Here is a 144,179-nt window from a genome sequence, read left to right as displayed (position 1 = left end):
TAGTCAACCACAAATGTTTGTTTGTTGGGTTTTCAACTATGAAATAAATGCTTAAAAAACATGACGCCTGGCATGGTGCCATGGTATGACCTCACCATGCCCTGGTAAAAATTTGAGAAGGTTTGGCTTATGTCGTCATGCACGCCCTTCATAAATCGAACCATCACCGAGGAAGTTCCATGCTTTCGAGAGGGAAATCCCCAAGATTGAAGGGAATTCCAAATTTCCGTCCTAGTTTGTCATTCAATTGTTCTCCAACGATCAACATACCGCCTCAAATGCAACATGTTCAAATTTTACATTTTTCTGGGCTCATTTACCATATTTGGGATTATGTGCATTTTCTAGGCATTAATGGACATCATTCAAATTCGAACAATCGGTGCATGAGAATGTGCACAAGAACGGTCTGGAAAACCATGCTCGTGTTATTTAGTACATTCTCATGGCTTTGACAAGGAATGGGAAGACATTTCAAGGAAATGTGTGGCAATAGTCAACCATAAACGCTTCGTTTACTGGGTTAACAACTATACAAAAAATGAAACACATGGTTGGAAAACACGACGCCTGGCGTGGTGCCATGGTATGGCCTCCCCAAGCCCTAGCAAAAATTGGAGAATGTTTTCCTTATGTCGTGATGCATGCCTTCCATAAATCGAACCATCACCGAGGAAGTTTCATGGTTTCGAGGGGGAAATCACCAAGATTGAAGGGGGATCCAAATTTCCTTTGTCCTTTGTCCACGAGTTTTTTTCTACGATGAACATACAACCTGCAAATCACCGTGTTCAAATTTGGCACTTTTCCGGGTTCATTTGCCATATTTAGGGGATTATGTGCATTTCCTAGGCATTAATGCACATAATTCAAGTTCAAACAATCGGTGCATGAAAGGGTGCACAAGAACGGCCTGGAAAACCATGCTCGTGCCATTTAGTAAATTCTCATGCCTTTACAAGGAATGGACAGATATTTCGATGAAATGTGTGGCAATAGTCAACCACAAATGTTTGTTTATTGGGTTTTCAACTATAGAAAAAATGAAATAAATGCTTGAAAAACATGACGCCTGGTATGGTGTGCCATGGTATGACCTCACCATGCCCTCATAAAAATTTGAGAAGGTTTGGCTTATGTCGTCATGCATGCCCTTCATAAATCGAACCATCACCAAAGAAGTTCCATGCTTTCGAGAGGGAAATCACCAAGATTGAAGGGGAATCCAAATTTTCTTCGATCTTTGCCCTGAAGTTTTTTAAAACGACGAACATACACCCTGCAAATCACTGTGTTCAAATTCGGCATTTTTCCGGGCTCATTTACCATATTTAGGGGATTATGTGCATTTTCTAGGCATTTTGCGCATATAAATCCAATCTAGCTACAGGTGCACGGGTGTGATTTGAGGGACGTGGATTGTCGTTCGATCGCGGCGTGTCCTACGGTGCACACGCGCGATCCGCGTGGCCGGGGTCCTGCCCAATCATAACGCAACACACAATAGGCTCAGCGCACACTGTTCCCGGAAACGACGTAGATGAACCGTGTGCGATAACGAACGAGCAAAATTGTAAGGGAAGCCAAATTTCTGTTGTCGTTTGTCGCTGAGCTCTTGAATACCACCGCGTTGTACGGCTGCCCGGCCCTTCCATCGCAGAGCTCTCTCCAGGAGTCGTCCATGGCACCGTGGCGCACAGTAACTGGTAAGGAAGCGATGGCATCCCGCCGCGCCGCGTTCCTCGCCGCCCGCGGCCGCACATATGGTAAGGAAGCGATGGCATCTCGTCGCGCCAAGTTCATCGCCGCTGGCGGACAGACAGTTACATGGGCGGACTTTGAGGCTGCCATGGCCGAATGGATGGTGGATCTAGAGGCAGCCAAAGCCACATAGAAGGAGCGGAAAAGGCAGAAAGCAGTCAAGAAAAGAGAGTACCAATGCTGCAAGAAAAAAGAGGCCGCACACCGTGGTGAGGAGAGCTTGGCGGAGATTGAAGCATGGTGGGCTGTCGCCTACAAGGCCGGGAAGGAGAACGCCGGCATCTGGCCAGCATGCCCCGATGGCAGGATGTGAGAAGTAGTTTAAGGTTGTAGTATTAGAGCAAATTACCAGTAGTACTTTAAGTTTGTAGTTTTAATGTACAATGTCGGTAAGAGCATCCTTTGAGGGCTTTGAGCATTGATTAGCATGTGTTCCCGTCTATGTTTTTTTGTGTTAATCATTAGAAGATCACAAAAGACACGGTTTCTATGCCATACTCGTCTGTGTTTTTTTGCGTTAATGATCCATAAGTCAGTTACCTATGCGATGATTCCTAATAAACCAGGCGTACCATTGATTGAAAAAAATCAACTACATGTGTACATTTTTTTTGAGACGGGATCTGCCAACTTTATTTTTTCTCGCACACGAGTATTTTTACACGCTTTGTCTGCATTGTGTGTTTCCCCCACCCAAGTTTCAAGTTTCATAGCGAAATTTTCATTAGGCACGCAATTTGAGAATTTATTCCTCCAACCATATCCCCACCCTCAGTATCCCCCCTCACGCCTCCCCCTACCAGCATCTCAAACCGCCGCCGCGCAACCACAACTTCAACCACATCTACATTCTACTCAGATCCAGTCAGGTAACCCACCAATCTCTATCATGGCCTCGGCCTCATTGCTTAAATGGAGCCTGTGAAACACCCTCATGCCTCCAAATCCCCACCGCTAGGAGCTAATGGCGGTCCATGGCGCGATGGCCGCTATGCGTGTTGACCTGGAGGAACATCTCGCCTCCGTCGTCGCCGCCGACATGGTGCAGGCTCTGGCCCAGATGAAGTGCCCTAGTGACTACCCCCCAGGACTTAATAAGTAAGATCTGACCAGCTAAATCTTACCAATACCACTTGCAACGGCTATGATTTGTACGGTTGATGTATTAAGCATGTTCTTGCCTTGCTTATTTCAGTACAACACACTTTGTGATGTTTAAATATTACCGTGTCCAGCTCAATTACACCAATACCAGCAACAAACTTATAATACATGACTTAGGATATCACTAGAGATCCTGCCCATTTGCTATTTTTAGTGGATGTTAACCCTGTTGTACTTAACATGCCTGTCCATGTACTTACGCAGGGTCATAACGGCTGATGTTGTTGTTTGCCATCGAGGTTAGCTGCATCCCATGTCTTACAGTATTTCACATCATTTGTGCAATTGCAGTTTAACTTCTACCATTTACTGGTTGCATGTAGGTACACATGTCAGTGGCACCGATCCACGCTTCGACCCGGAGGAACAGCTTGCCTCCGTTGCCGCTGACTTTGGGCGGGCTCTGGCCATGATGAAGTGCCCCAGCAACTACCTCTCGGGACTTACCAAGTATGTACTCACCAGTTCAATCTTACCAATACCAGTTGCAATTAATGGCTATGTTCTGTACGGTTGATGTATTAAGCATGTTCTAGTAAGCATGCCTAACACATTTTAGCTACTTTCCCTACCTTTTTATAGATATATGGGCCATTCTCTGATTTGGTAGCACCTGCCTTGTGATGTTTAAGTATGCCAATTGCATTTTTATCAGTACCGGTTTCAATGTCTATTAAGCCTGTTCCAATTAACAGTTGAATCCATTTTTAATGGCTACAAACTTACAAAACATGACTTAGGATGCTGTTAAGCCTGTTGCAATTAACAGTTGTATCAATTTTTAATGTGTCCATTTGCTACCATGCTACTCTCCGCAATGAAGATATACTAGAGATGTTGCCCATTTGCTATTTTTGGTGTATACTAACCCTGTTGTACTTAACATGCCTATCCATGTACTTACGCAGGGTCATAACGCCCGATGCTATTGTTTGCCATCGAGGTTAGCTGCATCTCTTGTCTTACAGTATTTCACATCATTTGTGCAATTGTAGTTTAATTTCTACCATTTACTGGTTTCCTATAGGTACACATGTCAGTGGCACTGATCCACGCTTCGACCCGGAGGAATAGCTCACCTCCGTTGCCGCTGACTTTGGCCGGGCTCTGGCCAAGATGAAGTGCCCCAGCAACTACCTCTCAGGACTTACCAAGTATGTACTCACCATTTCAACCTTAACAATACTAGTTGCAATTAATGGCTATGTTTTGTACGGTCAATGTATTAAGCATGTTGTAGTAAACATGCCTAACACGTATTAGCTATTTTCCCTACCTTTTTATAGACAACTGGGCCATTATCTCCATTGGCAGCACCTGCCCTGTGATGTTTAACTCTGCCAATTGCATTTTTATCAGTACCGGTTTCAATGGCCATTAAGCCTGTTGCAATTAACAGTTGTATCCATTTTTAAAGAGTTGTATTTCAATGGCTACAAACTTACAAAACATGAATTAGGATGTTATTAAGCCTGTTGCAATTAACAGTTGTATCCATTTTTTAATCCGTCCCTTTGCCACCGTGCTACTCTTTCGCAATGAAGATATCACTACAGATGCTGCCGTTTTATTACCATTTGCTATTTTTGGTGGATGTTAACCCTGTTGTAGTTAACATTGGCTTTCCATGTACTTACACAGGGCTACAATGGGCGATGCTGTTGTTTGCCGTCGAGGTTAGCTGCATCCCATGTCTTATACACCATCTATTCCTAAATATAAGTATTTTTAGAGATTCAAATATAGACTACATAAGGAGCAAAATGAGTGAATCTAGATTCTAATCTAAACTATATCTATAATTCTATATACATCCGTATGTAGTTCATATTGAAATCTCAAAAAAATACTTGTACTTAGGAACATAGGTAGTTGTATTTTACATCATTTGTGCAATCTCAGTTTAGCTTCTAACATTTACTGGTTGCTTGTAGGTACATATATGAGCGGTACTGATCCACGCTTCGATCCCTTTTGCGTATGGGGCAATGAGATATTCATGAACAAGCGTCAAGTGAGGAAACTAAGAAAGATTGTTAGGCGAAAGAAACGGGTGATTGGAATTAAGCTCTTTATTTACACTTTGTCCAAGACAACAGTGAACTTTAGGATGGTAAGTAATGTGTTGCCTTTTCCCCCTGCCCACAACAAGTTACTCTATTAGACCTCAGTATCTGATATTTTTCTCTTTTCAGTGGTTTCCGAAGCTATTTACTGATGATTACCTTGCAAACTACATGACCGGAGTGGAGGCAACTAAGGTTAAAGTATATAATTCATGCTACCATGATAATGCTCTAGAAGTCTTCCTGAAGGCGGTGAAGGATGGGCGGGCGATCGTCACAAGGGGTTGGACAAAAGTGGTTCGTGCCTATGGCATGCAGGAAGGCACATTATGGGCATTCCGCTTCTTCAACACCGTCGGCAGTCAAAATGATTTACACTTGTCTCTTCACCTTTACCGCCTTTAAATATTGTGGTTCATCATAGTTAATTGCTGCCTAATCCTGTAATTACTGAACATATTATACTGGCAATTTTATTTATGGATTCGTTGTTGAACCATTGTGCTGAGAATTTGAATTGCACGTTTCATATTTCAAAATTTCCAATTCGAATAATAAATTACAGGCAAAAATAAAAATATACAGGAGCTAATAAAATAATGTGCACATGGTTAGAAAGAAAACAGCGTGGGTGATGTAAAAAGAGAACAGACGGTCATGGAGCTTTGCAAACGGTTCTGGCAGTAAAAGCGCTTGTGATGGATAGCCCAATGCCCACAGTTTCCTACATCAAATCGTGTGTGATGTAGTTCATAAAAGCAAACAGTTAACCAAGGCAGAGTGTGTGTGATAGTTACACCTTTCACACACGAGCGTATACATAAAACTGTGTGGGATGTACATATGAACGGAAACGTTTTCCCTGGATTGACTATGTGGGATGTACATAAGAACAGAAATGTATTCCTTGGATTGACTGTGTGTGATATACGTACGAACGAAAATGTTTTTCTAGGATTCACCGTGTGGGGTGTACATACGAACGGAAATGATTGGGTTTCGATGCCTCAGCTGATCGCACACGAGTCCCAGGAGGGCCTATCCCCGACGGTTTCCGGGTCGTGTGGTAAGGACCCCCCTATCACCCACACTCACTTGGCGCCCGTTCCAAATGCCATCGCGGAAAGGGGTTAAAAACCGTTTGTATAGCACCGACACGTACCAGTGCATATTGGGCTATTAAAGAGCTCAATTATGACTTCAAACTTGCCAGTGAGAAGAGGTTTTGACATTAGCTCACTTGATGAATGGAGAACCCAAGCCTATGAGAATGCTAAGTTTTTTAAAGAAAAAGTTAAAAGATGGCATGACAAAAGGATAGAAAAGACTGAGTTTAATGTGGGTGATCATGTTTTGCTATACAATTCTCATTTAAGATTCTTTGAAGGAAAGCTTCTCTCTAAATGGGAAGGTCCTTAAGTTATCGAGGAGGTCTGTCGTTCCAGTGCCACAACAACGCCAAAGGCACAAATCCAAAGGTGGTAAATGGTCAAAGAATCAAACATTATATCTCAGGTACTCCCATAAATGTTGAGACCAATATAATTGACACCGTAACACCGTAGGAGTACATAAGGGACACTTTCCAGAATGTTTCACACTCCTAAAAGAAATAGGTACGTGGTACGGTAAGTAAACCGACTCCAAAACTGTTCTAATAACAATTTTTCTCCGTTTTGGAATATTTAAAAATTTAGGAAAATTAAAAGTAGTCAAAGAGATACGAAGCGTCCACAAGGGTGGATGGCGCACCCCCCGTCCTTGTGACCACCTCGTGTGCCTTCCAGACTCCATTTTCTTGCACAATACTTCTTTTGGTAGGTAAAATTTCATTATATAATCTCCCGAAGGTTTTGACCACCGTACCATGACAATATCTCCTGTTTTTGTTTTGAGCTATTTTTCTGACAGATCTAGATCATCATGACATCTCCAAGCGCCCCCAAGGACAAGTTTTTCGAGAAGGTCATCAACCCCTACCTTGCTGAGGTGCTGCGACACCCTCAAGCCATTGAGATGCGTGAGGGGGTGCTACACATCCATGATGTTGAGGGGCCAAAGATGATCGGATGCGTGGAGACAAGACTCGAAGAAATGGAGCAACAAGTTTTCAAGTACCAAGGGATGGTGGAACATGGACTCAACGCCAATCATATGATGATCACGGTGTTCACCAACAATCACAAGCTGGATGCCAAGAACATCGGGGAGGCCATCTTCAAGCTTCATGAGAAAATCGAGCATCTCCAATCCCAGATCTATGACCTCCAAAACCAAAACTGTGAGTATGAATACAGATTTAAGAGGATGAGTTTGGCTGCAGATTTCAGGATCTCAGAGACTCATTCATCTTTCTATGATGGTGAGCTTATGAATTGGAACATGGATGACAAGCCTACTTCATCAACAACTCCATCATCACCACCTCCGAAGAAAGAGACATGAATACATGGGTATGGGCAGTCCCCTTAGCAACTGCCTGATACGTCCATTTTGCATCATGCTTTTATATCAATATTTATTGCATTATGGGCTGTTATTACACATTATGTCACAATACTTATGCCTATTCTCTCTTATTTTACAAGGTTGACATAAACAGGGAGAATGCCGGCAGCTGGGATTCTGGGCTGGAAAAGGAGCAAATATTAGAGACCTATTCTGCACAGCTCCAAAAGTCCTGAAACTTCACGGATGATGTTTTCCAAATATATAAAAAACAGTGAGCGCAAGAACTTCACCAGGGGGGCCACACCCAGCCCACGAGGGTGGGGGCGCGCCCTACCCCCTGGGCGTGCCCCCTACCTTGTGGGCCCCCTAGTGGCCCTCCGGTGACCATCTTCTGCTATATGGACTCTTTTGATGGGAAAAAAATCATAAGCCATCTTCTCAGACGAAACTCCGCCGCCACGAGGCGGAACCTTGGTGGAACCAATCTAGGGTTCTGGCAGGGCTGTTCTGCCGGGGAAACTTCCTTCCCGGAGGGGGAAATCATCGCCATCGTCATCACCAACGCTCCTCTCATCAGGAGAGGGCAATCTCCATCAACATCTTCATCAGCACCATCTCATCTCAAAACCCTAGTTCATCTCTTGTATCCAATTCTTGTATCCAAGTCTGGGATTGATGCTAGTAAGTTGCTAGTAGTGTTAAATAATCCTTGTAGTTGATGCTAGTTGGTTTAATTGGTGGAAGATCATATGTTCAGATCCTATATGCACATTAATACCCCTTTGATTATGAACATGTTTATGCTTTGTGAGTAGTTACTTTTGTTCCTGAGGACATGGGAGAAGTCTTTCTATTAGTAGTCATGTGAATTTGGTATTCGTTCGATATTTTGATGAGATGTATATTGTCTCTCCTCTAGTGGTGTTATGTGAACGTCAACTACATGACACTTCACCATTGCTTGGGCCTAGAGGAAGGCATTGGGAAGTAATAAGTAGATGATGGGTTGCTAGAGTGACAGAAGCTTAAACCCTAGTTTATGCGTTGCTTCGTAAGGGGCTGATTTGGATCCATATGTTTCATGCTATGGTTAGGTTTACCTTAATACTTTTGTTGTAGTTGCGGATGCTTGCAATAGAGGTTAATCATAAGTGGGATGCTTGTCCAAGTAAGGGCAGCACCCAAGCATCGGTCCACCCACACACCAAATTATCAAAGTACCGAATGCGAATCATATGAGCGTGATGAAAACTAGCTTGACGATATTCCCATGTGTCCTTGGGAGCGCTTTACATCATATAAGAGTTTGTCCAGGCTTGTCCTTTGCTACAAAAAGGATTGGGACACCTTGCTGCACCATATTTACTTCTGTTACTTGTTGCTCGTTACAAATTATCCTATCACAAAACTATCTTTTACCACTTATTTCAGTACTTGCAGAGAATACCTTGCTGGAAACCGCTTATCATTTCCTTCTGCTCCTCGTTGGGTTCGACACTCTTACTTATCGAAAGGACTATGATAGATCCCCTATACTTGTGGGTCATCACTGCCAAGCTTGGCGGAGGTGCCCCGGTATCATATCACCATCACACTGATACGTCTCCAACGTATCTATAATGTATGAAGTATACATGCCATGTTTACAACAATTTTATATGGTTTTGGTATGATTTGCAAGGAACTAACCCGGACTGACGCTGTTTTTAGTAGAACTACCATGGTGTTGTTTTTTATGTAGAAATGGAAGTTCTCCAAATGATCTGAAAATTTTTGACGATTTTTTTGCAACAAAAGAGACCCCCGAAGCTTTGTTGGGAGGGCCAGAAGATCCACGAGGAGGGCATAACCCACCAGGGCGCGCCTGGTGGGCTTGGCTTGCCCCGTTGGGTTCTGCTCACCTAGAGGCCCATCTTTGTGTGAAACCAACGACAAAAAATCCTATAAATAGAGAAACCATTAGGGGTTAACCTAGATGAGAAGTTCTGTCGCCGCAAGCCTCTATAGCCATGAAAAACCAATCTAGACCCCGTTCCGGCACCCTGCCGGAGGGGGAATCATCTCCGGCGGCCATCTTCATCATCCCAGCGGCCACCACGGTGAGGGAGTAGTCCACCCTCGGGGCTGAGGGTTTGTACCAGTAGCTATGTGATTAATCTCTCTCTCTCTCCCTCTCTCTCGTGTTCTTGGGATGTCACGATCTTGATGTATCGCGGGCTTTGTTAATATAGTTGGATCATATGGTGTTTTCCCCTCTCTATCTTGTAGTGATTAATTGAGTTTTTCCCTTTGAGATTTCGTTGTTATCAGATTGAATACTTTAATGGATTTGAGAGCACTTGATATATGTCTTGCATATGAATACTCGTGGTGACAATGGGGTATCATATTGATTCACTTTATATGTGTTTTGCCATTCAACTCGCGGATTCCTGCGGTGACATTGGGGTAATCTATGCATAGAGGTTGATGCATGTTCTCGTCTTTTGTTTCTCCGGTAGAAATCTTGGGGCACTCTTTGAACTTCTTTGTGTTGGATTGCGTATTATGAATATGAAATTATTTGGTGTTATTTTAGTATGAACTCTTGGATAGATCGATCGGAAATAATAGCTTCGAGGTGATTTCGTACCCTACAAACGATTTCTTTGTATGTTCTCCCCTAGATAGGAACTTTGGAGTGATTCTTCATTGCACGTTGAGGGACGGTTATATGATCCAATTATACTAGCATTGTCGAGAGATTGCACTAGCGAAAGTACGGACCCTAGGCCTCATTTTCAAGCATTGCCATACCGTTTTTGTGCCTGTTTACTATTTGCTACCTTGTTGTTTTATTTATTCATATTATAAAAATATATTTCTACCATCCATACTACACTTATATAACCATCTCTTCACCGAACTAGTGCACCTATACAAATTTCCATTGTATTGGGTGTGTTGGGGACACAAGAGATTTCTTGTATTTGATTGCAGGTTCGTTTGAGAGAGACCATCTTCATCCTACACCTCCCACGGATTGATAAACCTTAGGTCATCCACTTAAGGGAAAACTGCTACTGTCCTACAAAACTCTGTGCTTGGAGGCCCAACACTTGTCTACAAGAATAAAGTTGCGTAGTAGACATCAAGCTCTTTTCTGGCGCCGTTGCCGGGGAGCTGAGTGCTTGAAGGTATATCTTTATATCTTGCAATTGAATCTTTTAGTTTCTTGTTTTATCACTAGTTTGATTTATAAAAGAAAACTACAAAAAATGGAATTGAGGTTGCATCATATTATTCATCTTTATAATGTGTTTCGTGAAAATGATGGAAAGGAAAATTGTGCTCAATTGATAGAAGGAGAATTCAATAGAATGTTTGGTATAAATGATGAGCATGATTGCAATGTTGTTAGTATGAATTCTATGAATATCCATGATGCTAGTGATATGCAAAGCCATAAGCTTGGGGATGCTATGTTTGATGAAGATGATATTTTTAGTCCCCCAAGATTTGATGTGCAAATTTGTTATAATGATTGCATGCCTCCTATTTATGATGATTATATTGATGGAAGTGGGTTTAGAAGAGTGTCAACTCTAGGTAATGATGATCCCACTATTTTGTAGGGTGTTGAATCTTATTCTAATAATTGTGAAAGTGGATTTGGAGAGGTCATGACTTTGTTTAATAATTAATCCACTATTTTGGAAGAGGTTTCAATTGATTATGAAAATAAAGTTTCTATCTATGATGATTATGGTGATGACATGTATGCTATATTGAATAATGATAACCATGAAATTTGTCATCATGATTTTAATTTTCAATCACACGATAGTTATTTTGTTGAGTTTTCTCCCACTACTATTCATGAAAATAAATTTGCTTATGTGGAGAGTAATAACATTTCTATGCTTGTGGATCATGAAAAGAATGCTTTATGTGATAGTTATATTGTTGAATTCATTCATGATCCTACTGAAAATTATTATGAGAGAGAAACATATACTTGTGGGCTTCTCACTAATATCAAGTTTCCTCTCATTATGTTGAAAGTTTTGAAGTTGCACTTGTTTTGCCTTCCTATTCTAGTTGATTCTTGCTCCAATAATTGATTTTATCACAAAATCCCTATGCATAGGAAGTTGGTTCGACTTAAATGTGCTAGTCATATGCTTCATGATGCTCCCGTTATGTTTCAACTCTTATCTTTTATGCGAGCATCATTAAAATCATCATGCCTAGCTAAAAGGCATTAAAGAAAAGCGCTTGTTGGGAGACAACCCAACACTTTTACCTACTGTTATTGTGTGTTCACATGATTAAGCTACTGTAGTAATCATGTTTTATTGCTTTCGTTTCAATGAAGTGCCAAGCAAGACCTTTGGGATGGCTTGCGGTGTTAGTTGATTTGATCTTGCTGAAAAACAGAAACTTTTGTGATAAGGAAAACAATTCTCATTTTTAACAGAAGCGTGATAAAATGCTAATTCTTTTTGTATAAGATTGATAGATTAATTACCCAGGCTTTCCTATTTTTCAGAATTTTTGGAGTAACATAAGTATGGTTGGAGTACAGATTACTACAGACTGTTCTATTTTTGACAGATTCTGTTTTCAATGCATAGTTTGCTTGTTTTATAATTTCCATGGCTTATATTGCTCAATATAAATTATGGAAATGATATGCTACAGTAAGCATTGTGTGAGAACAATTATGAATCTTGTCTTTGACAGTACCAAAAGTGAAATGGTTTGCTCTTTATCATACTAACCTATCTCACAAAGTTCCGTTAAGTTTTGTGTGATTGAAGTTTTAGAGTTTTGGGTGAGATGTCGATATGAGGAGAATAAGGAGTGAGAAGACCCTAAGATTTGGGATGCCCAAGGCATCCCAAGGTAATATTCAAGGAATATCCAAGCAACTAAGCTTGGGGATGCCCCGGAAGGCATCCCCTCTTTTGTCTCCAACATTATCGGTAACCTCACTTGGAGCTATGATTTCATTCGTCACATGATATGTGTTTTGCTTGGAGCATCATTTTATTTTGTGAGGATTTGCTTTCTGTTATTTAGAATAATGTTTTGCATCTTTTATTTCAATAAAAGTGGCAATGATAGCCTTTAGTATGCTTATTTTGTAAGTCTACATGTTGCTGCTTCAAAACAGAAAGTTTATCGATGTTGCAAAAATTCCCTAGAAAAGTCAGAATGTGATAAAATGTTGAAACTTTTTGCAAAATAAGATCTGATAAGTTTTCTACAGTATGGGAAATTTTCCTAACTTTTGGAGTTAGGGAAGTATTGATACTCTTTCATTCTTTACATAATGTACTGTTTTGGCAGATTGTTTTTATGTTTGCATTGTTTGCATATGTTTAATTATTTTATTTGAGGATAGGAGTATTAAATATGCAGAGTCATTTAGTATGAAATGTTGAATAATATTTAGCAATTTACTATAGCAGAGAATGATAAGGTTTTTGCATTGGTTTATACTAAGTTAACTCATGAGTTCTTGTTGAGTTTCGTGTGGATGATGCTTTTGAGATTTAGGAAAACGGTGATATGAGAGAAATTAAGGAGACACAAAAGCTCAAGCTTGGGGATTCCCAAGGCACCCCAAGATAATATTTCAAGAAGTCTCAAGCATCTAAGCTCGGGGATGCCCCGGTAGGCATCCCACCTTTATTCTTCAACAATTATCGGTTAGTATCGGTTGAACCTAAGTTTTTGCTTCTTCACATGATGTTTGCTATTCTTAGAATGTCATTTTATTTTGTGTTTGCTTGTTGTTTTAATAAAATACTTAGATCTGAAAGTTTTAAAATAAAATAGAGTCCTCAAATAGTTGCCAAGGAGGCTAGGTAAGCGGCACACACATCCCATCAACGAAGCTCTTTTCTATAGAATTGCTCTAGTGCTTCACTTATATATTTTTGACTGAGGGAGTCCTGGATTAGGGGGTGTTCGGGTAGCCGGACTATACCTTCATCCGGACTCCTGGACTATGAAGATACAAGATTGAAGACTTCTTCCTGTGTCCGGATGGGACTTTCCTTGGCGTGGAAGGCAAGCTTGGCAATGCGGATATTCAAGATCTCCTACCATTGTAACCGACTCTGTGTAACCCTAACCCTATCCGGTGTCTATATAAACCGGAGGGTCGTAGTCCGTAGGCAATCAACTCCATATACAACAATCATACCGTAGGCTAGCTTCTAGGGTTTAGCCTCCTTGATCTCGTGGTAGATCTACTCTTGTACTACCCATATCATCAATATTAATCAAGCAGGACGTAGGGTTTTACCTCCATCAAGAGGGCCCGAACCTGGGTAAAACATCGTGTTCCCTGCCTCCTGTTACCATCCGGCCTAGACGCACAGTTCGGGACCCCCTACCCGAGATCCGCCGGTTTTGACACCGACATTGACCACGGTGTGCTTTAGCATTTTTTAAGAAATTATCTCTTGGTTCACTTAAATTAATTTGAGAGAAAGAAATATTATGCTCATGATCTTCACTTATATTTATTTGATCTTATCAAAAGCAACACATGAAAATTAGTCCCAAAGTGATAGATATCCAAGAAGGATATAATAAGAACTTTCATGAAGATCATCGGACAAAATAAACTTGATTCCTTGTCATAGTTTTGAGATATGATGATGTGATATGTGAGCTGTGTTTATGATTTATTATGCTTTAGTAAGAATATTTGTGTTAAGGTTTGTGATTCCCTATGCAAGCACGAAAGTCAATAGTTGTGCAATGAAATTACATCCTACTTGTGGTTCATTATTCGGTATTAATTATGCTCAATGCTCGCTTATGAGATTATTCTCTTCTTGGTTGGTTGCTTCTCAATCTTTTGCTAGCCTTCATTTTGCACTAAGTATGATCACTACTTGTGCATCCAAAATCCTTTAAACCATTTTTTCCACATGAGTCCACTATACCTACCTACATGTGGTACTCTTTTGCCATTCTAAGCAAATTTGTATGTGCCATCTATAATTTCAAAATAAATTTCTCTTTTGTGTGCTTGCATCGCTCGCGAGGTGGTGAGGGGTGGCCAATATTTTCCATGCTAGATGTGTTATTCTCACGATGAGTGTTTATTCACTTGTCATTGCACGAGAGTAAGGCAAAGGTATTAGGGATGCCTAGTCCCGAAATGAAAAATGAATTTACTTTATGTTGTCAAATAATAAATTCCTTGGAAAGTGTTGGTATGGAGGGCACCCGTGGATACGGTTAGCCATGGAAAGTGAAAGTATGGTGGAAAAAGGAATAAACTTTATTTTCTGTTTGGGAACCGCCTATGATATATCTAGCATGGGAAGTGTTGGGAGCTCTAAGTCGTTTTCGTTGGTGGGAAAAGTATGCCTCTCAAAATGTTTTTATCTCTCATTTTTCGCTTTGAGCTCTAGTAACTCTACAAATCCCTACTTCCCTCTGCGAAGGGCCTTTCTTTTACTTTATGCAATTTTTATTTTTAATTTGAGTCTCCATCTTATCTTATAAAGCACCAACTAGGAGACACTATGATCGTACTTGAGCATTGGGTGTAGCTAATATGCGAGTGTGTTTCATGAATGGATCAATGATTGAGCATGATGGGCCGGGGATAAGTTATTTTAGCATTGATATTTTGAAAGACATGGTTGCTTGTTGGTATGCTTGAGTATTAAAGTCCTCATGTCAAAACTAGATTATTGCTTTGAACCATATAAAAGTCCAAATGTCCATGCTACAAAAGGAAAGAGTTTATGATGAATATGATAGGTAGTATTCCACAACAAAAAATACATTTTCAATTGCTACTTTATCATGATAAGTTTTATGAGAAAGAGTTTCTCTTATGATGCTAGCAAAAGTGATTGAAATTATCATTGATCAAACTTATGCACTTTGCTAGCATTCACACTTCATAAATTATTTCCTTTATCATTTACCTACTCGAGGACGAGTAGGAATTAAGCTTGGGGATGCTGACACGTCTCCAATGTATCTATAATTTATGAAGTATTCATTCCATGTTTACAACAATTTTATATGGTTTTGGTATGATTTGCATGGAACTAACCCAGACTGACGTTGTTTTCAGCAGAACTACCATGGTGTTGTTTTTTGTGCAGAAATGAAAGTTCTCCAAATGAGCTGAAACTTTTTGATGATTTTTTTGGAACAAAAGAGACCCCCGAAGCTTTGTGGGAGGGCCAGAAGAGCCACGAGGTGGGCACAACCCACCAGGGCGCGCCTGGTGGGCCTGGCTTGCCCCGGTGGGTTGTGCTCACCTCGATACCCATCTTAGCATGAAACCAACGCCAAAAAATCCTATACATAGAGAAACCATCAGGGGTTAACCTAGATGAGAAGTTCTGCCACCGCAAGCCTCTTTAGCCACGAAAAACCAATCTAGACCCCGTTATGGCACCCTACCAGAGGGGAAATCACCTCCGGTGGCCATCTTCATCATCCCGACGGCCACCACAATGAGGAGGGAGTAGTCCACCATCAGGACTGAGGGTTTGTACCAGTAGCTATGTGTTTAATCTCTCTCTCTCTCTCTATTGTGTTCTTGAGATGTCACGATCTTGATGTATCGCGGGCTTTGTTAATATGTTGTTGTTCTAAAGATGATCATGATGCCGTCATGTCAGTATTTTATTTTATCGACACCTCTATCTCTAAACATGTGGACATATTTTTTGATATCGGCTTTCGCTTGAGGACAAGCGAGGTCTAAGATTGGGGGAGTTGATAAGTCCATTTTGCATCATGCTTTTATTTCAATATTTATTGCATTATGGGCTGTTATTACACATTATATCACAATCCTTATGCCTTTCACTAAAAAAATACACTTCCGTGATGATACATGTTTGTCACAGTAGGTCACATTTTCTGTCATGCATGTACATCCATGATGATTTTATGACAGAATCAAGATAGTCATACCTGTGTTGTCGTAGAAGTGTTCCATGACATTACCAAAATTATCATCACGGGAGTGTCCACTTCCATGACAATAAATCATGCGTCATAGAATTGCTTTCGTCAAGGGTAACCGACACATGGCAAACACCGTAACGGGTCGCCGTTAAGCTATCGGGTTCGGATTTGGATCCTATAACTCGTTAACAGCCCCGACCAATGGGGATTTTCCACGTGTAAAATTCTCACTCGCCAGAGGATCCAAGTGCCGGCTCAGTGTTTGGACAGATGTCATCCACTCATAGTACGGGAGGCGCCTATGATATGTTGGCATGTGGCAAGGCTGAACAGTGGCCCATTCTGGTGAAAAAGGCCGGCCCAATAAAAATTAGCAGGCCGGCCCATATAAGGCCTACTTGTGGCAGGTCCATTTAAGCCCATGACCCATACGAGATGTGCCAATTCGGCCCGTCAACGGCCCGTTAATGATTTGACACCATTGTAGCCCATCGTCAGTTCGAGCCTGTTAACAGCCCGCTATATATTTGGGCTCAATATCGACCCGATGTGGTTTCGGCCTGTTAACGTCCCATTCAAGGTATGGGCCAATTTTCAGGATGTATGTATTTCAGCCTTTTAGCGACCCATTTAAGTTTTGGGCCAATTTCTGGCCCAGTGTATCTTTCAGCCTATTAACAGCCCATAAACGAGTTGGGCCATTTGCAATCGGACATGAGTTTTGGCCTTTTAATGGCCCATGCTCTTCATGGTCCAATACTAGCCCAGTTTATCTTTTGTCCTGCTAAAGGCCCACAACACAGTTGGGCCATATACAGTATGACCTAACTTTCGGCCTCTTAGTGGCCCATGCTCTTCATGGACCCGTATGAGTCCACTGTCTCTTTCGGTCTGCTAAAGGCCCACAGTGTAGTTGGGCCATATGTAGCCTGACCTTAGTATCAGCCTGTTAACGGCTCATGAAATCAAATGGGCCCACTTGTTGCCCACTTTGATGTCGGGTTGTTAACGACCCGGGAGGTAACAGGGCCGAGCATTAACTTTTGGCCTGGTAACGACCCATTAAATTAATGGGCCCACTAAAGTTCGAACATGTTTTTTAGGCCCAATTAGAAAATTTGAGCCCATTATGACGAGCAATTATGCACAGGACCAAAACCGATCAATCAAAGGCCTATGAGAATTTTGGTCCTGCGAGCCCATTAGGGAAGCCCATTAAGGGTAGTGGGCTGTTTTTGGCATATAGGGCCCACGACTGTTTGTGCTAACTGATAATTTCACTGCTTTTTAGCTTCCTAGGGACCAATTAGCTAGAATGCGAGGTGCGCTAAGCAAAGGTACAAACAGGGTAAAACGTTGCACATCCAGCACATATTACAGGAAATTACATCCACTGGGCAATCAAAGATTGATGCCAGTGCAAATAAATGAATAGAACCTAATGATCTACAACGTCACAATCTACAACCTCAGCACGGATGACGCCCATAAGCATGTGATCAAGTTCTTCCTTCTTTGCTACACTATCTCTGAAAACATTGATCAGTTGTTGTTGCGCAAGAATGTGCACCTATGATTCCTCCACGATTTCCATCATTGCTTCAGCCAGTAATTGGTTCACAAACATACATTTTTTTGTTGCATTCGAGACAGAGGAAAATGAACAGATTCAGGTGGCGATTTTGGCAGGCTTGTATTATTGATAGTGAAGAGTGTCTCGACCGCTGCATCATAACATAAATTAGGAGGGGAACCAAACAAATCAATCAAGAGTTATTGCCATATTACCCAGCCTAGATTTATTGGAAAGAAACAATGGGGTTGCCTTGCTGTTTTCAGAGTTTGTCTTCTTATCTTCAGCAGCCTGCACCAAATTAACACATTAGCATTGCTATCATTGGCCAGGTCAGATAATAGGAAAGCAACGCTGACACAACGAACATTTGGGCAACCAGACCACACCAGCCTACACCAAATTAAGACAATATGGCACAGCTATCATCAGCCAGGTAAGGTAATACGAAAGCAACATTGACACAATGAATGAATGGGCAACCAAAGCAGCACTACATTTCGGTAATGTGCATGATATGACATAGTACACTCATGCAGCTCAGTATGCAAAATTACCATGCAGTTTTCCTTACAAAAATTAACATTGTCACCTTTAATTATACATTTTGCTACAACTAAATTTAGATCAGATAAAGGTTGGATTCATGCTGATTAACAATATACATGTTGATGTAAAAATATATTGATATACAACAGGTACTTACATGAACATTGGAGCACAGAGAATTCCAGCAAGATACTTTCCTTGAATACGATCCAAGTGCAGAAAGTCTTCTATTCTTTAAGCTTATTTTCTTAAAGAGAAATGGGTAAGAAACATGTAGAAAATATGATCAGAATGGTATATAATTTCATGATGCAAGGATACGCACACGCTTCTTAGAATGGAGTTGACATATTTTTGCTGGACTGGAGCGGACTAGTTCTTTGGCCATTAGAATCTGCTTATTAACAGTAGGAGTTGGGTTTCTCTATGCTAGAGCAGTATCTATGAAAACTGGAGTTGGTTTAATATCTCCCAGCGTTTGGATCTTTTGGAAAGACCTTGTTTGTAACCCTTCAGATTGAAACATAGCTGTCTTCCCCTTGCATGCCTTATATAGAAGAATGGTGCTTCAATTATAAAGCATGCTACAATAAAGAGATGGAATAGGTACTGAAGAATAGAAAGGCATGCCATATTAACTTGTATTCCCTCCATCTGGAAATAAATGGATGGGTCTAGGCTTATTTAAATTCTAGATACATCCATTTTTATCCATTCCTGTAACATTTAATCTAGACGAAGGGAGTATGATGTAAGAGCTAGGGATACGACAGGACAACGGAGTAAAAAAACACTAGTTGAATGTATAACTGTATGCTGGCGGAATACATACAGAAAAACTCTAAGGCAACATATGCATGTATGATTGGGAAACTAAGATGGCATTGCAACAGACCACTAGAATAACACTTCAATGTAAAAAGCATGGTATGGTAGACAGATGAAGTACATACCGATGAATAACAATGCATATGATATCAGAAGCATGATGTCCAAACTAAGCAGATGGCATTGCGATAGAGTAGAATGACAGTACTTGAATTTGAAAACATGTTATCATGAATGGAATAGGTACTGAAAAATAGGAAGGCATGACATATTTACATGCATGATCAGCAGGCTCAACACATGGCATAACAACAGAGTAGATGCACTCCAGGACATTCTATGCTTGTTGTACCCATATCACGAGCCAAGTTAGAGCAAGGACCTTGTGGGGTGAATAGGATTCATCATCTTTCTGCAAGTTTTCTGAAGAACTGCCTTTACATGTTCCATCATATTGGGTATCATTAACGTCAAGTTTGTTGGCCGTTAGATTGCTCCGTGAGGTTCTTATGGATATATCGGTGTGTGCAATTATATCTGACATGCATGGAAGACAACTAGTAGTTAGATTTATGTAATGAGTGCCTGTAGGAGACGACATAAATAGTAGGACTGGGTTAACTAGCAGCAACATGTCTCAAAAACAAAAGGGAGAACATAGATGAAAGCTACAAAATATGTGTCATTTGTACTGGAGATTAACTCAATGGCACACAAAAGTATTAAAGAACAACATCGGTAATACTAGAAGTGGTATAATACGGTAATCACCAGCCTGTGGGATAGCATTGGCTGATGGATGATAACTATGGAACAGCGTTACCTAAAGAACAAGTCTCTTAGCCGAACTATGGAACAACGTTAACTCCTAAACAAGACACGTAAGAGATTAGCATGAATATACAGTGAAATGTGATAATCTATTTTCCATGCTTAGATGAATAAAAAAGCCATAAATGTTGCACACAAGTAGGATGAGGGTACAACCTATCTGGACGCTATCCATAGGAGTGAGCATCATGTGTTGACTTGTCGGTGGCCCTGCAGTTGTTGTGGTTGTCCATGTCGGGCACGCACATTTGATGCAAGGAACTGTTGAATGGGGACTATAGCTCCCTTCTGGTGTATGCTTCCCTTGTTGGAGCAGCTGCGGTGAGAAGGAAGATGGTGTGGTTGAAGATGTAGAAAATGCATAATGTTAAGAACGACACATATCTCTGATCTGAAGAAATGCCCTAAAAGATCAAAAGTAAGGTATGAGAGTGGTCACATGTCTATTGACTGAAGACTAAATTGGGGTCACATGATTTTATTTTATTTTGGTAATGTCCGATCTACGTCGGATGGCTTGATGGCCATCCTGTGCCTCCCGGCTGACACTATTCAGAATCTTCCCCGAAGAGCCAGCGACCACCGGTAGAGCAGCCTGCCTCCGCCATCCATGGCCATGAGAGCTCCGACCAAAACCCCACTCCCCGCCGCACTGCACTACAGTGGTTGCGCCGCCCCGGGCCAATCCACAAAGACTCATCGTCATCTAGATCCGGTGGCGGCAGTACCTTCAACCCACGCCACTCTAAGATAGCCATATAAGCGCTGCTTCCGCGGCGAAATTGCGCCCCCGCACCCTTACGTTAGACACCAGCCAACCAGCATCCTAGGAGCTCCGCCGCCTTGAGGGGTGCTGCTTCCCATTGGGAATCGATTGGCCCAGAATAAAAATTCAGACAACTAACACCTAAATAAAGTGATTTGAGATGAGTGTATGACCTATCTTGCGGCCCGATGAAGTAGGCAGCTCCAGCTGCCAAGTCGGTGAGGTCAGCGCGGTTGCGGTGGCTACCGGCGGCAGGAAAGCAGAGATGTCGCGACGGTCAATGGCTACGGGGAAACAGTGCTGGGGCCTGGACGCATCCGAAGTTGGAGCCGCCCCAGCGCTGTGTACAACAGGGGCAGTGAATCGGCTCCGGTACGGTCCAGTGCACGACGGTAGCACGGCCCACGGCCCAGTGTCGAGGCAACTCCGGCAGCACGGAGTAAGAGGCACACGGCCCAGTGCACGACGGCAAACGGACATCGTCTCCAGCATGGGGGAGGAGGTCGGCGGTGAATTTGGTGCGGTGGGGGCGCCATGGAGGAGGGGCTTAGGTTTTGTGGCTGGGAAGAAGGGAGCTTCCGGGGAGAAGGTGATTTGGCGCCCACGAGGTATGAATGGGGAATTGGGAGGGATAACCATGTCTTGCGGACGCATTTGTCTGAAATGTGAGGGGAGTTACAGTTCTACCCCTGCCTTTAGGCTTCTGGGCTTCGGTCTGTGTACGGAGGGTCGGGGATAGTAGAGTAACTTTGCTTCTCCCAAATAGTGGGCGCGAGCGATTTCGGGTGAGGAGGGCATGTTTTGAAATAGTGGGTGCAAGCAATTTCAGGCGAGGAGGGCGTGTTTTGAAATAGTGTGCACGTGCGATTCCAGGCGAGGAGGGCGTGTTTTGAAATAGTTGGCGCAAGCAATTTCGGGCGAGGAGAGGGTGTTTTGCCGCTTATGGTTTACGAATTATTCGGAACATGCCATTTCGGCCGAGGAGAGGGCGCACTTGGATGAAGTTACGAACCTACCGTCGAAGTACAACGGGCCAATTGATGCGTGTCCCACATAGACCAATAATTTCGCGTCTCCCATTTATTTGCTCGGGCGAATTCCACCGAGCAGAGGGTGTTTAGCGGTTCGTTAAAATTTTGGGAGAACGAGCATCCACGTCTACCTTACCAAGTCGATTCGAATCAAATTTTGAAATATTAGCTGCCACTTCTTTTTTAGATGGAGAGATGATGCTCGAGACTAATGTGTTTTTACATGCTCGTTGCTAACGATTTACTATATGACACATAGTTGACCCACTAAAAAACGGGAATCAAACCCAAAATGAAATATCTTGATTCAATGAAATAGCTCGTTCACTAGGTCAAAATAGTGAACTAAATCCAAAATTGAACACCTCAATCGAGTAGCATGTTGTATAGTATTATAGTAGTCCATGAACATGTTGAAAGTCAAATTAATGAACTTGTTTTATACGCATATCTCCATTCATGTGTGGATTGCAGACAACATGTTGTCCAATTTAAATATTCGAATGCAAGTTTATATCGAAACATGGTTTATATCAGTCTTTTATGCATAAAACGCGACCTCCCCCTCTCCCGAGCTCCTGCTCTCTCTCTCTCACTGACAATCTTCAATTCTGTCGCACGCATCCAAACACAAACCTTGTTGGTCCCTCTCCCTCTCTCTCAATCTCTCTCTCTCTTTGTGTGTGTGTGTGTGGGGGGGGTCTTTCTAGTTCACATGCACACTCCATGTATAGGTCACTCTCGCACACTATGTATGATTCTCTAGTCCAAGATAAATATCTTGGGTGCACACATCGTACGCACACAAATTCCCTGGATCGTTGCCCATAACTCTCTCACGCACCACTCTACCATCTCGGAGCTCTTCCCACTCTCTCTCAAACTCTCCATATCCCTAGGTCACACATACACATGCATATCTCACTCGCACTCGATAGACCCATCTAAAATTCTCTCTCCCTCGTTCTCTCTCCATCTCAAACGCACACACACAATCTCACGCCTAGCCAAGTATGATGGTCTCTCACTCAATTGTAGGCACACACAGTCCCCCTATATGTATATGACTATCTAATTCTTAGTCTCCATCACAAACGTGTGCATGGTCTATCTCAATTCTCTCGGGGCATCTTTATATCGCACACGCACCTCGTCCCTCGATCTCCCATCCATATAGTCCCCTCACGATCTCGAGGGGACCTCTCTATCACAAACACACCCTCTCTCCCTCCCCATGCGTCCATATTCTCCATGTGTCCCTCTCGGCATTTGTGCCTTGTTGGCCAGACCTCAATTGGACATGTGCTATAGGGGTGTCTCTCTCCGTTGCAAACAATCACGCACTAGCTATCTTCGTCTATCTCCTAACCTCGCTTTTCTATCTCGCAGGTGCATGCGTGATATGTTTGCATAAGAAACGAACACTCTCTATCTATCTAATTTATTGTTTGTTATCCCTTTCTCTTCACACATACTCTTTTTGCACACTCACTCATTCTCCTTCACACGCACTTGATCTCTCTCGACTTAGGCACTCTCTTCAGTCCATAGCATATAGGTTTATTAAAAAGTCAAACATCACAAAGTTTGACCATGTACGTGGAGAAAAACATTTACATCTAGAATGGCAAACATATATAATTAGATTCATCATGAGATGTAGTTCCGTATGATGTATCTTTGGTATTGTAGATACAAATAATATTTGCGTAAACCTCGCCAAAGTTTGACTTCTAAAATTTTTATATCCACTGCATTATCGAGCGGATGTAATATCTCTTTCCCCCTCTCAGCTATGTGACACACCACTCAGCCGTATCGGGGCTCCTCTATCTCTCTCAAACTTTATATCTCCCTAGTTCACACATACACATATCTCCCTCGCGCTACATAGACCCATCTAACACGCTCTAGCCTTGTTCTCTCGCTATGTGACACGCACCCCCCTAAGTATGAATATCTCTCACTAGCCATCAGGAACACATGTATTGTCTCCTTCCATCCCTACATCTATCTCGATATCTCTCAGGGTATCTTCCATTGCGCACACACCTTGTCACTCAATCTCCCATCCATGTAGTCCCATCACGATCTATAGTGGATCTCTTTGTCACAAACATACACTCTCTCCTCCCCAGGTCTGCATTTTCTCCATACATCTCTCTCAACCTCTCTCCCTTGTTTTTCAGACCTCTCTTGGCCACGTGCTTGGGGTCTTTCTCTATCGGTTGCAAACAACCACACACTATCTCCTCAGCTCGCTTCCACTATCGAAGATGCATGTGTGATATGTTTGCATAAGACACACCCGCTTTTTCTCTACTTTACCATGTGTTGTCCATGTCTCTTTCACACACGCACACACACTTTTTTCAGTCACTCTTTATATTTCACTCTCTCTCACTCTAGTTAGGTACTCTCTCACGTCCATAAGCATATGGATGTTTTGAAAAGTCAAACCCCAAAAAAATTTCACCAGGTATATGTGGAGAAAATCATTTACATCTAGAACGATCATTAGATTCATCACAACATGTACTTACTTCATACTATCTTTTAACTTTGGTATTGTAGATATAAGTAATTTCTTTGTAAACTTGGTTAAAGTTTCAAAAGTTTGACTTTCAAAAGAATATAGGCACTACATTATCAAACAGAGGGAGTAGCTCTTTCTCTCTCTCTCTCTCTACTCTCTCTCACGGGCCTCCCCTCTCACTCGAACTCTCTATACCGACGGATTATACGGTCACTGTTTCAATGTATAACTCCGTATATTGTTTAGTTGACCGGTTAACCAGTCCACAGGTTGCCTTGTCAGCTCGTGTTCTCTATCTTCCTGTGTTGGCCCATGTGGAAGTGGGTGAAAATAAGTAAACTAAAGTCCCATCTGACATGCGGTGACGTAAACAAAGTTGAAACCACTCGGGGTAGCACCCCGTAGGCTAGTAAATTGAGGGCACACTTCCTCCGCATGAAGGACCCACTCGCGCACACTTCACCACTGCGCGACGACATACACAGAAGGACGCACTCGTGCATACCCAACACACAATACACACTAGGACACGTGTACACCGGCGTCGCCGCCGGCTGAGATGGACGGCGAGGCAGCCAACAAGTAGAGGTGGCTCGAGCCAAAACCGCATCCGACGAGCCTGGACTTCATCAGCAGCCTTCCCGATGACATGCTTCTCGTCACCATCGGCCTCCTCCCCACCAAATTTTCCGTGCGAACCACCCTGCTCTCCCGGTGGTGGCGCCCCCTCTGGCACCGCGTCCCCCTCAACCTCACCGCCGACAGCTGCCTCTGCGATGGGGATTGCAAACGCATGGCCGCAGTCTCCAAGATCCTTTCATCGCACCCTGGGCCAGCCTGACACCTTGACATCCGCATGTTCAGTACCAACTGCAAGGTCCAAGCCAAGTTTGATGATTGGTTTTTATCCCCCGCCCTAGATCAGCTCGAGGAGCTCAGATTTGAAGCTGGGCGATGTCGCTATCTGCCGCCATCCGTGCTCCGCCTCACGCCAGCGCTGCGCCGTACCAGCTTCAGATCCTGCTATTTTCTACAGATTAATTCCACACCCTCCCTTCTTCTCCCTCAACTCAAGAAGCTTGACCTCTTCGATGTTGGCATCTCAAAGAAGGCTATGGAGTAGCTCGAGTACCTAAGTGTTCGACATATCCATGGGTTCATTAGCCTTCGACGAATCTCCGATGGATTTATGTGTCTTGCTGGCCACGCAAGAAGACTTCAATTGGGAAGAGATCACTCCAGCTGTTCCACGTTATGGTCATTGAGAATGCGCCTTTCCTTGAGAGATTGCTTGTATCTGATCTAGAAGGTCCAACAAAAATCAGGGTCATTGACGCGCCGAAATTGACAGCGTTGGTGTACTCGTCTGCCAAATTCTCCGAACTCTTTGTTGTACCCGTAATCATTAACGTACAACACTCATCTTCTTCTCCGTCTTCTTGAAATTCACATTTTTAAATTTCTTCTTGATGTATTTACAACAATCATCCATAAAATGATTCCCACAAGCTTGACCCAGTCTGTGAGCACAATGAAGATCTTGGCAATAAAATCTATCGGCCCCAATCTGGATCAAGTTGTTGGATTCCTTACATGCTTTCCATTCACGGAGAAGCTACTCATCGAGGTGAAACTTCTTTCCTATTAGTAAACGGTAATCACAACGTAGCTCAATGTTTTTGTAATTTTTCCAAATTACGATGACAAGTGTAGTGTTCAAAACTACATGTACGCACTACACTGAAAGAAATGTTTTTAGTATTTTTTTCTCACGTGATCGCCTGCATTGTTTTTTTGTTGTACTACTAGTAGCCTAGGCTAGCCATAGTAGCAAGTAACTTAGACTAGTAACTCTATGGTTACCCTAAGAGCAAGTACTACCTCCGTCCTGGTTTACTCTTCCTATTTTGTAGTACTATCAAAATCTGACCATAGATTTAACTGACAAAATGTTAATGAACGTCACAAAAAATTATATCGTTGGATTCGTATTTGAACATAATTTCAAATGGTATAATTTTTGGTGACATGCATTGGCATTTTCTTAGGTAAATCTATGGCCAAAATTTTACACTAAATATGAGGTAGTACAAAGTAGGGCTATAAAGGCCCTCCACTATGTAGGCCAAAACACTTGCCAAATTCACTTGTGATGCATTTGGCATCGATGCCCCTCCATTGCTCACCTGGTGCCCCAATCTGGATCACCTAGTTTGCTCCGGTGCCAAATTAACTCACGCAATGAAAACACACTTGCATGGGAGAGGGAGAGGACCGAGGCAATAAAAACACTTGTTTGGGAGAGGGAGAGACTGGTGTAGTTAGTTTAATTGATTTGTTTATACATGTGGGTCTGTGTGCACAGCGGTGCCAACTCTCTCACTTCCCTAGAGCGGTGCCAAAATCTTTTGATTTGACATCGATGCGTATTATGTGGCATACTTTTGAGAATATGGCATCGGCCACATAGTGTAAAGCAACAAATTCCCAAGCTCTTCATGTGCTCCTAAGTAAATGACAGGAAAGAGAAACACACACACACACAGAGAGACAGAGAGAATGAAAAATACAGTAACCGGCCAACCCTATCGTATGAGAGAATGATATTGGTACCTCTTGATGACACGACAATCTTATATAGCCAGCTGCTCTAATATGTTCTCTCCTTTTGCAGATAAAAAATACCTAAATGTGAAAAATGTGCTGCACTATAACAATCTCATCGAATGCCTTGATCTCCATCTTACAGAAATTGATTTGATCGACTACCGAGGCAACACATGTGAGATTAAGTTGGCCAGCTTGTTTGTTCTGGAGGCAAGTGTGCTCAACGTAATGAGGTTTGGTGTTCTCTGGCGCAACAATGAATGGTGTGCTGATCACAGCAAGTCTAAGCCTAAATGACAATGTCTCCGCAAAAGCTGAATTTGTTTTTGAAACATCAATTCACTAGAGATTCAAAAATTTATTTGCTCATTAGTGACTTGTCAGGGCGGTGGATTTTAGTTTGTACAATAATGCTGCATCCACCTAAAGTAATGAAAGTTCTTACATAAACTTCCGAATAATTCCCTCTTCATAGGTGCAGCATTACTCCTAACATTTGTAATATCAGTTTGAAACATGTAATATTGTCGTGTCATATTCCTGCATTTTCAAAATCCTGCGAATCAAAGTGGGTCCTGAGTTGGTGATGATGGTGTGCCACCAATAGCCGTCAGATCTAGATCTGACGCATACAAAGAAAACTTCTGCAGTTTTGCAAAAAGATGCCCTCACTTGTTCCCTATTTACAAACAACTCCTTGTCTCTCACAATCAGCCTTATCTCCTCCCCACCACATCTAGAAGGCGATGGAACAATCTGGCACGATGGCCGTTGCTGGCGCCATCCACCCCCAATCTTGGTGTTCCGTGCAATGCACGGGCATCTTACTCGCACTCTATAAGAAAAGAGTAGAGATACTCGTGGCAACACACAGGAAATTATGTCGAACACGACTAGTTGTAAGCAGGCTAGCTCTACATCCATGATGATAGTGACCGCACACGGTGAGGCTGACTTTGTTATGCCGAACACGGCGCCTACACTCAGGTGTCATCTCCGGTGCAGGGTCTTGTCACTTCACTGTGAGGAGTAATTTGACCAACGGGTAGTACAGTACTAATACTACATTCGTAGTACTACTACTAGTCTAGCACCACCGTCTAGATTTAGTAGTACTACCATGTCCGTCTGGATTTAGTATTTGACTAGCAATATCTAGTAATGCATGTCACAAAAAATATACTACTCCCTTTGTAAATAAATACATGGAGTATTGTTTTATTCGGTTTTGAACATAGTTCCCTATGATATTATACACTCTCCCTTCCGGTAGATGGCTCAAATCCGAAGTCTCATCAATCATACTACAATTGTATGCACCGGGCACTCAGCTTGTTAAGCTACCAACAAGAAATTGCAATCAATGACTACTATTGTACTCCCTCTGTACTGGTGCATTAGTCACGTTACAAAAACCAAGTAATACCAAAACTTTTAGGCGTGCTGCATTAACTACCCACCTCATTCTCTGTTTTTGCCACAAAAAAAGAAACCACCCAATAGGAGACATGGGGTGTGTATGCATTCAATGAATTGAGACTATAGCACAACATTTTTGGTTACATGCATTAACATTTTATTAGTTAAATCAAAGGTCAAAACTTGGCGCAAAATGGAAAGGCGACCAATAAACCAGTAAACATCAAAGTTCTCTCATTTTTCCCCAACTTGGTCTCGGTGAGATGACTATACTACACCGGCACGGAGGGAGGGCCGAGGAGTAGATGGCCAACACACACGTGAATGCAAATATGCAACGCAGTCTGCACTTCTCATATAAAGGCTCCCCGCCAGTCCAATCTATAAGAAACCCTACACACCTACGCACCCTAACCAAGGGCAAGAGTGATCAGTCCAATCACAAGATCTGTTGACTAGAAGCTAGACCCATGGAGGCGATGAGCGCGAGCATCAGCCGGCTGTACCAGATGGTCCACGACACCGGCCTGCGGCCCGGTGTTGGTGTCAAAACCGGTAGATCTCGGGTAGGGGGTCCCGAACTATGTGTCTAAGGATCGAAGGTAACCTGAGGCTGGGGACACGACCCTCTTGATGGAGGTAATACCCTACGTCCTGCTTGATTGACTTTGATGAGTATAGGTGTTACAAGAGTTGATCTACCACGAGATCATAAATGGCTAAACCCTATATGTATAGCATGTATGATTATGACTGCCTCTACGGGCTAACACCCTCTAGTTTATATAGAACTAGAGGGGGCTAGGGTTTGTACAGAGTCGGTTTACAGAGAAAGGAATCTTCATATCCTAACGCCAAGCTTGCCTTCCATGCCAAGGAGAGTCCCATCCGGACACGGGGGGAAGCTTTCTATCGTGTATCTTCATGGCCCACTAGTCCGGCCCACGTCACATAGCCCGAACGCTCGGGAACCCCCTAATCCAGGACTCCCTCAGTATCCCCTGAACCAGGCTTCAACGACAATGTGTCCGGTGCACAGATTGTCTTCGGCATTGCAAGGCGGGTTCCTCCTCCGAATACTCCAAAGTAGTTGATTAAAAGAACTATATCCGGCTCTGTACAATAGTTACAACCCTGGACCACGAGGGCAAAATACTTTAAACAAAAATAGGTTATGTCTTCTGACAACCTTTTCGGTGAGGTATCGTGTTCCGGCTTTATTATTATTTCAAATCATTTTTTCGATCTCCTGTTTCGCGTTTTGAGACGCAACTTCCAATGACACGCCTTGTCGAAGCAGAGATCGTGCCCCCTTATTGCGGGATTTTTTATCAATGATGGGTTGGGTAATCCAACCGCGCCATCCGCTTGACCCCTTGGGAATAGGCAAATTTTAAGGCTTGTGCGGGGTCGCTTGACATTCGTTGCCTTTTAAAAGGGATAAGGACCCCTCTTTTACCCCACACCTTCTCCTTCCTCAGCCTTCCCATCTTCGAGCTCTAGCGCCCAAGTCCCAATCCTTCTCCATTGCCACCACGCGCTCCGACCATGTCCGGATCCGGTTCTCAAGGCAAGTGGGTGGCCTCTTCTGTGATGAACAAGGATATCCAGGGACTCCGGGAGGCGAGGTACTTAACTGCGGAAATCGCACACAGGCTTCTGACAATGGGGCAAGTCATCCCTACTCTAGAGCCTGGCGAAAGGGTCATGTTCACCCCCCACTTCCTCCGCGGGTTAGGGTTTACCCTTCACTCCTTTGTTCGTGGCCTCATCTTCTACTACGGGCTAGATTTTCATGATCTAGCCCCGAACTCCTTCCTCCATATCTCGGCGTTCATCGTCATGTGCGAGGCATTTCTTTGCACCCCCCACACTTCGGCATGTGGCTCAAGACTTTCAACATGAAGCCGGAGGTGGTCGACGGGGAGCACATGGATTGCGGCGGAGCCATGGTGAGCAAGCTTCCTCATGTCATCTAGCCTAAGGGGGCCTTTGTGGATACCGTCAAGACATGGCAGCAGGAGTGGTTCCATATCACCGAACCCCGTGGTACCAAGTGGGCGGCCACTCCTGCATTTAGATCCGGACCCCCTCCACGACTTGCTTCGTGGACCAACAAGGGTCCAGACTGGGGATTGACCGATGAGGTGCTGATGCTGCAAAAGCACATCAAAAGTATCATGGAGAAGAACACATGCCTCACTGACGTGATTCAGGTGATGCTCATCCACCGAACCCTTCCCTGCCAGCGATGACCTCTTCGTTTATGGGAGTTTAATCCGGAAGGGACGTGAACTCTGCAACAATTCTTCGGCACGACACATAAAGAGATCTGGAAATTGCTCTCTAAATCTCAAAAGTCGTGGCCAGAGACGTCCGAGGACGTTGGTCTTGACTGCAACCATCCACCCCCTGGTAAGTGCTAAGCTTCCACCTATAGCTTGGCTTGTTAATCCAAGGGGATACACTAACCATTCCATCCTTTTAAACAGATCTGGACAAAGAACGTGGAGCGGATCAGGTGTCCACCCCCTTCCCGAAGGCTTAGCCGATCCTATCCTAATTAGGATGCTGGTCCCGGTGCCATACCAGGTGCTAGTAAAGAAGGACAAGAAGAAGAAGAAGAAGAACAAGGAGGCCGAAAGTGGCCTCCACCACGAAGGTACCTCGAACGCTCTGTCCGGAGGAACCGAGGCTCCCTCTTCTCACGAGGGAGACGAAAACGAGGACGAGGAGGAGGAGGAGGAGGAAGAAAATAACCCTCCTCTCAAAGGGAAAAAGAGAGCGGCTGATACGTCTCCAACGTATCTATATTTTTTGATGGCTCCATGCTATATTATCTACTGTTTTGGACTATATTGGCCTTTATTTTCCACTTTTATATTATTTTTGGGACTAACCTATTAACCGGAGGCCTAGCCCAGAATTGTTGTTTTTGCCTATTTTAGTATTTTGGAGAAACAGAATATCAAACGGAGTCCAAACGGAATAAAATCTTCGGGAACGTGATTTTCTCACTGAACGTGATCCAGGAGACTTGGACCCTACTGCAAGGGATCAAAGAGGAGGTCACGAGGGTGGGGGGCGCCCCCCTAGGGCATGCTCCCCTCCTTGTGGGCCCCTCGGTGCTCCACCGACGTACTCCTTCCTCCTATATATACCTACGTACCCCCAAACGATCAGAACAGGAGCCAAAAACCTAATTCCACCGCCGCAACTTTCTGTATCCACGAGATCCCATCTTGGGGCCTGTTCCAGAGCTCCGCCGGAAGAGGGCCGTCATCACGGAGGGCTTCTACATCATCCTAGCCCTTCCGATGAAGTGTGGGTCCATAGTTAGTAGCTAGATGGCTTCTTCTCTCTCTTTGAATCTCAATACAAAGTTCTCCCCCTCTCTCATGGAGATCTATTCGATGTAATCTGCTTTTTGCGGTGTGTTTGTTGAGATCAATGAATTGTGGGTTTATGATCAAGCCTATCTATGAATAATATTTGAATCTTCTCTGAATTCTTTTATGTATGATTGGTTATCTTTGCAAGTCTCTTCGAATTATCCGTTTGGTTTGGCCAACTAGATTGGTAGTTCTTGACATGGGAGAAGTGCTTAGCTTTGGGTTCGATCTTGTGGTGTCCTTTCCTAGTGACAGAAGGGGCAGCAAGGCACGTATTGCATCGTTGCCATCGAGGATAACAAGATGGGGTTTATTTCATATTGCATGAATTTATCTCTCTACATCATGTCATCTTGCTTAAGGTGTTACTCTGTTTTTAACTTAATACTCTAGATGCATGCTGGATAGTGGTCGATGAGTGGAGTAATAGTAGTAGATACAGAATCGTTTCGGTCTGCTTGTTACGGATGTGATGCCTATATACATGATCATGCTTAGATATTCTCATAACTATGCTCAATTTTGTCAATTGCTCAACAGTAATTTGTTCACCCATCGTAGAATACTTATGCTCTTGAGAGAAGCCACTAGTGAAACCTATGGCCCTCGGGTCTATTCTCATCATATCAATCTCCATCACTTTAATCTTGCTTTGCTTTTTTACTTTGCCTTTACTTTTTACTTTGCATCTTTATACCAAAAATACCAAAAATATTATATCTATCAGATCTCACTCTCGTAAGTGACCGTGAAGGGATTGACAACCCCTAATAGCATTGGTTGCGAGTAGCTATCATTTTGTGCAGGTACGAGGGACTTGAGTGTGGCCTCCTACTGGATTGATACCTTGGTTCTCAAAAACTGAGGGAAATACATACGCTACTCTGCTGCATCATCCCTTCCTCTTCGGGGAAAACCAATGCAAGCTCAAGACGTAGCAACAAGGATTTCTGGCGCCGTTGCCGGGGAGTATACGCAAAAGTCAACATACCAAGTACCCATCGCAATCCCTATCTCTCGCATTACATTATTTGCCATTTGCCTCTCGTTTTCCTCTCCCCCAATTCACCCTTGCCATTTTATTCGCCCTCTCTCTATCTCTATCTTCCCTCTCTGTTTGCCTCTTTTGTTTGCTTGTGTGTTAGTTTGTTTGCTTGTTGTCATGGCTAGTCTCATATCTTCTCCGTTGTCTCCCGAGAGTGAAGTTGTAAATTTTAAACAAAGGGAGGGAGAAAATCTAAAAGATGCTTGGTATAGAATTTGCAATGGTCAAAATAGATCTACCAGGAAGCATTCTACCTTAGTTCTTCTTCGCAATTTTTATGTAGGTGTTAATCCTTGGTATAGATATATCCTCGATACCATTACCGAAGGGAACTTCTTGGGTAGCCATACTTTTGATTCTTATAATACTATATTAGATTTATTTGGCTCACCACCTCTTTTGGTTAATGGAACCATGTTAACTTTGGAGCATGTTATGCAAAGACTTGAAATTATTGAAAATAAAGTTGCTACGATTGAATTAATTGAAAATCTAGATAAAAAGATCCACAATCAAATTACTCAATATGGATCTAAGGTAGGAATGACTTTGAAAAATCTTAAGGAAAAGGAACACGTAGTTAATGAGAAGATAAACCTAGATTCTACTAGCATTGAAAAACTTGAGGGTATCATTACAAACTTGGGAACCGCTTTTTCTTCCGTAAAGAATACTCCAAGTCCTCCTACTAAAATTTCCAAGCTTATGTATGTTCCTAAAAATAAGGGTGAATCATCTAGTAAGGAAACTGCAGATCTTAAATCTATAAGTATTCATCCCAATCTTTTTGCTATCATTAAGGAACCATTTGTTACAAATGAATTTTTTGATCTTGTGCCTAAAAGTTTGATAATTAATAAAAAGAAAGAAATTCCTACAGATGGTAGATGCCTAATTGAATAATTGCCTACCAAAGATGGCAATACCTAGATCTATCCTCGCTTTTATGCCAAGCTAGGGGCGTTAAACGATAGCGCTTGTTGGGAGGCAACCCAATTTTATTTTTATTCCTTGCTTTTTTCTCCTGTTTAGTAATAAATAAATTATATAGACTCTGTTTTGGTTGTGTTTTTTGTGTTTAATTAGTGTTTGTGCCAAGTAGAACCATTGGGAAGACTTGGGGAAAGTCTTGTTGAACTTGCTGTAAAAAAACAGAAACTTTAGCGCTCACGAGAACTGCTGCCATTTTTATTTTAAGAGTGCTATTTAGTTAATTATTTTTGAAGATTATTAATAGATAAATTACTCACGTCCATCAATTTATTTTATAATTTTTTGGGTTCCAGATCTTGCGCTAGCTACAGATTACTACAGACTGTTCTGTTTTTGACAGATTCTGTTTTTCGTGTGTTGTTTGCTTATTTTGATGAATCTATGGCTAGTAAAATAGTTTATATTCCATAGAGAAGTTGGGATGCAGTAGGTTTAACACCAATATTAATAAATAATGAGTTCATTACAGTACCTTGAAGTGGTCTTTTGTTTTCTTTCGCTAACGGAGCTCACGAGTTTTCTATTTTGAGTTTTGTGTTGTGAAGTTTTCAAGTTTTGGGTAAGGATTTGATGGATTATGGAACAAGGAGTGGCAAGAGCCTAAGCTTGGGGATGCCCATGGCACCCCCAAGATAATCCAAGGACACCAAATAGTCAAAGCTTGGGGATGCCCCGGAAGGCATCCCCTCTTTTCGTCCACTTCCATCGATAATTTACTTGGAGCTATATTTTTATTCACCAACATGATATGTGTTTTGCTTGGAGCGTCTTGTATTATTTGTGTCTTTGTGTCTTAGTATGCCACAATCATCTTTGCTGTACACACCTTTTGAGAGAGCCATCCATGAATTAAAATTTGATAGAATACTCTATATGCTTCACTTATATCTTTTGAGTTAAGTAGTTTTGCTCCATATGCTTCACTTATATCTTTTGAGCTAGGTAGTTTTGCTCTATGTGCTTCACTTATATCTTTTGAGCATTATAATTTTGCTCTATGTGCTTCACTTATATCTTTTAGAGCATGGTGGTGGATTTGTTTTAAAGAAACTATTGATCTCTCATGCTTCACTTAAATTATTTTGAGAGTCTCTTAATAGCATGGTAATTTGCTTAATAATAATATGCTTGGTATTCAAGATTTGTGAAACTTTCTTTTGAGTGTGTTGAATACTAAGAAAAGATTGAAGCATGATAATTTTTTTGAGATATGGAGGTGATAATATTAAAGTCATGCTAGTTGAGTAGTAGTGAATTTAAAGAATACTTGTGTTGAAGTTTGTGATTCCCGTAGCATGCACGTATGGTGAACCGTTACGTGACGAAGTCGGAGCATGATTTATTTATTGATTATCTTCCTTATGAGTGGCGGTCGGGGACGAGCAATGGTCTTTTCCTACCAATCTATCCCCCTAGGAGCATGCGCGTAGTACTTTGCTTTGATAACTTCTAGATTTTTGCAATAAGTATATGAGTTCTTTATGACTAAAGTTGAGTCCATGGATCGTACGCACTCTCACCCTTCCACCTTTGCTAGCCTCTCTAATACCGCACACCTTTCGCCGGTATCATACACCTACCATATACCTTCCTCAAAACAGCCACCATACCTACCTATTATGGCATTTCCATAGCCATTCCGAGATATATTGTCATGCAACTTTCCACCATCTAGTTCATCATGACGCATTCATCATTGTCATATTGCTTAGCATGATCATGTAGTTGACACCGTATTTGTGGCAAAGCCACCATTCATAATTTTTTATACTTGTCACTCTTGATTCATTGCATATCCCGGTACACCGCAGGAGGCATCCATATAGAGTCATACTTTGTTTTAGTATCGAGTTGTAATCAATGAGTTGTAAATAAATAGAAGTGTGATGATCATCATTTAATAGAGCATTGTCCCAAATAAAAAATAAAAAAAGGCCAAAGAAAAAAAAGAAGGCCCCAAAAAAGAAAATAAATAAAAAGGGGCAATGCTACTATCGTTTTTCCACACTTGTGCTTCAAAGTAGCACCATGATATAGCGAGTCTCATATATTGTGCTTCAAAGTAGCACCATGTTCTTCATATAGAGAGTCTCATATGTTGTCACTTTCATATACTAGTGGGAATTTTACATTATAGAACTTGGCTTGTATATTCCAATGATGGGCTTCCTCAAATTGCCCTAGGTCTTCGTGAGCAAGCAAGTTGGATGCACACCCACTAGTTTCTTTTGTTGAGCTTTCATACATTTATAGCTCTAGTGCATCTGTTGCATGGCAATCGCTACTCACTCACTTTGATATCTATTGATGGGCATCTCCATAGCCCGTTGATACGCCTAGTTGATGTGAGACTATCTTCTCCTTTTTGTCTTCTCCACAACCACCATTCTATTCCACCTATAGTGCTATGTCCATGGCTCACGCTCATGTATTGCGTGAAGATTGAAAAAGTTAGAGTATGAAACAATTACTTGGCTTGTCATCGGGGTTGTGCATGATTTAATATTTGGTGTGGTGAAGATAGAGCATAGTTAGACTAAATGATTTTGTAGGGATAACTTTCTTTGGCCATGTTATTTTGAGAAGACATAATTGCTTTGTTAGTATGCTTGAAGTATTATTATTTTTATGTCAATATAAAGTTTTGTCTAGAATCTATCTAATCTGAATATTCATACCACAATTAAGAAGATTTGCATTGAAATTATGCCAAGTAGCACTCTGCATCAAAAATTCTCTTTTTATCATTTACCTACTCGAGGATGAGCAGGAATTAAGCTTGGGGATGCCTGATACGTCTCCAACATATCTATATTTTTTGATGGCTCCATGCTATATTATCTACTGTTTTGGACTATATTGGCCTTTATTTTCCACTTTTATATTATTTTTGGGACTAACCTATTAACCGGAGGCCTAGCCCAGAATTGTTGTTTTTGCCTATTTCAGTATTTCGGAGAAACAGAATATCAAACGGAGTCCAAACGGAATAAAATCTTCGGGAACGTGATTTTCTCACCGAACGTGATCCAGGAGACTTGGACCCTACTGCAAGGGATCAAAGAGAAGGTCACGAGGGTGGGGGGCGCCCCCCTAGGGCGCGCCCCCCTGCCTTGTGGGCCCCTCGGTGCTCCACCGACGTACTCCTTCCTCCTATATATACCTATGTACCCCCAAACGATCAGAGCAGGAGCCAAAAACCTAATTCCATCGCCGCAACTTTCTGTATCCACGAGATCCCATCTTGGGGCCTGTTCCAGAGCTCCGCCGGAAGAGGGCCGTCATCACGGAGGGCTTCTACATCATCCTAGCCCCTCCGATGAAGTGTGGGTCCATAGTTAGTAGCTAGATGGCTTCTTCTCTCTCTTTGAATCTCAATACAAAGTTCTCCCCCTCTCTCATGGAGATCTATTCGATGTAATCTTCTTTTTGCGATGTGTTTGTTGAGATCAATGAATTGTGGGTTTATGATCAAGCCTATCTATGAATAATATTTGAATCTTCTCTGAATTCTTTTATGTATGATTGGTTATCTTTGCAAGTCTCTTCGAATTATCCGTTTGGTTTGGCCAACTAGATTGGTAGTTCTTGCCATGGGAGACGTGCTTGGCTTTGGGCTCGATCTTGCGGTGTCCTTTCCTAGTGACAGAAGGGGCAGCAAGGCACGTATTGCATCGTTGCCATCGAGGATAACAAGATGGGGTTTATTTCATATTGCATGAATTTATCTCTCTACATCATGTCATCTTGCTTAAGGCATTACTCTGTTTTTAACTTAATACTCTAGATGCATGCTGGATAGCGGTCGATGAGTGGAGTAATAGTAGTAGATACAGAATCGTTTCGGTCTACTTGTCACGGACGTGATGCCTATATACATGATCATGCTTAGATATTCTCATAACTATGCTCAATTTTGTCAATTGCTCAACAGTAATTTGTTCACCCATCGTAGAATACTTATGCTCTTGAGAGAAGCCACTAGTGAAACCTATGGCCCCCGAGTCTATTCTCATCATATCAATCTCCATCACTTTAATCTTGCTTTGCTTTTTTACTTTGCCTTTACTTTTTACTTTGCATCTTTATAACAAAAATACCAAAAATATTATATCTATCAGATCTCACTCTCGTAAGTGACCGTGAAGGGATTGACAACCCCTAATCGCGTTGGTTGCAAGTAGCTATCATTTTGTGCAGGTACGAGGGACTTGAGCGTGGCCTCCTACTGGATTGATACCTTGGTTCTCAAAAACCGAGGGAAATACTTACGCTACTCTGCTGCATCATCCCTTCCTCTTCGGGGAAAACCAACACAAGCTCAAGACGTAGCAGCGACCTCTTCAGATCCGGAGGCGAGGGCGCCCAAGAGGAGAAAGTTATCCCTGTCGGATGACTTGGATTCGGACACCGAGGATATCCCCAAGCCCCGCCCCCAGACCAAGCCCCTTTCCGAATTGTAAGTACCCGAGGACGCTTTACATACGTCCACTCCTTCATGAATTATGAGAATAATATTAAATCATGTATTTCAGTCCGGCCCGCGATCTCCCTCAACAATCCTCCTCATCAGGGGATTTACCGCCGAAGATGATGGAGAGCGAAACACCCCCGCAAGTTTCCTCGCCTCCTAGGGCGGATGACATCGAGGTGTCATCCTAGAGGATTTCTGTAGATCGTTGAGAGGTGCAGGGGACCATCAATACGGCACCGGAGGGTAATACCTTGGCTGTTGAGGACATGGGGGGCGCAACCCCTGTGAAGACCGGGGATGGGGGCCCTGGATTGCTCGACCCCCAGCCAAATACCGCTCGGGATACGAATCTGGAGTCTAGTGAGAAGCCCCTTTCAAGGGAGGGGGAGCACCTATTCTTGCGGTGACCTCCATGAATCCGGAGACGCCGAACATGCCGAGGGACGAACTGCGGAGTGCGTCCATCTCGGAGGAGCACCGTACCTTGATGGGTACGGTGACTGAGAAGATTCAGTCTGCTGAAAGCGGGCTGAATAAAGCCTTTACGAGCCTACTAACAGGCTTTGAGGTATGCGATGTAATGTCTTTAGCCACTTTCCATATGGAGAATATGCCTGTATATAGATAGTAGCCCCTGAGACTCTGGTCGGCCCATGAAGAAGGGCGGACAGAGGATCTATATATATCTGCAGGAACTGACATACTTATTTGGCTGAAAAAATAGGCTTCACTGTTAGCGGCAACCGCTCAGGCCGCGGAGGTTAACAAACTGAAGTGGCAACTGAAGCGGGCCGATGAGGACATTATCCTTATTAACAAGCGACTCGACGAGGCACAAGGTGCAAACATCCCATTTGTGCCTATATGAATGTGCGAATACGAAGTTGAAACTTATACTCTGTTATGTGTGAAATTGCAGATGGCGTTGCTGAGGTCGAGACCCTCAGGGGTTAACTTGCCCGGGTGAAGGAGCAGGCGAGAGTGAGTAATTTGGCCGCTGATAAACGGCTGTAGTTTTGAAGGCCGAGTAGGCCACCCGACGCCAGGTCGAGGAGCGGGTATGTGTACTAGAGCAAGACCTCAAGGACGCCGCCCGCAAGTGCAGGTCCCTCGAGGAGGAGAATAAAGTAAAGGCCACTGAGCTCGCCAAGGCCCTTTAGGAGGCCAAAGAGGCGCAGCCCGAGTCCAGGGCGGCTCGAGAGGAGGCCCAGCAGGCCGGACAGATAGCGGCTGGTAAGCCCTTTCTTTTATAGACTAAGTTTGGCGATCAGAGATATGCCTTGCTTAATCGACTATGGAGTTCTCCAGACGCTTTTGCGGATCTTACAAAGAGTGCCGCCGACGCCGCGCTATTCTTCCAGGCTCTGGAGGGACATGTGATGGAGAAGCTGTTCTGGTCTTAGTTCGCGGCGCAGGAGTGGCCGGCGCTGCTGAACGACCAAATGGCACAGTGGGCTGAGCTGCATAAGATGTTCGGAGCGTCCATGGAGGACGTCATAGTTCGGCTATGGACAGCCGAACCCATTCCGGATAGTTATTTCGGCCTGGCACGGCGAATTGTTGATGCAGTGCCCCAAATCGATGCGATCAAGCGGTCGGTGTGCATATAAGGTGCACGGATGGCCTTCGCCCGCGTCAAGATGCACTGGGCGAAGATGAAGGTTGCCGAAGTGGCTATCGAGGGCCCTCCCGGAGGCAAGAAGCGCCGCACGCCGGATCGCTATTTAGAGGACGTCCTAGATGGTGCCCGCTTAATGGAGGGTCAATGCTCAAAGGACATTATGTTCGAATAAATGTACCTGAATTGTCCGGACTTTTTTATTATATATGAAGGCTTTGTAATATATATTTGTGCCTTTGTCTGAAAGTTCTTCCCTCCTATGCGGTTGTTTTTGTATTGCTGAGAGTTTTCCAGTAGTCGGCTTCAGCCCCCACGCAGATACTACGGGGGTGTTCGGAATAGCACATGATCACACTTGACCCAACGTCTTGGTCCATGAAGGAGGTGTCAGTGCGGCGAACCAGGCAATTGGACTATGTGGCTTTACCACTCTCACTTAGCCATAGGAGTTTGACGATGGGGCTAGAAGATAGCCCATGGTATGTACTCGTCTATCCGGATGCGGATGCGTTACGTATGTGACCAGAAAAGCGGTCCTTCGTGTAATACGGAAACAATCGCTAAAGATTTTAATAAGTCGCCGAGTGGCTAACCAGCTCTCACCGCATCATGAAAGTCAGTTTTCGACTTTCTCTTGTGAGGTGTTTGACCGGACGAACTAGAAACACAATCACAGTAGTTCCCCCTTTACTACCCTAGCTAAGCAAACGGAACATAAGGTAGCAAACACATGAGCCGGGAAACCCAACTATTGACCAAAGACATGATTCAGAGCCGATGCATATAATTCCAAGCTTAGGACGTCGAATTGTGCCATAAAGTTATTGTTTGGCGACACATATGTGGCCATATAGAGCCCCTGGCAATTTGTGCTGAGGTGTGTGAGTGAGACGACTGAGGAGACGACATATAGTCTATGAATAAAGGCAATACCGAATAAATATTGTTTTCACTAGAATCTAATTGATACGTCAAAACATGATCTTACAGAGGGCACCATAATCACCAAGGCCATTTTATATGCCAGGGGTCTAAGGAGAAGGCGAAAAGCTCTCTACAGGTTCTAGAATAAAGTTTTGGTCTGCAAAATCCTTTGGACCTCCTGCAACACGTCTGTGTCGCTTTCGCCTTGGAGAGAGGGGTTCGTTGGGAGGAATGGTCTTCGGCTATTTGTACGAAACCGGGCTCGAAAAGAGTCCTTGTAAGTTCATAGGATGAATAGGTTTTAATTCACCTCTGGTAAAATTGGAAAAATAATTAAGGAGAAGGCCATATAGGGTCGAACCGTATGATGGGCTTATCCGTATTGTTCCTCCGCTGAAGCCCAAGGTATTTTGAGTGCATAATTATACACACGCGATACGAATTTTGTGGGTGTGTACGGTGACCGGCAAAGGCAAAACTACTAGTCCAGCTCTGGAATTACCAAGCTGTCAGCAGGCGGAGCTAACCGGTCTTGTTTAATAAAGTCCGACGGCTTGATGGCTGATGAGGTGTGCGGCTTGATAGGTCCGCTCTGTACTTCGTCCATGATGGCTATAGTATGCTCCTCAGTACGGAGGGAGCGTTCCATGTGTCCATTGATTGTAATGACGCCATGTGGTCCGGGCATCTTGAGCTTTAAATAAGCGTAGTGCGGGAGTGCGTTAAAACATGCAAAAGCGGTTCGTCCGAGTAGTGCGTGATATCCACTGCGGAAGGGGACGATATCAAAGCCCAAGTCTTCCCTTCGGAAGTTATCTGGCGAACCGAAGACGACTTCCAATGTTATTGAGCCCGTGTAGCGGGCCTCTACACCAGGTACTACTCCTTCAAAGGTAGTCTTAGTGGGATTGATTCTTGACGAATCAATGCCCATTTTGCGGACGGTGTCCTCATAGAGCAGGTTGAGACTGCTGCCGCCGTCCATGAGGATTCCCGTAAGGTGGAATCCGTCGATGATTGGATCGAGGACTAGAGCTGCCGAACCTCCATGATGGATTCTGGTTGGGTGGTCCTTTCGATTGAAGGTGATCAGACAAGACGACCATGGGTTGAATATTGGGGCGACTGACTCGACGGCGTAGGCGTCCCTTAATGCGTGCTTGCGCTCCCTCTTGGGGATGTGTGTGACATATATCATATTCACCGTTTTTACCGCAAGGGGAAATTTCTTTTGTCCCCCCTTGTTTAGTGGGCGAGGCTCTTCGTAGTCGTCCTCGCTGGGCGGCCCTTTCCCTTTATGTTCGGCGTTAAGCTTGCCGGCCTGGTTAAAGACCCAACAGTTTCTGTTGGTATGATTGGCAGGCTTATCTCAGGTGCCATGAATCTGGCAAGGCCGATCGAGTATTCTGTCCAAACTAGATGGGTCATCTCTGTTTCCTTTGAATGGCTTCTTCCGTTGACCGAATTTAGAGCCGCTGAATCCAGCGTTGACTCCTGTGTCTTTGGTACTTTCGTCGTTGATTCGACGCTTGTGCTTGTTGCATTGTGGTTTGCCATTGCCGTCCCTGGCTTCAGAGGTGTCGGGGTCGTTGGTGCTATTGCTTTTGCGGACTAGCCAGATGTCTTCTCCCGCGCAAAAGCGGGTCATTAGTACGGTAAGGGCTGCCATGGACTTCAAATTTTCTTGGCTGAGGTGTCGGACGAGCCATTCATCGCGGACGCTGCGTTTAAAGGCCACGAGGGCTTTAGCGTCCGGACAGTCAACGATTTGGTTCTTTTTAATTAAGAACCTTGTCCAGAGTTTCCAGGCTGACTCTCCGGGTTGCTGGACTATGTGACTGAGGTCGTCGGCGTCCAGGGGTCATACATAGGTACCTTGGAAGTTGTCTCTAAAGGCGTCTTCCAAATCTTCTCAGTTGCCAATAGAATTTTCTGGGAGGCTACTTAACTAGTGTCGTGCTGGTCCCTTAAGTTTCAAGGGGAGATATTTGAAGGCATGTAGGTCATCACCACGAGCCATGTGTATGTGGAGAAGGAAATCTTCAATCCAGACTGCGGGGTCCGTCGTGCCATCGTATGAGTCGATGTTCACGGGTTTAAACCCTTCTGGGAACTGGTGCTCCATTACCTCATCGGTGAAGCATAGAGGGTGTGAGGCGCCTCTATATCGGGCAATGTCACGACGCAATTCGGATGAAGTCCGTACATGATTTTCGGCCCGAGTGAGGATGTGCTTGTCACCCCAGGCCTGACGGCCGTCCTCTCACGCTGGGGCACATCCCCTTGATCCATAGATTGATCTGGTTTGTCCGGCTCTATTGTCCAGGTCCTATCGTAGGTCATATGTATATTCTGGAGCCGCCATTCCCCTGTTTTTATTGCGAGGTGGTGCGAGCTGGTGCTCGGCTTGAGTTTCCTCTTTGTCCCGACCACGTGGTGGTTGGTTAGGTCTGTCAGCAGCATCACACGTTGGTGGTACGGGCTCCAGGGCCTCATCGTCGAATTGGGGTAGCAGCTTGCGCTTCGGGTAGCTCTTTGTTGGGCGTTCGAAGCCGTATTTCTCGGCTGCCAGGACGTTAGTCCATCTGTCATTGAGTAAGTCATGATCAGATTGAAGTTGTTGCTTCTTCTTTTTCAGGCTTCTTGCGGTGGCGATTAGCCGGCTCTTAAAGCGCTCTTGTTTGAGAGGTTCCTCCGACACGATGAAATCTTCGTCACCGAGGCTCACATCTTCTTCGGATCTCGGTAGGTAGTTACTCTCCTCCGAACCCTCGTTCTTGAAAAGATCATCAGGGTTTACCTACCCCTCCTCCCAATCATCCTATTCGGATGTTGGCTCTACAAGGGCTTCAGGGTCTTCGACATTCTCCGGAGTATTGTTGTCTTCGATGCCGGTATTGCCGTCTTTGTCGCGACGCGATTTTGAGGGGCACCGATGTCGTCGACGCTTCAGAGGTGCTTCGATAGGCTTGTCCTCAACCGAATTCTCCTTGTCGTCGTTGTCATCCTCTTTGGGTGTGTCCACCATGTACATGTCGTATGTGGAGGTGGCCGTCCATCATCCGGTAAATGGAGGGTTTTGGCCTTGTTCGTCTCCAGCATCGTCATCCATACCGTCGATGTCTTCGGAGGCATAGTCCAGCATGTCGGTTAGATCTTCGACAGTGGCTATGAAGTGGGTGGTGGGTGGGACGTAAAATTCCCCGCTCTCAGCCCCTAGTCTGGAGTGGGCATAATTCGGAAGCGATCCTTCCGTAATGGCGAGCGATCACATTACGTCCAGAGCCTCATTTAAAGGAGAGGGTCGGACGGAGAAATGAGAGTCCGTCGGGCTGTCCGGAGTTAGAGCCTCCTCGCAGCGCCCCGCTTGACACGAACCTCGAGAGTTCGGACCTAGAGTCCGGCGAAGTGTCCGTCACTTCTTCGGCAGCAAGCTCCATAAGTGCAGAGAGTCCGGCGGGCTCTAGACTCCCGTCTTCGGACCTGTCGGCCTGCTCTGGATCTAAGGCCAGAGTGGTAATCGGGGCCGCGAACCCTTCAAGGATCAAATCTCCTCGGATATCAGCGACATAGTTTAGGTTCCTAAAACTGATCTGATGACAAGGGGCGTAGCTGTCTATCTGCTCGAGGTGGCCAATCGAATTGGCACGCAGCGCGAAGCCGCCAAATACGAAAATTTGGCGGGGGGGGGGGGATCTCCCCTGAAACAGCATCATTGTGGATGATCGAACGAGCCATCGAATCCTTTGTCGACAGAACAGAGGAACTCTCAATGAAAGCAACAATGTCCCGAACTGTGTCAAAACCGAGAGATCTCGAGTAGGGGGTCCCGAACTGTGCGTCTAAGGATCGAAGGTAACAGGAGGCAGGGGACACGAAGTTTGCCCAGATTCGGGCCCTCTTGATGGAGGTAATACCCTACATCCTGCTTGATTGAGTTTGATGAGTATAGGGGTTACAAGAGTTGATCTACCATGAGATCGTAATGGCTAAACCCTAGATGTCTAGCCTGTATGATTATGACTACCTCTACGGACTAAAACCCTCCGGTATATATAGACACCGGAGGGGGCTAGGGTTTGTACAGAGTCGGTTTACAGAGAAAGGAATCTTCATATCCGAACGCCAAGCTTGCCTTCCATGCCAAGGAGAGGCCCATCCGGACACGGGGGGAAGCTTTCTATCTTGTATCTTCACGGCCCACTACTCCGGCCCACGTCACATAGCCCGAACGCCTGGGGACCCCCTATTCACTACAAAAAAAGACACATCTGTGACATTTTGGGCCGAACGAATTTTTTTCCTGTCATGCTTATGACACTTGTATGACGATAATTGTGAAAAGACCTGGTATCATCATAGATGTGGTGGGGTCCTACTTCTATGACAAATCATGACAGAAAATGGGCTTTTTGTCCTGGGCGGGCCGGAGATGCAGATGCATGACATTCTTTGGGCCTTCCATGACGGAAAAAACCGTGGTAGAAGCGAGGGCGAGGAAAATATCGGGGGAGTTCCCGGTTACGGTGGGTGGTCGGGGCCGAGCGATGCACGTTTCTCTCCTATGTACGCATGTGTGTGCGAGGCGTCGGGCTCTAATTGAACCCGAGTGAGACGTTGGGCTCTAATTGAACCCGAGTGAGACGTTGGGCTCTAACTAAACCCTAGCGATTGCACTACAGGCTACGCGTTAATGAACCCGAGTGATTGATCGATCCCTTGCTGTAAACTGAAGCAGAGCGATTCCTTCGCTACTGCTGCTAACTGAAGCCGATCAATGTTGCTTCTAGATGAACAGTGAGCGTTGTTGGGGGGGGGTGGATGAACAATTCCTGATGGGGGTTTGGATGAACAGGACCCCGTGGTAGTAGAGGTCGTTGCCGCTGGATGAACAGGACCCAGATCGATCGAGCCGGTTGGGGGTGGATGAACAGGGCCCCGTGGAGGGCTGGATGAACAGGACCCCGTGGAGGGCTGGTTGAACAGTAGCCGGTGGATGACTGGATGAACAGTAGCACATGGAGGGGTGGTTCAACAGGACCCCGTGGAGAGGGCTGGTTGAACAATAGCCGGTGGAGGAGCGCGCGGTGGATGCAGGATGAACAGGAGCCTGTGGATGAACAGTCGCATGTGGAGGCTAGAGGAGGTCGACAGTGGATGAACAGTAGCCCGTGGAGGCAGTCGACGGTGGAGATGAACAGTATCCCGTGGAGTCCCGTTTTGCGGTACGCCACACTGATACGTCTCCGTTGTATCTATAAGTTTTGATTGTTCCATGCCAATATTCTACCACTTTCATATACTTTTGGCAACTTTTTATACTATTTTTGGGACTAACATATTGATCCAATGCCTAGTGCCAGTCCTGTTTGTTGCATGTTTTTTCTTTCGTAGTAAATCCATATCAAACGGAGTCCAAAAGGGACAAAAATTTATGGAGTTTTTTTGGAATATATGTGATTTTTGGGAAGAAAAATCAACGCGAGACGATGCCCGAGGGGGCCACGAGGCAGGGGGCACGCCCCAAGGGGTCAGGCGCGCCCTGGTCCCTCGTGGCCACCCTGTAAGGTGGTTGATTCCCTTCTTTCTCCGCAAGAAATCTAATATCCGGATAGAAATCGTGTTAAAATTTCAGCCCAATCGGAGTTACGGATCTCCGGGAATATAAGAAACGGTGAAAGGGCAGAATCTGAGAACGCAAAAATAGAGAGAGACAGAGAGATAGATCCAATCTTGGAGGGGCTTTCGCCCCTCCCATGCCATGGAGGCCATGGACCAGAGGGGAAACCCTTCTCCCATCTAGGGAGAAGGTCAAGGAAGAAGAAGAAGGAGGGGGGATCTCCCCCCCTCGCTTCCGGTGGCGCCGTAATGCCACCAGGGGCCATCATCATCACCGCAATCTACACCAACACCTCCGCCATCTTCACCAACATCTCCATCACCATCCCCCTTCTATCTACAGCGGTCCACTTTCCCGCAACCCGCTGTACCCTCTACTTGAACATGCTGCTTTATTCTTCATATTATTATCCAATGATGTGTTGCCATCCTATGATGTCTGAGTAGATTTTCGTTGTCCTACCGGTGATTGGTGAATTGCTATGCTTGGTTTAATTTGCTTGTGGTTATATGTCTGTCCTTTGGTGCCCATCATATGAGTGCGCGCGTGGATCACAACATAGGGTTAGTTGTATGTTGATAGGACTATGTATCGGAGGGCAAGAGTGACAGAAGCTTCAACCTAGCATAGAAATTGATGCATACGGGATTGATGGGGGACCAATATATCTTAATGCTATGGTTGGGTTTTACCTTAATGAACGTTAGTAGTTGAGGATGCTTACTAATAGTTCCAATCATAAGTGCATAGAATTCCAAGTCAGGGATGACATGCTAGCAGTGGCCTCTCCCACATAAAACTTGTTATCGGTCTAGTTAAGTAGTCAATTGCTTAGGGACAATTTCGCAACTCCTAAACCACCTTTCCACACTCGTTATACTAACTTTATTGTTTCTTTAATTGAACGGACCCTACTTTTTTTACGCGCTCTTTATTATCTTGCAAACCTATCCGAAAACACCTACAAAGTACTTCTAGTTTCATACTTATTCTAGGTAAAGCGAACATTAAGCGTGCGTAGAGTTGTATCGGTGGTCGATAGAACTTGAGGGAATATTTGTTCTACCTTTAGCTCCTCATTGGGTTCGACACTCTTACTAATCGAAAGAGGCTACAATTGATCCCCTATACTTGTGGGTTATCAAGACCTTTTGTGGCGCCGTTGCCGGGGAGATCTACGCCAAGTCAAGACATACCAAGTACCCATCACAACTCTTATCCTTCGCATTACATTATTTGCCATTTGCCTCTCGTTTTCCACTCCCCCACTTCACCCTTGCCGTTTTATTCGCCCTCTTTTCCTTTCACCCTCTCTTTTTGGTTCCCCTTCTCTTCTTTAATTTGCCTCTTTTGCCTGTTTCTTGTTTGCTTGTATGTGGGATTGCTTGCTTGTCATGATGGCTCAATATAATACTAAATTGTGTGACTTTGCCAATACCAACAATAATGATTTTATTAGCACTCCGATTGCTCCTCTTACCAATGCTGAATCTTGTGAAATTAATACTGCTTTGCTGAATCTTGTCATGAAAGATCCGTTTTCTGGCCTTCCTAGTGATGATGCCGCTTCCCATCAAAACAACTTTGTTGATTTGTGTGATATGCAAAAGAAGAAAGATATGGATAATGATATTGTTAAGCTTAAGCTATTTCTGTTTTCGCTTAGAGATCGTGCTAAAGCTTGGTTTTCGTCTTTGCCTAAAAATAGTATTGATTCATGGAATAAGTGCAAAGATGCTTTTATCTCTAAGTATTTTCCTCCCGCCAAGATCAACTCTCTTAGAAACGATATTATGAATTTTAAGCAACTTTATCATGAACATGTTGCACAAGCTTGGGAGAGAATGAAATTAATGATACGTAATTGCCCTACACATGGATTGAATTTATGGATGATTATACAAAAATTTTATGCCGGATTGAATTTTGCTTCTAGAAATCTTTTAGATTCGGCCACGGGAGGCACTTTTATGGAAATCACTTTAGAGAAGCTACCAAACTCCTAGATAATATTATGGTTAATTATTCTCAATGGCACACTGAAAGATCCACTAGTAAAAAGGTGCATGCAATTGAAGAGATTAATGTTTTGAGTGGAAAGATGGATGAACTTATGAAATTGTTTGCTAATAAGAGTGCTCCTACTGATCCTAATGATATGCCTTTGTCTACTTTGATTGAGAATAATAATGAATCTATGGATGTGAATTTTGTTGGTAGGAACAATTTTGGTAACAACGCGTATAGAGGTAATTTTAATTCTAGGCCATTTCCTAGTAATTCCTCTAATAATTATGGTAATTCCTACAACAATTCTTATGGAAATTATAATAATATGCCCTCTGATTTTGAATCTAATATTAAATAATTTATTAGTTCACAAAAGAGTTTCAATGCTTTGATTGAAGAAAAATTGCTTAAGATTGATGAGTTGGCTAGGAACATGGATAGAATTTCTCTTGCTGTTGATTCTTTGAAACTTCGATCTATTCCACCTAAGCATGATATCAATGAGTCTCTCAAAGCTATGATAATTTCCATTGATGAGTGCAAAGAAAGAACCGCTAGGATGCGTGCTAAGAAAGATTGCTTTGTGAAGGCGTGTTCTTCTAGTTTTCATGATAATAAAGGTGAAGATCTAAAAGTTATTGATGTGTCCCCTATTAAATCTTTGTTTTGCAATATGAATCTTGATAATGATGGGACTGGAGATGAGTCAACTTTAGTTAGAAGGCGCCCCAAAAATTCAGAGTTTTTAGATCTTGATGCAAAAATTGTTAAAAGTGGGATTGAAGAGGTCAAAACTTTAAATAGCAATGAACCAACTATCTTGGATTTCAAGGAATTTAATTATGGTCATTGCTCTTTGCTAGATTGTATTTCCTTGTTGCAATCCATGCTAAATTCTCCTCATGCTTATAGTCAAAATAAAGCTTTCACTAAACATATCGTTGTTGCTTTGATGCAATCTTATGAACAAAAACTTGAGTTGGAAGTTTCTATCCATAGAAAACTTTATGATGAGTGGGAACCTACAATTAAAATTAAAATTAAAGATCATGAATGCTATGCTTTTTGTAATTTGGGTGCTAGTGTTTCCACGAGTCCAAAAAGTTTGTGTGATTTGCTAGGTTTCTATGTATTTGATGATTGTTCTTTAAACTTGCACCTTGCAGATTCCCCTACTAAGAAACCCATGGGAAATATTAATGATGTTATTATTGTTGCAAATAGGAATTATGTGCCCGTATATTTCATTGTTCTTGATATACGTTGCAATCCTTCGTGTCCTATTATTCTTGGTAGACCTTTCCTTAGAACGATTGGTGCAATTATTGATATGAAGGAAGGGAATATTAAATTCCAATTTCCATTAAATAAAGGCATGGAACACTTCCCTAGAAATAAATTCAAATTACCATATGAATCTATTATGATAGCCACTTATGGATTGCCTACCAATGATGGCAATACCTATATCTATCTTCGCTTTTATGCCTAGCTAAGGGCATTAAACGATAGCGCTTGTTGGGAGGCAACCCAATTTTATTTTTATTCCTTGCTTTTTGTTCCTGTTTAGTAATAAATTTTTTATCTAGCCTCTGTTTTGGTTGTGTTTTTTGTGTTTAATTAGTGTTTGTGCCAAGTAGAACCGTTGGGAAGACTTGGGGAAAGTCTTTTTGATCTTGCTGTAAAAAACAGAAACTTTAGCGTTCACAAGAATTGCTGCCATTTTTTATTGGAGAGTGATATTTAGTTAATTATTTTTGAAGATAATTAATAGCTAAATTCTCACGTCCATAAATTTATTTTAGAATTTTTGGGGTTCCAGAAGTTTGCGTTAGTTACAGATTACTACACACTGTTCTGTTTTTGACAGATTCTGTTTTTCGTGTGTTGTTTGCTTAATTTGATTTATCTATGGCTAGTAAAAGAGTTTATAAACCATAGAGAAGTTGGAATACAGTAGGTTTAACACCAATATAAATAAAGAATGAGTTCATTACAGTACCTTGAAGTGGTGTTTTATTTTCTTTCGCTAACGGAGCTCACGAGATTTTCTTGTTAAGTTTTGTGTTGCGAAGTTTTCAAGTTTTGGGTAAAGATTCGATGGATTATGGAACAAGGAGTGGCAAGAGCCTAAGCTTGGGGATGCCCATGGCACCCAAAGGTAAAATACAAGGACACCAAATAGCCTAAGATTGGGGATGCCCCGGTAGGCATCCCCTCTTTGTCTTCGTTCATCGGTAACTTTACTTGGAGCTATATTTTTATTCGCCACATGATATGTGTTTTGCTTGGAGCGTCTTGTAGGATTTGAGCCTTTGCTTTTTAGTTTACCACAATCATCCTTGCTGTACACACCTTTTGAGAGATACACACATGAATTAGAATTTATTAGAATACTCTATGTGCTTCACTTATATCTTTTGAGCTATATAGTTTTTGCTCTAGTGCTTCACTTATATCTTTTAGAGCACCGTGGTGGTTTTATTTTATAGAAATAATTGATCTCTCATGCTTCACTTATATTATTTTGAGAGTTCTTTAGAACAACATGGCAATTTGCTTTTTGGCATAATAAAAACTTTCATATAAGTGCATTGAATACTAAGAGAAGTTTGATACTTGATGATTGTTTTGAGATATGGAGATGGTGATATTAGAGTCATGCAGTTGAGTAGTTGTGAATTTGAGAAATAGTTGTGTTGAAGTTCTTGATTCCCGTAGCATGCATGTATGGTGAACCATTATGTGTTACAGTCGGAGCATGATTTATTTATTGATTGCCTTCCTTATGAGTGGCGGTCGGGGACGAGCAATGGTCTTTTCCTACCAATCTACCCCCCTAGGAGCATGCGCGTAGTACTTTATTTCGATAACTAATAGATTTTTGCAATAAGTATGTGAGTTCTTTATGACTAATGTTGATTCCATGGATTATAAGCACCCTCACCCTTCCACAATTGCTAGCCTCTCTAGTACCACGCAACTTTCGCCGGTACCATAAACCCACCATATACCTTCCTCAAAACAGCCACCATACCTACCTATTATGGCATTTCCATAGCCAGTCCGAGATATATTGCCATGCAACTTTCCACCGTTCCGTTATTATGACACGCTTCATCATTGTCATATTGCTTTGCATGATCATGTAGTTGACATCGTATTTGTGGCAAAGCCACCGTTCATAATTCTTTCATACATGTCACTCTTGATTCATTGCATATCCCGGTACACTGCTGGAGGCATTCACATAGAGTCATATTTTGTTCTAAGTACTGAGTTGTAATTCTTGAGTTGTAAGTAAAAAGAAGCGTGATGATCATCATTATTAGAGCATTGTCCCAGTGAGGAAAGGATGATGGAGACTATGATTCCCCCACAAGTCGGGATGAGACTCCGGACAGAAAATAAAAAAAATTAAAAAAAGGCCAAAAAAAGAAAGAAATAAGAAGGCCCAACTAAAAAAATGAAATGAGAGAAAAAGAGAGAAGGGACAATGTTACTATCCTTTTCCACACTTGTGCTTCAAAGTAGCACCATGATCTTCATGATAGAGAGTCTCTTATGTTGTCACTTTCATAAACTAGTGGGAATTTTACATTATAGAACTTGGCTTCTGTATTCAAATGATGGCCTTCCTCAAATTGCCCTAGGTCTTCGTGAGCAAGCAAGTTGGATGCACACCCACTTAGTTTCCTTTGTTGAGCTTTCATACACCTATAGCTCTAGTGCATCTGTTGCATGGCAATCCCTACTCACTCACATTGATATCTATTAATGGGCATCTCCATAGCCCGTTGATACACCTAGTTGATGTGAGACTATCTTCTCCTTCTTTTTGTCTTCTCCACAACCACCATTCTATTCCACCATAGTGCTATATCCATGGCTCATGCTCATATATTGCGTAAAGATTGAAAAAGTTTGAGAACATCAAAAGTATGAAACAATTGCTTGGCTTGTCATCGGGGTTGTGCATGATTTGAATGCTTTGTATGGTGAAGATGGAGCATAGCCAGACTATATGATTTTGTAGGGATGAGCTTTCTTTGGCTATGTTATTTTGATAAGACATAACTGCTTGGTTAGTATGCTTGAAGTATTATTGTCTTAATGTCAAATGATAGACTATTGCTTTGAATCACTCGTGTCTTAATATTCATGCCATGATTAGATACTTGATCAAGATTATGCTAGGTAGCATTCGACATAAAAAATTATCTTTTTTATCATTTACCTACTCGAGGACAAGTAGGAATTAAGCTTGGGGATGTTGATACGTCTCCGTCGTATCTATAATTTTTGATTGTTCCATGCCAATATTCTACAACTTTCATATACTTTTGGCAACTTTTTGTACTATTTTTGGGACTAACATATTGATCCAGTGCCCAGTGCCAGTCCCTATTTTGTTGCATGTTTTTTGTTTTGCACTAAATCCATATCAAACGGAGTCCAAACGGGATAAAAACCTACGGAGATTTTTTTTGGAATATATGTGATTTTTGGGAAGAAAAATCAACGCGAGACAATGCCCGAGGGGGCCACGAGGCAGGGGGAGCACCACAGGGGGTCAGGTGCGCCCTGAGCCATAGTGGCCACCCGTAAGGCGGTTCATGCCCTTCTTTCGCCGCAAGAAAGCTAATATCCGGATAGAGACCGTGTTAAAATTTCAGCCCAATCGGAGGTATGGATCTCCGGGAATATAAGAAACGGTCAAAGGGCAGAATGTGAGAAAGCAAAACAGAGAGAGACAGAGATATATGCAATCTCGGAGGGGCTTTCGCCCCTCCCATACCATGGAGGCCATGAACCAGAGGGGAAACCCTTCTCCCATCTAGGGAGAAGGTCAAGGAAGAAGAAGAAGGAGGGGGGGCTCTCTCCCCCTCGCTTCCGGTGGCGCCGGAACGCCGCCGGGGGCCATCATCATCACCGCTATCTACACCAACACCTCCGCCATCTTCACCAACATCTCCATCACCTTCCCCCCTCTATCTACAGTGGTCCACTCTCCCACAACCCGCTGTACCCTCTACTTGAACATGCTACTTTATGCTTCATATTATTATCGAATGATGTGTTTCCATCCTATGATGCCTGAGTAGATTTTCATTGTCCTACCGGTGATTGATGAATTGCTATGATTGGTTTAATTTGCTTGTGGTTATGTTGTTGTCCTTTGGTTCCCATCAAATGAGCGCGTGCGTGGATCACACCATAGGGTTAGTTGTATGTTGATAGGACTATGTATTGGAGGGCAAGAGTGACAGAAGCTTCAACCTAGCATAGAAATTGATGCATACGGGATTGAAGGGGGACCAATATATCTTAATGCTATGGTTGGATTTTACCTTAATGAACGTTAGTAGTTGCGGATGCTTGCTAATAGTACCAATCATAAGTGCATAGAATTCCAAGTCAGGGATGACATGCTAGTAGTGGCCTCTCCCACATAAAACTTGCCATCGGTCTAGTAAAGTAGTCAATTGCTTAGGGACAATTTCACAACTCCTACTTCCACTTTTCCACACTCGCTATACTAACTTTATTGTTTCTTTATCTAAACAGCCCCTACTTTTTATTTACGTGCTCTTTATTATCTCGCAAACCTATCCAAAAACACCTACAAAGTACTTCTAGTTTCATACTTGTTCTAGGTAAAGCGAATGTTAAGCGTCCGTAGAGTTGTATCGGTGGTCGATAGAACTTGAGGGAATATTTGTTCTACCTTTAGCTCCTCATTGGGTTCGACACTCTTACTTATCGAAAGAGGCTACAATTGATCCCCTATACTTGTGGGTTATCACACACCCCTCCTGATGAACAGGACCCCCGTTTCGACCGTAGCGCTCCAACACAAGTCTGTTTACTCTGTTGTGCGGTACACCACACCCCTCCCGATCAACAGGACCCCGTTTCCACCGTAGGAGGTTCATTTCCTCCGTTTTGCGGTACGCCAGACCCCTCCCGATGAACAAGATCCTGTTTCGACCATGGCCGGTCGAACACAAGGCCGTTTCCTCCGTTTTGCGGTACGCCAGGCCTCGTTTCCATTGGTTGTTCCGTCCAAGCCGGTTGGCTCCCGATGAACAACACGCGTTCTATTGCCTACCGATGAACACGACGCATTCCGTTACCTCCCCATGAACACGACGATGACACATTTTCTCCATTCCGACCCAGCCTTGTATAGGAGCCCTGGCCATACGTATGGGCGAGTAGGCGTTTGAGACCCCGCCCATATGTACATATGTGACCATATTTACTTACTTGCACCCTAGACGCTGTACGTATGTGTACATGCTACGTGCGCGCCTCTAGTACGACATGTGCCCTTCCTTACACGACCACGGTTCATCGCTGCAGCCTGCAGACAGACCGATCGTATGTACGTAGACGTTCGCGCCCAGAATGACAACGCTATATACGCTTTGACCAGGTGGGTCCCGACTGTTAGTCACTTCCTTGCATGCAAAGATGTAGCTGGTGGGTCCTAGTAGTTAGGGGGCAAATCATTATTTTTTTGCCCATAATATGGACGCACTTCCCTGCGTGCGAAGATGTAGCTGGTGGGTCCCAGCAGTCAGGGGAAAATGTTTTTTTTCGCGAAATACGGTGGCCCGTCCGGTGGGTCCCTGCTGTCAGGTGGAGGAATCATTATTTTGCGCATAATAAGGAGGCATTTCCTTGTGTGTGGCCATGGACCCAGCTATCAGCCTCTCCACATACAGTCCATCTTCGATGGATGTCGTTCGTTGACCACGTTGACCATGGCGCACTGAGAGCACCAGGAAGGGAACAACACGGAGCCAGGGAAGACTCGGCAGTGGCTGCCCACACGATGGGGAGTATGATGGTTTACTGGTCCGGCTACCGTTGCCGGAAAATAACAGGAGGTGTGGGTGAGTAGAGGAATGGCCTGGCCAGCAATGGAGTAGGGTGGGGCGGTGCGGCCTGTGCGGCAGCACCTCCGGCCACGGGAGGCGGGAGCAGGCATTCCCACCGGTGCTGGTTTGGCCAGCTGGAACAAGAAGACCAGAGGTTGAAGAAGCACTACGGTCGTTGGATGGACATCTTACAGGCTCTACCGCTAGAATCATTTATATTGACTAAGTTGACAAAGCCATTGGTACGCGTCAACTTAGTAGGCCCACAAGTCAGCCTTCGGAACGGTGCGCCCCTGATGTCAGGGGGAGGAGTCATTTTTTGGGTGGCTGAAGCTAGAATATCCAATATTGAAGAAGAAGCACGACATCCATTGGATGGACATCCAACGGCCACTGCTGCTAGAACCGTGTGTTGACTATAAGTTGACAAAGCCTTGCATACGCGTCAGCTTACTTTTTTTAGGGGACGCGTCAACTTAGTAGGCCCATAAGTGTTTGGTAGAGAACTTATAGCCCATTTGCAATTTGCAAGAATGTACAACCCATTTTTGAATTCTAATGGAATTTACTACAGCCCATTTACAGTTTGTTAAAAGTACAACACATTTTCTAGCTAGGACAATGATTAATAATTTCAACCAACCGTTCAAAATAGAATTCAATAAAATTTCCCACATTTTGATGGGATCCGAAATATTTTTATCCCGAAATTTCTAGTCAGATTAAATAAAATTTCAATATAAATTTGTATTACATGAAAATTCCAACGAAACATTGCGCGCACAACAATTAATGAAATTAAAAATTTCAAAATCCAAAAAAATATTATAAACTAATTACGTGTTTGGTGCATTTTTTTATAGTTACTTCCCAGTTTTTATAATGACATCCCATTTATTATTTCTTCCAGCCCATTTCCTTGTTAAGCCTAATGCATCCCTCCTTGGAAAGATTTGCAGCCCAGTGGGGCGGAAAATAACAAGTTGACCTTGCCTGGATATTCCTCAAAAAAAATATAGCTGGGCTAGCCATTTTCAGCTTGAAAATAATTAATATCTGTGCTCGATATCTGACCCGGGCTAGACGGGCCATAGCCCGCCCAGTTAATACCCTCCTCTCCTCTGAACAACAACAAAAACATCGCTCAAGAAAAACTCTGCAGTGCTCACACCTCAAAGACAAAAATACCGCTCGAGCTGCTTGGTCCCAGCTGTCGGCCGCTCCTTGTGCAATTATCTCGTTTATTGACTACATAGGTTAACAATGGTGTGGGACCATGATGTCAGGAAACCAGGAGGACGCAAAAAAATTTATAGTTGTATACAACAAGGAGGCATTTGCGTACGTGCGGCTATGGCCCTGGTGGGTCCTCACTGCCATCCTCTCCAAGTAAAGTCATCTCCTCATTCCTCATGTCTGTTGACCATGTTGACAATGCGATACAGTGGTGCCACAATGAGCGCAACAACTCGAAGGACGACGGAGAGGGCCTCGCAGGCCCTACGGATGTTCTAATACAACGCCACTGCTCATTCGGGAAGCCAGGATCATAGGGCCACATGTCAGCGACGGCATTGTCGTTCGCTTGTTCACCGGTGCTCGTTGAGGAGATGGAGGTTGCAGCACAGGTCCTCCTGCACTGGTAGCTCTTCCGCCATTAGGGCGTCGAAGTGCGGCCACACCTGCTCTATGGTGAACACGGCATGAACTGGCTTGGACAGTGGCGCCAGCTCCTGGTCGGAAGCTAGGTCCATCGTCTGATTGTCGACGCTCAGCTCGGTGAGCTCGTTGGCGAGCTAGCATTTCCGGCTGCTGGACCGACCCGCTTCCAAGCACGAGTCTGACTACCATGGCCCACCTAGACCTCCTCCCTCGCTCGTGTGCGCCTTCCGCCCAAAACGGTCAGCGCCGCCCGCCCCGCTTCCCGGTGCAGGCGATTGCTCCGCCTTCAAACGACACAAGTGTCGTCCGTCCGTCCATCTGATGCCCACATTAATGATACGCGGTTGCCGAGGTAGCTACTCCCGCGCCACACGTCTGTCCCTCCGCTACCCACCATTGCTATATAAACTGCTCCGCCGGCCATAGCCGCAGTCATCCGCCTCTGTTCCCTTTCTCCTATACACACCACTACTGCCCCACCATGGCTTCTTCGCGCTCCAGCGCTCTTCGGGACGGTCGGACGACGGACTACAAGGAGATGGCAACAATTGCTGCCGACTAGCTGGCCGGCAGGCAGCCGGAGGACGGCGATGTCCCATTGGATAACATGGTAGTCGATGATCTGGCGTCAACCCCTCCTCAGCGCCATCCACGCTGGTGCATTGCACCATGACCATCGGCGAGGCCCGTGCCCAATACATGGACAGGGTATGGCGAAAGCATGAGGATCAGTTCCGAGAGGCGCAGGCCGACGCCGCCTACAACCACCACCTCCTCTAGGAGCACCTGCAGGCGGAGGAGAAGATCTCTGCGGTGCGGGCAGAGCAGGAGGCACTACTCGACTCGTACCGCTCTGCCCGTGAATGCTGCCTTAAGCGCTTGCGGTACCGCATGCGAGTGGCAGAGGATGCGGCCGCCTACAAAGAGGGCGATGAAGCGGGCGAGACGCTGTTTGGAGAGACCGAGGACGAGGCAGAGGACAATGCCGGCTTCGACGAGTCCCCGCTCCACTGGCGTCGACAAGGTCCTGGTCCGCCGAGGCCCTACGGTGCCAACAACGAGGCAGAGGACACCGTCGGCTCCTCCTAGGCCCTGCCCCGGCGGCACTGAGGCGGAGGACCTCACCGGCTTCGATGAGGCCCTACTCCGCTGAGGCCCCACCCCACCAACAACGAGGCAGAGGACATCATCGGCTCAGCCGAGGCATCCCTCCCGGCAACGAGGGGGAGGATTCCCCCGCTCCGCCGAGGCGCCGCCCCGCCGGCAACGAGACAGAGGACATCGCCGGCTCTATCGAGGCCCCTCCGCACAGCCAACGAGGCCGCGCCACACAGAAAATGAGGAAGAGTAGCACACGGTAGGTCGCCGCCGCTCCGGTCCAAGTAAGGCCACCGCTGCTACCCTCCGGTTGAAGCCAAGCTAGGCAGGTTGACCATTGACGGCCGATCAACTTCTTGGCAGCAATGTGGAGTCAGAGAACTATGTTGGAGGACGCTGCTTCAATTACTTAACTGCTGGTGCAGTTGCATCACTGACACGTGGGCCCAACACGCATCTGGGCTACATGTCAGTTACGCAACTACACCTGGAGTTAAGTCACTGAAGCTCAGTCCGCTAGAGAATAAGCTTCTGTTTGGCTCAGCCGGACACAGGTGGGTAGATTTAGTTAATTCATTATACCTCCGGTGCACCCCTTTTCAGTTGAAGAATGTATGAAATGTAATGAAATCTGGCATGTTTATATGAAATCCAACCGTGTATGAATGAATTTAGTTTTATTAGGTCGAATTCTTGTATCACCGGCATTGGATGAACATGCAAAACAATACGTACTAGGATTATTTCCAGGGTGATCACCTCGTTTGCAGCAGTTTCACATGTACTCCATCCGGTCCATTTTAGTCTATATACATGTTTTGTCTATAGTCAAAGTATCTCTACTTTGACCAATCTTTTAGAAAAAGTATTTTACATTCACAATGTAAAATCAACTGACTTGAAAGAAATCTAATATGTGAAGCAAAAAGGAACAAGGGGTGTACAAAGAGTTTGAGCTGCTTTTTAGCATTCCTATACATTGCAATCATACACACAGGCCTAACAAGTCATAGAGAACATTCAAAACAATCGATGATTATGCGTCTCAGTGATTCACATGCTAGAGCCAATATTTACTTCACAACTAAACAATAAAGAAAAATCAATCGATGCTGCTGACAGCAAAGGGCGTCCCATTCAAAAATATCAAACGCATGTCTTCTTGCTAACATCAATGAGCAAAATTTGACAAGGTTGTCCCATTCCAGAATGTCGAATGTGTGTTGTCTTGCGTACATGAATGAGCAAACTTTGACAAGGTTTTCCCATTCCAAAATGTCAAATGCCTATAATTGTGGAATGGGCAGGGTTTTCCATCAGTTCGGCCATTGACATGGCACCTAGTGCTAAATAAACCAGCTGTTCTGTTTGTGCAGTTCCACCAAAATCGCGCGTAGCTTGTATGATTTCGCCTTTATATGTTGCAACGCCTTGAACATATTGGAACCTCCTTTCTTGAGGTGGAAAGGAATGATTCGATGTATTCATGAACATTTTTTGCAGTTCCCATTGAAATCAAGCAGAGCACCCCTGTTTGCACAAATACAAAATAAGTGATTAGTATAAAGCAAACTATACTATTAATTGATAGTTTAAACAGGCACCTACATGGTCCATGTAGAGCACACTTTAAAAACGAAACTCACCGGAAAGTATCCTAGAACAACATTGTACTTGCGAATCACAGCAAAAAAGATGGAGATCTGTTAGTCCTTTTGAGCTGAAGTTAGTTTGGTCTTGTGAGGAGTAATGTAACCATCCTTCAACCACTCCTTCTGATGAGAAGATAGACAGGGCTTCTTCATCCTCGCATAATCGGAACTAGTCACTTCACATACTCCATATTCTTCTTTAGAGGAGGATGATCCTATTGTGCAAAGACAAGAGGACAACTAAATGCTAGCATCCTGTTTGCTCGAAAAAAGGAAAGGAAATATTTAGAACAACACAGATGAAGCACTTCTCAAGGACAATACCACTTTCTCATGACAGTATCTAAATAGTAGCACCTCACCAATAGACATGACAAAGCTCATTCATATGGATGAAATCCATGGGGAGTAACAACCTTCGTCAGGAGGCTTATTGTGTAGAGCATACAGATCAAGCACTTCTCCGGAACCAACTGTTGTTATCTACTGTGGTTGCCATGCTTACTATATACTCCTCGATTAGTTTAATGTTTCCAACATCTTCTGGTGCAGTTCCACTAAAATATATGGTATCTTCAAAGAAGATCCTTGTTTGCACAAGTAGAGATAATTACATATTACATTAAGAGTGGCATAAAATCAGTGGCAAAACAATTGCTCATTCCAGCCATAGCAATAAATTAAAATGCAAAACTATGTCATTACTTGTGTCATCATAGTTCCAGTGCTTCATTACAGCACTGGGAGTTGATTTTTGTTTTTCTTCCACTTGTTCTTTCCCTTCATCACTTGGTTTCATAACAGACAAGCTTCGCCTTCAATGTAAGATTTGGCATGTCAATTAGGGAGCACAAGTATAGCACTAAACAACGACATTAATTTTCTGATGAAAGTGGCAAAATACAGGCCAAAAGTTGTGCAATATCCTTATCTTACCTCAATGGGATATTACGATGCACATACAGATTGGAAATCTTGTCTCCATTTGTGCAGTTCACTAAAATCAAGCAATATTACCGTACAAGTAGCACAACATATGAAAGCACACTGCACAACCATGTGAAAGAAGGCTAGTACTGACCTCTCATGACGCGGAATTCAAACAACTCACAAGAAGAAGATCTGAACCAGATTTGCCAACACAGATAGGAGGTAAGATCTCCTCTTGTGCAGTTCCACTAAGATCAAGCAATCAAGCAACGTTGTCGGTGTGACATTTTGGTTGAACTGCACAAAACACTCTTAAAACAAAAGTGTTTTGTGCAGTGCAACAAAAGGTCACAATAGCAACGAGGTGAAGTAGATAACCCTTTTAGCATGTAAATTAATAACCTCTAGTCCATGTATAGTCCTTGGAACCAAGCAAGTAGGAACTAGGGCCTTTTTAGTTGGGACTAAAAAAAGTCCTAGGACTTTTTAACCAAACAGGGACTTAGATTAACAACAGCTAAAGAGTTGCACGGGACAATGGACTCACCATCACCATGTGCATCTACCAATGTATGAAGGGGTGATGCACAGTCTGTTGCAACAAAGAACAAACAACCAAGGAGCATATTTGTGTTGGTCCCAATTTTTTAATCTTTAGACACCTTTCCCTATGTGAGTGCAGCAAATCTAGTCCTACTGAAACTCTATAGCCTTGTCCCCCAAAACAAAAAGATCAGTTCATTACAGATATGCATACTGTGTTTGTCATTGTTTTGCCTTTTCGAGCAACGTAGGTTTCGGTGTCAAAACCGGCGGATCTCGGGTAGGGGGTCCCGAACTGTGCGTGTAAGGTCAATGGTAACGGGAGACAGGGGACACGATATTTACCCAGGTTCGGGCCCTCTCTATGGAGGTAATACCATACGTCCTTCTTGATTGGTCTTGATGAATATGAGTATTACAAGAGTTGATCTACCACGAGATTTAGATGGCTAAACCGTAAGAGCCTAGCCTGTATGACTATGGTAATGATTGATCTACCACGAGATTTAGATGGCTAAACCGTAAGAGCCTAGCCTGTATTCTTGATTGGTCTTGATGAATATGAGTATTACAAGAGTTGATCTACCACGAGATTTAGATGGCTAAACCGTAAGAGCCTAGCCTGTATGACTATGGTAATGATTGTTCTCCCCTCCGGACTAAGTCCTCTGTTTTATATAGACACCGGGAGGATCTAGGGTTACATAAGGTCGGTTACAAAGAAAGGAATCCACATATTTGGTCTCCAAGCTTGCCTTCCATGCCAAGGACAGTCCCATCCGGACACGGGTGCAGTCTTTAGTCTTCATATCTTCATAGCCCATCAGTCCGGCCTATTGCTAATAGGCCGGATGCCCGAGGGCTCCTTAGTCTAGGACTCCCTCAGTAGCCCCCGAACCAGTCTTCAATGACGAGGTGTTCGGCGCATAGGTTGTCTTCGGCATTGCAAGGAGGGTTCCTCCACCAATGACTTCCAAGTAGTGTGTTCGACCTTCCATTTAATGTTGTACCCCTCGGCTTCTGTGTATCAACAACTTCAGTTTCCACGTGTCGAGCGAATGCGAGAGGTCAGAGTATTTTTGCACTTAACACCCCAGCCACGCGAGGGATAGCGTCTATTTACCGGGATTGGATCCCAAATCCATTCAACATCTCGCGGAGAATATCCTCAAAGGTTGCTAGGAAAGAACACTCCAACATGTCTAGCATCCCCAGCTCCTCCTCCCGTCCCTACGGCCCAGAAAGAGGCGAATGGGAGAAGTGCTATGTATCCCACCGTTAGCTGGTGGAGCTGCAAATGCAGGGGGTTTCTCCCCCTGCAGATCTAGTCCCTGTTTGAGCAGGGTTGGCCTCCTTCAACGGCAAAACCCAGGCGGAGGATTTCCCCAATCCATCCATGGGGGAACGGGTGTGTTTCGTCCCCTATCTGCTAAGAGGCGTGGGATTTCCAATTCATCCATTCCTCCGAGGGCTTCTGGAATATTATGGCTTCCAGCTACACAACTTTACTCCATCCTCCATCCTGCACATTGCGGGTTATGTCGCTTTATGTGAACTATTCCTGGGTTGTCAGGCCCATTTTGAACTATGGAGAAGGTTATTCTGCCTTTTCCCACGTAACCATGAGGGGTCAATATTGGAAGTGGGCGGAGTCGAAATATGGCGCATCGCTGAGACCGGATACCTATCCGGCACATCGAAGAAGGCTTCTGAAGAGTGGACTTCTGAGTGGTTCTACATCCAGGACGTCGCACTTCCAGACGCAGTCCGGAGGGGTCTTCCTGAGTTCACAAGTGCTCCTTTAAAGAAACGCCACAGCTGGCGCCCTCGGAGCCTCGAGGAAGGAGATAGTGTGGAGGTTCGCCAACTCCTGAGCAAGATAAGGACGCTCGCCCAGTCCGGATACACGATGGTTGAAGTAATGGCGACCTCCATAGTGCGGGGGGTCCAGCCACTCCAATACAGATGACTTCCCATGTGGCACTACAGTGGGGAAGATGGCGCCTCCCGCTGCGGCAGAAAAGGTCTAGACACCCTTGCCGCCCTGGCCAAAATACTGGCCGAACTATTCAAAGGGGAGGAAGGGGAGTTCTTGCGCATCAAGCACAGAAAAGGATACTCTATGTACAATCCTCCTAGCTGGGTAAGCCCCCAACTCCTCTGCTCTTCTCATTCTACTCCCCGAGCTATGTTCAACGAACATCAACCCATCCATTTATAACAGCACTGGTGAAAGACTTCTGAGGGGCTTTATAGCCCTGCCCTGCAGCCCAAGGGCCACAATCGGGACCTTTACCGCGGATCCGAAGAGGATCCAGATATATTCGTGGTGCTCGATAATGGGGTGTTTTACCAAACGAGCTATGATGGCACAAAAGTGGCCATCATCGCTGATTATCCCGATCTTCTCCCTGCTTCACACGTAAGTAATCTGGAGATACCTTGTCCAAGAGAGCTTTCTCATTCTTCCTCACCCACCGCATTGTACTGTGCTCAAAAGCGGAGGCGTTCGGCATGCCATGCTGCCCCAGGGGTACCTCCGAAGAGAGTAGCCCCCACGCCGGGCAAACCTTCGAAGAGGAAGGCAAACAAAGATACGGCCGAGCCTTCATCAAAGAGGTATGGATTTGCAAATATGCACCTTGGCAGTCACATCCAACTATGACCTTTCCGTTTATCCTGTATCAGGAAAAAGGTGTGCTGGACTATATCTGGGAGTCCGGCCGGTCATACTTCCCATAGCCGGGATCCAGATCCTGCCGTAAAGACGGGAGCTGATGAGGGGGTAACGCCAGACTGTCCTCCAGCCGAGGATTCGGATGATGTATCCATCACTAACACAGAAGTGGAGAGCGCCATGAATCATCGGCGCCGCAGGGCCGTTTTACAAGACCCCAGCTTTTCAGAAGAGGCATTTAACGCCTTCAGCTCAGCTGATGCATACATCTGAGCTGCTCGAGATGGGCTTAACAGAGCAACAAAGCAGCATTTAAAAGATGTGCGGGTAAGTTTACTTTGTCCGAATATGATAACCATATGCCAGTAGCCCCCGAGACTTGAAGCAGGTGGTACAACTAATTTAAGTATCATTGTATAACCAGGTTCTTACGAAGAAGAACGACCCACTAGCCCAGGAGCTAGAAAAGTGTCAGACACAGCTAACTGCTGCCCATGCCAAACTGGAGAAATCCAAGAAGGCGTCTCCTGGTAATGTTCCCCTCCATCGAGAAAACATAATGGTATACCAATAATGCTAACACGGTTGCTCACCTCTTAATAGGATCACTAGGTCAACTGCAAGAACAACTGAAAGCTGCCCAGGGCGGAGAACGGGAAGCCAAGAAACTGCTAGCCGCAGGTGAACGTGTGCTCACACAAATCGTGCTGGAGAAGAACAAGCTCCAGGATTCGAATGCCCGATTGGGCGAGGATCTGAAAGATGTACGGGCCCAACTGGCCGACTCCGTGAAGGAGAATAAAAGGCTACGTGGCAGCATATTCAGTATGTGGCCGAATTTACCTTATAATAGTTTGGAGATGAAAGGAACTGACAAAGTTATGTTTGCAGGTATGCTGATAGGCCGTCCCAAAGAGGTGACGTCCGGATTGCCGGGCGATCTGCTGCAAGGGTTGTCGCAAATGCACGAGCAAGCTTAGCAGGCAATGCGGAGTGTTGCGAAGGCCTTATGGCCACCCGCCTCCCCTACATGAAGTATGGAGGAGCTTGTAGAGCTATTTAAGGGAGTGCAGCGACATATCCGGTTATGGAAAATATCGGCCTGCCGGGAGGGTGCGCAAGAGGCCTGGGCCATGGTGAAAACACGGTATACCAAGCTTGATCCGAATCACATGGCCCGGGTTGGACCTTTAGGGTCAGATGGGAAAGAAGTTCCAGTTAATTTGGTATATGACCAAGTAGAAATAGCCGCCAAATATTCCCAGCAGGATTGTAAGCTAGACAACATGCTGGACAGTATGGAGGAGCAAATTTTTGAGTCCAAATGACTATGTACCTTTCTTGACGTATGTAACTCTAGCTGAATTGTAAAACGATTGTCATGGCAGACCTTTTCTCTTCGACCTCTGGATCCGAAGGTGCGGAGTGTTCCCGAATACCCGAGGGATAAAAATAGACCGGGGTATGCGTGGAAACCAGGCATAGGGGTCATAGTTGCTTGAAGAGACAAGTTGTATCCGGCTAGTTATGTTATATTACATTATGTAAGAAACATCTTCCAAAGAGAATAGTTCCGTTAAGGGTTCCTTTCCCTGGGTGTGCATGCGTTTCATGTGCATGTCCGAACTGTGATTGAAAAAATCACAGTATAAGTAATTTCTGGGGGTTCACGTTGAGTGAATGTGGAAACATCTTTAATTCACCGACCGAATATTCCCTTAAGAATGCTAGCTTTCGGCTTCACCCAGTCTGAGGTACACATCCGGATGATCCGGCAGTAACAATCGCAGAGGTGCTCCCTTTATGCCCTAGCCAAATTAACGGGAACGTAGGGCACAAGCACAGGAGCCAGGCTACCCAGCTTGGCCAAAACTTAAGTCATATCGATGCATATAATGGCAAAGAAAAGGTACATATGGGAAAAGACACATATTTGGTGAGCTTAATGCTCGGAAAATAATAATAGCAAGCTTCTGTCTAAGAAGCCCCCAGGTGTAATGGACGTACATATTTGAAGATGTATGCGTCAGGGGTGTACTGTCTAGCCGCACGAAAGCTTTAAAGCTAAAGAGAAAAAACGAAAACAGATAAAAATGAAAAGAGAGAAAAAGTAATGGAAACAACAGGAAGAAGGAGACGAACACAGGGTTCGACGCTAGGAATAGAATCGTCGGAGTCTGGCCGTGTTCCAGGGGTTCGGCTCTAAGCGATTGTCTGACGCATCACGCAAGTGGTACGCTCCTCCGGTGAGAGCTTCGTCAATGATGAAGGGACCCTCCCACTTGGGCTTGATCTTGTCCTTTTTCTTCTCCGTCAGGCATAGAACGAGTTCGCCAACATTATAAGTCTTGGCCCGCACTTCTCTGCTTTGATACCTGCGAGCCTGTTGTTGATAAAATGCAGAACGTGCTTTTGCGACATCGCGCTCCTCCTCAAGGGCATCTAAGCTGTCCTGTCGATCAAGCTCGACCTCTCTCTCTTTGTACATGCGCACTCGAGGTGAGTCATGAATAATATCGCAGGGTAACACTGCCTCTATGCCGCACACCATGAAGAATGGTGTGTATCCAGTAGTGCGATTGGGCATGGTCTGCAGACCCCAGAGTACGGAGTCGAGCTCCTCAACCCAGTGCTTGTCTGATTCTTTCAAAGACCGCACTAGTCTAGGCTTGATGCCGCTCATAATAAGTCCATTGGCTCGTTCGACTTGACCGTTTGTCTGCGGATGATAGACAGAGGCATAATCGAGCTTGATGCCCAGATTAGCGCACCAGGTTTTCACTTCGTCGGCTATGATGTTGGAGCCGTTATTAATGATGATACTATGCGGAACACCATAACGGTGTACGACGCCGGATATGAATTCTATCACCGGCCCGGACTCGGCCGTTTTAACTAGTTTGGCCTCTATCCACTTAGTGAATTTATCCACCATGACCAGCAAATATTTTTTCTTATGGCTTCCTCCTTTAAGGGGTCCAACCATATCTAGTCCCCAGACCGCAAAAGGCCAAGTGATGGGGATTGTTTGTAGGGCAGTGGGGGCATATGGCTTTGGTTGGCGAAGAGTTGGCATCCGACGCAACGTTGTACAAGGTCCTGTGTATCTGCTCGGGCCACCGGCCAATAAAACCCTGTACGGCAGGCCTTTCTAACAAGGGCCCGAGCTGCGGCGTGGTGCCCGCCTAGACCGGCGTGAATCTCAGCCAAGAGCTACCTCCCCTCCTCATAGGAGATACATCATTGAAGGACTCCGGTAGCGCTTTTCTTATAGAGCTCTCCGTCGTGAACCTTGTAGGCCTTCAAACACCGGACAATGCGGCGGGCCTCATTCTGATCCTCAAGGAGTTCCTTCCTATTAAGGTAGGCCAAGAAGGGTTTGGTCCATGGGGCAATGACTGCCATAATGAGATGGGCCGATGGTGTTATTTCGGTGGCTGAGTCTCCGATGATATCGGTGGGTTCGGAATCTAGGGTTGTGTTCGGATCCGGACTAGTGTTGCCACTTTCCCCCTGCCACACCACGGATGGCTTAAAAAGCCTTTCCAGAAAGATATTAGGTGGGACAGGGTCGCACTTGGCGCCGATACGAGCAAGAACGTCCGCCGCTTGATTACTTTCTCAGTCCACGTGATGGAACTCGAGCCCCTCGAACCGAGCCGACATTTTTAGGACGACATTACGATAAGCTGCCATCTTCAGATCTTTGGCATCGAAGTCTCCATTTATTTGAGATACTGAGATGTTTGAGTCCCCGCGCACTTCCAGGCGCTGTATGCCCATGGAGACAGCCATCCGGAGACCATGCAATAAGGCCTCATATTCGGCTGCGTTGTTGGAGTCTGTGTATAGTATTTGGAGTACGTACTGAACGATGTCTCCAGTGAGGGACGTTAAGACGACGCCCGCTCCTAGACCTGCCAACATTTTGGAGCCATCGAAATACATGACCTAATTGGAATATGTGTCATACTCTTTAGGGAGTTCGGCCTCTGTCTATTCGGCAACAAAGTCAGCCAGTACTTGGGATTTAATAGCTCGATGTGGTTTGTATGTAATATCAAATGGAAGGAGCTCAATGGCCGATTTGGCAATCCAGCACGTGGCATCGCAGTTGTTTATTATGTCGTTGAGTGGTACTTCGGAAGCCACCATGATCGAACACTCCTGGAGGTAGTGTCATAGCTTTTGGGATGCCATGAAGACCGCATATGCTATCTTTTGATAATGGGAGTACCAGGATTTGCATGGTGGAAGGACAGTGGATACGTAGTATACTAGCTTCTGAAGCGGGAATTTGTGTTCGTCATGTTCTCGTTCAACGACGAGCACGACACTCACCACTTGATGTGTTGCCGATATGAATAGCAACATGGGTTCGCCGATGTTTGGTGCGGCCAGGATTGGGTTGCTCGCTAGAAGTGTTTTTATTTCTTCCAGTCCGGCTGTTGCCGCGTCCGCCCACTCGAAGTGATCGGTTCGCCATAGAAGGCGATAGAGTGGCAATGCCTTTTCTCCCAATCTGGAGATAAAGCGGCTTAGAGATGCCATGCAACCCGCGAGTTTTTGGACTTGTTTAAGGTCTGTTGGCGTAGCCAATTGTGACAGAGCTTGGATTTTGGCTGGATTTGCTTCAATTCCTCTATTGGAGACTATGAAGCCCAGCAGCTTTCCCGTGGGGACGCCAAAAACACACTTTTACGGATTGATCTTAATGTCATATGCGTGGAGGTTGTCAAATGTGAGACGTAGGTCGTCTATTAGTGCTTCGACGTGCCTTGTCTTGATCACGATGTCGTCCACATAGGCTTCAACTGCCTTTCCGATCTGTTTCTCCAGGCATGTTTGGATCATGCGTTGGTAGGTGGCGCCGGCGTTCTTGAGCCCGAAGGGCATGGTGTTGAAGCAGAATGGCCCATATGGGGTGATCAATGCTGTTGCAGCTTGGTCGGACTCCTTTATTTTGATTTGATGGTATCCGAAATATGCATCGAGGAAACACAGTGAGTCGTGTCCTGCGGTAGCATCAATGATTTGATCAATGCGGGGGAGGGGGAAGGGATCCTTAGGGCAAGCCTTGTTGAGGTCTTTGAAATCGACACACAGGCGCCAGGATTTGTCCTTCTTTGGTACCATCACCAGGTTTGCCAGCCAGTCCGGGTGTTTGATTTCTCTAATGAATCCGGCCTCGATGAATTTGGCCAGCTCCTCCCCCATCGCTTTTCGCTTGGGTTTGCAAGCCTTGTTGCGGTCTTTAAAATCGACGCACATGCACCAGGATTTATCCTTCTTTGGTACCATGACCAGGTTTGACAGCCAGTCTGGATGTTTTATTTCTCTAATGAATTCGGCCTCGATTAGCTTGGCTAGCTCCTCTCCCATGGCTTGAGGTTTGGGTTCGGAAAAGCACCGTAGTGTTTGTTTGACCAGTTTGTATCCCTTTAATATGTTGAGGCTGTGTTCGGCCAGCTTGTGTGGGATCCTGGCATGTCATAAGGGTGCCAGGCGAATATATCCTAGTGTTGCGAAGAAAATCCCGTAGCGCGGCGTCGACCGTTGGGTCTAGCTGTGCCTCAATAGATGCTGTCTTCTTGGGGTCCGTTGGATGGACCTGGATTTGACTATTTATTCCGCTGGCTTGAAGGAGGTGGATTTGGGGACGTTTTTCTAAGATCACATCGTCCCTGTCCACCGTGGAGCGTGATGCGGTTAATTCTTCGGCCGCGAGGGCTTCAGATAATGCCTCAAGGGCCAGGGATGCAGTTTTGTTTTCGGCACGGAGTGCTATGTCCGGATCACTGGCGAGAGTCATTATGCCGTTGGGCCCGGGCATCTTAAGCTTCATGTACCCATAATGAGGTACAGCTTGGAAGCGTGTAAATGCCTCTCACCCCAAGAGAGCGCGATATCCGCTGTTGAAAGGGGCCACTTGGAAGGTTATTTCTTCGGACCAATAATTCTCCGGTGTCTCGAATACCACGTCGAGTGTTATTTTTCCCGCACACTGCGCCTCACGACTGGGAATGATTCCTCGGAAGGTCATGCTGCTTTGATCGATGCGGCTCCTGTCTATTTCCATTTTGTGGAGTGTATCTTCATATATGAGGTTTAGTCCGCTGCCGCCATCCATGAGAACCTTGGTGAGCCGAAAGTCGTCCAATATTGGCCTGAGGACCAAGGCGGCTGGTCCTCGGACTGTCCTGTATTTTGGTTCGTCACCGGCATTAAAAGTTATAGTCGTGTCATTCCAAGGATTTATTGCTGCTATTTGACAGATTTCGGCGAGTCCTCGGAGTGCCCTTTTGCGCCTATTGTTTGAGGCGAATGTCTCGAAGACCGTCAGTACTTTGGGATCGTCGTCTTTTGGGGGTGTTGTTCTAGGGTATTCTTGGTGAGGATATCCTCGCCGCTCTTGGTCACTTGCCGGAGTATCCAACATGCTCTAAGGCTATGTGTTGGTATGTTATCCGGTGTTGCGTGTATTTTGCATGGCCCATCGAGCCATCCTTCCAGAACGGTTCCGCGCCTCGTACTGGACTTATATTTCTTTACTATTGGACTGGGCATGTTACAAGGGTGTGCCCTTTTCACCTAAATGAGGGGTTGAGTGGGGAACGATGGTTCCCAACGGGCTGCCTGAGTTTTCCAGGCGCTTTCCATTATGATGTACTTCTGTACGATAGTGGCCAAGTCAGCAAACTATAGTATGCGACGTCGGTTGATGGCGTTGAGGATTCCTTCATCCATGCAATTGTTGCGGAACACTAAGATCGCTTCCTCGTCGCGACAATCTTTAATCTTGTCTTTGACAAGAAGGAATCTGGCCCAGAAGTGGTGGACCGTTTCCTGAGATTGATGTTGTATGCTCATGAGAGCGCTTATATTTGGGTGGGTGGGTGGTTTTAAATCTGAACCCTGACCCAATTTTGGATCCGGACTCTAAAGGACTTCCGAACTTAATAGATCGGGCTCTGGGATATCCACTGATTTCTTAGGCCCCTTGTCCGATTCTACGTTCGGAGGGCAGGATGCATCTCCTCGCAGGTGGGTGTCCGGCTCTTCAAAGCCGGAGATCCCGGACATAGTCCGTCCTTAGTATGGAGGAAGAGTTGTCGTCTCACTCCTCGACTACCGCTATCTGGTGGGTGATCGGTGGAGATTTGATTTCTGTGTGATCGGGTTTCAGCCCAATTCGATCGTAGTCTGTAGCGACCCCCACGGCGGCGATGCGATCTAGGAGCTCGTTTAAAGACGAAATCTCCGCTGGATCCATCTTCTTGGAGTGTTCGGAGTCGATATGAAGGGGATTTTTGATGACCCAGGAGGTCATCGTCGGCTTAACAACCGAACGGGTTGTCATGGTAAAGCTTCCCAGCCGGAGGGTTTGGCCTGGGGCCAGTGCTTCTCCGGCGGTGATATTGTCCTTGAGAACAAGGCGAGCCATCGATCCTGTCGTCGACGACACAGTGGAACTCTCAATGAAAGCACCAATGTCGGTGTCAAAACCGACGGATCTCTGGTAGGGGGTCCCGAACTGTGCTTCTATGGTCGATGGTAACAGGAGACATGGGACACGATGTTTACCCAGGTTCGGGCCCTCTCTATGGAGGTAATACCCTACGTCCTGCTTGATTGCTCTTGATGAATATGAGTATTACAAGAGTTGATCTACCACGAGATCGAGATGGCTAAACCCTAAGAGCCCAGCCTGTATGACTGTGGTAATGATTGTTCTCCCCTCCGGACTAAGTCCTCCGGTTTATATAGACACTGGGAGGATCTAGGGTTACACAAGGTCGGTTACAAAAAAAGGATTCCACATATTTGATCGCCAAGCTTGCCTTCCACGCCAAGGAGAGTCCCATCCGGACACGGGGGCAGTCTTCAGTCTTCGTATCTTCACAGCCCATCAGTCCGGCCCATGGCTAATAGGCCGGACGCCCGAGGACCCCTTAGTCCAGGACTCCCTCAGTAGGTGCTGGATAGCCAGTCTGTACTAGTACTTTCCCCCTTCCTTTCCTCTTTGAACCATGTCCTAGATTCATGCTATACAACTTTCCCCACTACTTTGCCCCCTTCCTTTCCTCTTTGAACCACGTCCTAGATTCATGCTATACAACTTTCCCCACTACTTTCCCCCCTTCCTTTCCTGTTTGAACCACGTCCTAGATTCATGAGATACATCTTTCCCCACTACTTCCCCCCATTCCTTTCCTCTTTGAACCACGTCCTAGATTCATGCTATACAACTTTCCTCACTACTTTCCTGTTTGATCCACCACCAAGATTCGTGTGCAGAAGCGGAAAAAGGCCACATGCAGCTAGAGCAATGCATGTGGAATAAGTAAATTATACCTTAAGGTTCTTGGGGTGTGGTTCGGTGGGTGACCGGAGGCCGTTCTGCCCACACTATGTACGACGGCAAGGAAGAAGGGGTCGGAGGCCCTCCCGCGCCGCCGCTGGGTGAAAGAGAATAGCTGCGCCGGTAGTGGATTCCCTCCCTTGCCGACGGCGATAGTGTTCAGCCTCCTTCCCTTCCCGGCAGACGGATCCTGCCAGCTCTTTGACCAACAGTGAGGGGAGAGAGAGAGGCCAACAAAGTATTGTTTAGATCTGGAGAGGGTGAGAGTGTGTGAAGAGAGCAACTACAAGCGCTGAGGCTCCAACGTGTATAGATATAGTGGACAGAGTGTGAAGAGTGCAAACCCTAGAAAACAAGCGCCGAGGCCAAGATTGTATAGCTCCATATCCATCCATTTTAACAAGTCAAAGAATCCTCCTAGCACTGCCCTAGATCACTTTCTCTCTCTATCATGCGGGGCCTACCTGTCATTGGTGGAAGTAAGAAGTCGAACAAAAACAAAATTATGCTCAAGTGTGGTTATCGAACCCGAGACCTCTAGTTTGATGATCGAACAGGCTAACCAGCTACACCACCCTCACATTATGTTTAACGAGAGGAAAGTAACCTTTTATACATTCTTGCATTCGTGTGACAAGCATGCCGTGTGTGTTTTTTTGCATGGGAGACATTGGGATTTAAATCATAATCTTGTCATGTGGCTTTGGTGGTAAGGTCTTTTGGGATTTAAAGCAGTGTTGGTAGTATAGAAATAATGTAGCCTTAGTCACCTTACCTCTCTCCACGTTGTATGTTGGGTCTCACCAGTCAGAGGGTGAAACAAACAAATTAATAATAAAAATGTTAGTACGCGGAATACAAATTAATATAATTTTTTGTGACATGCATGAACATTTTGTTAGTTCAACCTATGGTCAAAATTTGACACGAAATACAATGGGGACCAATAAAACAGGACGGTGGTAGTACGTGAAGTTTTCCATCGGAAGCGAGCCGATCTGGCTCTCCTGAGGTAGCAAGGTTTTTCTAACCCAGCCAAGCTAGCTGGCCCACAAAAGCTAATATATTATAATAGTTCCAAATGCCTAACCTTGCCCGACTAGGCTATAAGCTATTCTTGTTAAGGATCTAAATGCTCCCTAAGTAACTCGCACGATATTCCTATTCTATGAACCTGTGTGTGTGTGTGTGTGTTTAACAGCATTGTGTGTTAGAGAGAGCGGCACATCGACCTACTCCTACAGAGAGATGGTGTGTAGTGTACGATTTAGCCGCGAGAGTTGGTGTATCCTCTCGTTTCCGGGCGTCCGGTCGGGGCTGCCACGCCCGCTCCTAACCATCCTGGCCCACCCAAAGCCCCTCCACCGCCCATGCGCGCTTCCCGCCCGAAACAGTCAGCGCGCTCCAAAGAATAGGTGCCGCATTCATGCCCGCGTAGGGCGGACGCGACCTCTCACTAGCTCCTGCGTTGAAGAGAGAAACTGATTCAAGAGTGATGGTTGCTTCATCCGGCCAACTTACTGCTGGGTCTATGTGATTTGACGGCTGATTGGTCATTATTACTGAGGTGGTAGGATTGCTGGATGTCCCACGCTTTCGGCGAAATGAGGTACTACTAGATTACAATTTTCTCCATTCTTACAGCGGAGGAGTGCGGGAGCACTAAAAACATGCAGGCTCAGTGATTACATGGCACACCTCACATTATCACTATATTTTTTGGACACTGTGCGACACCTAACTCTTTACATAGTACCAGTATAGTACATACTGTAATTTATCAGCGAGATAAATTTGTACAATGCAATGAAGCTTCCAGCTCCTGTTTCATGTATCTCGGGTCCAAGGATGCCCGTTGCAACATTTCATCAAATACAAAGGAGACTAACATGCATGCTATTGCATCTCAATGATTGAGAGATCATAGCCAATATGTACTCCCGCCGTTCCAAAATAAGCGTCTCAACTTTATGCAAACTTTAGTACAAAGTTGTACTACTACTAAAGTTGACACTTATTTTGGAACAGAGACAGCTAAAGAAAAAAACGATCCATGCAGTCCCTAGCCCTTGAACCGTAAACCCTAACCAGTCTTTAATTTGCTGGCAACATTGTTGCTTCCCAAGAAATGAAGTTTGCAACCCTTTGACCATCGGATCATTTTGTGCAGTTTCACCAAAATCGAGATGAGCATCCCTATGGCAAAGAAATTGAAGAAGTGTGATTAGAATAAGATTACTGGGACTAGTTGATGAAACATAAACTCATCACAAATATAGTACATAAAAGCCAGTAGAGGTATGTGCGGGGCAAAGAAGTAGAGAAATATCCACATGGAGTGATGTGGGCAGCTGGAGCGGTGGTGCAAGCCGGCTGTAAAGGAAGTTGTACCTGAGGGATGTCATGACATAGCTCAACCTAGAGGAGGGCGCTGGGAGGCGGATACTGCACACGTCGCGGCAGTGAGCAAGGGACGAAGGCAAGCACACCGGCTTTGTGAGAGAGAACTGCAGGGACCCCTGATCAGGACATGCCGACAGTGGGTTTTCGCTGTCGGCAATGGCGACCGCATATACACTAAGCATCCACCCCTTCCCCCAGCGGGCGTGATCTGCCGGGATGTTAGAGATGTGGCCACAATCGTTTTGTGCGAGAGAGTGTGAAGAGAGCAACCCCAGCAAGCAACCATGTAGGCTCGTCCTGGCTATGTATATAGTGGAGCGGTTTCCTTTTCTCTCCATATGAACCTATTTATATTGCGTATGTGCCACTGAAGAAAAAAACTTTATTTATAAATGACGCGGCACCGTTCATGCATGGTTCCCGACCCTCCATTATTTATAAGTGAGTAAATACTACTACAAGCGTCAAATTATCACGTGGGTTGCATCATATTATAGAAATGAGCTCCACCGTGTCCCGTGTGTGGTTGGGGAAGACGCAAAAGACGCAAAGAGTGCTACTAGTACACTACGTGCGTGGGTGCGTGCACCTCTTCTCTTCGAGCATGGTTACTAAAAGTATAGCCCACTACTGTACTACCACGCGGTTATTACATATGGGGAAAGAATATAGGCAGTAATAATGACAAATAAGCCATGAAATCATGAGGCCCACGTTTCTCTATGTTTGACCGAGGAAGCAGCCATCATTTCACTCCTCGTTGAATATGCATCCACTACTACCTCCACGAATAAATAAAAATCCGCTTCTACCTTCATAGCATGGTTAATAATATAGCCATGTCAATCACGACGTAGAAATATCATTTACTGATACAATTGGGCTGGATCTAAGGCTGGTGATTTTTTTTACTTTATCTCTTTCTCTTTTTGTCTCATTTACTCATTCTACATAGGAGCACGTGTAGAGGATGGCTATTCCTTTCGATGGGACTTCTTCATGGGGTTTAAGACTAAGGCTGGTCATAGTGGGGAGTAACTTAGACTAGTAACATGCTTTTGTTACTAGTCCATGTTACTATTGTCACAGCCCTAGAATTTGTTTGCCATTAGTTGCCTTAAAGCATCCATGCATCATGTTTATTTTTCAGTTAAAGTTGAAATGGGGATTGTTGAAACCCTAGCATCAAAAGAATTCAACTAGGTTCAATAAAAAAATATTTTCAATGAACCCAAATGCCCTGCAGAAAAGTTCATCATTTTTGAATTGGCTAAAAACCTCTGCCAAAAATGATGAACATATTTTTAGGCCATTCTGGATTTTTGAATTAATTCATACTGTATTTGAATTGGAGCATTTAAATACTATTAATATTTTTAAATGCCCCAACAATTTTGGAATTAGTTGAGGGCCTCTCGAATAATTCATTTAGTGCCCATAACTATTTTCAGAATTTTTTAAAAGTGTTTTGGTTTGAAAACCAAATTTAAACAAATTTGCATAAATAGAAAACAGAACAAAAATAGAAATAAGACAGAGAGGGAACCTTACCTGGGCCTCACCTGTGCTGACCCAACCCACCTGGCTCGGTGCTAGTCATCCCTAACCTCTGCCAGTAGGCAGAGGAGGGATAGCGCACGGTGCGCGCGCGGGCGCCACGCCACCAGGCTGCCTCCCAGCGTCGCCTAGCCACCGCGACGCCTCGCGTCCTCTCCTCGGCGCCGCCTCGACCCCTCGTTCGTTCCCCTCTCCCTCTGGACGCTCTTCCCTCCTCTGCTCTCTCTCCCTCGCACGCTCACGAGCGGCCCCGTCGTCACCGTCCACCGCTCGCATAGCCACCGGCCTCCCCTACGCCCCTAGACATTCCCTTGAGATCTACGATGACGTCCTTGTTCTCTCCGCCGAGTCACGCAACGCCAGGTGCCCGGGAACGCCGCCACCACCGTCGTCCTCGACTCCTCCCTCCGAGATCGCCGGCAATGCCCCGACGTCGTTCGACCTCCCCCGAGCCTACTGACACGCGTTCTACAACCACAGTGAGATCATGGACCGACTCCCCCTCCTCTCCTTCTCCGTTCCCCACCTCCGCCGAAGCTCGCCGCCGCTGTCGGATTTCGGGTTCCGGTAGACCCTTGAGGTTCGAACACTGGGGTGCGCGCGGAGATTTTGCCTCCTGCCTATCAGCACTCCTCCGCCTTGCTAGAATCTAAACTAAGGAAAGAACAACACAAGAGACATAGGGTTTATACTGGTTCGGGCCACCGTTGTGGTGTAATACCCTACTCCAGTGTGTGGTGTGGTGGATTGCCTCTTGGGCTGATGATGATGAACAATACAAGGAAGAACAGCCTCGCGAGGATCTGTGCTTTGCTGGGGCGGTGAACTGATGGGAGGTGCTCAGTCACCCTTCTCTCTCTCTTCCTGATCGAAACCCCTCTCTAAAGAGCCTCCTTCTTCGAACCCCTCGGCTCTCTCTCTACCTGATCTTCTTAATCCTTCGATTCCTCTCTTTTCTTCCCACCTCCTCTTGCTCTGTGGGTGGCTGGTCCTATTTATAGAGGCCCTGGTCCTCTTCCCAAATATCGAGCGGGAAGGGAGCCAACAATGGCGGGCTAATTTGAAGGGGGACAGCTAGTATCAGCTATCATGACAAAAGTAGTCTTCGCCTGCGCAAAGCTCTGGTGATGACGCCATCTTGGGCTCCACGGTGACCTCCGTCTCGCAGTCCTCCTGGTCTTGGTCTCGTTGCACCGAAATGGCAACCTTTGCCTGATGCCTCGGTACTCCGTGGCTGCGCTTGCCCTCTTTGCACCAAAGAGGAAGGGAGGACACTGCGCGGGCTGGCACCCGCCTGGCGCCCCCGGTCGTCATGGCTTGCGTCACGGACACCTCGTGAGGTACCCCGCCTTGATCTCTCCGCCTCCTCGTGAGCCAGCCTGACGAGGTCGCGCCTGAGGAAGCTCCGCGTCGTCCGCCCCGTGAGGCTTGGCCCCTCGCGAGGGTCTTGGGTTTGTGTTGGTGAAGATAGGCCGCGCTGGGCCCCCCTTTGAGCCACGCCGCAGGCCGCAGGCAGGCAAGTCTGGGGACCCCCGTTCCCAGTACGCCGATAGTAGCCCCCGGGCCCAAGGCGCGCCCGAACTTGTCCGTGCAGGGAGGCGGAAGGGCAAGAGCGAAGCGCCGCGGGCCCTAACAGCCTGCGGCCTTGGGCGCCGCGTGGCGGTTGGTTGGGCGTGGGCGCCTCTACTTGGATTACGATGGTGCTTCGGTGATGCTCTTCAAGGTCTTCGATGCGAGCGGGCGCGGCTGGAGTGCTGCCCCGGGGAAGGTGGCCAGGACCCTGCCGCGACGAGGACTGGGCCCGCCAACCGCTCCCTTGGCGGCTCCTCGGGCGGTGGAGGCATCGGAGGTTCCAGCGACTCCGGCGAGCTCTTCGCGACTCCAGAGACGAGCGAGGACAGCTACGAGCCCCCGAGCTGGCGTCGCTCCTGGAGCAGGGCGGGCTCGTCAGGCCGCCGCCGACTCTGATCTGGATGGGGTTGGCGTCGGTGCTTGACGGCCCACTGTTGATGATGGCGACTTTTGCAGGGTCGCGCGTAGTTTGTGTCCCTTTAGGATCTGTTCCCTGCGAGGAATCAAAAACGCATCCCGTGGGGGCTTGTAAGGTGCCTGTGATCCTGTTTTGTTAATATAACCCTTGTCGTAGAATTGCGCGAGTTGCTCATTCCGTCTTCGCTCAGTCCTCCCTTTCGAACCTCACGAGGGCTTGGTGCTTTGCGCTGACAGGTCCCAGTCCCAAGGCGGCTTCAGCCGTCGCTGGTATGTCAGGTCGCGATGCCGTGGTCAAGGCCAGGAGGTGAGCGACCCGGAGTCCGGTAAGAGCCCCTGAGTCGCGATGCTCAGGAGGTCCCCTTTGGCGCCCAAGCAGTCGTCATTTGGTGAGAAAGGAGAGCGGCGTCGCTAACACGGGATAGCATTAGTTGCGGGGATGGTGCCACGGCAGCTGGCGCTTCCCGGTGATGACTTATCTCGAGGATCAGGGGCCGCTCTCTGGTGTGTCGCCGGGTCCGTGCATCGGCAGGCGCGAGGTTGCTCGGCGAGGTCCTCGTGTGTCTCTCCCCTCTCGCCTTTTCCCCCTTTCTGCTCTACATCCTTGGGTCCTGGCCCTCGAGCGAGTCTCAGCCGTCGCTGGTATGCCAGGTCGTGATGCCATGGTCAAGGCCAGAGGGTGAGGGCTGGAGAGCCAGTAGGAGCCCTGAGTCGCGATGCTCAGGCACCCCCCTTTAACGTGCAAGCGGTTCGCGCGGACGAGAGCGCAGGTGACACCGCAAGGGCCTCGCCCAACGCAGCTCCTTCAGGAGGTCCTGCAGGTCCATCATAGAAAAAACAAGGGGTTGCCATGACAATTGACAGTCAGCCATTGGTTGCTTCCGAGGGGTAGTGAGGCACTGAAGGCTTGGCGAGGTGACGCTATGCGGGGCTGCCGCGGCCAGAGCTCAGCCATCCAGGTTTGTCGGCGTTGCAGGGACGGACCCATGCGCAAGCGTCGTGCCATTTGGGAGTAGCTCCGTTAGTTGGCGTCAGCTGAGCAGGCAACTAGGTAAAACACATTAGCCACGAAGGAGAGGATTCGTTCAAATAGATGTTGGGAATGCGGACATCACTGGGTCAGGCCCGAGCGACTTGGGGGGTCATGCAGCCCGAGGGGCGCCCCCAACAAGGTAAGCTAACAACATGGAATAAAAAAGGGATACACGCCGCAGGGACGGACCCACGCGGCCTGGGAATAATGCAGCCCTGGGGGGGCGCTCCTAGCTGGAAATAAAACTCGAAAGATGTCACCTGATGATGTTGAGGACGAAGGAGCGTTGATGTAGCAGGCTCGGTGGGCTGCGGGAGCCCATCCTCACGAGCCCCCGGGCCTAGGGGCCTTGGGAGGCTCCGGAGGCGCTGGCGGCTCCTCACGGGCCATCTTCATCCCTGCCAGGGCTGCGGAACGCCTAGCCTCTCGTGCCCCCGTGATGCCCCTCATGAGGCGCTGGTACGTGTCAGCCGAGTTCGGCAAGCCGTAATGCATGCAAACGTAGCTGTGGGGTGGGCCTCCGCAGTGCCCCACTCGCAAGGGCCAGAGGCGCTCCAGAGAGGCGACTCGGTTGAGCCCTGGTATGTCGATGCAGACGCGCAGCCCACCATCCTCGCCTGGATGGGGAGCCACTGTTGGTAGGCGGCGGCCGCCTTTCATGACTCTTGACTCCTGTAGCTCCTGAATGGCCTTGCTGACGAACTCCTGAGGGTCTTGGTCTCCTTGCCTTGCTCCTTCTTGAGGGAAACGTGCATCGAAACACGCCTCCATGTGGTGCGCAAGCACCTCCCTCGTGACCCTAGCTAGGTCGGTGGCCCTCCAGGGGAGAGCCCCCGAGCCCTGCCTGAGGAGGGCGCCGGGCGCGCTTTCCTATGCGATGGAAGGAGGTTCCCCCTGGGCAGGCGCGGGCCCAGAGGGGCCTGCCTCCTGAGTGGTCGGGCCGGACGATGTCTTCTTCTTCTTAGGGGCAGTCTCGGGAGGCCTCCTGCTTCCACGATTCGGGTCTTCCAGTGACGCGGCCTGAAAGGCTCGTTCCAGGGAACACACCGCGTCCTTCTCTTCACAGGGCACTGTGATGACTCCGCCGCTTCCTGGCATCTTGAGGACGTTGTAGCCGTGGTGAGTTACGGCCATGAACTTGGCCAGCGCTGGGTACCCAAGGATGGCATTGTACGGCAGGCGAATGTGAGCGACGTCGAAGTCGATGAGCTCGGTGCGGTAGTTGTCGTGTGCCCCGAAGGTGACAGGGAGGCGGACCTGCCCAATCGGGACCGTGGAGCCGTCGGTGATACCGGAGAAAGGCTTTGTTGGCTGAAGCCGGCTGTAGGGCACTTGGAGGTTGTTGAATGTCTCCACGAACAGGATGTTGAGCCTTGCCCCGCCATCGATGAGGGTCTTGGTGACCACCACGTTGCTGACGATCGGGGAGCAAAGCATCGGGAGAACTCCGGCTGTAGCCGCACACTTGAGCTAATCTGCTGAGCTGAACGTGATGGCGCACGCCGACCACCTGAGAGGGCGCGTGGCGTCGAGCCTGGGGAGGGCTGCATTCACTTCGCGAGCGAACTGCTTGAAGATGCGCTGAGAGGCTGGGGCTTGTGCCCCGCCCAGGATGCAGGCGATCGCGCGTGGCTCCTGGAAGCCCCTAGCCCCTCGTCCTGGTGGTGGTCCTCGTTTCTCCTTGGCTGCGGCGGCAGCGGTGGGAGGCCTGTGTTGCCTTGCGGGCAATCCTCGCGAGGCTGATCCCTCCAGTCTCCCTCGCGAGGCTGATCCCTCCAGCCTCCCTCGCGAGGCGGGTCTTGCCAGCGATCCTCGCAAGGTTGATCGCGCCACCCTTGGCGCGGGCCCCGGTCTTCCCAGCGTCCTGCGTTCCTTCCTCCTCCTCGGCCATAGCCCCGGTCACTGCGGTTAGGGCGACAACCGATCCTTCCTTCTCGCATGGCTCGGAGCTCTTGATATTCGTTGGTGTTGTGGGTGTGGAGGTCGTGGTACACACAGTACCGGCTGCCCTTGGAAGGTTCAGGCTAATCTCTGCCCCGCTTGGTGTCTGGTTCTACCGCGAGCACAGTAGCCCCCTTGCGCTTCACATCCTTGGCCTTGGGCTTCTTCTCTTCTGGGTCTGCGGCAGGCAGCTCGAGGAGGGAGCGACGCCCTTCCTCGGCCCTGGCGCACTTGGTTGCCAGGTTGAACAGTTCCAAGGAAGTTCATAGGTCTTCATGCATCGCCAGCTCCTCCTTCATCTTGACGTCGCGTACGCCGTCAGAGAAGGCCGAGATGATGGCCTCCTCAGTCACCTTGGGAATCTTGAGGCGCGCGTTATTGAAGAGCTGGATGTACTTCTGCAGGGTCTCCCCGGGCTGTTGCTTGATGCGGCGCATGTCGCTCACGGCGGGTGGCCGGTTGCGAGTGCCTTGGAAGTTGGCGATGAAGCGGGTGCGCATCTCGTCCCAGGAGGAGACTGTGCCTGGAGCCAGGTTCGGGAGCCAGGTGCGGGCCCCGTCCTTGAGTGCCATGGGGAACCAGTTCGCCATGACCTTCTCGTCTCCGTTGGCAGCTTCGATGCCCAGCTCGTAGAGCTGGAGGAACTCCGCAGGGTCAGCCGTGCCGTCATAGCAAGGAGGCAAGTCTGGCTTGAACTTGCCGGACCACGCGACGCTGCGTAGCTCGGCGGTGAAGGCGTGGCAGCCTGCTGTGGCCACGGGAGGCCTTGGATGACGGGGAGCTTGGTCTTTCATATCCCCATGTGCTGCAGCTGGGAGCAGCGCGGGGTATTGACGCGCGGGAGCAGGAGCATGGTCGTGACGTGCTAGAGCAGGGAGCGCCCGGGCAGCTTCTTGCGGGTGAGGGACTTCTTGATAGCTCTTCTCTTGCTGCGCTGGCGCCTGACGGCGCGGGTTCTGCCCAGGGGCCACGCGCCTTGGAGCCATGGCGCCTTCCTAAGGAGGAGGCGGCCGGGGCACCGCCGGAGCTTCATTGCCCGCGCGGGGCGGGGTGCAGTGCAGCGGAACGGACGGCGCAGCAGAGCCCCCTGTGGCGCGGACGAGCTCGGCGACGCGGTCGAGCCATTCTTCGTAGACGTCGTTGACGGGACGGTAGCGCAGGAGCTCGTTCGCCGCGATGAGTGCAGCCCGAGCCTCCGTGGGCGCGTGGAGCGCGCGGGATGAAGAACCAGCTGGGGTGAGCAAGGGAGTTGCGGTGCGGCCGTCTTGCCGCACGGACGGATGCTGGGACGATGCTTGCTGCTCGTCCCCCGCCGGGCTGGTGGAGGCGTTGACGGCAGGTGACGGGGAACGGCGAGGACGCCCGCCGACAGGGGCCGTCTGGGCGACGCGGAAAGCGAGCGCGGCCCGGCGCTCGGCGTGGGCCCGACGAGCATCAGACATGGGCGTGATGGTCGGAGGAGAACGGGGTGGTGGAAGACGATCCCGGCGCACCCCTACCTGGCGCGCCAAATGTCGGATTTCGGGTTCCGGCAGACCCTTGAGGTTCGAACACTGGCGTGCACGCGGAGATTTCGCCTCCTGCCTACCTGCACTCCTCCGCCTTGCTAGGATCTAAACTAAGGAAAAAACAACACAAGAGACACAGGGTTTATACTGGTTCGGGCCACCGTTGTGGTGTAATACCCTACTCCAGTGTGTGGTGTGGTGGATTGCCTCTTGGGCTGATGATGATGAACAGTACAAGGAAGAATAGCCTCGCGAGGATCTGTTCTTGGCTGGGGCGATGAACTGCTGGGAGGTGCTCAGTCACCCTTCTCTCTCTCACTTCCTGATCGAAACCCCTCTCTAAAGAGCCTCCTTCTTCGAACCCCTCGGCTCTCTCTCTACCTGATCTTCTTTATCCTTCGATTCCTCTCTTTTCTTCCCACCTCCTCTTGCTCTGTGGGTGGCTGGTCCTATTTATAGAGGCCCTGGTCCTCTTCCCAAATATCGAGCGGGAAGGGAGCCAACAATGGCGGGCTAATTTGAAGGGGGACAGCTAGTATCAGCTATCCTAACAAAAGTAGTCTTCGCCTGCGCAAAGCTCTGGTGATGATGCCGTCTTGGGCTCCACGGTGACCTCCGTCTCGTAGTCCTCCTGGTCTTGGTCTCGTTGCACTGAAATGGCAACCTTTGCCTGATGCCTCGGTACTCCGCGGCTGCGCTTGCCCCCTTTGCACCAAAGAGGAAGGGAGGACACTGCGCGGGCTGGCACCCGCCTGGCGCCCCCGGTCGTCATGGCTTGCATCACGGGCACCTCGTGAGGTACCCTGCCTTGATCTCTCCGCCTCCTCCTGAGCCAGCCTGACGAGGCCGCGCCTGAGGAAGCTCCGCGTCGTCTGCCCCGCGAGGCTTGGCCCCTCGTGAGGGTCTTGGGTTTGTGTTGGTGAATATGGGCCGCGCTGGGCCCCCCTTTGAGCCATGCCGCAGGCCGCAGGCAGGCAAGTCTGGGGACCCCCGTTCGCAGAACACCGACAGCCGCCACGGCCGCTCCTGAGCTCGTCCGCTCGCCCGAGCATCACCAGCGTGCTCGCCGCGCTCCTGTGAACCTGCAGCATCCACGGGTTCGCCCTGTTGTGCACCGTAGCGCCGTTTCCGCCAACGTCCGAGGTCTGGCAGCCGCTGAGCTCGACGCCGGCGAGGATTACGGCCACACCAGCTCGCCCCGTTTGCACCGTTGGATGCGCGGGATCACCAGCAGCTCGTAGATGCTCTCCGTCGTCTATTTGGTCGCCGGAGGAGCGAACCCGAGGCCATCCGCCGCACCTGTCGTCACCGGCATCGAGCCGCCGGCACGTTAGCCCCAGTTGACCAGGGGTTTGACCTCCGCTGGCTCAATGAAAGGTGGGGCCGCCCCGCTAGCTAATGTAGATTAGGGTTAACTAAACCTTGTTTAGCTACTAACACACGGGACCCACTGGTCAGTTTGACCTGGGCTGCCCCGTTGACTCGCTTATGTCATGCTGACGTAGTGCTGATGCAGTAATGCATTTTCTGGAATTACTTTATTTCTAAATAATCCAGGAAATTCCAGAAAACAGCTTAAACTTCTAAAAATCATAGAAATTCAACCGTAACTCTAAATGAAATAATTTATATATGAAAAATTATCAGAAAAATTCAAGGAATCCATCTGTACCATTTTCATGCATGTTTGAGCAAGTTAACCTCACTGTTTAGAATGAAACATGATTAGGGCAAATTTCATAATAGGTTTGGAGTTGGAATTTGATACAGTTTTGAATTCCACTTCAATTAAAATGACTTTCTGTTGCATTAGCCCAAATCACAACATATTGCCATGTCATGATCATGCATCACATTGTTGCATTGCATTTATTGTATTCTTCCTTGTTTGCCGGTAATTGCCCCTCTCAGTAGACGTTGTTTCCGACGACGTGGTCGATGACACCGATGAAGAGCTATTCTATCTTTAGAAGTGCCAGGCAAGCAACCCCTTGGTCATTCCGATACAATCCCACTCTCTCCCTCCTGCTCTCTTTTACTGCATTAGGAAAACAACGATTCAACTGTTACATGTTGCGGTAGTTGAACCCCTTTCCTCTGCATGACCTGTCATTGCCACAGTAAATAGATGAAACCCACTAGCATGAGTAAGAGTTGTTTGAGCCCTGATGTGCCTACTCATTCATGCTTGTTGTCATGCCTGCTACTGCTTAGAGTTGAGTCAGGTCTGATTCATCGGGGATGAATTGGAATGTGGTGAACACGTCCGACTGTTGAGAGCTAAGTGTGGGAACACGTTTTGGTAAAGGTAGTGGTGAGAGGCCATGTAGGAGTACATGGTGGGTTGTCTCATTGCAGCCGTCCTCAGGAACTGAGTTCTGTGTTTGTGATCCATGAAGAGTTACTACCACACATTGGGTTCCGGTAACTCGGCCCCTCTCGGCTTATTAATCAACTCGATCTCCGTCCAGGTGTTGCAACTAGTTTCTGGTGTTTGTAGGTAGTGTTAGTAGTCTACCAAGTGGCACCCGGTACAAGTGGGCTTGGGACAGACTAGGCACAGTGGCACGGTGTACCAAGTGGCACCCGAATGGTGGGCTTGGGAACCCTGCACACATCGTTTGGGGCCGTGAGCGACACCCCGGCCGGATCTCCTTGCGGATGGAACTCGAATAGGCGATAAACCTGGACTACAGACTTGTTGGTTAGTCAGGTCGTGGCCGACTCCCTCGCCCGGCTTCCGCTTGAAGGTTTCCGAGGTACATGACGTGTACAGGGTGATAAGTGGCGAGAGCGTGTGTGGCGAGAGCGGATATGGAAACTTGGACCCCTTGCATAGTTCATAGACAAGTGAAAGTGGATACTCTAAAATGCGCAAGATAAGCGTGAGTGCTATGGATGGCCTTCTCATAGGGAGATGGGAGCGGATCCATAGTGGTGTATTGGTATGGTGAATATGTGGACTCGTGTGCGCCACCTCAAAAGAGTTACTTGCAGTCGTAGTTCAGGTTAGCCACTGAGTCAAAAGCTGGCTTGCTGTAGTTAAACCCCACCATCCCTTTTGTTGATAATGATGCATATGTAGTTAGTTCTGATGTTAGTCTTGCTGAGTGCATTTGTACTCATGTTTGCTTATTTTATGTTTTGTAGAGAGACTTTAGTCTCGCTAGTAGTTCCACGTGGACTTCGACGTTTAGCTTGTTACCTCAGCTACGATCTTGTGCCCTCGGCAGGATCTGGTAGATAGTCAGGCTTCTCAGCCTTTTTCATTTATAGATGTCTGTACTCAGACATGTTAAGCTTCCGCATGTGCTTTGTTTGTATGGTATGATTGTTGGGTCATGAGACCCATGTTTGTAATATCTCGCTCCTCGGAGCCTAATGAATAAATACTTTGAGTCATAGAGTCTTGTTGTGATGCCATGATGTATTGCACATATTGAGCATATTGTGTGTATGATTGAAATGCTTGGTATGTGTGGGATCCGACAACCTAGTTGTTTATCCTTGGTAGCCTCTCTTTTGGGGAAATGTAGTCTTGTGCTTCCATGAGCCATAGTAGTCCGCTACAGCCCGGTTCACCAAAGCCCTGCTAGCCCAACACTACTGCTCCGGAACACTTTACTGGCCGGCATGTGATTCACTTTGTTCCTATGTCTGTCCCTTCGGGGAAATGTCACACGGTGACATCCGGAGTCCTACCTAGCCTGCTACATCTCGGTTCACCGGAGTCCTGTTAGCCTGGTGCTACAGCCCAGATTCACACGCTGCTGACCGACATGCTCGATGTTGATTCATGTATGCGTGTCCCCGTAAGTTAGTGCCACTTTGGGTTCATGACTAGTCATGTCGGCCCGGGTTCTCTGTCATATGGATGCTAGCGACACTATCATATACGTGAGCCAAAAGGCGCAAACGGTCCCGGGCCATGGTAAGGCGACACCCATGGGGATACCGTGCGTGAGGCCGCAAAGTGATATGAGGTGTTACAGGCTAGATCGGTGTGACTTAGAATTGGGGTCCTGACAGCTATATTCATGTAACATCCCAAATTTGAATGTTATACAATAGATCATCATTGCATATCATTTTTTATTGCATTTTGGTTGATCATAGAAATTTCACGCAACTCAAGGACCCTCGGAGAGAGTTGGGGATTTCTTTATTTTCATATTTGAGATTTCTCAAATTTTGAAAAAAAGGATCATTTAATTTTATTTATTTTATCTTCAAATATTTCTATTATCAAAATATGAGAGAGGGAATAAAATGACTTTCCCAAAATAAAGAAATATTGAGGATTTAATAAAAAATCAAATAAGATTTTATTTTGGATTTATTTGCTATTTTATTTGAATTTAGGAAAAATGCGTGTTTTTCAAAATTGCATTTAGGCCCCAAATAAATGTTCATCCTGTGCGGCTTGATTTTAGAAGCTGGGGAAATTTTATTTTGGGATTTTTGGAGTCCATTTAGTATTCCTTTTTTTCTGAGTGTAATTTTTTTTCAAATAAAAGTCGAACCGACCTAACCGGGCCGTGTCCGACCAGGACAACTGGCCCGGCCGGCCTTTATAGCCACGAGGGCTCGAGCAGAGCCGCAGCCCCAGCCGTAACCCTAGCCGCTAGGAGCGCCGCCACCGCCTCGATCCACGCGCCGCTGCCGCCGCCACCCCCTCCTGCCGCCGCCGCCGAAGCGGAGCCGCGCCGCCCCGCCGTCGTTCGCCGGAGCCGCCGTTGCCCTCGTTTTTCGCGAAGAAAACCGATCGTTTTTTTTTGAAAACCTAGATCCGTTTTTTTATTTTCTCGGGTTTAGTTTACTTTTTTTTCGATTTAGTATTTTCAGCGAGCGTTCGCTCGTTCATTCGTTTTAGCGAACGCGTTCATCGTTTAGATCCAGATAACGAACGTTCGTTCGTTAATCTGTTCGTCATTTATCTTTTTTCTCGGATTGAATCCGCGATTTTTTTGATCGCGATTTTCGTTCTAGTATAACTTTTCGCCTTTATCGGAATCAGGCGATTCAAGCGCCTGGAGTTTCATCTCGAAACCCTCTTTCTGTTTAACCAACTCAAACAAGTTTTTGCCTCTGTAAAATTTGACCTAGATCTAGAATAGTAAACAAAGCTTGTTTCTTTTGTTGTTTGTCTTCGTTGCTTCGTTCGATTTGATTCTTTTTGCCAACCGTAGTTCTTAAGTTGAATTTTCTGGTTATATCTCTTATTTGAGTTTTACCTGTGCATTAGTTGAGTACTTATTGTATGCTTGTTTGTTTGCGATAGAGTACCCGGAGTGCGCCACTTGCTACTTCGAATCGCTAGGTTTCACGGATCATCAGCAAGGCAAGTTACACTTTGATCATACTTCCTTTTACCCAGTTTGTATTGCATTAGATCAATCCTCACACATTGCATGATTAGGATCTAATTAAATTGTGGGGTTGGGAAGTAGTTGAGGTAGTACCTATTACCTGTTTTATTTTCAAACCTTTGGGAGTTACTTCTACGTTTGCTTATTATGCCATGCTATGCTAGTAGACGTGGATTGGGTGAGTGAAATCCATGACAAATGTGAGTTTGTTAAATTGATGGTTTATCTAAGGTGGCAATTTAAATACACATCTGGGTGGATTGAGGCACATGGGTATTCCAGCGATTGCCTGTTTTCTTTTGGACCGCCACCCAGGCTCAAAGGGATCATGAGATTATTCATGCTAGAAACTTCCGTGTGCAGCCACAAGCTACTATGGGCTCTAGCATAGTTGACTATGTTGTGCGAACTCTTACAGTGGTAGACTAGCAGATGTAGGGGAAAGTAGGTGTAATGGTCTACCCGATCGTAAGGTGCTAGCGCTTCTGAAGGACTATGTCTCGATCATCTGTTTCTCAAACACCATGTAGTGCGAGAATCCCAACAGAGGAGACCGAGTCTTGTGGGAAAAAGTGCGCAAACCTCTGCAGAGTGTATAAACTAATGATGGTTAGCCGTGTCCCCGGTTATGGACATCTTGAGTGTCTAGTACTTGGATTATCATGTGAATCTCATCATGTTACTCCAATTAAAATTTGTTGGGTTTTAATGTTGATGTTTAATTGGGATTGAGAGCGTGTCTACACTCTCAATGTTTAACAACCACCATGATAGTTAAATAAAATTTATTCCTTTGCAGTAGGGAAAAATTGGCTTTACGCAAAACTGTAACCATAGAGCTTTCCACCAGCCAAATATGCATATAGTATAGCCTTATTCTTTCATTGCTCTCTATGTGTTACATTGCCAGCATATTCCAGGTGCTGACCCGTTTCGGGCTGCAATGTTCATGTTGCGGACTTTTCAGACGACGAGTAAGGTGCTTTTAGGTCATGGTTCTATACTCAGTGATGCCGTTGGAGTTAATGGACTCACTTATCTTCCAAGCCTTCCACTGTTATCGTTTTTAGATGGCCTTAAGCAATATTTATTGTAATAAGTTCTCTTTTGAGACACTCGATGTAATAAGTGTGTGATTGCTACTCTGTTATAAATCCTTCAAGTACTATGCGGTGTCAGCATTACTGATCCAGGGATGACACCGGAGCACAGAGATTGGACCGTTTGAGGTCTGGTCGCTACAAGATGGTATTAGAGCACATGCTGACTGTAGGACACAACCACTAAGCTAAAACCCTAGATCACTACTCTCTTCTCATTCTGACTTCTCATCTTTTCTACCCTTTTAGGATGGCAGATGCAAGGAACAAGTTCACCCAGCCGGATGAAGATACATCCTTTGGACGTCACTTGTAGAAAGTCACTAGATATCTGAACATAGGAGTACCAAGCTTCACCGGGACTTACAACGCCTCTTTACCGGAAGAAGAGCGCTGGATGATACAAGTTCAAGTTCCAGGAAGGACGTTCATGCCAGTCACTAAGCCCATAGAGTTTTCTTTTGATGCACCAACCTGGAGTCTAGGAAAGAGCATGGCAGCTCACATCGCCATGGGACGCATTGGAGAAGTTTACCTCAATGATCTCAAGGATACTGTCTACCAGATTTGTGGGCGCCAAGATGAGCACTAGGAGATGATCAGCACCAGGAAGGATAGATCAATTGCAGCTTTTATCCAGGAGTTAAACCAGCACATTCGACGTCAGGAGAACCAGATGTGCGCCGACATGATAGATCTAAAGAAGGCGAGGACAAGAATCAAGGAACTAGAGGAGGAACTCAAGGCTACATGTGAAGATTATGAAGAGGAAATCGAAGTATTAGTGGAAAAGAATGATGATCTGATCAACAAGATTGGAATATTAATGGGAGGCCCTACACCAGTAGAGGAAGACGAAGAACCCAAGGAGATTCGCCCGGAAGACTACATCATCATCGACGACACCGACTCGGATCCAGATGATAGTCGTGATGACTATGTTGATGAAGTAGGAGCAGATATCATGGAGTCTGCAAGCGAAGAATATTTCTAGTAGACCACCCCAACAGTAGTAGTAGTCCACCATGTAAATATAGTAGTCCGAGCACTTTTGCGATAGTTAGATCCATTGTATGCCCTTGTTTGATTGAATGAATTGAATTGTTTGCTTTTGCCTCATGTGCATATGGGTAGTGTTTTCTCTCTAGACCCCTCTCTATTCTTAAATCTCATCTTTTCTAAACCCTCAGATGCCTCCGAGACGTGACCCCAGATTTACCTTCCCGCCGGAGCTCACACAGTTGATCCAGCAGCAGAATACATTAATGCAGTTGCTAGTCTAGAATCAGAATCAGGGGAACAACAACAACATCCCACCACCACCACCACCTGTTGATCACTTAGCCCGTTTTCTTAGGCTGAATCCGCCGGTGTTTTCCAGTAGCACCGAGCCGATAGTAGCAGATGATTGGCTCCGCAAGACAGCAAGGGAGTTGACCACAGAAGGATGCACAGATGCGGAAAAGGTGAAGTTTGCCGCACATCAGCTTGATGGACCTGCAGCATCATGGTGGGAGAATTTTACCGCCACTTTCCCTATCGACACTATCACATGGGACCAGTTTCAGCAGGCTTTCCATACTGCCCATGTTTCAGCAGGAGCTATGGCCATGAAGAAGCATGAGTTTCGCAACTTGCGCCAAGGAGGACAGACAGTTGGCCAGTATGTGGAGCACTTTAGTAAGCTAGCACGTTATGCCCCTGATGATGTTGCTACGGATGCAACTAAGCAGGAGAAGTTTCTGGAAGGACTGAATGATGAGTTGAGCATGTAGTTGATGGTAGCAACTTTCAACAACTACCGGGAGTTGGTAGATCGTGCTCTCATGATTGAAGGGAAGCAGCAGCAGATTGAGAACCGCAAGAGGAAGTATGGACAAGGGAAGCACAATTCAGGAGCTCAGCAGAAGCCACGTTTTACCCCTAGACCGGGAGGACATTTTCAGCATACCCATGGAGGAGGTAGCTCGCACAATCATAATGGCCCCAAGAATGGTAATGGGAATGGAGGAAGCAACGGCCATAACCGCACCAACCCATCAACCCCAGCCAAGAGAGACCTGAGCCAAGCCACTTGTTTCAAGTGCCAGAAGACCGGACATTATGCCAATGAATGTCCTGAATCCCAGAATGGAAATGGCAATGGAAGCTCTAGGAAGAAGCCAACCCTTTCAACAGGGGACAGGTGAACCACGTCAACATGGATGAGGTTGAAGAGCAGCCGGATGCAGTAATCGGTAAGTTTTTGGTTAAGTCATTTACTACAATCATTCTTTTCGATACTGGTGCATCGCATTCATACATATCAAGGGGATTTGTGGATAAGTATAACCTGCCCACTAAGGTTCTTAGAACACCTATGTTAGTAAGCTCACTAGGAGCGGAGTATATGGCTAGTAAGGGATGTTTTCAAGTGCCATTGAGTATAGGTAGGCATGTGTTTCCCTCAGATTTAATCATTTTGGAATCACAAGGTTTGGATGTAATTCTGGGTATGGATTGGCTATCGATGTATGGAGGGAACATCGATTGCGCCAGTAAGTCAATTTTGCTTACCACCCCAGAAGGGATAAGGATCAAGTATGTATCCCGGCATGTGCCGAAGAGGACTGAAGTAAATTCGTTAACAGGAGTTGTGTAGGAGGAAGTACCAGTAGTGAAGGATTTCCCTGATGTATTTCCAAAAGAGTTTCCAGGCATGGCACTGGATAGAGATATTGAGTTTTTGATTGAGCTTTTGCCAGGCACAGGGCGAATATCTAAGAGACCATACAGGATGCCCGCAAAGGATTTGGAGGAGATTAAGAAGCAGATTAAGGAGTTACTGGATAAAGGTTATATTCGCCCAAGTTCTTCGCCTTGGGGATCTCCAGTACTTCTAGTGGAGAAGAAGGATGGATCGTTAAGGATGGTTGTTGATTATCGAGGATTGAATGAAGTAACCATCAAGAAAAAGTACACACTACCGATGATCAATGATCTGTTTGATAGATTGCAAGGAGCTAAGGTATTTTTCAAGATCGATCTGTGATCAGGATACCATCAGTTGAAGATTCGAGAACAGGATATACCTAAGACAGCTTTTACCACCAGGTATGGAGTGTACGAGTATACGGTTATGTCATTTGGTCTGACTAACGCACCTGCCTATTTTATGAACATGATGAACAAGGTGTTTATGGAGTTTTTGGATAAGTTCGTCATAGTGTTCATTGATGATATCCTGGTTTACTCGAAGAATGAAGAGGAGCATAAGGAACATCTGCGTTTGGTACTTGGTAAGCTCAGAGAACATCAGTTATATGCCAAGTTTAGCAAATGTGAGTTTTGGTTGAAGGAAGTTGGATTTCTTGGACACGTTATATCCGAAGAAGGTATAGCAGTAGATCCCACCAAGGTTGACACCGTGACAAATTGGGAAGGGCCAACAACAGTTGGAGAGATCCGAAGTTTTCTTGGATTCGCAGGATACTACCGGAGATTTATCGAAAATTTCTCGAAGATTGCAAAGCCTATGACGGAGTTGTTGAAGAAGGATACCAAGTTCTTATGGATTGAGGAATGTGAGGCCAGTTTCCAGGAGTTGAAGAATCGTTTGGTTACATCACCAGTGTTGATTCTGCCAGATCAGACCAAGGATTATGAGGTGTATTGCGACGCTTCACGTTGAGGACTTGGAGCAGTGCTTATGGAGGAAGGAAGGGTTGTTTCATATGCCTCCCGACAGCTTAAGCCTCATGAGTTAAATTATGCTACGCATGATTTGGAGTTAGCAGCCGTAGTGCATGCATTGAAGACTTGGAGACATTTTCTCATTGGAAACCATTGTGAGGTGTACACGGATCACAAGAGTTTGAAGTATATTTTCACGCAGAAGGAGTTGAATCTCAGGCAAAGGAGATGGTTGGAGCTCATCAAGGATTATGATATGAGATTGCATTATCGCCCTGGAAAGGCTAACATAGTAGCTGACGCGTTGAGCCGTAAAAGCCATGTCAACACCTTAATGACGGGAGATTTACCAAGGGAGTTACCCGAAAATCTTCGTGAGCTATGTTTGGAGATAGTCCCGAGAGGCTATGTAGCAGCATTGGAGATTCAGTCTACTTTGATGGATAAGATCAGAGAAGCTCAAAAGACTGACAAGGTTATCGCTTCTATTAAAGAGAAAATGAGCAAAGGAAAAGCTAAAGGATTTCGTGAGGATGAGCACGATACCTTATGGTTTGAAGACCGTGTTTATGTGCCCAACAACCCGGAGATCAGGAAGTTGATTCTGCAAGAGGCCCATGATTCACCATATTCGATTCACCCAGGAAATACCAAGATGTATTTGGATTTGAAGGATACTTTATGGTGGACCGGAATGAAGAAGGATATTGCAGAGTATGTAGCAGTTTGTGATGTATGTCAGAGAGTAAAGGAAGAGCATCATAAGCCAGCAGGATTGCTACAGCCATTGCCAATACCCGAATGGAAGTGGGATAAGTTAGGCATGGATTTTATTACATGATTTCCCAGAACTCGTTCAGGCTATGACTCGATTTGGGTTGTAGTCGATCGGTTGACAAAGGTAGCTCATTTCATTCCAGTGAAGACTACCTACACCAGTGCTAAGTTAGCAAAGATATACGTGACCAGGATCGTGTGTCTACATGGAGTTCCAAGGAGCATTGTATCAGATAGAGGAACCCAACTTACCTCAAAGTTCTGGAATCAGTTGCATGAAACTTTGGGTACCAGGCTAGAGTTTAGTACAACCTTCCATCCACAGACAGATGGACAGACCGAGAGAGTCAATCAGATTTTGGAGGATATGCTGAGCTTGTGCGCTAGATTATGGATCTAGTTGGGACGAGAATTTGCCATACGCAGAGTTCTCTTATAACAACAGTTATCAATCCAGTTTGAAGATGGCCCCTTTCGAAGCCTTGTACGGAAGGAGGTGCAGGACCCCATTGTCGTGGGATGAAGTTGGAGACCGCCAGTTGTTTGGACCGGATTTGATTAAGGAGTCTGAACAGAAAGTGAAATTGATTCGCGATAGGCTCAAGGTAGCCCAATCCAGGCAGAAAAGCCACGCAGATTCAAAACGCAAGGAGACAGTTTACGAAGTCGGAGACCGAGTTTATCTTCGAGTATCTCCACTTCAAGGAGTTCAGCGCTTTGGAGTTAAGGGAAAGTTAGCACCACGTTTTGTAGGACCATACAAAGTTTTGGAGCGTATGGGAGAAGTAGACTACAAGTTGGAATTGCCTGAAGGATTGTCAGAAGTTCACGACGTGTTCCACGTTTCCCAGTTGAAGAAGTGCCACACAGAGATGGCTGATATACCGCTGAGAGACACAGTGCCGTTGGAAGCGATCCAGTTGGACAGTGATTTGACCTATGAGGAGAAACCAGTTAAGATTCTTGAGTATGTCAGCCGAGTCACCCGCAGCAAGGTTATCAACTTTTGCAAAGTTCAGTGGAGCCACCACACGGAGGATGAAGCCACCTGGGAACGAGAGGAAGATTTGCTGAAGGACCACCCTCACATATTTTCTAGCCAACCCGAATCTCGAGGGCGAGATTCATCTTAAAGGGGGTAGGTTTGTAACCAAAATTTCAATTTGGAATGTTATACAATAGATCATCATTGCATATCATATTTTATTGCATTTTGATTGATCCTAGAAATTTCATGCAACTCAAGGGCCCTTGGAGAGAGTTGGGGATTTCGTTATTTGGATTTATTTATTTTATCTTCATATATTTCTATTATCAAAATATGAGATAGGGAATAAAATGACTTTCCCAAAATAGAGAAATATTGAGGATTTAATAAAAAATTCAAATAAGATTTTATTTTCGATTTATTTGCTATTTTATTCGAATTAGGAAAAATGCACATTTTTCAAAATTGCATTTAGGCCCCAAATAAATGTTCATCCTGTGCGGCTTGATTTTAGAAGCCGGGGAAAATTTATTTTGGGATTTTTGGAGTCCGTTTAGTATTCCTTTTGTTTTTTTTAGCGTAAATTTTTTTAAAAAAAAGTCGAACTGACCTAACCGGGCCGTGTCTGACCAGGACACCTGGCCCGGCCGGCCTTTATAGCCGCGAGGGCCTGAGCGGAGCCGCAGCCCCAGCCGAAACCCGAGCTGCCAGGAGCGCCACCGCCGCCTCGATCCGTGCGCCGCTGACGCCACCGCCGCCTCCCGCCGCCGCCGCACCGGAGCCGCGCTGCCCCTCCGTCGTTCGCTGGAGCCGCCGAGGTAGCCACCGTTGCCTCGGTTTTCGCGAAGAAAACCGATCGGTTTTTTTTGAAAACCTAGATCCGTTTTTTTTACTTTCTCCGGTTCAGTTTACTTTTTTTCGTTTAGTTTTTATAGCGAGCGTTCGCTCATTCGTTCGTTTTAGCGAACACGTTCACCGTTTAAATCCAGATAACAAACACTCATTCGTTAATCTGTTCGTCATTTTTCTTTTTCTTGGATTAAATCCGCGATTTTTCTGATCGCGATTTCTGATCCGATTTTCGTTCTAGTATAACTTTTTGCTCGTTTATTGGAATCAGGCGATTCAAGCGCCTGGAGTTTCTTCTCGAAACCCTCTTTCCGTTTAACAAACTCAAACAAGTTTTTGCCTCTGTAAAATTTGACCTAGATCCAGAATAGTAAACGAAGCTTGTTTCTTTTGCTGTTTGTCTTTCGTTGCTTCGTTCGATTTGATTCTTTTTACCAACCGGAGTTCTTAAGTTGAACTTTCTGTTAGATCTATTATTTGAGTTTTACCTGTGCATTAGTTGAGTACTTATTGTATGCTTTTTTGTTGGCGATAGAGTACCCGGAGTGCGCCGCTTGCTACTTCGAATCGCTAGGTTTCATGGATCATCAACAAGGCAAGTAACACTTTGATCATACTTCCTTTTACCCAGTTTGTATTGCATTAGATCAATCCTCACACATTGCATGATTAGGATCTAATTAAATTGTGGGGTTGGGAAGTAGTTGAGGTAGTACCTATTGCCTGTTTTATTTTCAAACCTTTGGGAGTTACTTCTACATTTGCTTATTATGCCATGCTATGCTAGTAGACGTGGATTGGGTGAGTGAAATCCATGATAGATGTGAGTTTTTTAAATTAATGGTTTATCTAAGGTGGCAACTTAAATGCACATCTAGGTGGATTGAGGCACCTGGGTATTCCAGTGATTGCGTGTTTTCTTTTGGACCGCCACCCAGGCTCAAAGGGATCATGAGATTATTCATGCTGGAAACTTCCATGTGCAACCACAAGCTACTATGGGCTCTAGCATAGTTGACTAAGTTGTGCGAACTCTTACAGTGGTAGACTAGCAGATGTGGGGGAAAGTAGGTGTAACGGTCTACCCGATCGTAAGGTGCTAGCACTTCTAAAAGACTATGTCTCGGTCACCCGTTTCTCAAACACCATGTAGTGCGAGAATCCCAACGAAGGAGATTGAGTCTTGTGGAGAAAAGTGCGCAAACCTCTGCAGAGTGTATAAACTAATCATGGTTAGCCGTGTCCCCCGTTATGGACATCTTGAGTATCTAGTACTTGGATGATCATGTGAATCTCATCATGTTAGTCTAATTAATATTTGTTGGGTTTTAATGTTGATGTTTAATTGGGATTGAGAGCATGTCTACACTCTCAATATTTAACAACCACCATGATAGTTAAATAAAATTTATTTCGTTACAGTAGGGAAAAATTGGCTTTACGCAAAACTGTAACCATTGAGCTTTCCACCAGCCAAATATGCATATAGTATAGCCTTATTATTTCATTGCTCTCTATGTGTTACATTGCCAGCATATTCCATGTGCTGACCCGTTTCGGGCTGCAATGTTCACGTTGCAGACTTTTCAGACGACGAGTTGATGGGACACATCAAAAGTAATACTCATAGAGCATCCCGAGTGTTTAGAGCATTGCCTCTAAGGTAGGCCCACATGGCTTACCTCTTCTTTAACATAATGCGTCAAGTCACAATTTGTTTGTTCACCTGTGGTAGACGATCCTCCATCAAGTGGACAGCCAGTACATGTGTCAAATTACCACGCGGGCTGCCTTTTCATATAGAAATGAGCTCCACTATGTACCCACGCGGGTGTGGTTGGGAAAGAGACGGGAGTACGTGCGCCATGCATGCACCTCTTCTCTTCGTGCACATCCCCCACCTACGTGGGTGTGTGTGAGAGAGATACAAACCTAGACAGATGGCGTGTGCGTTCGTGACACATCAAAAATTTGACACATTAAATGTGTGTGAAATAGAGGCCTATCGATATCATATATAGAGGGGGCGATCCACGAGAAGAGAGGGAGGGGTCATAGATATCAATAGAGTCGAAGAGAGGATCGAGTGGGTGGGTGCGAGATCGATGAAGAGAGCCATCAAAATTGTGTGTGTGCAAGTCAAAGATATAGGGCGACTAACCTACTGGAATGTCGGAGGGCATAGGGCAAGTTTGTGTGTGGCAGAGAGACATGACTAGAGCGCTCGATGTATCGGTGTGTGTGTGTGTGGGGGGGGGAGGCAGAGGCCTAACTAGAGAGGTAGAATGACTCGTATATGTGTTGAGAAGGAGAGACCCGGCTATGTCTTGAGGGAGATCAGTCGGCATCCATACATAACTAAAGGACGGGAAATAGGTTGGACAGAGAGAGAGAGAGGGAGGGGGAGGGGTAGAGTGTTGGATAGGTGATGGAGTTGCTTCTCAAATATGGTGGGAGAGGGCCTACTAGACAAACAGAGGGTAGAACTACAATATTATCAATAAGAGTGGGGATGTGTTTCTGTGTGTGCCTGTGCGTGATAGATGTGTCGGGACGCATGCATGGATGATGAAGGGGAACCATGTGTTTAGTAATTAAACCTAACTAGATTGGTAGATCAATTGTTATTTGTCGGAGGGAGGGATAAACATAACTAATGGGGTAGATTGATCGACGCGTGGGGAAAACGAGTTATAAGGACCTAGCTAGCTATATGTATAGCAGGAGATCGGTCAGTATACATCCATTTGTTAGAGGCAAATAAGGCCCAGCGAGACGGATAGACAGAGAGAATGGAGCTAGGAGGTGGTGCGAGATGCCGAGCTACTAGCTAGATAGGGGGATGAGTGTGAGATTGTGAGATCGATGAAAATAGGGGCGAGAGTTTACACATGTGTGGGACCGTATGAGAGACACAAGGCATGGACACAGAAAGGAGGAGATGGAAGGTGCGTGTGTATGTTGTAGGTAGACATGCTTGAGAGGTTTATTGATCAGTGTGTGTCGGAAAGGAGTTGTGGAGACTGTGGGAGAACGACCTAAAAAAGAATGTGCTTGATGGATAGAATGCTGAGGGAGGGGAGGGCGAGGAGGGCGTGTGCATGCACGAGTGAAAGTTAGTGCTAGCTACAAATGTTAGAGGATTGTGTGGGTGTATGAAACTAACAAAGATGATAATTTGATATGAAAGTGGATTCGTATATTTGAATAGGAGATCACAGTGGTATAAACATATGCACGCATGAATATAGCGGTGATACGCGTGCTGTGGTTTTGCACATGTTATACCATAACGTGATAATGCATGGCGTTTGCAACACACAGCTAAATGTCGAACAATCTAAACCATACTATACATCGGACAATCTCACATTTTATTTGAATTTGTGATAATGTCTGGCGTTTGCAGCTTACAACTAAATATCAAACAATCTAAACAATACTATATATCAAATAATCTCACATTTTATTTGAATTTGTGGTAATGTGTGTTGTTTGCGACTCACATCTAAATACTTGTAGTAGTACAGGGCGGGGCACCATACATTATGTGATAAACACATTATACATATGAGACATGGTTTAGATTATGAAGATCTAGCTAGAGCTTGAAATGTACTGTGATTTGAAATCAACATAAAGTGGATTCAAAAAATCGAGTTCGAGTTCATACAGTACACATAGTTCATATCTAACGCAACAGTAATCATGTGGTGTGCTGTGAACATAATACACAAGCGATGGTTTAACTTGACAATAATGATGATTGTAAACAAATTCAAACGGTTTGATTTCACAACAATCATTATTACAGATCTTATTCAAATATAGAAACGAATTCAAATTTAGTTCATATTGAAGCGGTAGTATATATGTTTGGAATGCACTAAAACGTTCATTTGAGTAGGAGGTTGCATGCATTATAATATTTTAATTGAACATAACATGATTCAAAGTTTTGAATGGCATTTGTAATGCGAATTGATTTGGTACATTACACGGTACTAGACTCTCTTGTGTGGTGCGAATTGATTTATTTTTGTTTTTTCATCGACGGAAGTGCCGACTGATTTGGTATAGTACACGTTAGGCTTGTCCAGAAATTTCAACCCGCGCCTTGTTACCCTGAAATATTTAAGATACTTCTTTGTCTCATTGTGCTCCGAAAACTCCCTCCATCTCAACCCCCGCCTTGCTATCCGAAAATTACAACGCGCGCGAAAAATCCCACCTCATGCGAAATCCCGACATGCGAAATGCCCGTGATACACGTGAACCGAAAGAACCGCCTAGCACAAATCGGTGGGGGTACTTCCATAACTTACCCCACATTGCGGACAAGCGGGTCCCTAAGCCATGGTTCCCCACTCCCATCCCATCAGTCCACCCATTCCTACACCGAGGCCGCAAAAACCCGTGAATCCCCAGCCCTCCTCCGTCCGCCACCCAGCCGGAGCCTTTTCCCCGACGACGTCGTCCACAGCAACACCTTGACGTCCCTCATCCGCCATACCGGATGAGGACCCGTCGTCGATCTCATCGTCCCGCCGGTTCACCCACCCTGTCCTTCACCTCCAATGAGCTTCCCTGATATTCCCCTCGTCTTTCGCGCCACCTCCATTCCCACACCGCCCTCTTCACATGCACCACTCGAAGAGCATCATCATCACCATTTCCTCGGATGAAGCTGAGGCCTAATCGGCGCCACCAAAGAGGTTGTACACTAATCGCCGCATTTTCTTCTTGAGTCGATCTCACGGTGCTGCCGGCGCTCTGTCCCGAGCCGACACGGCGCGGCTCCATCCACGGCGGCGTCGCAGGCCACTTTCTCCACGGTGTCGCTCCCTCGGCGGCGACGTCCACATCAGTAGGAGCTGCTGCTGTAAGTGCATCTAGTGCCACCCCTAGTTGGTTTTGGAGTATTGACGACAAACCTAGTTGAGGGACTAATGTGTTTATGAGAATTGCAGGATAACACAGGTAGAAGTCCCTCACTGATTCGGTTTTCCTACCAGAGATGACCCCTAAAAATGTATGAAGACATTGAAGTCAAAGGTGGTATATGAAGATATTCACATTGAAGACTATGACAAGAGAAGACTCCACATGAAGCCTATGGAGCTCGAAGACTTAGATCTTTCGTAGTTCTTTTTCTTTTTTGTTGAGTCATAGGAACCACCGTACTGTTAAGTGGGGTCCAAGAGAACCAGTGAGAATGACTGAAGTGATGCCTAACCAAAACCTATGTCTTCGAGTGAAGACTATGAGAGCGAATCTTGTCCAGAGTCGGACAAGTCAGCTTTGCTTGCAGCCCAAGTAAAGTTGCCGTGTGAGTTTGAAATCTGACCGTTGGAACACGTGTCAGTTCCTTAGTGACCCAGGGTCATTTCGGACAAATCAGGTCGGGTTGCCAAGTGGCTATAAATAGCCCACCCCCTACAACCATAAACGGTTGGCTGCTCAGATTGAGAGTACGGCTTTTGTCGTTTGAGAGCAACCCACCTCGAAGCCTTTGAGAGAGAATTCCTTGCGAGGATAAAGCCCTAACCACCCAGATCCAAAGAGAATTGGGCATCACTTAAGTCTTCTTGTCTGTGTGATCTGAAGACTTATTACACTTAAGGACTGTGCATCCTCCAGCCGGTTAGGCGTCGCGTTCTGAGCATCCAAGAGACATTGTGGATTGCCGGTGAACGAAGTCTGTGAAGGTTTGGGAGTCTACCTTGAAGACTTACCAGAGTGATTGGGCGAGGTCTATGTGACCTTAGCTCAAGGGGAATACGGTGAGGACTGGGTGTCCTGAGCTGCGTGTTCAGGACTGGGTGTCGGGGACTGTGTGTCCTAAGGATTAAATACCTAGCCTCCCCAACCAGACGTACAGTTGTCACAGCAACTGGAACTGGTCCAACAAATCATTGTCTTCAACGAGTCACTGGTTTCATCTTCCCTTCCCTTTACTTACTATTACTCCTTGTGAAGTCATTGTATGTTTGCACTATCTTTTGTCTTCACTGAGTGACTGCGTGTTCTGTCTGGCTTCACAATATCTTCCTACCAGATCCTTACTACATTGCTGCTATTCGTCATTGTGCTTTCACTCTATTGAATACTTGACTATGGCTTGCCTAGTGTAGTCTACCTTCCGCTGCAGGCTATTAGGTTTATTTCTATCGTTTGTCTTCATAACTCCCACATTTTGAAGACTTTCACAAAAATCGCCTATTCACCCCCCTCTAGTCGATATAACGCACTTTCAATTGGTATCAGAGCTAGGTGCTCCCTTGTTTTGTGTGACTCGGTTTAACCACCTGGAGTTTTAGCTATGTCGACTGCAGGGATAATTAAAGTCTCCGTTGCGTGCCCCGTCTTTGATGGAACTGAATATCCCTACTGGAAGAATAAGATGTGCATGCATCTTGAAGCCATTGATGTCGACCTATGGTATGTCGTCAAAAACGGTGTTCCCAAGGCTGGAGAAGGTGTCACTGCTGCTGATGTCAAGAAATTTGTTCAACTGGACTCTACTACCAAGAATATCATCTGTGGTCACCTGACCAAAGGACAGTATGGCCGTGTGAGTGCTTTGAAGACATCTAAGCTGGTCTGGGACTGGCTCTCCAAGGTCAGTGAAGGCATCTCAACCCAGAGAGATCAGAGAATCAGTGTCCTTCGCAACCTCTTCAACCGCTTCAAGCGAAATGACAATGAGAATGTCCATCACACATTTGACCGACTCACTGACATCACAAATGAGCTTCAAGCCCTCGGCGCTACTGAGATCACCAAACATGAAGTCGTCAAGACACTACTGAGATCACTTGATAGTTCGTTTGACATCCTAGCCCTGATGATTCAAGAATGTCCTGATTTCAAGACACTCGATCCATCTGACATACTTGAGAGGCTCAACACACATGAGTTTTAGCTTTCTGAGAAAAGAGATATCTACGGTCCAAACTATGGGCGAACTCGTGCCTTGAAGGCAAAAGTTGTCTCCTCATCTGAAGAAGAATCTGACAGCAGTTCTGATGATCCCGAAGACATTGGAAGGGAACTTGCTATGCTTGTGAAGAAGTTCCAAAAATTCACCAAGAAGAAAGGTTTCAGAAAGTCTTCCCGATCAAGCTCAAGGAATGATGAAGCTTCTGCTCATGACTACAAGAAGAAAACATGTCACAAGTGCAAGAAACTTGGCCACTTCATCTCTGAGTGTCCACAGTGGGACAATGAGAACAAAAAGAAGAAGAAGAGCAAGGAATATGACTCTGACGACAAGAAGAAGAAGAAATACTCAAAGTCTTCTTCCAAGTCTTCCTCAAAGTCTTCATCACACAAGAAGAGCTCATCTGGCAAGGCACGTGCGTTTGTTGGCAAGGAAATGCATTCAGAGGAGGAGTCCGCTTCTGAGGAGGCGGAGGTGGAGTCTGAGGAGGAGTCCGATTCAGGTGTCGCAAGTCTGGCTACAGCATACGTTGCCAAGTCCATCTTCAATACTGAAGACAATGACCTCGTCACCGACACCGATGCAAATGACAAGGACTACTCCGCTTCTACCTACTGCTTCATGGCACACGGTGCCAAGGTAAACACACACACTACTCACTATCAAACATCTAGTGACGATGACTCTGATTGTGATTCAAAACCCAGCTACAAAACACTTGCTAAAATTGCAACTGAACAACAGAAAGCTATGGAACATATTCAAAAACTGTTAGACAGAAGCGATGATCTGTTAGGTGCTGAAATGACTCGATCCGAATCCTTAATTGAAGACATAAAAAATCTTCAGGTTAAGTATCAAGAACTTGAAAGTCGTCATGAAACTCTCTCAACAACTCATGAAAAGCTTTCCTATGATTATCTTCAAAGGAAACAAGATCTTGAGAAATTGAGAGTGGTTCATGAAGATCTTCAGAAGGAAAACGAGTCACTTCGCGCCAAACAGATCAGTCCCGCTCAGGAAGGATTTGAACCACCATGTCTTAAATGCATTGAGCGTGATAATGCTACTTCTGTTGCTGAATGTTCTACTGCTACTACTGTTGCAATATCTTCAACTGTTGATGTGGTAACTAACCCCTCTGCTGAGGATACCACTGCTATTGCTGATGAGAATGCTAGGTTGAAGACATTGCTTGAAACAGGGATGTACAAAAGTCTTAAAGGGCATCAGACACTATGTGATGTCCTCAAAAAGCAGATACTGAACCGAAACCCGAGGAAAGAGGGTGTTGGGTTTGTAAGGAAAATGAATGCTGATGGCTCTTACTGGAAACCTGAGCAGTACCCCAAAACCATGTGGGTTGCTGCAAAGGAACCTTCAGCAGACCCATCCAATCTATCCGACTTCACTTGTGCTAACCCCATTATCATTGATGAATCCTTTGATGCAAACTATATACTGTTTAAGAATCAGCATGGTGAAGTGTTTGCCAGGTACATTGGCACTAACTGCAGTAATGGACCACCTATGAAGAAGATCCGGGTTCCGAAAAGGTGTCTGGAGAATCTTCCTGTGAATGTCATCATGAAACCTCACGTGAAGAAGACAAACCTCAGACCAAAGGCTTCATACGGTCCAAAGGCTTCATACAGACAGAGGACTCACCTAAGTCGCACTAACGCATATGTTTTGCAGGGGAACCATACTCAGGCATATGAATATGAGAGAGGTTCATCAAACCGCCATGTTCATAAGACCAAGAACTATTCTGCTTATTCTTATGAGTACTATTGTCCACCTGCAAGACTGTTTGCTAGGGCTCTAAAGCCAAATTTCTCAGATGCTGCACTTAGACTTATTGCTTCTCAGCCACCCTTGAAGATGTGGGTGGCTAAGAAAGCTTAACTCTCTTTTGCAGGGAAAGGTCTCCAGCAGAAAACCAAAATCGTCTGACGCCATTGCTGGGGACCTTAAACATCTTGTAGGACGCAAGATCAAATGACCGAATGGTCTTACTATGTACTTCATTCCTGAATCGCTTGCTACTCTCCCTATTAGTCCTAATATGGATCTAAGCTTTCATAACCCATTGGTTCGTCAAATGTTTTTGCTTCACAATGCTCTTGGTGAAGCCTATCCCCCTAACTGCACTATAGGGTACGACACCAGCGTCTTCAGAATGGATTATTGATAGTGGGTGTACAAATCACATGACTGGCAAAAGAAGTCTTCTTATGGACTCAACCTTACGTCCATCCGACAAGGGCCACATCACATTTGCTGACACTGGTAAAAGTAAGGTATTGGGTCTAGGTAGAGTTGCAATCTCAAGGGATCAACACATGGATAAAGTCATGCTTGTTGAATCCCTTGGCTTCAACTTAATGTCTGTCTCAATGCTTTGCAATTTGAACATGATTGTAATATTTGGAAAATATTGTTGCCTTGTACTAATGGAATCTGACAAGTCTCTAGTGTTCGAAGGGTATCGAAAATATGATCTGTACGTAATAGATTTCTCAGCAGGACCACAGCTTGCCGTATGTCTTCTAGCAAAAGCTTCAGAATGCTGGCTCTGGCATCAGAGGCTTGGGCATGCTGGCATGAGGAACCTCCACACCCTAGCAAAGAAGAAGCATGTCATAGGCATCGAGGGAGTCAAGTTCAAGAAAGATCACTTATGCGGTGCCTGTGAAGCAGGGAAGATGACGAGGGCCAAACATGCCTCAAAGACAATCATGACCACTACTCGACCCTTCGAACTGCTTCACATGGATCTTTTCGGTCCCACTCATTACTCAACTCTTACTACTACTGCTTGCCTCAATGGCTTCGTTATTTTTGATGATTATTCTAGATACACTTGGGTGCACATAATCCTTTACAAGACTAAAGTGCAGGATGTCTTCAGACGCTTCGCAAATCGAGCTGTGAACAATTATGGTGCCAAGATAAAGCACATCAGAAGTGACAATGGCACTGAATTCAAGAACACTGGCCTTGATACATATCTTGATACCTTGGGCATCACACATGAATTCTCAGCCCCGTACATGCCACAGCAGAATGGCGTCGTCGAACGCAAGAACAGAACACTCATTGAGATGGCCAGAACGATGCTAGATGAATACAAGACCCCAAGAAAATTCTGGCCTGAAGCCATTGATACTGCATGCCATACAATCAATCGTGTTTATCTTCACAAGCTTCTGAACAAGACATCTTATGAGCTCCTTACTGGCAAGAAGCCAAATGTCAGTTACTTCAGAGTATTTGGCTCAAGGTGCTGGATCAAGGACCCACATCACACCTCAAAGTTTGCACCAAAAGCACATGAGGGTTTTATGCTTGGATATGGAAAGGATTCACACTCCTACAGAGTCTTCAATCTCTTTCATTACAAAGTGGTTGAAACAGTGGATGTGCGGTTCGATGAGACCAACGGTTCACAAAGAGAGCAACTGCCAAATGTGCTAGATGAAGTTCCATCTAGTGAATCAATCAAGCTAATGGGAACTGGAGAAATTATAACTTCTGAAGCTCATCCTAAAGAAGAACTTATCATCTCAGCACCTGATCAACATGAAGACAATGCTCAGCCTGAAGATATTCCTTCTAACAACGACAATGATCAACAAGAGCAAAATCTTCGCCCTGTACATCCTCGCGTTGCCAATGAAGTGCAGATTGAAAGAATAATTGATAGCATCAATGCACCCGGTCCACTCACTCGTTCAAGGGCAACTCAGCTAGCAAATTTCTGTGGGCACTTTGCATTCGTCTCAATAACATAACCCAAGAAAGTTGAAGAAGCCTTCATGGAACCTGAATGGATTCAAGCTATGCAAGAAGAGCTTCAACAGTTTGAGCTGAATAATGTATGGGAACTAGTTAAGCGTCCTGATCCATGGAAGCACAATATAATAGGCACCAAATGGATATACCGCAATAATAAAGATGAGCATGGTCAAGTTGTCAGAAACAAAGCTCGTCTCGTTGCTCAAGGATATACTCAAGTGGAAGGCATTGACTTTGATGAAACATTTGCTCCTGTGGCTAGACTTGAAGCCATACGCATACTGCTGGCCTATGCAAATCATCATAACGTACTTCTATATCAAATGGATGTGAAGAGTGATTTTCTCAATGGGAAGATTGAAGAAGAAGTGTATGTTGCACAACCGCCTGGCTTTGAAGATCCAAAACATCCTGACATGGTATACAAGCTCAACAAGGCACTGTATGGCCTCAAACAAGCCCCTCGGGCCTGGTATGACACACTCAAATACTTCCTGAAGAGCAAAGGCTTCATACCTGGTTCCCTAGACCACACTCTCTTCACGAAGACATATGATGGTGAACTGTTTGTGTGCCAAATATATGTGGATGACATTATCTTCAGCTGCACCAATCAGAAGTACAGTGAAGAGTTTGGATATATGATGCAAGAGCAATATCAGATGTCCATGATGGGGGAGCTGAAGTTCTTCCTCGGTCTTCAAATACGACAACAACACAATGGCATCTTCATATCCCAAGAGAAGTATCTCAAAGATTGCCTGAAGAAGTTTGGTATGCAAGACTGCAAAGGCTTCACAACACCAATGCCAGCCAAACATCATCTGGGTCCCGACGACAATGGTAAAGAGTTCGATCAAAAGGTATACCGCTCCATGATTGGTTCTTTACTTTATCTATGTGCATCTAGGCCAGATATTATGCTTAGTGTTTGCATGTGTGCTCGATTTCAAGCGGCACCAAAGGAGTCGCATCACTTAGCTGTGAAGCGAATTCTTCGATATTTGGCTCACACCCCAACTCTAGGATTATGGTATCCAAAGGGCTCAGAGTTTGATCTGGTTGGATTCTCGGATGCTGATTATGCTGGTGATAAAGTTGATCGCAAGTCTACATCAGTCACATGTCACTTTCTGGGACGATCACTTGTATGTTGGTCTTCAAAGAAGCAGAACTATGTATCTCTCTCCACTGCTGAATCTGAATACATTGCTGCTCGATCTTGCTGCGCTCAGCTTCTGTGGATGAAGCAAACACACAAGGACTATGGCATTCATCTAAAGCGAGTGCCACTTTACTGTGACAACGAAAGCGCCATCAAGATCGCCAACAACCCAGTTCAGCACTCGAAGACAAAGCACATTGAAATTCGTCATCACTTTCTCAGAGATCATGTTGTGAAGGAAGATATTGATATCATACACGTCAACACTGAAGAGAAATTGGCAGATATCTTCACCAAGCGCTTGGATGAGTAGAGATTTTGCAAGTTACGGTGTGAGCTAAATATCCTAGAATCCTCAAATGTCCTGTGATCAGGCACACATCCTAACCCTAATGCATATTGATGACTTAGATGTGCAACACACGAAGTAAAGTATATCTTCAATCAATGAAGACATACATCCTAAGTGTGAATACATTAATGTGGAATTTGACTTCGGAGCGCCACAATAATTGTGCGCCGTGTCTGGGTCTAATACTTCCTATACGGTGGGTAACGCCACCACCAAATGTTCTATTTTTAAGTGTTTCACTCATGGCGTTACCTTGCAATGTCTTCACATTTGGCTTGGCTTCGATCTCAACATATCTTCATGATTATCTTCACTATGTTGATTATATAGATATATATATATATATATATTAGTGTTCTGTCCTCTACAGGATTCACTTATAGCTATGTCTTCATTGTTGAATCTTTTGAACTAAGTGAATGTGATCGGACCCTAACCTCTCTATGCTTTCTATCTCAAATTCTATCTCTCCAGATCATATGCATTCTATTGAAACTGTCGAATGTCTTCTCTGCGTCCTTGTCAGCAGAAGATATAGAGACAACCATTAAGTCCGTTTTCAATGCTCATTCCTCCACATGAAACCCGGAGAAGTAGGAACGACCACCCGACAATCAAGGCGTGCATGGGACGTGGAACAAACCCCAAAATTCCGCATAATGGCCACATGTTCCTCAGATGCGAATCGCCAGGGGCACCTGTGTAATAGCGCAGTGCCGCCCATGTACCTATAAATACACACTTCACAGCAGTCATTATCTCTCCTTCCACTCTCGCACGAACCCTAGCGCCACCGCTAGCCCTCGACGACGCCGGCGACGAAGCGCTTCGCTGCCGCAACCTCTCCGACGCCGTCTTCACGCCAACCGCGGACATCGTCCTCTCCGCCGTCGCCGTAGGTGTCCTCCGTCGCCAAGTTAGGGCACAGAAGATCGAACTGCTCGGCCTCATCTTCCACTTCGTCTAGCAGTTCTTAGTGTGGTAAATAAAACTTCCTTTTTACAGCACCGTTGATCCTATGGATTTGTCACTTTCTACCATAAGCAGTTTCTATTCACACAAGTTAGATCTCTCTCATACTGGATCTCATAACATGCCTAGTATATTCACTTGTACTTCACAAAGTAGTTAGGTTCCTCACTTGTACTGATCTGTGGATTCGTACAAATCTGGAACCAACTCCTGATCTATGAGTGAATGTCTTCGCACGATGAGGTCAGTGTCTTCTAAACTGATTTATCTTCAAAATCTTTTGAGAATGCATATGACCTCTTCCCCTTCTCTCGCACCTTAATGCTGTCACAGGTACATGTCCGTGGGAGAATCCTTTGGTTCTCATAGTCTGCATTCATTTGCAGAATTCTTACAGCATCACATTAATTCTCCCGAAGCCAGTTCCTGTTGGTCCAGCAAGCGAAAACCTTTGAAGCCTTTGAACGTGTTGAAGCCTTTCAAGTTAAAGTTTATGGCTTCAGAGAAAGCAGCAAGGAAGGGTGGCAGAAAGCGTCATGGAGAAACATCTAGAGATCTGCCAGATGAACTCTCAGAACTGTACAAGACAGATCCTGAAGAGGATTACAATCAGCGCAAGACCCGAATCCAATGGATTCGAAGATATTGGGCAGAACAATGGTTCAAATACCGATTTGTAACCCAGGAATATGCTGAGAAAAATGCCATCAAGAGACCGTGGGGAGACATCCTATACAAGAATCTTCTACCCAGGTCCAGAGATGAAGCCATTGCACAAGGCTTCTATCCCTGCATGGTCGTGGGCCACAGCCTGCTGATGCACACCCATCGTCACTACTATGGTGTCATGACGACAATCTGTTCAAGCGCAACTTCCAGTTTTCCCAGAACTCAGCGAAGCAGAACAAGAAGACTTTGGGGTTAGACTTCAACCCTGGTCCCTCAACACCAAGGGCAGATGGCACACGAGATGCAGAACCCAATGTCATCGGTCCCTTCTACAACCTTGAAGGCCTTATCACCTGCATCTTAGTTCAAGGGACTGCAGTGAATGAGCCTGCAGCTGACACTGAATCAGATGAAGCGGCTGCAGCGCCGAAGACAAAGAAGCAGAAGAAGCCTAAAGCTTCAAAGCCTGCCCCTTCACCAAAAATCTCATTGGCGAAGCCACTGGCAACTGCACCTCCTGAAGACAGTGTGCAGTCCGAAGACTTATCTCGCATCTCCAAGCCCCAGAAGGTCAAGATGCCTCTGCCTCACACCGGACAAGAGCTAACTGCTGCTGCCATTCTGCGCAATGACGACATTGATCTGTCAAGTGATGAAGATCTAGCAGATGACGCTCTTGAGCAACTCATCAAGAGCAAAGAAGAAGCAGAAATCTTCAATGATCTGCCTCTCTTTGATGTGACCATCATCCACAACTTCATTGACGAGTGATTTGACACGCCAAACATCAGCTTTGAAGATCTGCAGCTACCAATTGGCCTCAGTGTCGCCTTCCAAGGCGCCATTGCTTCAGAACTCGCTATTGCCCAGCGCATTGTTGAACTGAAGCAAAAGATTGACTATGAAAAGGCTCAGTTCAAGAAGCATATGGCCATGCTCAGCGTGCAGGAAGTGAAGAACTTCAAGAGTATGATGCACGAGCTTAAGGAAGCCTTTGTAAAGAAACGTGCAGAAGCTCAGGGTTCGCGTGAGCGCATGAAGACTCTGGCTGACAGATGTGTGCAAGCCTACAATGAGGCTGAGAAGCGCAAGGCCCTTGGGCGTCCTGGCATCGACCCCAGGATGGCCACAAAGAAGAAGAAGAAGCCTGCTACGGCTGAACCTGGCGCACCAAGGCAGGAAGCAGTTCCGATTGTCTTCCCAACAAGACTGACTGGCTCGAAGCCAAAAAGCTGGTCAACCGCTTCAGAGCTCAAGAAGACAAGGACTGCTGAGGCTGAAGCCAGGAAGAGGAAACATTCTGAAGCCTCTCCAACTGCCCCCTCCAAGAAGAAGAGGAAACCAAGAAAGATCGGGCTGCTCCCACAGAGCCCTTGATAGTTGAACCCATTTCTATGGTCTATCTTGAAGCTGAATGTCAACTGACTATCCATGAGCCTGCTTCCACAGAGGCTCATGAAGCTGAAGACTTTCCAGCAGCTGATCCCATCGCTGCTGAAGACATTGGTCAACATGACAATGTAGAAGATGGTGCAGTCCTTCCTCAGCTTGAAAACAGCGAACTCATCAGCATTGGTCGTCCACTGACGCCAATTGCACAGGATGCTTCATGGGCAGATCGCCCAGAAGAGGAAGAAGACTATGAGGCCCAGCCCACTCCAACTCCACAGGCGTCGCCCGCGTTGTGCAGGCTTTGCAAAGGTCCAAGGCCTCAAGTCTCTGCTGAAGACAATCTGGCTGCATCAGCCGTGGAAGATGAAGTCCCACAAGTTGCTACTCCACTGTCCCACCAAGAAGTAGTTCTCAAGGAGAACGTGCTTGAAAATCTTGCGGCTGCCACAACCACCAATGAAGCTAATGTGGAGCCCTCCCCAATGGAAGAAGAAGACAGTGAAGCCACTGATCCCGTCACTTCTATTCCTGAGTCTGCTGCCGGTCCCTAGTTCGACTATCATGTTGAGCACATGCATCAGGTACAGAAGCCAATCCCAAGATTGCCAAGGTTCCCAGGTCCTACATCAGCACCTGGCTCCTTCAATATCAATGGCTTCAGGGCAGACAACACATTCTTCGATAGCTCCAGGAACCCCTACTCAAGGGAAAGGATATCATCTGATCGGTTCTGGAGCTATCCTCAGCGAAGCTATTACTCATGCATTCTTTACAACCAAGGTCGCATCTTCCCACACAAGTGCCTTGACATTGAAGCCATAGCTGGTATGCCCTGTCTGGAAGAAGCTTTGGATTGCTTCAAGGAAGTTGGACTGCTGCCGTTCGTTACTGACCAAGAGCATTGGAATGAAGAGCTGCTGCTCCAATTCTATGCCACACTTCACATCCGCGCGTACAGCAGAGATCCGAAGACTTGGGTCCTAGAGTGGATGACTGGGAACGTTCATCATGAAGCCAATGCATTTGACATCATTGAGCTCACTGGTTTGCCCACTCCTGGCAATCTCTACGAGCATGGCTGTCAGCTGCATAGTGAAGCTATTGAGAGCATCTTTAAGAGGCCGGAACCTGATATGAGTCAGATGCTCAGCATGATGAAGCCATTGCCCCAAGATGCTGCTTATCCAACAGAGTTCTTCATTGAAGACCTTAAGTATCTACCAAGAACCGTCTATCACATCATCAGGCGAACTCTCTGGCCCATCAAAGGGCACTCTCCAAATGCCAAGCTTGAGGGTTCAATGAAGACTTTGATCTTCTATATTCTTCATGGAAAATGCTTCAATGCACAGGACTTATTCATCCGCCAACTTGCTGCATCAGGCTCTGATCTGTTTGGCTTGAAGTTCTACGCCCCATGGGTAATGCGGCTAATTAAACTTCACTCCGATATCTCATATCAGCCATCTGCTCGCAATCATAGGATTTTTCTGCCTGATGTGGATATCTCTACTGAAGCCATCTATCCTGAGCCTGTAAAGGAACCTCTAAGTCTTCAGAATGCAGAGCACCAGAGTTTCTCACAGAACATTGAAGGAGTTGAAGCAGTCACTCGGGTGTATCCTTTGGCTGGCACTACACGTGCACCACACCCTGCGTCTACTGAAGCCACTGATAGTACAACTGCTCCAAGACCCAAGAAGCGCACTCGTGTTCTCAATGACCGAGAGCTTCTTGTGGCTCTTCATTAGAAACAGGATAGGCATCATGACTGGCTGAAGCGTCAGATGAAAAGCCTCTTGGTGGATGTTAATCGCATTCGCAATCTTGCCACCAAGAATGCTTTCGTTGCCCATGAAACCTGTTGCCGCACATGGAAAGGGCTAACGATGATGTGTTCTGAAGCTGATCTTCAAGAGGATGGCTTCACTGAGCGATTCAAGTTTGACTCCACACCTCCTCGAAGGGCTGTGCTGCGAGAAACTCCATCCCTTGAAGACTCTGAGTTCTCTTCATCTGCTGCAACAGTGACTGCCAGAGTTATCGAGGATGAAGATGATGCTACTTCACCACCACCTCCTTCAGCACGCGTCAACTCTGCTCCAAGCTCTTCAGCACCGCCAAACACCACCAACGACCCTCCTACTTCACCTACTCCACATGGGAACGAGTAGATGCTCTATGTCTTCAAACCTTTTTGGTCCTTACTGACAAAAGGGGGAGAAGCATATGAGGTTGCATATGAGGTTGATAGTCTTCAAGCGGGTCCATATGGGCGGGTGCTTTATATTTTGCTTCGTGCTTACAACTCTCGTCTTGCTACATTTGGTTCTTTGAGTTGTAACACTTAAACTCGATGGTCGTCTGCTACTTATCTGCCACTTTGTTTTGCGATGATAAATTCCGCATGTGCGACGATAAATTCGGCACTTAGATCATTCTACAGACGTCCATTTTCCTTTATGCATTGTCATTATCTTCATATACTTTCACATGCATAGTGGATTGTCATCATAAGTTGAAGTGGATCTCCACAAGTACAACCTGCCATGTGCATTTGCATTCCAAAAGCAAATTACTTATATGCACATCTTCATGGGGAGCCCTTGCATCTTATGAAGACAATTCCTTATCCTTTACAATTTCACAGATTATATTCTCCGTTGAAAACTTCAACTAGTTTGTCATCAATAACCAAAAAGGGGGAGATTGTAAGTGCATCTTGTGCCACCCCTAGTTGGTTTTGGAGTATTGACGACAAACCTAGTTGAGGGACTAATGTGTTTATGAGAATTGCAGGATAACACAGGTAGAAGTCCCTCACTGATTCGGTTTTCCTACCAGAGATGACCCCTAAAAATGTATGAAGACATTGAAGTCAAAGGTGGTATATGAAGATATTCACATTGAAGACTATGACAAGAGAAGACACCACATGAAGCCTATGGAGCTCGAAGACTTAGATCTTTCGTAGTTCTTTTTCTTTTGTGTTGAGTCATAGGAACCGCCGTACTGTTAAGTGGGGTCCAAGAGAACCAGTGAGAATGACTGAAGTGATGCCTAACCAAAGCCTATGTCTTCGAGTGAAGACTATGAGAGCGAATCTTGTCCAGAGTCGGACAAGTCAGCTTTGCTTGCAGCCCAAGTAAAGTTGCCGTGTGAGTTTGAAATCTGACCGTTGGAACACGTGTCAGTTCCTTAGTGACCTAGGGTCATTTCGGACAAATCAGGTCGGGTTGCCAAGTGGCTATAAATAGCCCACCCCCTACAACCATAAACGGTTGGCTGCTCAGATTGAGAGTACGGCTTTTGTCGTTTGAGAGCAACCCACCTCGAAGCCTTTGAGAGAGAATTCCTTGCGAGGATAAAGCCCTAACCACCCAGAGCCAAAGAGAATTGGGCATCACTTAAGTCTTCTTGTCTGTGTGATCTGAAGACTTATTACACTTGAGGACTGTGCATCCTCCAGCCGGTTAGGCGTCGCGTTCTAAGCATCCAAGAGACATTGTGGATTGCTGGTGAACGAAGTCTGTGAAGGTTTGGGAGTCTACCTTGAAGACTTACCAGAGTGATTGGGAGAGGTCTGTGTGACTTTAGATCAAGGGGAATACGGTGAGGACTGGGTGTCCTGAGCTGCGTGTTCAGGACTGGGTGTCCGGGAATGTGTGTCCTAAGGTTTAAATACCTAGCCGCCCCAACCAGACGTACAGTTGTCACAGCAACTAGAACTAGTCAAACAAATCATTGTCTTCAACGAGTCACTGGTTTCATCTTCCCTTCCCTTTACTTACTGTTACTCCTTGTGAAGTCATTGTATGTTTGCACTATCTTTTGTCTTCACTGAGTGACTGCGTGTTCTGTCTGGCTTCACAATATCTTCCTACCTGATCCTTACTACATTGCTGCTATTAGTCATTGTGCTTTCACTCTATTGAATACTTGAGTATGGCTTGCCTAGTGTAGTCTACCTTCCGCCGCAGGGTATTAGGTTTATTTCTATCGTTTGTCTTCATAACTCCCACGTTTTGAAGACTTCCATAAAAATCGCCTATTCACCCCCCCTCTAGTCGATATAACGCACTTTCAGCTGCTTCTTTAGCTCTCGCTCGCGCTGCTACTCTGCTCTTGCTCTCGGTCCCCTGCTTGGTCTGCTCTTGCTCTTGCTCGCGCTGTTGCTCCCGCTCTTGCTCTTGCTTGCGATGCTGCTCCGATTTAGCTACACTTCAGCCGACCGAATCGACTTTTGGGTTAGTCGATTTTCAGGGGGTGGGGGTGGGGGGCTCACCAGAGTTAAGGAAGAACCAGCCGCAGTGGGGAGGGGGGCTTGCTGGAGAGGTACCCCACTATCTATCTTAGGGTTCAAGGTGGGGGCGATGGTTGCCGGCGGTGGTGGGGCGGTGGCGTGTTGATCGCTGGAGAAAAATCTCGGCACAGGGGGGGCTAGAGGGATGGCCGGGGCGGCGGTGGGGAGTGGTTTTGGGGCGCCGCACCGCCGGCCGCGGGCGGCGGGGGTTGGCTGTGTGGCCGGTGGTGGCTGCCAGCTCAGGGTAGCCTCACCTGATGCTGCTACACGACCAGCAACCCTGGCTCTCGCATGCGCTGCTGTTGCTGCTACTGGTTTTCTGCTACTAGTGCATTCTGTTTCGACAGTAAAATTCAGTTTCGACAGTTAAGTTCAGTTTCGACAGTTAAATTCAGTTTCGACAGTTAAATTCAGTTCTGACAGTTAAGTTCAGAGATGAGCGGCCGATGTATTTTACATCTAGAACTTTTTGGTTATGTATTTTACGTCATCTATTGGAGATGTTATGAGAATTCCACTCAGGTTAACATTGTCTCTCTTGTCTTGCTTCAGCCTCAGCATCGTACAACTCACCGGAGCTGCTCCAACGACGAAACCTTCCATCACAGTGGAGCAGTACCCCGGGCTCCATCACCGGGCGACTAAGATCTTCTTCCCCTCCTCCGACAACCAAGTTAGTCGGAGCATCCTCACCGACCAACCCAATCACGCTAAGATCGACATGGCTTCGCCAAAGAGGTTGTACACTTGTTGCATCTCTTTTTTACTCTACATGTTATATATATATTGTCCACTGAGCACACGTAGTAACGTGAAATACGATTATTTTATCCTACTATATGACAAGCAGTGAGGTACCAGGCAACTTAGCTATCTGTGATGGACACTCTTGAACACCATCATTATTTATCTCTGCGCGTTCGAGCTGTGTATTTGTCGATGGGCCTGGGAGTTGAGCTAGTAGGGCAGTGGCCTGGGTCCAAAGTATTAGAAGTAGCACAAAAACATTTTTTGAGTGTAGGCTTTTCCTTGCTCAAGCCTGCCTACTAGAATTGCCAGTGCTTGAAAGTAAAAGTGAAGAAAAAACATAGAAATTGGAAAGTTTCCTATGGTACTACTATTCATGAATTTGGTTCAAAGGAATGGACCAAAGGAAAACTGTAGGATTTGTTCCTTTAGTGTCTCCTTGAAAGAAAAACCATAGGAATTTTAATTTCCACATGTCCTCCTTTTCAAATTCCTATTCATGAAGCACAAGACTAAGAGATAGCAGCATAATAGCATTATAACCGTACATTTTCTTGTGGTTTTACTTAATCTCACCATGCTTCTTTTCATCTTGTGATCTTCCAATTCTTGTGAATGAAACACCTAGATTGACAGAAATCTTGTGTTCTTAAATTCTCCGTTTTGCACGTGCATTCCTATCCTATTCCTATCTATTTCCTATCCCTGCATTGTTAGAATCCTCAAATTCAAACAAGCCCTTACACAATTACTTCTGTTACAGATATGTGTCAAAGAAAACCTTGTGTGGTTTGTCCTGCTCCTGCTGCGTTGTGTTCCACCCTAGCTCATATGCTCCAACGATGGAAGGGTTCACCACAACAGGGATCCACTCTCCAGACTGTCTTTCGCCGCCTCAGATCTTCTTCCCCGCTGCCGGTAGCCACGATAACTGCATTACCATCATCAACTAAGCAGATGACCTTGAGGACTACACCAGTCCGCAAGAGAGGTCCCACTCTTCCATGTCTGCTTACGTTATGCATCTCTTAATATGATGACGTGCTACTTTATCGTTGTGTTCACCTATTAGACTCTGATCAGGTCCAAACTAATGCTGAAACTTGAGTTTTTAAATGGTTGTGGGGTACATATTGGGGCAGCAATCAGTACTATATGTCTACTATCTGGTTAATCTCGGGTGTCTACTATGAGTTTCATGTTGGGTGCAAACAAACATTAAAGGAGCCATTATCTATATTTTTTAACTAAAGCTATTATCTGCCTGCTATCATTGGTTTTGGGTCTATCCACGGTTTGCTACCATCACTCTGGATTTGTGCATGCACTCCATACATAATCTCTCTATGTTCTATTCCTATGCATGTCAGTTATTCTACACAATGGAACTGAACATGTAGAGCAAAAGAGTAGAGCCTTGCATGGCAATAAAATTTCATGCAGATGTCGCTCCATGGTGGGCGCAAAGGCAGCCCCCCTCCACCCATTTCGGATCGTAATCAAGAGGAAGATAACTATTCTGAGGGGGATTAAGAAGAACAAGACCACTCCTATTTACGCCCTAAGGTCTTCGCTCTAACTTGGCATGCTGATGTTGGTAATATCATGCATATGGTGCCTTGCATTGCTTCCTGTATACATCAAATAAGTCATCTGCTTAGTTTAGACATGCTTTGTGTCAATGACATCTGTTTAGTTTGTTTATCGTATATGTGAATCATGCAATGCCATCTTGTTTAGCCAGGCATCATATATGTGAATTTTGCAATGCCACCCTGCACTAGTGTAGAACCAGGCAATAACACCGGTTCGTAAGGCCCTTTAGTGCCGATTTGGTAACCGGCACTAAAGTGTAGGCACTAAAGGCCCCCCCCCCTTTAGTACCGGTTCAGCACGAACCGGTGCTAAAGGGCAAACACATGGCACGAGCCAGCTTTGGGGGCAGGGAGCCCTTTAGTACCGGTTGGTGTCACGAACCGGTATTAAAAGGTTGGGGGGTTTGGGTTTATGATTTCTTTTTCATTTAATTTTGTGTTTTACATTTAATTCTTTTTCGTTTGCTGGTATTTTACGATACTACATATTGTACACGTTATGCATATATATAAATAGAATTTCTAGTAGAACCGATCATAATATATATATATATCATCGAATGTCTTACAACCACCATTAATTAATTCACACATATATACACACATGTATATATATATATATATATATATATAATTTCTCCTAATTGGTGCCTTCGGAGCCAGTGGCATTAGCCTAATTAGTGCCTTCGGAGCACGTTAACAATTGGAAGTGGTTCATGGGGGCGGTAGCGGGTAATAGTATTCTCCTTTGGGATCTATGACCTGGTCGAGCAAAAATCCCGCTATTTCCTCTTGAATTGCTTCTATGCGGTCCTCTGTTAGGAGCTTCTCCCGCACCTGTTAAGAAGGAGATCAATATGCATGTGTATTAGTTGTGTGACTAGATATCGATAATGGTGTAAAAATTGTGAATAGTGTTCTGACAAACGTGCCCACTCCTGTCTTTGAGATCTGCTCCTTTCGGACGCCATCATGCGAATGTTCTCACAAACGTAGTATGCACACAGATTATTCCCCGGAGCCTGCGTCAGGTCCTTTACGAGAATGGAATTTGATTATATAATAATTAATCAAGCATGATAATTAAAGAGATGGCAGCTAGCTAGTACTACTTAATTACTTACCTGGGGTCGATACCATTTCAGATTTTGTTTCCATGGGCCTGGAGTGGCCCTGATGAACTTTGCCCAAGCCCTGCCCACCGACAAAGAAAATGAATAAATGGGTTATTAAATAGTTGTTATCAGGAAATGACAAACTAATTAAATAGGCCGAGATATAGTTAATAATGATTGAAATTACCTGTTGACTATCCCCTTCATGATGGTGTATTCACTTGCTTTCTTAAGTAGTGAGTCTAGTACTTCAACTGTTCCTTCATCAACTTTAATGATTAACAAGATCCAATGAAATCTGCATGCACACACGTTTGCATGTCTTAATTAAGCGGGCATATGTAAGCAAAAACACGTAGCTAGCTAGTAGGCAAAAACAGAATTTGTAGTACAAGACAGTGTGACTCACTCAAGTTGTAAGGAAGTAGTATATCTTCATTGTATTCGAGGTGCTTGAAGAACTCTAGCATGCTTTCCTCTACACTTTTTTCGTAATATGGATCTAATTTCATCTGTATTCATTAATGGTATTTGGGTCAACGAACCCAATGCCATAGCGTCCACCTTTTTTCATTTCATAAATCTTCGTCCTGCATAATACCACAGAAAAGAATATAGTGAGGATAATTACAGGTAATGATTGATCAAAATGATCACTACAGCTAGCTTGAGACTTAAATTACAGAAATAAATCACTTACAGACAATAGCAACAGACGATAGATTTGTCGAGTGCGTCTTGATTGTATAGCTGAAATAGTTCTGAATACTTAATGGTCACAGCTTTCTCATGGTAGTAATGATCCTTCTTGACATTCACCATGAGGGACTCTCGATTGGAAATCTTGGTAATGTCCATGTACCATTGATGCAATTCATACATTCTCGTTGGGAGGTTCTTGACCTCGTCTGGCTCGACCAAAGGTTGGCCCCGGACATATTTCCGTTTTATTTCCTCCTCTCTAGTAGGAGACATGGGCTCGATATCGAGTAGTTGTCCAACAGTGATCATGAGTGTTTCAGCCTGCTCAATATGCTTCTTGTTTATTACCACATCAACCAGCCCGGGAACATTAACGGTTTGCCCACAATAATATTGGGCGCGCCTACTCTCATGTGTTGTTGGCACAACAAGCGGGGGGGGGATTGATTGCGTCGCCTGTTCTCCCAGCTAGGGAACGGTTTTACCGCTCCTTTTTCCAGCTGACTTGCTCGAGCTCGAGCTCGCCTCTTTCTATAGGCGTGCTCGATTTAACTTCTTGATGTGGCGCTCATAGTCTGTGTCAACAGGCTTGGGAGCTGGTGCTCTCGCCATACGAATGAAGTGGTCAATCTTTTCCACAGGCACTACCTCCCTTGGCGGCGGTGGCGGTTTCGGTGCAAAATGGGCTTCCACCTCGGCCTTCGATATGGCTACATTTTCCTCCTCGGACTTGTCGTAAGGCCTCTACGGAAGAGGCGCGAGGCTTGGACCATATTGAAATCGCTTGCCTCCGCCTGTACCTCCAGTACTACCTCGACTTGTACCGCTACGCACCATAGCTGAGGCGGCTCTCTTCCGTGATTGCTCAGGCGGCAAAGACGGCTGACGTGGCTGAGTTGGAGGAGGAGGAGTGGCCTGAAGCTATGCCAGACTTGGAGGAGGAGTGGCCTGAAGCTGTGCCGGACTTGGAGGAGGAGTGGCCTGACGCTTTTCCAGACTTGGAGGAGGAGGAGTGGCCTGAAGCTGTGCCGGACTTGGAGGAGGAGTGGCCTGACGCGTTGGTGGACTTGGAGGACTGGGAATCTGCTAACTCGATGGCGGACTTCGACGAGGAGTCGGATGACACGGTGTCGGTGGGCCTTCGAAAGATGATGCAATCCTTTCTCCATAGGATGATATGATGGTTGGCCTCTCCCAGTGTGTGCTCATCGTTACCTCCAGGAATGTCAAGCTCTAGCCCCGAATATTGGTCCACCACCTCATCAACCAAGACACGAGCATAGCCCGCTAGAATCGAGTTGCAATGGAAGGTTGCCTCGGGGGGATTTGTAAAAGCAAGGGCGTCCGCCACCTTCATGGATATGTTCTTCATTTTGAAGTGTAGCTCGCAGTTAGTGTTCTCCATGATGTCATCCATTGGGTAGCTATCCAGCAATGCGTCGGCCGGGGCGGAACCCATGCTGCTTCTCAGCATGGATGGGACGGTGCTATCCAATGGTGGATCATCCGCTAGCTGCTGAGACCCCCTTTGCTGGCTAAGTGAGTCGATCTGCTCCTGCTGTTGCTGGAATTTGACTGCCAAGTCCGCGTGCGCTGATTCTAGGCCTTGAAGGCGTTCATAGTCTAGCTTCCTTTGCTCCTCCTCCACCTTCCTATTCTTCTCCTGCACAATCTTCTTTCTCACACGGGTTCTGTAGTCGGCGTTCCAGTCCGAAAACCCCTCATACCATGGAATAGCGCCCATGCCTCGTGTTCTTTCTGGGTGTTCAGGATTTCCCAGGGCACGCGTAAGCTCGTCGTTCTCTCTGTTGGGCTCGAACACCCCCTATCTAGCCTCTTCTATTTCAACAAGTAGCTTATCTTCGGCTCCGTCTAGACATGCCTTCTTCGAAGCTTTTCCTGTCTTCGGGTCCAACTCCCCCCCATGCGCATAGAACCAAGTCCTGCACCTGGGGGGCCAGCTCAATGTTTCTGGAGTGACACCTGCATCCTCCATCTTTTTCTCGGACTTATCCCACTTAGGCATTCCCACCGCATAGCCACCTGGCCCCAGCTTATGGAACTTATCCATTTTTGCGGCATTGGCCTTGTTTATTCTCGACCATTCCTTAGATAATTCCGAATCCTTGAATTTCACAAAATCGTCCCAATGAGCACTTTGCTTCTCTAGTGTTCCCTCGAATACTGGAGTCTTCCTTCCTCCCTTGACGTACTTGGCCCATTCATGATTCTTGTGGTTCTTGAATGCAACCGCCATCTTCCTAGCAGCAGCGTCCTTGACTTTCTCCACATCTGCATCTGTGAAATGACCTGGTAGGGTGAAATGTTCCATGAGCGTTTCCCAAAGCAGAAGTTTTTGTCTGTCATCGACAAAAGTAACTCCTGGACATGGCTTTGCTGGCTCTCTCCATTCTTGAAGGGAGATCGGGAGTTGGTCCTTCACAAGAACTCCGCACTGACGAATGAACTTGTCCGCAATCTTCTTAGGCGCTAATGGTTCGCCATTAGGTTTGATGGCCTCGATATTGTACTTTACGCCCTCCTTCAACTTTTTGTTCGGGCCTCGTTTCCTGTTGCCTGAAGATTTGCTCGATCCGGATGGCTGAAAGAAGAAAGATCGATTCGTTAATATATCTTCAAGTCATTTAAAACATGTGATGATCACGAGATGCCTGCTATAAATATATATACCTCGCCGGTCTTTGTTGTTTCAAGATCAACATTTTCTTCGTCATGTTCATAGTTCATGACTTCATCAATTCGGTCGTCACGATCGAATATCATATCACCCTCCCCGGTGTTGTTTAGATATTCGGAGCCATCATAATCTTCTTCATTCTGATCATCATCTGGCCCGCGAGGATTGCATATGATATTGAACAGGGCCTCTTCTCCCTCTCTGCCGGTATTGTCCGCCATAGGTTTTGTTTAACTAATCCAAAAGAAATATATTCAAATTACAATGCATGGATGCAATCAATTAATAAGGAAAAACCAAATCAATCATAGTACATAATAAGCATCATCGAATATAATCTCGAATACGTCGTCTCGAATAATAGACATAATCTCGAATACATCATCTCGAATAATATATATAATCTCAAATAAATCATCTCGAATATTATATATCGAATACATCACTAGCTAGCTAGCTAGCTAATAAAGATCGAATACTAGAGAGTAATCTAGGCAGTGGACAACCAAAGTGAAGGAACCATCACTAGATCATAGCTCGGGTGATCTCCCCAAAGAACCTGCCAGGTATTGGAGAACCTGACATCCATAGCAGCCATGTAGCGATGGACGTGCTCGTCGTCCTCCCTGACATGGTGACGTACCACCTCCGGCGGGGCCGGCTCCCTCCGCACCGAAAGTGGCCCACACGAACGCCACCAAAGGATATGAGGGTCGACGATGGGACCCGGGGCTGGGTTCCTCACCAAGCGTCGCGCCCCTGAAGGTAGCACCTCCCAGTGCCAGCCCGGCGGAGCCCAGTCCCGGACATGGGTCCTCTGAAGCAGGACGTCGTCGCGAACGGGTCGACGGTGAGGATGCGGGCCGGGCATCGTCGACAACAAATACTATATGCCGCAAAAGTAAAGTAACATTTTTAAATGATGGATTGTGATTTCATATATGCAAATTCTAAATTTTATAACTAAAAATATAAGAAACAGAAAAAACATCAATCATCGTCTAACAATTTGAAATTAATCTAATTCATCTAGCTAAAACTAACATTTCCAAAATTTCTAACATTTCTATATAACTAACATTTCTATAACATTTGTATAAAAACAGAAAAAACCTTTGACATTATATATATTATAACTAACATTTCTACATACTATTTGACTTTAATCTAATCTAATTAATTTATTCATCTAAAACTTTGTATGAAAAACAGAAAAAACTAAAAACTAAAAACAGAAAAATTGTGTGTGTGTGCACGTGTAGTGTGTGTGTGTGTGCATGTAGTGTGTGTGTGTGTGCGTGCGCGCGTGTGTGTCTGCGCTACGGCCGGCTTCGGCGTGCGGTGGCTTTGATCGATTGGAGGGAGGAGAGGGGCCGGGGGAGGGGCTCACAGCACGGGCGGGCGAGGTCGAGGCGACGGCGACGGCGAGACGACGGCGACGGCGAGGCGACGGCGACGGTGAGGCGAGGTCGCGATCCAAGGCGACGGCGGCAAGGCGAGGGGACGGCGACGGGCCGGTGCGGTGCAGCAATCGGGACATGCCGGCGACGGGGGCACCGTGGAGTCGACGGGGGCGTCGCGGAGTCAACGGGGACGGCGCGACAGGGGCGGCGACGGCGCGGGACGGGGCGGCGGCAGAGAGAAGTGGGAGATGAGAAACTAAAATTTTTCGAAGTGTTTTCTTATATAGGGGACACCTTTAGTACCGGTTGGAGCCACCAACCGGTACTAAAGGTCTGTTTTGGCCCGGCGAAGCGGCGAGAACCGCACACCCTTTAGTACCGGGTCGTGGCACCAACCGGTACTAAAGGCCCCCGTTTAGTACCGGTTGGAGCCACGACCCGGTACTAAAGGGTGTGCGCTGCCAGGCGAGGGGCGCAGATGTTTAATCCCACCTCGCTAGCCGAGGGGCACTCGCACCTGCTTATAAGCCCCGCCATGACTGCTGTCTCGAGCTCCTCTCTTAAGCAGGCCTTCTGGGCCTACCTCTGCTGCGATGGCCTTTTTGGCCTACTGGGCTAGCGGGCCTGCATCCTGGCCCAACTAGAATTTGGGTTTCTAGTCGTATGCAGGCCGCTGTGGCCCAGTAGGTGGGCTTTTTTTCTTATTTTTTTGCTTTATTTATTTTTGAGTTGTTTTTTGCTGTATTTAGAGTTTCTTTGTGAATATTTTTGCTTTAGGTACAAAAAATTACAAACTTTCTGTTAGTATCGGTAGTTTACAAATTTGAATAGTTTAAAGTTTGAATTATTTGAAATTTGTGTGAATCACTAGTTTGTGAATAACTTAACTTTGAAAATAGATTTTTTAGTGATTCTTTTTTCTTATGTTTAATATTAGTGTGTTTTATCATTATATTCAATTTGGTAATGCTTAGGTTATTTAAAAAATGAAATGCCTTTGTAACGGATGAGTTTTTGTCCGAAACCCTGATACTTCGAAAGAGATTGTCCATTTTGTACACGAAGTGCATCCAGTTTTTGCGGTAACCCTCTCTACTTTTTTGCACATGCTATGTGGGTGAAATTATGATACCATGCCAACTTTCAACCTTTTCTGAGTTCATTTGAAATGCTTTTCAATTTCAGGGTCATTTAGCTGAAAAAATCAGTAAATGCATGAAAGAATTTGCTTGCACATAAAATTTCTTCGCGTTTCAAATGCCAAAACACATAACTAGCTACCCTAACTATTACAGAGATTCCCTCCTGGGTGTGAAACACAGAAGAAAGTGATGATAGTGAAGCCGATCACATCCCAGATCTTTGGGTGTGAAACTTTTTCTTCGCGTGTGTCCCTTTGCGCCGTAGCCATGGAAAATCTTCATCATTTAACTGGATGCTCGGGTCAATATTCACTGTGAATGGAGCAATTTCATCAAACTTTTCATAATCTCCTGACATGTCTGTCTTGTCATCCACTCCCACGATGTTTCTCTTCCCAGAAAGAACTATGTGCCGCTTTGGCTCATCGTACGATGCATTCGCTTCCTTATCTTTTCTTTTTCTCGGCTTGGTAGACATGTCCTTCACATAGAAAACCTGTGCCACATCATTGGCTAGGACGAATGGTTCGTCTGCATACGCAAGATTGTTGAGATCCACTGTTGTCATTCCGTACTGCGGGTCTTCCGTTACCCCGCCTCGTGTCATATTGACCCATTTGCACCGAAACAAAGGGACCTTCAAACCACGTCGATAGTCAAGTTCCCATATGTCCTGTATATAACCATAATATGTTTCCTTTCCCGTCTTGGTTTCTGCATCAAAGCGGACACCACTGTTTTGGTTGGTGCTCTTCTTATCTTGGGCGATCGTGTAAAATGTATTACCATTTATCTCGTACCCTTTGAAAGTCATTATATTCGAAGATGGTAACTGGGACAGCAAGTACAGGTCATCTTCAATAGAGGCGTCATGCATGGTACGTGTCTGCAACCAGCTGGCGAAACTCCTGGTTTGTTCACGTGTAATCCAGTCATCAGACCGCTCCGGGTGTTTGGAGCGTAGCAAATTCTTGTGTTCATCCATATACGGAGCCACCAAGGCGGAATTCTGTAGAACTGTGTAGTGTGCTTCAGTGAGAGAATGTCCGTCCATACATATTATTTGTTCCCCTCCTAGCGTGCCTTTTCCATCCAGTCTGCCCTTATGCCGCGATTCAGGAACACCAATCGGCTTAAGGTCAGGAATAAAGTCAATACAAAACTCAATGACCTCCTCATTTTCATGGCCCTTGGAGATGCTTCCTTCTGGCCTAGCACGGTTATGAACATATTTCTTTAAGACTCCCATGAACCTCTCAAAGGGGAACATATTGTGTAGAAATACAGGACCCAAAACGTTAATCTCTTCACATAGGTGAACTAGGACGTGCGTCATGATGTTGAAGAAGGATGGTGGGAACACCAACTCGAAACTGACAAGACATTGCACCAAATCATTCTCTAACCTTGGTATGATTTCTGGATCGATTACCTTCTGAGAGATTGCATTGAGGAATGCACATAGCTTCACAATGGCTAATCGAACGTTTTCCGGTAGAAGCCCCCTCAATGCAACCGGAAGCAGTTGCATCATAATCACGTGGCAGTCATGAGACTTTAGGTTCTGGAACTTTTTCTCTGCCATGTTTATTATTCCCTTTATATTCGACGAGAAGCCAGACGGTACCTTAATACTGAGCAGGCATTCAAAGAAGATTTCCTTCTCTTCTTTGGTAAGAGCGTAGCTTGCATGACCCTGATGTATGCCGTCTTTTCCGTGCATACGTTGCTGGTCCTCCCGTGCCTCAGGTGTATCTTTTGTCTTCCCATACATGCCCAAGAAGCCAAGCAGGGTCACACAAAGATTCTTCGTCACGTGCATCACGTCGATTGCGGAGCGGACCTCTAGGTCTTTCCAATAGGGCAGGTCCCAAAATATAGATTTCTTATTCCACATGGGTGCGCGTCCGTCAGCGTCATTCGGAACAGGTTGTCCACCAGGACCCTTTCCAAAGACCACCTTCAAATCCTTGACCATATCATGTACATCAGCACCAGTACGGTGGCGAGGCTTCGTCCGGTGATCCGCCTCACCTTTGAAATTCTTGCCTTTCTTTCTTACGGGATGCCTGCTCGGAAGAAATCGACGATGTCCCAGGTACACATTCTTCTTACAATTAGCCAAATATATACTGTCGGTATCGTCCAAACAGTGCGTGCATGCGCGGTATCCCTTGTTTGTCTGTCCTGAAAGGTTACTGAGAGCAGGCCAATCATTGATGGTCACGAACAGCAACGCCTTTAGGTCAAATTCTTCCCCCATGTGCTCATCCCACGCACGTACACCTGTTCCATTCCACAGTTGTAAGAGTTCTTCAACTAATGGCCTTAGGTACACATCAATGTCGTTGCCGGGTTGCTTAGGGCCTTGGATGAGCACTGGCATCATAATGAACTTCCGCTTCATGCACAACCAAGGAGGAAGGTTATACAAACATAGAGTCACAGGCCAGGTGCTATGGTTGCTGCTCTGCTCCCCAAAAGGATTAATGCCATCTGCGCTTAGACCAAACCATACGTTCCTTGCGTCATCTGCAAACTCCTTCCCGTACTTTCTTTCGATTTTTCTCCACTGCGACCCGTCAGCGGGTACTCTCAACTTTCCGTCTTTCTTACGGTCTTCTCTGTGCCATCGCATCGCCTTGGCATGCTCTTTGTTTTGGAACAAACGTTTCAACCGTGGTATTATAGGAGCATACCACATCACCTTGGCAGGAATCTTCTTCCTGGGGCGCTCGCCCTCGACATCACCAGGGTCATCGCGGCTGATCTTATAGCGCAATGCACCGCATACTGGGCAAGCGTTCAAATCCTCGTACTCACCGCGGTAGAGGATGCAATCATTAGGGCATGCATGTATCTTCTGCACCTCTAACCCTAGAGGGCAGACAACCTTCTTTGCTTCGTACGTACTCTCGGGCAATTCGTTGTCCTTTGGAAGCATATTCTTTATCATTACCAGCAACTTTCCAAATCCCTTGTCAGATACACCATTCTCTGCCTTCCATTGTAGCAATTCCAGTGTGGTGCCCAGCTTTTTCTTGTCACCTACGCAATTCGGGTACAACAATTTTTTGTGATCCTCTAACATGCGCTGCAACTTCTTCTTCTCCAAATCACTTGCGCAGTTTCTCTTTGCATCGGCAATGGCCCGACCTAGATCATCAACGGGCTCATCTGATGCCTCTTCTTCAGCTTCTTCCCGCATTGCCGGCTCAGCTTCTTCCCGCATTACCGGCTCAGCTTCTTCCCTCATTGTTGTATCATCGTATTCAGGGAACCCATGGCCAGGATAGCTGTCGTCGTCCTCTTCTTCTTCATTGTCTTCCATCATAACCCCTCTTTCTCCATGCTTGGTCCAAACATTATAGTGGGGCATGAAACCGGACTCAAACAGGTGGACGTGAATGGTTCTTGACGTAGAGTAATTGTGACCATTCTTACAGCCAGCACATGGACAAGGCATAAAACCATCCGCCCGCTTGTTTGCCTCAGCCGCAAGCAGAAAAGTATGCACGCCATTAATGAACTCGGGAGAGCATCGGTCATCGTACATCCATTGCCGGCTCATCTTCAATACACAGCACCGAAAACACCAAATTAATACAATACATAAAGTTCATACATAAAGATCATACAACACTTAAATGCAACAAACAAATAACTCTCTAGCTAAAGAATTTAAATGCAACAACAAATGCGATCAAGATCGCAACTAAGGTAACAATTGATCCAACAGCATAATGATACCAAGCCTCACTATGAATGGCATATTTTCTAATCTTTCTAATCTTCAAGCGCATTTTCTCCATCTTAATCTTGTGATCATCGACGACATCGGCAACATGCAACTCCAATTCCATCTTCTCCCCCTCAATTCTTTTCAATTTTTCCTTCAAATCCTCGTTTTCTCTTTCAACTAAATTTAACCTCTCGACAATAGGGTCGGTTGGAATTTCCGGTTCAACTACCTCCTACATACAAATATCTATGTCAACTTGATGGGCATAATTTGTCATAAACACGAAATGCAATGAATAGTTTTAAAAGAGAATATACCACATCCGAATCATAACCCGGACGAGGGCCGACGGGGACGGATATCAAAACCATGGCACTATGTATAACAAACAACGTATGGGTAAGATAATTATACGAGTAACTATATATCCAAATCACACAAACATCAATTTTTTATATAAAACTTCATGAACAAGAGGCTCACCACAAGGTGGTGCCGGCGACGGGACGTTGCGAGCGATCGACGGTGGTTACGACGGAGATTTAGAAGGTACTAAGTAAACCACACCTACATATGCAAACTAAGTGTTATTTTTGACCTCAAATTGCATATAAATCAAATACTAGCACATATATATAATTCCTCCCAAATTACTAAACTCAAAAATCAATCACTATATAAAGCATTGCACGAGCTAATCTAGCAATGAGAGATGAAAGGACAAAGTTGCTAACCTTTGTGATCATTTGAATGGATGGGGGCCTTCAAATCTTGACAAATTTTGGGCAAAATGTGTGATGATCTTGAGAGGAAGAGGGAAAAGAACAAAGAGGAGAGGGGAAAGGGGAAGAATAGAGCGAGCTCAGGTGAACGAAGGGTCTATGTAGGATGACCTTTAGTACCGGTTCATGATACGAAGCGGTACTAAAGGTGATGGTGGGGCCCCGGACTGACAACATCCTGCCACCACTCACTTCAGTACCGGTTCGTGGCACGAACCGGTGCTAAATGTTCGCCAGGAACCGGTACTAATGAGAGCGGCCGGCTAGCCGTTGGAACCGGCACTAATGCACACATTAGTGCCGGCTCAAATTCAAACCGGCACTAATGTGCTTCACATTTGACCCTTTTTCTACTAGTGCTGGTTAGCCAGTCATCTTATATGTGAATTATATCATGCCATCATTTTTTATTACATGTTAAATTTGTAAACAATTTTAGTACATTCAATTACTCTTCCTGTGCATCAGCCATTCGGCACAGTCATGGAAAAAATTTGAAGTGGAAACAAGGTCTTCAGAGCAGACAATGCTATCTGACAAAGCGCATGTCTTGCTGGTTACGCATAGCTCCTCAGAGGAGGATTCAGAGATAGATGACCAGTCCTATTCCCCCCCGGAGGTGTATGCTCTAACTTGGCAGGGTTATGTTGCTCATATCGTGCGTATGGTATCTTGCATTGCTATGTCATTTGCTTAGTTTAGACATGCTTTGTGTGAATGCCACCTGTTTAGTGTCTAATTACCATATATGTGAATTATGCGATGCCATCTTGTTACAAGACATTATATATGTGAATTATGCAATGCTATCTTGTTGCAAGGCATTATATATGTGAATTATGCAATGCCATGCTGTTTAGCCAAGCATCGTATATGTGAATTATATCATGTCATCCTTTTTTGTATTTCTCATTGCATTTGTCGACAATGTTTGTATATTCAACTGCTCTTCCTGTGCATCAACCATTTGAATTGGTGATGGAGAAATCTGGAGTGAAAACAAGGTCTTGAGAGCAGACAATGCTACCTGCTGAAGCAGATATCTTGCTGGTTACAGATAGCCCTTCAGAGGAGGATTCAGAGGCAGATGACCAGTCCTATTATCCCCCTGAGGTGTATGCTCAAACTTGGTAGGGTTATATTACTCATATCATGCATATGTTGTATTGCAATGCTTAGTTTTTAAATCATATAGACAATATTGAATGCCATCTCCTTAGTTTACACATCCTATATGTGATTGCCCTCTGTTGACTTGCTTAGTATATAAATCATATATTTGAATTATATCATGCCAAGATGTTTACATAGACAACATGTATCTGAATTATGGCATGCCAACCCATTTTCTAAAGACATAATATAGTTATATCATCTCATCCTGTTTACATAGTCATCATATTTTGAATTATGTCATTCTATCCATGAATTATATCATGCCATCATGTTTCCATCGACGACATGTTTGTGATTTATGGCATGCCAACCACTTTAATAGACACATCGTATAGTTATATCATGTCATCTTGTTTATATAGTCATCATATTTTGAAGTATGTCATTCTATCCTGTTTAGTTAGCCATCATACATGTAAAATTGTGTCATGATATCCTATTTAATTAGCCATCATATATGTGAAATTATGTCCCGCTAATCTGTTTGGTTAGACAACATAAATGTGAATTATTTCATGCCATGTTTTCTTCCCTACTATCCATTGCACCTATCTATCTTACAATGTCTGTACATTCAATTACTTTTCTTGTTTATCAACTATTTCAGTTGGAGGGGGTGATGGCAGTATCTGTGGGAGTAAAAACATGGTCTTCAGAAAAGATCGTGCTACCTATCAATGCAGATAGAACCATGGTTGTACTTGCCTAAGAACCAGCCCCACCACACATAACCAGACTCACGCAGATTGTACCCCTACCCAGTTGGACAGAGAACCAACTACACCCCTTCTAACCCAACCCCAGTAGATAGTAACCCAATTCCAGTTGATACAGCTCCGTCTCCACCACAGAGCATCCAAACACGAGCAGTTAGAAAGGCAACTGCAGTGCCCAAAGCATGAGGACCACCACTCCGAACCCCAAGTCAACGCTTAAAGCAGAAGAATCGTTGTTCTTAGGTCAGGTTCCGTAGCTATGGTTCATACTACTTTGCTCTTGCATCACTATATTTACTCATACCAACTAATTTCAAATTTGAAGGATGCAATTGAAACTCCAATGTCGCAATAGGTATGTTTTAAACCTGTTTCTTTAACGTGTTTGCTGTTGTAACTTGCTCTATGTTGATTTCAGTTTCAATTGAATAAACAGTTATGTTCTCATGCCATGCACATTACAAGTGTTGTTATTGCTGTGTAGTTTCCCACACTTATATTCTGTCTATCCCGCTTTGTCTTAAATAGATATGATTCGAACTGTATCTATCTTGATTTGGCAACATAAACTAGAATGATATAGACCATACAGTGACCACACTAGATAGATATATGTTTGTTTCATGATGTTATCCTGTCCACCTTACTAATGAGCTGGTTTACCAAAATGAGTTTCATATACTACATTATAAACATGTGATGTGTTTGTTTGTTTCTCTTTTATAACGCAGATAAAATATTGGAGAAGAGTACCCCGTTATGCAATGGTAAAGGAAGTAATGAAGATAAGGTTCAAGATAGTGATACATCCCTGTTGGTCTCCAAGAAAGCTGATAAAAACTATATTGAAGACACTGAGACAACTCCAAAGTCCTGTCTTGATGTAGCCTTTGAGTTACTGGCTACTACTGCTGGCACCAGCTCTTCGAAATCACTGCCTGAATCAGTTTGGCTTCTTGAGTCTCAACTGCAAGTTGAAAGACATCAATAAGATGTTATGCGATAGGAAGCCGAAGGACTAAGGAAGTCCCTGCTGAATTCAGATGCATACTTTCTGGTGCAACAACAAGTGCTAGAGGATTTAAGCGCCAAACAAGAGAAAGTTAATAATCTTGCTAAGCATCTTGCCAGCATTATGGGTACTCAGGATATTGTTTCTTGAGCTCTTCTGAAGGGGTTTCAGTTTTGGACTTGTTTTGCTGTGACGTTTATTTGCACTGGTCGCCAACTTTGACAACCAGTGTATATGATATGCTCCTTTGTTCCCTATATTTGCACTGGTGGCGAACTTTGATGCCCAATGGATGTAATATGTGTAATAGCCGTGATAGCCTAGCGTAAGTTGCTTGCTTATTTATTTCCTTGTTGTCTTGTTTATTTGTTTTCTTGTAGTCAGTGCAGTTCTTTTTCCGCGATTTGCCAGTGATCGCAATAAACTAATTTTTAAAACTAGGCCACAATAACCATGGCCTACATATTTACCGAAGTTACCATGGGCCTCCTACGGGCCGTAGAAACAATGTGCCTTCTAAGGGTTGTGGAAACAATGGGCCTTCTATGGGTCGTAGCATCAATGGGCCTTCTACGTGCCGTATGATCGATAGGCCAAACATGTGCCAATAACAGACCGCATATGGGCCGTAAATGGGCTAGATTTGGAATCGTCCGTTCATGGGCCGACAATAATGGGTCGTCATTAATCGGCCGTATTTGATGATGCTATGAAAACGGCCCAATGGTTTAACGGGCCGATTGTAACCGCAGGCTGAATTTGGCCACAAGCAGAAAAGGCCAATAATGGGCCATAAGTAACCGAATGCTGGAAATGAGCCCAAGAATAAATGGGCCCTGAGAAGGCCGAAAGATAACACGGGTTGGAAATGGGCCAATGGAGTAATGGGCCATTGATGGGTATAAAGGGGTACACTTTTCATTGCGGGCCAGGTTCACCACGGGCCGTTAATGGGCCAAGAGTTATAAATGGCCTCGTATGGGCCGAAAGACATCATGGGCCATACATGGGCCGGAAGTTACAACGGGCTGGAGTCATCTTGGACGGCCCAGATGAAGCTACTGGGCTTAATTCCGATAGGCCGTAATGGGTCGTGAGTTAGCGGGCCATCAATGGGCTATATACGTACATGCCGTTAACACGCTTTCCATGGGCCGGCCCGTTACCTTTTGACCAAGTCAAATGAGCCGGCCTTTTCACCGGAATGGGCCTCTATTGGCCCATGCCACGTGTCGACGTATCATAGGCGCCTCATGTCCAATGAATGGATGACATCTGTTCCAACGGTGAGCCAACACGTGTTTCCTGCGGCAAATGAGAATTTTACACGTGGAAAACCTCATTGGTCCGGGCTGTTAGTGGATTATCGGATCCAAAACCGGACCCGATAGCTTAACGGTGACCCATTATGTTGGATGCCACGTGTCAGTCACCCTTGACGAAAGCACTTCCATGACGCGTGATTTATCGTCATGGAAGGGGACACTTCCGTGATGATAATTTTGGTAATGTCATGGAACACTTCAATGACAACACAGGTATGACTATCTTGATTCTGTCATAAAATCGTCATGGATGTACATGCATGACAGAAAACGTGACCTACCGTGATAAACATGTATCATCACAGAAGTGTCTTTTTTTCATAGTCAATCCAAGACTCCCTCACCCGGCACTGAGGAACATCTCCAGGTCGTGCTTGAGGCTGCCAGGGCGAGAGGCCCCTTGGATGACAGCTTTGTCTCCTTGTTCGACGAGGTCCTCATCGGCTTCCTCGACAAGTTCACCATCGTCAAGAAGCTCGCAGACGACCTTGGCGTATGCCTCTAGCCCACGCGCCCAGGCTCTGTGATGCCTGCCACCCTCAACAACATCTATGGTGACAACCTCTTCGATGCATTGTTGGCCCTGCGACTGCCCGCCATTGCACTGGAGAATGTCCACCTCAAGGTCGTGCGCAGCATGCAGCGCCTGGCGCAGCAAGACACCATTGACATAATCACCCACGTCTATGCGCAAATCGTCCACAAGGAATACTACGTGCAAGAGGAGGACGATAGGACGATGGCCTTCTTGGACCGCAGGGCAACCTTGGACGGCATTATTCAGAAGCACGTTGAGCTCGCCGCCAATGCCGCTGCAACTCACGCATTGGTTGGTGACCCGGCGCACTAGGGTGCGAGGATGTCGTTGATGGATCCGTATGTATCTTTATCTTTCCGTCAAATCCATGTTCTATTATATTGTACTACTAGTAATTATCTAACCTTTCGCATCAACTTCATAATTTTCGTACATACTCCATGCATGAACTACGCCAGAACCAAACTTCTCATTACTCTAGGGGAAATTGTTATTTCTATCTATCGGTCGCACCATGGAGCAAAACCAAAATTTACAAGTTACAACTTCAAAAGGAAAAGCCTGTCATGTTCGCATCGCACCCCCGCACGGTTGGTCTGGCAGGCCGCTCAAGGGAGAATGTGTGATGTGTTGCATTTTGACTTACAAGTGGATCGCAGTTGAGCAAACCGACTATCGGCAAACCCCCACCCCGCCCAACACGCGATGGCTGAGAAAATAGGAGGGAGAAGAGATGGTTGTAGCATGGACTCCAAGAAAATTGGTGTCAGATGGGACTCGTGTGGGTGGCATGTGCCATACTGCTGGGCGTGAATGCTAGTAATGGCACATGCCACCCCACTATATCGAGGTGCTGTTTACGTAGAGCGAACACATTATCTCTCCAGGAGTACGGTACACCACTAGTACTACTCACATTGTCGTGGAATTTCCTAGAGTCCGTGCTCAGCCCTCCTCTCTCTCTCTTCTCAGCAAGCCAGCACACGTATGGATCCCATCGACTGTTTGCTCACATGCGGTCGGACATGTCAGTGAAAATGCAAGACGACCCACTAAACCTGCACATCTTTCACCTCGACATGCTGGTGATGAAAAACAAATGCAATAAAGATCTTCGGTGGCCGCTTTTGGAGTTACTCAAGAGTAAGATTCTATTTACAATTTAATGCAAGATGCACATCACGTGGCTTCAACTAGCACTCCATTTTCTTGCATGACACGACCTGGATGCTGGATGTCCCACGTGTCGGCAAAAGGAGGAAGAACTCGACCAAATCTTCTCCACATTTAGACCGGAGGAGTAGGAAACACGGCAAGCCCTGTGCCTACATCATAGTACGTACAAGCCCACCTCGCGCAGTCATGCTATCACCATATTTCTTGGGCTCCGTGCGACACCTAGATCTAGTTGATCTAACTAGAACTAACTACTATGCTAGCATACTCCAATATTAGGTTGGCTCTATGTGACGCGGCAACTTCATATAACCGGATGCTGGCTATACTACTACGATACTCACACTCCAAGAAGTGAGTCGAAAACCATTCATAAATTGAGTTTATGACATGCATATGCAAATGTACCATTCATTACATACAACAAGTCATCAACACACAATGACAACAAGGATACATGTTGGATTATAGCTTAGTTCCAACAAAACATTATAGTAAATACAAAAGTTTTCATCGCACAACAAATAACAAGAAATGAAATGAACTTCAGCTCAACCAATCCTTTGTGTTGGAAACACTTGCTTTGAACCATAGGTAAGCCTCTGGGAAGGGCTGGCTATTGTCAATATCGAGACCAACGCAGGACTGATCATCCAGGCTGAAGCGGCCTATATCAGGACACATATTGTGATAGCCACGGTAGGGAACCATAGAAGTGTCCAAGGTCTAGATACAGTTGCTTCTTATAAATGGTAGTAACGTTGTGTCAACAGCAGCTGGATCGCCTTTCACCATCATTGGATAGTTTTGTCCAAGGAAGAGCGAGTTTTCTCCAAGACTATCAATAATGAACCAGGGATAAGGTGTTGGTGCTAGCACACTAGTATCCATCCAGAGTACCCTGCAATGGATGCTGGAATAGGTACAGAGAGTGCGACCATGGGAGACAACACCTGTTTCCGTGGTAACATCAGCAGTGCCATGTATACGGACAAGAATAGGTGATCCATCGGAATAAGTTGCCAGGCGCCACTGAGTATATGGGTCCTGCTCGTCCTCATGCTCTCCATCATCACCATCATCTCCCCCTTGGTTATACAAAATTTCAAGTATAGGTGGTGGAATGTTCAAAGGACCTTGGAGACACAAGAAGGTTAATTAGTAAAGGGAAACTAGCTAACCCGCATGCATGTGGATGAAACAATTATAATTACGGTGTAAGACAAACTTATCGAAAGCATTAAGATTCCACGCAAAAACAGTGCCACGAGTGGTGGCAGTAAACACAAGACCGTCGTATTGAATTGCATCACAGTACACGTGTACATCCGTGTACAAAAACTGATTTTTGAGCAATATCCATGGAGGCGTGGAAGTAAGGACGGCAATAAGCTTGTCGAAGATAGCAACAACTTGATAGTTTTCGTGTAATCCCAAGAGCGATTGGGAAATCGACAAATTGCTATCTTTTGTAGACGGCAGTCACCATGATTGCACTTGAACGTGCGTAGACCATCTGTGTGCTCAACCTCTAGACAGTCTGAGATTTTTGGAAGTGTAACCCGGTGACGACGGTACACATTCACAAGTTCCCACTCGCAGTTGTGCCCAATATAAACAACCCAATCTCCATTTGTGCCTGCCCAAACCTTATCCTTAAGTGATGGCATATTAACATGACACGTATCATTATCAAGCGGCATCAACTTACACAAGGCGAGGCTTCAGTCGTCCGCGCGCCAGCGAGCAGGGTCATGGCGAAGAAGATACGGAAGATCAAACCGCTCTTGGACCGTTGGGTTCTTTGTAATGATGTCAATACTTGAGTCTAGAACGGTGTTGAACGAACCTGCCATGGTAGCCAAGGTGATGACGTCGCACCGACCAATGAGTTTCTCCACCACGTCATCTTTCAGATCGGGGCAAGAATAACGGGGTCGTTTCCGGCCTGTTCCCTCCATGGAGAAGACGATCAAATGATGGCAGAAGGAAGGGTGAAGGCAAATGGAGGGAGGAAAAGCATGCGACAACAGTTCCAAATTGAGAGGGAAAGGTGAAGAGGCGGTGAACGGTTGCCACGGTAAACGAAGAGGCTAGTGGGGAGCGGGCGGTTGCCACAGAGGTCACACTGACGACAAGGCCGTCCCGTCAGACCTAGCGACCGTGCGGGATGGCCTCCATCCCCAACTCGAGCGAAGCCACTTCGCACCCCCACACGGTTGGTCCGCCATGCCGCTAGGGGAACACATGTTGTCTTACATCTTCACTTAGGCCATCTCCAGCGCGTGCAGCTTGGGAGCGCGCTCGCCAGCCCCCTTTCCATCGACGCCCCCGAGCTACCCAACCACGGCTAGCTGTTTTGCCCAGCCGGCGACCGGATTTGGAGCGGATCCGGTTGGGCCGCGCCGCACCACGGACTGGCCGGGCATCGGGCCGGAAGGCCCGGGTGATACGTCCCCGTCGTATCTATAATTTTTGATTGTTCGATGCCAATATTCTACAACTTACATATACTTTTGGCAACTTTTTATACTATTTTTAGGACTAACATATTGATCCAGTGCCCAGTGTCAGTTCCAGTTTGTTGCATGTTTTTTGTTTCGCAGTAAATCCATATCAAATGGTGTCCCAACAGGATAAAAACTAACAGAGATTTTTTTTGAATATATGTGATTTTTGGGAAGAAAAATCAACGCGAGACGATGCCCGAGGGGGCCACGAGGCAGGGGGCGCGCCCCAGGGGGGCAAGTGCCCCCTGGGCCCTCGTGGCCACCCCGTAAGGCAGTTGATGCCCTTCCTTCACTGCAAGAAAGCTAATATCCAGATAGAGATCGTGTTAAAATTTCAGCCTAATCAGTGTTACGGATGTCCGGGAATATAAGAAACGGTGAAAGGGCAGAATCTGAGAATGCATAAACAGAGAGACAGAGAGACAGATCCAATCTCGGAGGGGCTCTCGCCCCTCCCACGTGATGGAGACCATGGACCAGAGGGGAAACCCTTCTCCCATCTAGGGAGAAGGTCAAGGAAGAAGAAGAAGAAGGAGGGGGGCTCTCTCCCCCTCGCTTCCGGTGGTGCCGGAATGCCGCCGGGGGCCATCATCATCACCGCAATCTACACCAACACCTCCGCCATCTTCACCAACATATCCATCACCTTCCCCCCTCTATCTACAATGGTCCACTCTCCCACAACCCACTGTACCCTCTACTTGAACATGGTTCTTTATGCTTCATATTATTATCCAATGATGTGTTGCCATCCTATGATATATGAGTAGATTTTTGTTGTCCTATCGGTGGTTGATGAATTGCTATGATTGATTTAATTTTATTGTGGTTATGTTGCTGTCCTTTGGAGCCCATCATATGAGCGCACGCGTGGATCACACCATAGGGTTAGTTGTATGTTGATAGGACTATGTATTGGAGGGCAAGAGTGACAGAAACTTCAACCTAGCATAGAAATTGATGCATACGGGATTGAAGGGGGACCAATATATCTTAATACTACGGTTGGGTTTTACCTTAATGAACATTAGTAGTTGCGGATGCTTGCTAATAGTTCCAATCATAAGTGCATAGAAATACAAGTCAGGGATGACATGCTAGCAGTGGCCTCTCCCACATAAAACTTGCTATCGGTCTTGTAAAGTAGTCAATTGCTTAAGGACAATTTCGCAACTCCTACCACCACTTTTCCACACTCACTATACTAAGTTTATTGCTTCTTTACCTAAAACAACCCCTCCTTTTTATTTACGTGCTCTTTATTATCTTGCAAACCTATCCAAAAACACCTACAAAGTACTTCTAGTTTCATACTTGTTCTAGGTAAAGTGAACGTTAAGCGTGCGTAGAGTTGTATCAGTGGTCGATAGAACTTGAGGGAATATTTGTTCCACCATTAGCTCCTCGTTGGGTTCGACACTCTTACTTATCGAAAGAGGCTACAATTGATCCCCTATACTTGTGGGTTATCAAGACCTTTTTCTGGCGCCGTTGCCGAGGAGCCATAGCATGGGGTGAATATTCTCGTATGTGCTTGTTTGCTTTATCACTAAGTAATTTTATTTGTTGTTCTAAGTTGTTCTCTATCTTTAGTTATGGATATGGAACACAAAATAGCCAAAAAATTAGGTGTACCCGCTACTCATGGAGATGGGGAACCTCCTAAAACCCTCGATGCTGGTTATGTGAAAGAGATTATGTACTACTTTGATAATCCTGGGAAAACCCATCCAACTTTGTAATGGGAGTAACGTTCGATCAACGTGAATACTTTATAGATTATCGCTTGACTCAAAAAGGGAAACTATTATGGGATCAAATTCATATGTTGCATTGGTATGCTCGGGAACTATGCTTGAGATATGATTATACTTGTTGCTCTAGGATGAAGGCTCCACACCTTCCCTTTTCATGCAAATTTAATGATGATAAAACCTTGGCTTCTTATGCTAATGGTATATGTGATTACTATGATGTGGAACAAATAGACGAATTTGTTGCTTTTATGGGTGCTTATGAAATTGAATCTTTGTTTAAAGAGTGTGAAAATTTTGATGATTCAGTTTATAGACCTGAAAATTTAGCTATCCTTAAATATTGCTATGAGAATTATGAATTCAATTCCGATATTGATGATTTTATTGAGAGAGTCTCCACCGTCCAAGAAGAGACTAATCTTTTGCAGGAATCTATGGAAGAAGAAACTAATGACATTTTGAGCTTATTGGATGAAAAAGATGAGGAGAGCGAAGAAAAAAAGGAGGAAGAGCGGATTGATCACCCGTGCCCACCTTCTAATGAGAGTAACTCTTCAACTCATAAATTGTTTACTTTCCATTCGTGTTTACCGAAGGATGGTTTCTATGATGACTGTTATGATCCCGTTGATTCTCTTGAAATATCCCTTTTTGATGATGTTTGCTATGCTTGTGGCCAAGATGCCAATATGAATTATGCTTATGGAGATGAACTTGCTATAGTTCCTTATGTTAAAAGTGAAATTTTTGCTATTGCACCCATGCATGATAGTCCTATTATCTTTTTGAATTCTCCCAACTACACTATATCGGAGAAGTTTACCCTTCTTAAGGATTATATTGATGGGTTGCGTTTTACTATTACATATGATGATTTTGATAGATATAATATTCATGTGCTTGCTGCTCCTACTTGCAATTATTATGGGAGAAGAACTACATCTCCGCCTCTTTATGTTTCCAACATGAAAAAATTGCAAGAAACTGTTTATACTATGCATTGGCCTTTACTTTTTGTGCATGAATTGTTCTTTTATGACATGTCGATGCATAGGAAGAGATTTAGACTTCATCATTACATGATATATGTTACCTTGTGCTCACTACTAAATTACAAATCATTGTTAATTAAAATTGGCTTTGATATACCTTGGGATCTGGGTGGATCCATTACTTGAGCACTATATGCCTAGCTTAATGGCTTTAAAGAAAGCGCTGCGAGGGAGACAACCCGGAAATTTTAGAGAGTCATTTATTGCTGTTGTGTTCTTTTATAAAGTTAAAAAAATAAATAAAGAGGGGAACCCAAAACTTTTTCAAAAAGGAAAGTGAGAGTGAGAGAGACAAGCATGGTTGAAGTGGGGGAGCTCCTTGAACTTTGTTCATGCTCACGGAAACTTTGTGAATCTTGATTACAGAAAATTTTCAACAAAAATAATTATCCGCTTGTACAATTCCATTGTATTATAAAAATAATGTGCCAAGGTTTGCCTTTAGGATGTTTTAGATGCTTGTTGGTTTGTACGGTGTAGGACAGAAACTTTGACTGTAGCACACGATTTTAATTTTTTTGCTGGAACGTCAAATGGTTATGAAACTTTCTGCAATGTCTTTCTATACAAATTGTTTATTTTTTCTAATTTTGGTAGAATTGTTGGAGCACCAGAGGCATGGTGAATGTTCAGATTATTACAGACTGTTCTGTTTTAGACAGATTCTGTTTTTGATGCATAGTTTGCTTGTTTTGATGAAACTATCGATCTATATCAGTGGATTAAGCCATGGAAAAGTTATATTACAGTAGCTATAATGAAAATAAATATGAATTGGTTTGCAACAGTACTTAGAGTAGTGATTTTCTTTATTATACTAATGGATCTTACCGAGTTTTTTGTTGAAGTTTTGTGTGGATGAAGTGTTCGAAGATCGAGGAGGTCTCGATATGAGTAGAAGGAAGAGAGGCAAGAGATCAAGCTTGGGAATGCCCGAGGCACCCCAAGTAAATATTCAAGTAGTCTCAAGCGTCTAAGCTTGGGGATGCCCCGGAAGGCATCCCATCTTTCTTCAACAAGTATCGGTATGTTTTCGGATTCGTTTCATTCATACGATATGTGCAATATTGTTGCGTCTTTTGCATTTAGTTTTCACTTTTATTTTATGCACCATGCTGGTATGAGATAGTCCTTGGTTGATTTATAGAATGCTCATTACACTTCACTTAAATCTTTTCAGTACGGCATTATAGAATTCTTCATGTGCTTCGCTTATATCATTTGAAGTTTGGATTGCCTGTTTCTCTACACATAGAAAACCGCCATTTGTAGAATGCTCTTTTGCTTCACTTATATTTGTTAAAGCGTGGGCATATATTTTATAGAAATAACTAAACTCTCTTGCTTCACTTATATCTATTTCGAGAGATGACATGAATTGGTCATTCACATGGTTAGTCATAAAATCCTACATAAAACTTGTAGATCACTGAATATGATATGTTTGATTCCTTGCAATAGTTTTGAGATATAAAGATGGTAATATTAGAGTCATTCTAGTGGGTAGTTGTGGATTGTAGAAATACTTGTGTTGAAGTTTGTGATTCCCGTAGCATGCACGCATGGTGAACCGTTATGTGATGAAGTCGGAGCATGATTTGTTTATTGATTGTCTTCCTTATGAGTGGCGGCCGGGGACGAGCGATGGTCTTTTCCTACCAATCTATCCCCCTAGGAGCATGCGCGTAGTACTTTGTTTTGATGACTAATAGATTTTTGCAGTAAGTATGTGAGTTCTTTATGACTAATGTTGAGTCCATGGATTATACGCACTATCACCCTTCCATCATTGCTAGCCTCTTCGGTACCGTGCATTGCCCTTTCTCACCTCGAGAGTTGGTGCAAACTTCGCCAGTGCATCCAAACCCCATGATACGATACACTCTATCACACATAAGCCTCCTTATATCTTCCTCAAAACAGCCACCATACCTACCTATCATGGCATTTCCATAGCCATTTCGAGATATATTGCCATGCAACTTCCATCATCATCATATACATGACTTGAGCATTCATTGTCATATTGCTTTGCATGATCGTAAGATAGCTAGCATGATGTTTTCATGGCTTGTCCATTTTTGATGTCATTGCTACGCTAGATCATTGCACATCCCAGTACACCGCCGGAGGCATTCATATAGAGTCATATTTTTGTTCTAGTATCGAGTGGTAATATTAAGTTGTAAGTAAATAAAACTGTGATGATCATCATTATTAGAGCATTGTCCCATGTGAGGAAAGAATGATGGAAGCTATGATTCCCTCACAAGTTGGGATGAGTCTCCGGACTTTACGAAAAATAAAAGAGGCCAAAGAAGCCCACAAAAAAAGAGGCCAAAGAAGCCCACCAAAAAAAGAGAAAAAAAGATAAAATAAAAAATGAGAGAAAAGAGAGAAGGGGCAATGTTACTATCCTTTTACCACACTTGTGCTTTAGAATAGCACCATGTTCTTCATATAGAGAGTCTCTTGAGTTATCACTTTCATATACTAGTGGGAATTCTCATTATAGAACTTGGCTTGTATATTCCAATGATGGGTTTCCTCAAATGCCCGAGGTCTTCATGAGCAAGAAAGTTGGATGCACACCCACTTAGTTTCTAGTTTGAGATTTCATACACTTATAGCTCTTAGTGCATCCGTTGCATGGCAATCCCTACTCCTCACATTGACATCAATTGATGGGCATCTCCATAGCCCATTGATTAGCCGCGTCGATGTGAGACTTTCTCCCTTTTTATCTTCTCCACACAACCTCCACCATCATATTATATTCCACTTATAGTGCTATATCCATGGCTCATGCTCATGTATTGCGTGAAAGTTGAAAAGGTTTAAGGACATCAAAAGTATGAAACAATTGCTTGGCTTGTCATCAGGGTTGTGCATGATTTGAATATTTCGTGTGGTCAAGATGGAGCATAGCCAGACTATATGATTTTGTAGGTGTCGGCGTTCTAGGAACGGGGGTCCCCAGACTTGCCTGCCTGCGGCCTGCGGCATGGCTCAAAGGGGGTCCAACACGGCCCGTCTTCATCAACACAGACCCAAGACCCTCGCGAGGGGCCAAGCCTCGCGGGGCGGACGACAGGAAGCTTCCTCAGGCACGGCCTCATCAGGCTGGCTCGCGAGGAGGCAGAGAGATCAAGGCGGGGTACCTCACGAGGTGTCCGTGACGCAAGCCATGACGACCAAAGGCGCCAGGCGGGCGCCAGCCACGCAGTGTACTCCTTTCCTCTTTGGTGCAAAGGAAGCTAGCATAGGCGAGAGCATCAAGCAAAGGCACCCATTTCGGTGCAACGAGACCAAGACTAGTCCAACGACAGGGACGAAGTCATTGTGGACCCCAAGCCAGCGTCACCACCAGAGCCTTTGGCAGGCGAGGACCAACTTTAGTCAGGATAAGTGTACCAGATGTTCCCTTCAAAATGGCCAATTGTTGGCGTCCTTCCCGCTCAATATTTGGGAAGAGGCCCACGACCTTTGCCTATAAATAGGGCTAGCCACCCACAGGGTAGGGGAGATCGGAGATCGGATCGAAATCAGAGAGAGAATCGAGAAGAGAGAGAGAGAAGGGCGACTGAACTCCTCCTAGCAGTTCATCCCCCCAGCCAAGAACGGACCCTCGCGAGGCTGTTCTTCCTTGTATTGTTCATCATCATCAGCCCAAGAGGCAATCCACCACACCACACACTGGAGTAGGATATTACACCACAACAGTGGCCCAAACCAGTATAAACCCTGTGTCTCTTGTGCTGTTCTTTCCATAGCTTAGATCTTAGCGAGG

Source organism: Triticum aestivum, chromosome 5A (assembly GCF_018294505.1).
Source record: "Triticum aestivum cultivar Chinese Spring chromosome 5A, IWGSC CS RefSeq v2.1, whole genome shotgun sequence".
Lineage (NCBI taxonomy): Eukaryota > Viridiplantae > Streptophyta > Magnoliopsida > Poales > Poaceae > Triticum > Triticum aestivum.
This window is presented reverse-complemented; position numbering follows the sequence as displayed.